This window comes from Durio zibethinus, chromosome 18 (assembly GCF_047325235.1).
Source record: "Durio zibethinus cultivar Kanyao isolate XHJ-2024 chromosome 18, ASM4732523v1, whole genome shotgun sequence".
Lineage (NCBI taxonomy): Eukaryota > Viridiplantae > Streptophyta > Magnoliopsida > Malvales > Malvaceae > Durio > Durio zibethinus.
The window spans coordinates 19,702,662-19,846,840 of NC_143179.1; the positions used below are offsets into that span (position 1 = coordinate 19,702,662).

A 144,179-nucleotide genomic window follows, 5' to 3' on the forward strand; every position below is an offset into this window, starting at 1 on the left:
TAAATGTTAAAATTTTAAATTTAAAATTGATCAAATGTCATTTGAAATTAACTTACTTTTACTATAAAACAAATTACAAAAATTTCACGTTGATTTTTTAAAAGGGTTGGGCATAAGAAAGATGAAAAAAATAATTCAAACTAAAATAATGGATATTTTATTTTAGTAATTATTGACTTGCCATTACTAAGATTAACGCCATTGGGGCATAATGTAAGTTTCCTAAATTAGAGTCTTTGTGTCGGCTAGGATTAAATTTTATAGACTTTGGTGTAGTTTACTCTTTATTTTATCACCTTTTTTTTTTTATCCATTTTATGTTTTTATCAAAGGTACAATATTAGGAACAAGATTTTTAACCTAATTTTCATTGCCTTAAAGGAAAAAAAAAACTGTATAATTAGTTTTGATAAATTTAATATCCATGTCATGTATATTTTATATAAAAATGTATAAATTAAAAAAATTATCATATTAAATTTGCATCGACACATCAAAAATAAAATATATTTATAATATTACTAAATTCATATATAATTTTTATTAAATTTTAAATAGTATTAGTTTTATTTTTTTATTATTTTCATATAAAATCACCATAATATGTTTAAAAGTACTAAATCTACTGCTATTAGTCATAAATTACACTTTATATATATATATTCATAAACAAAATAGTCAAACACATTTAGCAAGTAATTTACTTATAATTAGTAACAAACGTAAGCTACGCATTGGATTACCATTCCTCTTTACGCTAAACCCTGATCCACTCAATCCCTCCTTTCACTCGTAAAATGACAAAATTTTTTTTCTTCCCATCAATGATTTATACTTCCCTTGGCATTTACAGAACCAAGTTTCTCAACTTTACCAATTAAACCCGCCCACTGCTCTTCGCTTCTCTATATTTCAGGGGGAGAAACAAATCAAAACAAAGCCAAGTGAAAAAAACAAAGCTGTCGACAAAAAGACTAGAACTATAAAGAAAAACAAGAGATAAATGGCTAGTGGAGGAGGGTATGGAGACCCAAGCCAGAAGATTGACTATGTATTCAAGGTAGTTTTGATCGGTGACTCTGCTGTGGGTAAGTCTCAGATTCTTGCCCGTTTTGCTAGAAACGAATTTAGTTTAGATTCCAAGGCCACCATCGGGGTTGAGTTTCAGACTAGAACTCTTGTTATCGAACACAAGAGTGTTAAGGCACAGATCTGGGACACTGCTGGTCAAGAACGGTACTTCCTTTTTACTTCTATTACTAGTACTATGCTTTTTAACTTTTCATGCAAAAAGATTTGTTTTTTCTTTTTTTTTTTCTTGGTGAAGGCTTTTTGAGTTTTTCATTTTATGTGCATGTACTTCTTTTCTTGTTCTTTTTTGGATCTGTAGTTTGAAGGCAGAATTATGAGCTTTCAAAATAACTGTTTAAAAATGAAACCCCAATATCAGAATTTGAAAATGGTCGTAGTAATATTTTGTTTGACAATATTTACTGTAGATCATGATTATTTTTAGATGTCTACATAGTTGGGTGGTGAAAGGTATTTCAATCAGGATTGGATTTTTGATGGATGAATTGTATAGTTACTGTTGATCTTATATATTGCTTTGAACTTAATGATGAGATTGATAAAAATTTACATGGTGCTTGATTACAATTTGAACCTCAGTTGAATCTTAATCCATTGTTGGTGTTATCTTTTCTGCATAGATGATATAGCTTGGTCCAAAACATTGTATTCTATGAGATGCTTGATCTCGTCACTTTGCATCAAATCTTGGCCTAGAAATTGAAATAATGTGCTTGTGGTAGCGTGTTCGTTTGCAAATGGTTCTGTATTAAGTAAGCATGCATGCTGGTAAGCTGGTCTCATCCATCGCACTTGTTATTAGGATATGAGAATTTGCTTGCCTTGTCTTATCCTGGTTTGATATCTGGCCATCTATGTTGACAAATAGACTATTTACTTATCTTAGTAACACTTAAAGTTCTGTTTTAGGAGCAGTTAGTGATCTTGCTTATTCTTGTATGCTGCATTGAACAGATACAGAGCTGTTACAAGTGCATACTACAGGGGTGCTGTTGGGGCAATGCTGGTTTACGATATAACGAAACGCCAGACCTTCGATCACATTCCACGTTGGCTGGAAGAGTTGCGTGGCCATGCTGACAAGAACATTGTTGTTATTCTGATTGGGAACAAAAGTGACCTTGAAAACCAGCGAGCGGTTCCAATGGAGGATGCCAAAGAATTTGCTCAAAAGGAAGGACTGTTTTTCTTGGAGACCTCAGCTCTTGAAGCTACTAATGTTGAGACTGCCTTCTTAACTGTTCTTACAGAGATTTTCAGCATTGTGAACAAGAAGAACCTAGTTGCTGGTGATAATCAAGGGAATGGCAACCCTGCATCATTAGCAGGGAAGAAGATCCTCGTTCCAGGTCCCGCTCAAGAAATTCCAGCAAAGAGCAACATGTGCTGTAGATCATGATTGAATTGGATTTGTCTCCTAGTGTCAGTTTACTTCTTTTACATTCTTAATAGCAAATTTTGGAGGTGTGGTATATCTGTTTGTATATTTACATTGCATTAGTTTAGTTTCCAAGGGTAGCTAATTAATTGCATGTTTTGAGATGGGAAATAGAAAACCAAAATTTGAAGCTGAGTTGCAGATTGCTTCAATGTTCTTCCTTAAAGTTATATGTTTTATCCATTTATCCTGGTTAAAGTTACTTTGTCCTTTTATCCTGTTGTTTCTTTTATAAATAATCGGATTTTGCAGCACCATGTATTTGTATGAATAATTGAAAGCCCAGGTCTGTGGAACTGCCAGGGCCAGAAGCAGGTCTGTGATTCGTGAACAAAGCTGAATTTTATCAGCATCCAATCTAACCTTGCCTCTCCTTTATAATAAATGGGAAAATGATTCTAGTCTGTAGTGCTTGATAATTGTCATGAAAAAGATGATCGCTTACACATCATTCCTCTTTTTCCAAAAATTTTGCAATGTTAACCTTTATTTGTTCATGTAACAACAGCAAGAATTAACTTCACTAACCAGCAATGTTGAATTAACATGGTAGATTTCGAACATTCGAAATGCCTTAACAAAATTGCGCTTGAGTATTCCATCAGTACAAACTGACAACGTTCATAAAATGAACCAGTTATTTTTGAAACTGTAATGTTCCATTATACCTATGGTGACAATAATTAGACCTTCAAACTGTTCAAAAACACATATGGGATCTCTAAACAGTCAACTTTTTAATGTTTAACCTAGCAGTCGGCACTTAAGACCTTCAAATTGCTTACTGTTTCATCTATCAATCGGCACTTCAATGTTTGGTTTCCTATTCAGTATGACTCCTTTCTGCCATTCCGTGGTTGCTGTCATGCAGGAAAAAGCGGGGTTTCAGCAGGTTTTACCTATTGGATTTGAACTAATAACTCCAGCCGTATGAAAACGAATATCCTGTATTTTCTCTGGCCTCAACATTGTGTTCCTACATTTAGGTTCCGTTTTCACCAATCATGTGCTGTTTTTCAATTAGCTCACCATGGTTTTTTCTTGTTCCAAAGTTCCTTTTTCAGTATCAATGCGTGCTGAAAGCCTTTCAAGCAGTTCCTGGCAGTCAATTGCTGTAACCATCACACTCAAACTTGCCCTACCCTTCCAGCAGCCAATGGCTATTGTTGATGTGTCTGCTTGGATATGATCTGATAAGGATTTGACACCTGCCAAAAATGGTTAGTAATGGAATCATGTACACCAATCATTCTGACAGGCATGGCAGATCAAAAGAAATTACTTACTGTCTCTCAAAACAATCACACAGCAGCCTAACATCAGGTTTGCTGCCTTCTGACCGAACTCAGCATAGACAAAGTCTGCAAATTTGATTGTTTTATATTGCAAAAGATGATTGAAATCTGCTGGGGAAGCATAAAGGATTTGCTTGGTAATAAATGGGAGAATCACTGGCAGCCCTTCTGATGATATCCTGAATAAACATTGTGCAGAGGAACCTTCTCTAGATGATTGTCGCTCCTATTTTTAGAACAGAATCAAATAAAATAAGAAAAGGAATCATAGTTGATTCAAAAGCAAAGCAGGCTACATAAATTCTGATTAAATGAAATTTTTGAATGACAAAATAAATTTATAATTTGTCTTATCCAAAAAAAAAAGGTTAGTAATTTGTCCTTTTCTTAGTCTTATATTCAATCTAGCACAAAGACATCAAAGGGCAAAAGGATAATCTAAGAGATGGAAGACAATATAACCTTGTTTCTAGAGGTAAAAAGCGCACAACAGGCTTTGATTATGAGAACATAAATATACTCACAAATATCTTCAGGCCAACGGAAGTTATCTTTAGTTGCTGTCCAACTTGAAAATTCAGTTCCAAAACATCCTTAACTGACTTTGAAACATAATAAAATCTCTTCACATGGTTAGCTTCGTTGTTTATTGTAACAAGGTGACCACTGAAAGGGAAGGATTCATCAATACCATAAAATGTCATAATGCTGTTTATTATAGCTTCATCTTTGAAGAAAAGAACTGGATCAACGCCTCTCCACTTGCCCTGAATCTGCAATTTTCTCTTCTCTCCAGCTTTTGCAGAATCAATTTTCTTACCAGTGGCTTGAGCTGCCTCAGAAGAATTTGTCTCCGAAGCAACTCCATCTGGTCCACCATCAACCAAATCAGCCTCGAAAGCCACTTCTGAGATCTTTTCGTCTGCCTCTGAAGCTACTTCCAAGATCTTTTCATCTGTCCCATCTGCAGAACTACCTTCTAATCCATTTCTTTCTTCAGTAGCTTGGTCTGACAATTTTCATACAGTTCATTTCTAGTTGACAAATTCCCTTGTGAACTAACAGACTTGTCCTGAATTGCTGCAGCAAATATTGGGAAAACAAGTTGTAAATGCCTGATGAGGTAAGGAACACGAAAGAGTAGGGACACGGAATAAAAATCAATAGTTTTCAAAATGGAATCAACAAATAGCATATCTGAATCCAGGAAGAGATGCAGCATCTTAGAAATAGCATATAAATTTTATGGCCCGTTGTAAACCATCCATAACCATGAAAAGAAGGGGATAATTTTGATTTACAACCATGAAAAGAAGGGTAATTTTGATTTACCTGGCAAATGAGAAACTTTGTAGAGGAAAGCAATGAAAAAGGCTCCTGTTTTCTGAATATGAGGCATTATCCTTATGCAGCATTCTAGTGGGAGATCAGAAACTTCTTCCTCCAAATTACCAGTAGAAGAACCAGGATCATCAGGCTGAGCTCCATCTTTAGAATTTACATTCTCACCATTCTCATTCTTTTGGCTATTATCAGTTAGATCCACATAACTTTTGCCAGAAGGGAACATGCTGGGAACAATCCCATTTCCGCAGAACTTGTGAGCATCCTTGTATGATGCTAACCAGACTCCCTTATCACGTACCTGAGTGACATAGTAAAAACTTGACATCACATGAAAAGAAAATGAAATGTTGAAAGGCAAGGTCTTTATGCAAGTATTATATATTGTTATTAGTTGGTAGTTACATTATATTGGTTTGATGTAGGTCGGGAGATCTATTTTGCAAGTCTATACAAGGTTGAGAGTACATATCAAACATAAACAACCTGATTCTGTATCAAATGAAACCAACAATCGCCATTGATTACCTAGGGAATACATATGATACATTTTGTTCAGACGTCAAGCACCATATATCAAGCTGGTTTGCATCCTAGATGCACAATGAAATGCATATGCGCACAGCAAAGCACAGAAAATTTTGCAAAATCAGAACTTCTACCTGTGTAAGAATAACATGACAAAATTTCAGTAGAATGGAATACCCAAGAATGGATTTGGTGAGCATGGTAACTAACCTTCCATTTTCTTAGACCTGGGCGGCGAATTAATTGAGGCAGCTCACCTGAGACATCAACCAGTTCAACAGACCCCCCGCAACTCCGTAAAATCTAAAGCAAATAGGTCATGAAGATCAAAAGGGGAAAAAGTGAAAATGTTCAAACAGGATTGCAAAACCCAGCCACATTAAAACAAGAGGAAAGGGTAAGATGAAGAAACTAAAGAACAAAATTTCATATATCTTAACAACAAAAAATAGCTGCAAAGTATAGGAGTAACTACTCAGACAAGGGTTGCAGTCAAAACTTCAAAACAAAATGAAACATACAATTAAAATTTAAAATTTCTCTACTAAAATATTTTAGTCTAAATACATAAACCATAAAACCAAATGTTCAGAATGGAACATCTTATCAGCTACCAGAACTGAACAACTAATTCATGCTCCATAGCACTAACCAGTTCATACATGTTAATCTTTTAGCGTAACTGGCACAACATTATTAATATAACTTCCCATCAAAGATTCACCTAGGAGGGTTGAATTATCTACGTTCATCAGCTTTCAAATTTATATGTGACAACTAGAAGCATCTTTCATATAATTGTCTGGCTCATAAATGGTTGGTTACCTTAAATAAAATTAGGATCCTTCTTGGGCCTTCAACTTTCATTTTGATGCAGCTCCAGTGCATTATATTTTAATGGGTGTTATTCTTTTCCTAAGAGGAGACGATATTCAATCTCTGATGCAATTAACATCACTATATACTAAATTATTGACTCAGAAAATAAAGAGATAAATGCACCTTTTTTTATATAGAACAAATGTACCAAGTTAAACAAAAAGGACAACTAGATATTCTGAAGGACACAGATGAGCCATAACCAGCAAAGATTAGCAATACAAAGTAAAAGGAACACTTAATAAGAGAGATTTTAGTTATTTTGATTTAGTACATTTCTCTCTCAGGTAGTACACATTAACTCAGCAACCACTGCTTCATTTTCAACTGGATTCATTGAGCAGGTTGAGTAAACCATTCTTCCACCAACTTTTAACAGAGATAGACCTGTCACAATGCAGCACTTTAGAGTCTGCAACATCCACTTAATTGGAAATCCAAGGTCTTCAATAATTGATACCTAGCATGGCAATGTGAATCTGTAGGCAATGAAGTCCATTGCCCATTCCTCCGTTCCTGTATAAATGCACATAAATCTGATCAAATGAAATGTGATATTAACAAGTGAAGGGAATGGGAAAGAAGGGAAGGTAAGAGCAAGAGAACACAAACCATCTACGCCAGATATCAGGAGCCTTGCGAAGAGTGCCATCGGCACTGCAGGGAACATCACATAATACCCGGTCAAAGAGAAGTTGAGTAATACCTTGCTCCAATTTAGTTGTTGTTTCTGAAGCATTTGAGATATTTTTGTGGGAACGGCAGCCAGGGAAGTGTTGACCTTCATGATTAGTGATTTTTAGGTTAGCAGTGCACATTCTTTTTGTTTGGTGGATGAGAAGGTTACATCTCTGTACATTGAGATCATTTGCTAGAACCTAAAGAAAAAGACAATGACAAATTAATTCTTCATATATAATAAATCTGTTAGAGTTATTATCAGAGCAGGCCAAAAAGCTACTCGAACAAATCAACAAGTATGTAAAAATCTAACAATTCATAAATTATAGATCATTGTAAAGTGAAGATGGACAAGACCAAGTAAAACCTAAAGTTAAGAGACAAAGAAATAATAGAAGCAAACAAACCATGCCATCAGCATCAGGTAGAGATCCTCCTTTGGCTGAATGGTGTATATTCTTAAGCAACTGAAAAGTTTTTGAACCAGGTGCTGCACACACTACATACGGGATTACATGGAAATAGTAACTGTATTTCCAATGTAGATCAGCTAATACTTCTTAGTTAAAATTAAAAGTGCAGTGAACAAGGTTGCAATCTTTGGAAAGAAGATAAACCACGAAAGCTATCTGAAGCATCATAAGTTGCTTACTATCAAGTATAAATTGATCTGGACGTACATCAAGGAAGAGAGGGGGCACCTGCAACACAAACGATTGCAAAATTTTTGGTTAAAAAGAAAACATTCCAAAACTTGCTAAACGCATAGCAGGAGCAGCAAATAGTGCATAAACAATAAGAACTAGTAAGTCGAGTCCACCTACCATGCTGACAGCCTCCTGTCTACTGATGTTTCCAATTTCAGTTTCAAGTTTCAAAAACTCATGAAACCTGAAAGTTATTTAGCCAAATCATGAAACGACTAATGACTATATGATAATAATAAAAAAAAAAATCAGTTGAGTATGGAAACCATTTGAAAGCATATTGGACAGCTTGCACATAATGCAAACATACTTGTTGGCTGCAAAGGATCAACATGACAAAACAAGCACTTGAATCACATCACATATATATTACACGTAAAATGTAGGAAATGTTGCAAATCTATCATTTCATTCTTCCTCTTTTCTTTTCCCCTTTTATTCTTCAAGTCAAGAACGGAATAGGCAGTTACCCCAAAAGTAGATCTTTCCCTTAGCATTTACCAATATAAGATAAGAATGTATTCATCTACAGAAATATAACAGATACAAACAGAAGAATATAAGCATTTAGTCTTTATAACATTTGAAGCAATTTAACTCACCAGAACTAGTAATTGGTACAATTAATATATAGATCTATGTAATAATCAAATGATTCTATAACAGCTGAACCAACTGTACAAAATTTATACGCCACAAAATTCAAGATCACACAAATACCCTGACCTTGACTAAGGCATTAGAGGAACACCTAGGTTTTTTAAATGGGATTGCCAAATACATGATCATGAAAAACATGACTTACCTCTCAAGAGTTTGGTTTTCCTTATCTGCATAGGAGAAAAATTTGATCGCCACGCAAGATTAGCAGGGTACCAAGGCAACGGTTTGATAGGCTCCAAATCACCCCCTTCCATTGCCTGCAAAAGAGCCAGTAACAGGCAAAAGACAGTTAAACACCATTAAATTAGGAAATCTTAAACATAAAGTAACAGTAAAACTACGCCACATTGCCACTTTCTTCAGCTTGAAGAGATTTCAGAAAGTCATTCTCCAACTGCGAACGAATATCCTCACAAAATTGGCTACAGCAAAAGATTAGTAAAGACTAAAGGTATTACTAAGCAAATAAAAGATTTTTACAAACAAAACTCAAAACCAAAATCTTCGAAAAGTAAAAAAGAAAAAGAAAAACCAACGTGGAATTAATTCTGAAAGCAGCAGGCAGTGGTTTTCTAAGCATTTCGATGAAAGCATCCCATTCATCGGGAGAAACAATCCCTTGTTCCTGCCAAACAAATTTACATAAAACATTTCAATTTTTCACATACAGATGAAATAAAAGCTTATAAAAAAACATATATTTTACTTTGTAATATTCTCCAAAGGAAGGGTTTTGGGTGGCAAAGGGCTGCCACCCTGGGTTATTAGCGTTGGGGTTATTGAGGTCAGACGAAGAATCATTTTCTGGTCGTTTCCAAACATTTTCTCTGCTTTGTTTAAAATGTTTTCTTTGAGTACGAGACCCTCTTCGACCTCCAATTGCTTCTGCTTCTTTTTTTGGTTGGTGGCCGCTTACGACGTTTTGAGAGGGGAGAGATGAGAGTGGAATCCGTTATTTTTATGTACTTATGTTATTTTGTCAGAAAGTATGGGCTTTCAACTTGGATATTATACAAACGTAGCCCATCTGGTATTTTTCAACTGCCAGAAAGACAGTTTCATAGGATTCAGAAATCCCGATGTGATCACGTCGTGTCCGAAATTGGTACATTGGTGGGTACTAGGTAGTTGATACCTTCATAGCTCGCCTAAGGTTCTGTGGCTAAGGTCCCGAAATAGATAGTTGGACTAAAGTCAAGAATTCCATGTTAAAAGCCTCGTATTAAAAAATTCTCTCCTAATTGAAAAGATCAACCAACTTGGGCTCTCTTTCCCTTCTAACACTAACCATAGTTTCAATTAAACGATACCAAGTCAATGAACTGCAGGCTGCAGCATTATGGAAGACTCAAAGAAAGGAGAAGAAAAAAAATCCACTGGCCGACCTCCTTTTAGGATTCTTCCAACTCTAGAGAAAGTTGATCATATTCTTATCCCATCTTTTGAAGTTATCTCAGTGACAAAGGAGTGATGATACAATTGGCTGAATAAATTAAAATGTGTAGTTAACATGTTTAGCCTGGTTAGCTGGGTTTCAATTTGCCCATACTTCGGTTCAAAATAAAATTTAACAATTGGTTTGATTCCCACCAATTCATCCTTTACTGTCATTCTTCCATTCCCCTTGATATTGAAAAATTGTTTGTTGGTTTGTAAAATTTTACATTAACTTTTCTATTAATGAAGTGAAATTCATCTCACCTTCGGATTACATGTTGCATCACCCTTTTACAGTTCTTCATTACAAGGAAAAGATAAGCATATCTGTGTTGAGGGGAAGGGATTATATTGTTGGATTATGCGTGTTTATTTGTAGATCTTACATGTTTAAATGATTCACTTACCAATCAGATTAGATTCAACCGCTGCTATCAAAATGAGTTGTCATGCAATCAATATAAAAAAATTATTTTCTCAAAATATGCATTATTTGATAAAATTTAAATTTGATAATTCGTGTATTTATTTTGTATAAATTATTAAGAATTTATGCATTTGTATTATGTTTTATATAAAAACTTTGTTAATAAAAAATGAAATATATTTTTTAACTTTTGTTAAATCTATATATCATATTTAAATTTTTTGAATCTAGAAAAAATTATATCTTAAAATAAACCTTTTAAGCTTAATTTGAATGTAATGCACCAATGATAAGATGCAATTGAATCTAAAAAATCAACAAAAAACTACTTTATGGTCGTTTGGATATCTATAGCGTAGGATGATTGCTTGATTTTTCTTCCGTTTCGTTGCTAATTTTTTTTGGTCCATTAGCTAAAACCCTATCCATTCCTTTTTTTTTTTCCTCTATTTTGCCTTCTAATTTATATTATAATGACAAATATATCCCTACTAGATACCTTTTTATTTTTCAAATTTTTCATTTTAAATTTTTATTTAAAAATTATAAAATAATTTTGTTAATTTAATATACTAAATAAATAGTTTTAATTATTTATTAATTTTATAAATGTTAAATAATTTATTTTTTTTAATAATAATTTTTTGTTTTTACTATAATCCATCCTTGTACTATCATTTCTTTCGCAAACAAATACATGTCTTACCATTATTTTTAATCTGATTTCTATAATAACCAATCTCACACCTACAATAATTAAACTTACGTCCAAAACTGTTTTTAATTTTATTAAAACTAATCTCAATCTATCCAAATGAACCTTAATGAGATCCATCAAACCAAAAAATCAAAGTTGGAAATTGCAAGTTAATTAAGAGTGAAATCCATGATTCATTTTTATCTTATCCATTCAACTCTAATCACACTAGCTATACCTAAAATCATAACACCTTAAATTTTCATAAAAAAGAGATGAAAACTAATCATTCTAGCCTAAAATATATATATATATATATATATTTTGGACAATTTCTAGCTTTTGATTAGATTAAAAGGTTCAATATTCTCATAAATTATTCACATCTCTTGACCATAGAGAGTTAAAAATTCTTCAAATAGGAGATCCGCCTTTCTTAAATAGAAATGACTGTTTTTATCTTTAATTAGTCCTTGATTAATGAGAATATTAGGAAAAGCTTTTCAAAGCTTCCAATTAAAGCAATCCTTTTCCTCGTCTCTAAACAATCAACATTAATCTTCTTGTAAAAAAAAAAAAAAAATAATAATAATACAATTGCTTCTTTTTGCAGGGATAACGTTCTATTGCAGCGAAAAGGTGACACATTGGATCAGCCAAGGCATCCAATTTTGATCCCACTACTGATTTCGATTGTGTAAAAAGTGTAACTTTTTTTTTTTTTTTTTTAACGTTGTTTATAGGATTAATTTGGTCACTATCACTATGTAGATATTCAAATGAGAGCACGTTTAGTGATTGAAACGTGTGTTTCCATTCATTAGCTTTTTCCGTCTTAAATTCAACTTCGAAGTGAAATTTATGTGGGTTTTGAGTCAACAACTTATTGTGACTAAAAGCACAGACAGCCATATCCTCCTTGAAATCAAGGATCTTGTTCTTTATCATTTCTATTCCAAAATCTTTGGTAGCTATTATATTGTGCCTTAGTATTAATTATAAGCAGTGAAATTAGATCTTATGTATTAAAATATAATTATATAATATGAAAATAATACAAAAAAAATATAAAAATGATACGAGTTAAAACTTTAATTAAAAATACATTGATTTAAAATATATATTTCATATTTTACACAAATTGTAACAGATTTTTCATATAAAACATTTTGCTATATTCCTTTTCTTTAGGATTTATCCTTAAACAATATACCAATTTAAGCTTATTTATTGAGTGTCATGATTTTTGGATTCTTGAAGAGAAGCATAAGCTGAACGTATGAAAACGAAATAAGAAATCTAATTGAAATTAAATTATTATTAGAAATATTTATTGCAACCATCTATTATCTAATTAATTAAAGAAAGTGAGCATTAATATTATCATTGAATAGTATAATCTTCATTCCGTCTCCACAATTTCATAATAATTAAGTGGTTGTTGACTTGCAGAAGAAACCATCCAATATGTACAAAGTTTGTTTCACAACAAACATAATGAATTTGAGAAATCCATCTCTTTTAAACTAGTTTAGTATTTTCATTATAAAGTTATAATACCAACAATCACATGTCAAAGTTAAATATGAAATTGAAGAGCGCATGCAGGGTACCTTCAACTTGTCTTCCTCAAACTTGACAGTGGACACTGAAGGAGAGGGATACGTACCATACAAATTGCATTATGGACAACCACTAATTCACTGAATTTATTATTATTATTATTTGAGATAGTTTTGTGCAGAGTTTTTAATCCTCGAATCCAAATCAACTACATCACTATAACATGTAGATCTGGCCTATCGATTCAATCAAAATATGCATGAAAATAAGCTCATTTCTCTTATTGATATATAGTGGATCGAACATCACAAATTTCACACAAGAAAGTTCACTGAAGTGTTTTTTTCCCTACTCAGGCTTAGTTCGTCTTTTCTCATCTCTCTTCTACGAGTCAAGTATTTGTTGGACTAAATGTCAGCCGATTATTATTTGTCTTTTCTTATATCTCTTCTATGAGTCAAGTATTCGTTGGACCACATGTCTGCCGATTATTACTTGTATTTTCTGATATCTCTTCTATAAGTCAAGTACTTGTTGGACCAGATGTCAGCTGCTTATTACTTGTGTTCAGGTTTCGCACTCTTTATAAATACTATATAAGAAGGCAGCAATGAAAAAAGAAACAATGAGCCAAAGTCATAAATCTCCAGGTCAATTACAAAATCAGGCATAAAAAAAATATATTCATATAAATATATCCAAAGAAATGATATGAAACCTTATAACTAGGCAAAAACATACATATTTTATACATAAACATAATAACTAAATAATATGCTGATTCCCATTTCCCACAAATTTTACATATAAATCTTAAAATTCAACAAACATTAATCGATTAATAATCAAAATAGTAAAAAAGAACAAGTAAGAGAATTATATATATTGGGAAAGTTAAAATATGAGTTCATTTATACAAAATAAAATAATAAAATAATAAAAATGAACAGCAAAAGTTTTAATAAATCAGCTAACAAAGAAACAATATTTAAGTATCCAAAAATTAAAAAAAAAACAACTCACAACTCCATTGGAAGTGTAAGTAGTGATAGTGAACTTGTGGTCGGCCTGGTAATCTAGACTTTTTGCCGATATCAGAGTAGAGACCATGACTTTTTCCCGTACTACTTTTTACCAAGAAAATGTAGAGGAAAACAGATTTAGTTACTGGCTTTTGATTGTTTACGAAAGGCAGGGAAGAAAAGGTATAAATTGACAATGAAAAAACCTTATTTAATAAATATTTGGTGATTATGGGCCGTTGATCTTGCATTGAGAAAAACATTCGTTACTATTGACTGTTGATATCAACAGTAGGGTTGTTACAGCCTCAAGAATCGAGATTGAGCATATTCGCCTAGTCACGTTTTCGATTCCAAAGCTCTGTTTTTAGTAATTTTATTTTATAATTAGTGTGCGATCCGTATGTTGCTGCAATCAATGATAATAGAAGATGATATAATTATTTCTAAGTTACTGAAGTCAAGAAGCAAATATATATAATTGAATACTAGGATTTTTATATTTTAATTTCCTTAAGATTAAAAGCAAATATTTATACAATTGTTGAGATGGTTGATAAAATTTGAGCAAATACTCGTCATTGATCAAAATTTTTAAATTAAATCAATTGAATATTAACGGGCTCGTTTGAGTACGTACCTACATTCTTTTTTAGTTCATAAGGTTTTTCATAAGCTTTCAAAATTCCAGGTTGAACCAATTAAACATTAAGTGATTTGCTCAAATATCTATTTGGATCATGCGTGCTTATTTGTGGGTCTTACATGTTTGAATGATTCACATATTCAATCACTGCCATCAAAATGAGTTGCCATGCAATCAATATAAAAATTTTATTTTCTCGAAATATGCATTATTTGGTAAAATTTAAATTTGATAATTTATATATTTATTTCGTATAAAATATTAAAAATTTATATATTTATGTTATGTTTTATATGAAATTATATCAATAAGAAATAAAACATATTTTTTAATTTTTGTTAAATCTACATATCATATTTTAAATTTTTAATCTAGAAAAATTTATATCTTAAAATAAGCCTTTTAAGCTTAATTTAGATGTAATCGCACCAACGATGAGATGCAATTGAATCTAAAAAATCAGCAAAAAACTACTTGATAGTCGTTTGGATTTCCATAGCACGGGATGATTGCTTGATTCTTCTTCCGTTTGGTCACTAACTATTTTTGGTCCGGTGGCATAAAACCCTACCCATCCCTTTTTTTTTTTTTTTTTTTTCTCTATTTTACCCTATAATGACAAATATATCCCTACTAGATATCTTTTTATTTTTCAATTTTTTCATTTTAAATTTTTATTTAAAAATTGTAAAATAATTTTATTAATTTAATATAATAAATAAATAATTTTAATTATTTATGAATTTTATAAATGCTAAATAATTTAAAATTTTATTACATATAATTTTTAATCTAATATCTTTAATAATAATTTTTTGTTCTTACTATAATCCATCCTTCCACTATTATTTCTTTTGCATACAAACATATATCTTACTATTACTTTTAATCTGATTTTCATAGTAACCAATATCATAATTACAATAATTAAAGTTATTTCTAACACTGTTTTTAATCTTATTGAAACTAAACTCAGTCTTTCCAAATGAACCTTAATGAGATCTATCAAGCCAAAAAATCAAATTTAGAAATTGCAAGTTAATTAAGGCTCAATTTGTTTCGTAACAAATGACTTCCAAAAATTGATTTTTGAAAAATATTTATATTTTCTGAATTGAAAGAGATTTTTTGTTGTTTGGATGAATTAATGAAAAATATTTTTCGTTATTTGGTTATTTTCTAGAAAATCTATTTTTTAAAAATAATATTAATATAACTATTAAAACATTAAAAATTATTTATTATTAAAATATATTGAAATTACTTATTATTAAAATTATTAATATTAAAAAATAATTATATTTTAATAATAATATTTAATATTAAAATATTATGTTAATTTAAAAAATACTTAAAATAAAATTATTTAATATTCTTTATATTATTTATTAATATATTATATTAATAGTATATTATTTATTAATATAATATTATTTATAAAAAAAAATTATCCTTAAAAGTATTAATAAATAGTTCTACTCATAGGCAGCTTTTTTTTGAAAAATATCTTCCATTTTTTTATATTTGTAAAACAATTTTCAAAAAAATAACCTTATTTTTCATTAACTAGGAAGTTATTTTTTGTTGATCAACCAGTTTTTTGTCAAACAAACACTTGAAAATGAGAAAACTATTTTTTGAAAATCATTTTTTGTAAAACAAATGGAACCTAATAGTGAAAATCCATGATTCATTTTTATTTTATTTGTTATAACGTATAGATTCGTAGACCTGTCGTTAGACATGAATTAGAGTAGTCATCACTAATCTTTTTTGTTAAGGTGTGATTGGCAACCTGATACATATTCTCATTCACGAAGCCAAATATTAAGTTCAGGAGTTGGTTACACATGGAGAAGGTTATAGTACCCTCACAATGCCCATTCAAAAGATAGTATTAATTTGATTTCAAATCATCCAAACCTTGATCATATTTGTAATTTACTAAATTAATTTAATATTAAAAATTAGTCTTAAAATTATCTCAATAATTTGATAGTAATTTAAGGTAATTTTCTCATCTCAATAGTACTCATAAAGACTAATGTCTCATTATGAAGATGTTCTATCGTCAGATTTATTAACATATTTTTATTTAAAAAAATTAGTAAAGTCTCTCAATAATTTGATATGACTTACTTTGAAAAATAACCTTCCAATAGTTTAAAGGATAAAAATTATTTTTTATTTTTTATTATTATATTTTTTGAAAACTGATTTATGAAATTTTTCAATAGTTTAGTAGATTCCATTTTAAAAATTAAACCCATGAAAATTCTCTAATAGTTTGGTGAAATTCATGAATTTATTTTGTAAGGATTTTTATTTGAAAATATTTTTTTTTATCTTCTTATTGAAAATATTTTTTTTGTTTTATTAAATATTTTCTTTTTTTTGAAAACTCGAAAGGATTTTTTTTTATCCAACCTCTTCTATTGTTCTAGAAAAAGAAGATTTTTTTATTTTCCTGAAGATATTAAATAAATGCAAAAATACAAAAATCTAGGAAAATTATGTGAAAAAATAAAATGGAAACTTAAAAATAAAAAGTAAAAAATAAATAAAATGAAATCAAAAAATAAACTGAAAAAAAGAAAAGAAAACCTTGCGATTCATGTCAAGTTGACATGGGTCGACATACGGATCCTAACTTGGGTTCATGTAGATCCTAAGTCACCTTAAAATGATGTCGTGTAAAGGTAATATATAAGTTAATTTCAACGTTTTGCTTTAGAAATCCTAGAGCCTCTCTCTCTGTAGCAAAAAAAAGTCTTGTGCCTTCTTTCTAAAACCCCAAGAATGGTATCGAAAAGTTCAACATGAAATTGAAAAGTCTATCAATTTCTGAGAAACTCATCGAAAAGTTCAACCAAAAATTGGAAATATTATCGTTTTCTGGAAAGTCATCAGAATTCCACTGAAAATTCAACTCTCGTAAAAAAATATCACCAAAAAATTCAAATGTTCTTCCAAAACTCAAAAAACCTAGAAAAACCCAAAAAAATATAGAAAAATCTGAAAAATCTTCAAATCTTCATAAAGTTCGAAATCTCTCCCAAAACTTTCTGAAACCTTAAATCTAACTTCAGAAACCCTAATTTGAGCCAGAAACTTCAAATTGAAACCCCAAATCTCAATACCAAAATTTCAAAAATTTTTACTACCAAAATTTTTTAGACCTTTTTTCTCTAAAAATCTTTCTATGTTTGTCCTCTATAAAGCTAGTTCAATTTCTAGGTAACTCTAGAACCAATTTTAAAAAACACATAAAATCAATCCCAGGCTTGAATCTTGATATTAAGTTCTGTCCAACGTGATTTTGAGTCCAAAATTTTAGCAATTATATTAATACGATATGCATTAAAAACTTTGACCATGTGAGATTCTGATTCTGATTCCATCTTTCTTTTTCATGTGCGGATTGGAGCCAAAAAGAAAGAAAAAAACAAAAGGAAAGAAAATAATAATAATAATAATAATAATAATAATAGTATACCATAATATTATGTTATAATATATACTATAATAATAACAAAAATCCTAATAATAAAAGAAATCAATCTAGTTGAACTTGGACACAAATGGATGTTTATATTATCCTTTGAACTCTAATCACACAACTATACCTAAAATCATGACACCTTAGTTTTTCTTGAAAAAGAGATGAAAACTAATCATTCTAGCCTAAAAGATCTTTTTCTTTTTTTGGATAATTTCTAGCTTTTGATTAGATTAAAAGGTTCAATATTCTCATAAAATTATTCACACCTCTTGACCATATATAGTTACAAATTCTTCAAATAGGAGAATCGCCTTTCTTAAATATAAATGACTGTTTTTTTATCTTTAATTAGTCCTTCTTGACTAATGAGAATTTTAGGAAAAGCTTTTCAAAGCTTCGAATTAAAGCAATCCTTTTTCTCGTCTCCAATCAATCAACATTAATCTTCTTGTAAAAAATGAAAATAATAATAAAATTGATTCTTTTAGCATGGATAACGTTTTACTGAAAGGTGACAGATTGGATTAGCGAAGTCATCCAATTTTGATCCCACTACTGATTTTGATTGCGTAAGAAGTTTGCTTTTCTATTTTATACTGTTATAGGATTAATTTGGTCACTATCACTACATAGATATTCAAATAAGAGCATGTATAGTGATTGAAACGTGTGTTTCCTTTCATTAGCTTCTTCCGTCTTAAATTCAACTTGTAAGTGAAATTTATGTGGGTTTTGAGTCAATAACTTATTGTGACTAAAGGCACAGACAGCCATATCCTCCTTGAAATCAAGGATCTTGTTCTTTATCATTTCTATTCAAAAATCTTTGGTAGCTTTTATATTGCGCCTTAGTATTAATTATAAGCATTGAAATTAAATCTTACATATTAAAATATAATTATACAATACGAAAATAATATAAAAGAATAAATAAAATTGATACGAGTTAAAATTTTAATAAAAATTACATTGATTAAAAATATATATTTTCACATTTTACACAAATTGTGACATATTTTTAATATAAAACATTTTGCTATGCTATTTTCCTTTTTAGGGTTTATCCCTTAAAAAATACCAATTTAAGCTTATTTAGTGTGAGCATCATGATTTTTGAATTTCTCAAAAAAGGCACAAATTGCACGAATGAAAACTGACACGTTTTGAATATAAATACACCAATTATAAAATTTAATTGAAACGAAGTTATTATTAAAAATATTTATTGTAACCATCTATTACCTAAATAATTAAAGAAAGTGAGCGTTAAAAATATCATTGAATAAAAAAAATTTTCATTCCATCTCCATAATTTCATAATAATCAAGTAGTCGTTTACTTGTAAAAGAAACCATCCAATACGTACAAAGTTTGTTTCACGACAAGCATAATAAATTTGAGAAATCCAATATCTTTTAAACTAGTTTATTATTTTCATTATAAAGTTATAATGCCAACAATCACATGTCAAAGTTAGATCCGAAATTGAATAGCGCGTGTAGGGGACCTTCAACTTGTCTCCCTTAAACTTGACAGTGGACACTGAAGAGGAGGGACACGTACCATACAAATTGCATGATGGACAACCACTAATTCACTAAATGTTATTATTATTATTATTATTATTAGAAATAAATTTGTGCAGAGTTTTTAATCTTTGAACACAAATCAACTACATCACTATAACATGTAGATCTGGCCTATCGATTCAATCAAAATATGCGTGAAAATAAGCTCATTTTTCTTATTTATATATAGTGGATCAAACAGCACAAATTTCACACGAGAAAGTTCATCAAAGTCTTATTGTTTTCCTACTCTCACCAAATCCTTAATTAGGCTTAATTCATCTTTTCTCATATCTCTTCCACGAGTCAAGTACTTGTTAGACCAAATGTTAGGTGATTATTACTTGTCTTTCTCATCTCTCTTGTAAGAGTCAAGTACTTGTTGGACCAAATGTCAGCTGCTTATTACTTGTGTTCAGGTTTCGCACTCTTTATAAATACTAGATAAGAAGGCAGCAATGAAAAATGAAACAATGAGCCAAAGCCCTAAGTTTTAGGTCAATTACAAAATCAGGAATAAAAAAAAAATTCACACAAACATATCCAACAAAGATATATCCAAAGATATCATATGAAACTTTATCACCAGGCAAAAACATAAAAATTTTATACATAAACATATTAAGTAAATAACTACTGATTCCAATTTCCCACACAAATTTTACATAAAAATCTTAAAATTAAACAAATATTAATTGATTAATAATCAAAATAACAAATAAAGAAGAAATAAAAGAATTATATATATTGAAAATTTTAAAATATGAGCTTATTTATACAAAATAAAATAATAAAAAATGAATAGCAAAAGTTTCAATAAATCAGCTAAAAAAAAAAACAATGTTTAAATATCCAATACTTAAAAAGAAAAACTCACGGCTTCATTGGAAGTTTAAGTAGTGACAATGAACTTGTGGTCGGCCTGGTAATCTAGCCTTTTTGCTGATATCAGAGTAAAGACCAGTACCTTTTCCCATGCTTTTTTCCTCGAGAAATTGAGAGAAAAATAATTTGAGTTACTGACTTTTGGCTAGATGAGGATATTCGGTGATTATGTGTTGTTAATCTTGCCCTGAGAAGAATATTTGCTGTTATTGACTATTGATATCAATAAAGGGTTACGGCCTCAAAAATCGAGATTGTACATATTCGCCTAGTCATGTTTTTGGTTTTGAAGCTTCGTTTTTAGTAATTTTATTTTATAACTAATGTGAGACCGGTACATTGCTGCAGTCAATGATATTGTAAAATAATATAATTGTTTCTAAGTTACTGAAATCAAGAAGCAAATATATATAATTGAATACTGCAGATTTTATACTTTAATTTCCTTAAAATTAGCAGCAAATATTTGTACATTTGTTTTGATGATTGATAAAATTTGAACAAATACTCGTCATTAATCAAAATTTTTTATATTGAATAAATTGAACATTACCAGGCTCGTTTGAGTATGTACCTATATCATTTTTTAGTTCATAAGTTTTAAAAATTTCAGGTTGAATTAATTAAATATTAAAAGGATATTTAGTTTACAGAATCTTATATTCTGAAAGAAAATGTAATTTCTTAAAAAATACGATACCCGAGGTTTTCTTCTATTTTAAGAGCATTTCGTATTCAAATTTACTCATTTTGTTGAAAGAATCGATGTATATTAATTTCTAAATAATTATCATAATCTCTTTGACATATATGATAGTAACTTTTTATTAGTTTTTATTAATAATAAATACCCAAATGACAAATGATGCCTTTAGCGATAATATTTTTTAAAAAAAAATTATTTAAAATATTTTTTATTTAAAATACTTTAAATAATTCTCTTTAAAATGTATCAGAAGATTATTTAAGGCTTTTTTATCCAAAAATACCCTAAATAATGCTCTTTAAAAAAATATGAGGATTATTTATGATATTTTAACACCTCAAATAATCCCTTCAAAATATATCAAGAGATTATTTAAGGCATGTTTTGTCCAAAAATATCTTATATAATCCTTTAAAAAATTTTGAAGGGTACTGAATTGCATATTTATTAATTCAAAATTTAATTTAATGATGCATTAATTAATGCATCATTGAATTAAATTAATAAATATTCAAATAGATAGAATTTGATTATCGAGCAGATAGCGGGAATTGAACCCGCATTGTTAGCTTGGAAGGCTAGAGGTTATAGTCAATGTTGATTCATTATTTTTAACGTCTCTAATTCAAAGCTGAAAATGAAATTTTAGTTTCATTCGGCTCCTTTATAGAAGATGGATAAAAAAAAAGAAATAAATAGAAAAAAATATAAATAAGGCGGGAATGAACTTTAATTTTTTGGACCATATTATTTAAAGAGTTTTTTTTTTTACTAAAAATGCCTTAAATAATTCTTTTCATTACTTATAAAATTTATGAGATAAAATATAAAAAAAATTGGAGTAATTTAGTCGATTAAAGTATATAGTTATTAATATAAGGTTGTAAGTTCAACTTTTCCTTTTAGCGCTTTAAGGCATTTTTTACTAAAAACGTTTTAAATAATCAATTTCATTACTTATAAAATTTAAGAGATAAAATATAAAAAATAGAATAGTTTAATTGGTTAAAGCATATGGTTATTAATAACAAAGTATATGTTTGATCTTTCTTTTTAGCGTTTATTTTTTGGATTATATATTTTTTGAAATTATTTAAGTTGTTTTTGGCTAAAAAATGCTTTAAATCGCCTTAAATAATCTTTAAAAAAATTAAATAGAATTATTTAATATATTTCTTATGCCCAACGCCATTAATTGCAATATAAAAAAAAATTTAGTAGTAAAAATCTACAACTAATTTGCAATCACTTGTAGACATATTTTTAAAAATAGTAACAGCTATTTCATAATTTTTTATTCAGGTCAAATTTTTAAAATAATATAATTTTCTCTCACGGAATCCTAAAATACCATAAGAAGATATGAATTTTTAATGCCGAGACTTTGGGTACTGTTGAAAATCTATCATTTTTTCTCAAAATCATATTATCTTTATAGACACCCAATTTGTCCGGGGTTTACTTTTTGATTAATTAAAAAAATAATAAAAATGAAAAAACAAAAAAAATGGTGGTTGAATTGGTGTAAAACTTGGCTAAGGAGTTTGAGGCGGATTGGAAAAGGTTGAATAGGACTAAAGTCCAGAGGAAATTAGGATTTCTATTTAGCTTTGGAGTCTGTGATTTTAAAGCCCTATAAATGACCCACAGATCAAGTTAGAAGACATACGAAATATAGAAACTAGAAGCCAAAAAAGGGGTTTTAGAGAGTAGAAATAATTTTAGATTTTTAAAGGAATTTTTTGGTAATTATTTTTTTGAGAATTTTTTGAAAAAATCTAGATTCCAGCAAACTTTCCTGCCAAGCTTTAATTTTTCAACGTATTTTTTTAGTTTTCAGTAGGTTTTTCTAGATTCCGATAAAACATTCAACCGAATTCTGAAATTTTATAGAGAGAAGGGAAAGGAAAAATGGAAAGAGAGAGAGAAAGAAGGGAGGCGTTTGAAGAAAAACGAAAGCTTTTGCCTTTTATGTCGTTGTAAAATGACGTTTTGACTTTACTAATCCTACAAGATCCATGCGTTTTGCCATCGGACCAACCCGACCGGATCACGACTTACGTCTGACCCGCATGCCAACCAATCCTTGGAGCAGAGTTGAGCCAAGCCGCGCACCCCCTGAGCCGTGTTTTTAAGCCGTTTTTTCTGCCTTAAGCCGAGCTGATTCAAGCCGCAAGCCGAGCTATTCTTTGTATTTGTTTAATTTTATTTATTTATTTTATGTGTTTATTTATTTTTTATTATTTTTACATGATTTAATTTAATAAAAACTAAAATTTGATAATAAATATTAATTATCCAATGATGGAATTTATAGAAATTTCAAATGACAAATTTTTATAAAATTCTTAGATGAGAAATTTTGTCTAAATTTATCTCAAATGGTGAAATAATTTAGATAAAATTTTAATAATAATAATTAATATTTATTTTCAAACAAAAAAATTAAAAAATATATATATAAAAATTTTTGAAATCAAATACAAATTACCCAATGATGAGATTCTTAAAAATTTCAAATGGTAAATTTTTTAAAAAATATCTATATGAGAAATTTCCTTTAAATTTAGCCTAAATGGTGGAATAATTTAGATGAAATTTTAATACAAGTAATTGTATTCTTTTCCAGATAGAATTTTGGTTGAAAATATTTGATAATTATCCAAGGATGAGATTATTAGAAATTTTAAATAGTAAATTCATAAAAAATCTCTAGGTGAGAAATTTTCTCTAAATTTGACCCAAATGGTGGAATAATTTAGATGAAATTTTAATAAAAATAATTGTAATATTATTTTCTTTCTAAGAAAAAAAAGAATTTTTAAATAGGTCCAAATGGTGAAAAATTTTAAAATTAAAAAAATATATTTTTAATTTAGCTCAAATAGTGAAATAGTTAGATATATTTTTGACAAAAAAGAATAATAAATAAACCCTTTTTTGAATGACGGAGCCTCTTCAATGAAACAAATGGGATTCTTGAATACTCTTGAGGTGAGAAAGTATTTTTTAAGAGTTCTATCAGATTAATGAAAAATCTTAAAAATTATTTTCAATATTTAACATAAAATTTGAAACCATTAATCTCAAGACCTTAGGATAAATTTGAAATAATATGGTACCATCATTCAGATGGGCACGTGAAGGTGCTATAACCTTCCCCACATGTAACCGAACTCTCGAGCCCTATTCTTGTTAATAAAATCAAACTTATTCTTTTAGGGACCCTTAGTCAAGCTTAGGAGCTCCTTAAGAAAATAGATTCTTTAGGTGACCAATCACACATAGTAAAAAGATTGGTGATGACTCCATTTATTCAATCTAGCTATAGATTTATGGATCTATATGTTATGATAGTTTGGTGACTCCATTAAGGATAGCCATAGAGAGTAAAGCCATAATTTTTGAATTTATCTTATCCTTTAGTCTAATGGTTTTAATGATTTGTGTTATCTGTTTACTAACAATTTTTTTGTTTTGTCTTGTCTTTTATTTTTGGGGCAAGAAACCTATATGTTCCTTCACACACACTATCGCATGCATTTATATTCCATGAGCTCTATACCCGAGCTTCATCCTTTTTAAGAGGGAGTAAAGTACCTATGCTCTTATGAGATTATAATCTCCGTAATGGCTAGCGAAATACTCTCACTCAAATTGAATCCTTTTCATTGGTAGCCTATGATGGGTAAGGATTGGACCGCTTTACTAGTTTATGATGGACGATGATGTAAGGAACAATTTGAGAGTCTTTTAGTGGTCAAAATCTCCTAACGCTGCATATAGTTCACCATTAAGAAGCCCACCTAAGATAGAGCCCTTCATACCCATCAATAGATATAACCCAAAATTAGGATACAAGAAGGAACAACTTGTATATTACTTGTCTAACGATTTTATTTGTTTGATTTTGTGCATCACAACATTCTCATATCATTTTATGCATCATATTCATGTTCATGTTTTAACATTATCATATCATATCATTTCATTTTATGCATCATTTTCATGATCATGTTTAACACTATCATTTGCATCATTCTCATATAGAAAATATTTGCCACATGTAAGTTATTGATGTAGACACCCAATTTGGTCCAGGCCCGGATCAATTGGGTCTAGTCCAAATGGGTAGGCCCATTTTGTTTTGTATTTTATATTTTATTATTTTTATTTTTATTTTGTATCTTATGTATTTATTATTTATTTATTTATTATTACTATTTATTAATATATATTTATTATTATTTTATCTGTTAATATTTGTATTTATTATTATTTATCTAATTATATATTATAATTTTTCTATTATTATTTTTATTTATCTATTAATATTTTGATTTATCTGATTATTTTCTTTTAATTATCTATTAATATTTTTTATTTGATTTTTATTTGATTTTTCTTTTTCGATTGATATTGGATTGATTTAGGGAATCCCACCGTGAATTGGGATTCAATCAGAGTCCATATTGGATTCAATGATTGAATCAAAGTCCAAGAAAGAGTTGAAATTGATCAAAAACTCTTCTGATCAATCCCTATAAATAGATCCACGGATTAAAGGATTGGAACGGAGAAAAAAGGTGGACATTGGCTAAAAGAGAGTACACAGAGAAGAAACAGAAGCTAAAAAAGATTTTGGTGCGTTAGAACAGCTCTAGGAATCAATGAGAATTTTTTGAAGAATTTTTTAATGAATTTTTCTAGAAATTTTTGGAAAATTTCCAGATTTCGATTGAATTTTTCGACGAAGTTTGAATTTTTCGGTAACTTTTCAGGCCACGTTTGAATTTTTCGACCAACTTTCTAGTTTTCGATGACTATTCCAAAAATCGATCAATTTTTCGATGAACTTCCAACGAAAAACTCAAATTTCAAAGAAAATTTTCAGAATTCGACAAGAATTCAACCGGAGTTCTTCATGGTTTAGAGAGAAGACAGAGGAAGAAAAGGAAAGAGAGAGAGAAGGAAGGCTCGGTCTGCTGAAAAACAGTGGGATTAGCCTTTTATACCCAGTGAAAACGACGTCATTTTGGCGTTACTATTCTCAAAGGATCCGCGCGTTTTGACAATATTCGACCCAACCCGAGCACCAACCCACGTGCGACCTGCGTCTTCAAGCCGTTTCTCGAGTTGAGCCGACGTCTCGAGCCTCGTCTCTGAGCCGTTTTTCTTCCTCAAGTCGAGTCCAGCAGAGCCGTTCTCAGGTTTTTTTTTCATTTATTATTATTTATTTATTTATTATTATTATTATTATTGTTTAATATTTTTTATTTTTATTTTATTTTATTTTTATTTTATTTTATTTTATTTTCTTTAAATAAAATTCAAAAAAATATTTTTGGAAAAAAGTTGAAAGTATCAATTTTTCTTAAAAATAAGTTTTCAAAAATAGATTTTTGAGGAAAAGTTGAAAGTATCAATTTTTTCTGCATAAAAGTAATCATTTTTTTAAATTTTTTTAAATTTTTTTTAATGTTAAATAATTTGACGATTGAGCTTCTGCAAGTAAAACAGTAGTTTTCTTTCATACTCTTGAGGTGAGAGAATTTTTTTAATTTTTTACTAAAAATATTAGAGTCAATTGAGAATAATTTCTAATAATTAATTACTTGATAAATTTTTAAGGCTTATTGAATAACACAAAATTAAGCTGATATCATCTTTCGATGGGCGTTGTAAGGGTGCTATAACCTTCCTCACACATAATCGAACTCCCGAACTCTATTCTGGTTAGTAGACCTGAACCTATTCTTTTAGGAACCCTTAAACTTAGGTGTTCCGTGAAAGGATAGATTCTTTAGGTGGCCAATCACACCTAGATAAAAAAGATTGATGGCGACTCCTTAAAGTCAATGTCTAGCGATAGATCCCTGGATCTAGACGTTATGACAACTTGGTGACTCCACTGGGGACACTTGAGAGTCAAGCCAGCAAATAAATTTGTGTTATCCAAAAGCTTAATAAAATTGAACCTTTTTGTATATATTTTATTTATTCATTCATGTTTATTTACTTTATTAATTATGTCATTCATATGCATATGCATAACATGAGCTTTATACCCGAGCTCCGTCCCTCTAAGAGGGAGTAAAGTACCTATTGCTTTTGTGATGTCTAATGCCTTCGCAGTGGATAATGAAATACTCTCACTCAAATTGAACATTTTCCGCTTGTAGCCCATAATAGGTAAGGATTAAAGTGCCTTACTAGTTTGTGATGGACAATGATGTAAGGAGCAATTTGAGAACCTTTAGACTTTAACCTCAAATCACATATAGTGAACCTTAAGAATGCCTAACCTATAGATAGAGCCATCACTTTTCCCTTTTAGAATTGACCAAAAGCATAGGATTCATTCCTCATATTCTGTGTGATGTTTTAATTTACTTATTTATTTATTTCTTTTTTCTAGGCATACTAACTTTTTCTCTCATTCTTTTACATTGGTTTATTGCTCATATCATAAAGTTGCATAAAAAACATTTGCTTGAAAGACGGTTTTCAACAAAATTTTTCATGGACTTCACTGAACGACTAGTTTGTTCTTCATCCGTATTAGCACCTTGTAAGATACCCGACGAAGTAAGAATCCAATCAAAAAAAATTTAACTGAAGATAGGAGATTGTTTATCAATCGGATATGATTCTACTTTATCTCAAGAAACATCTATCCTCTTCAAACAAAATAACCTAGAAGATTTGGTTGACATATAGAAGAAGATGAATCCGTCAAGACTAGAGTAGTTTTGCCAAATACATGGGCATATAACACACCTTCTTGCAGTAGTTATCGACGATTAACTAATCAGGGCTGCAATCCAATTCTGGGATCCTGCATACAAGTTTTTCTTCTTTAATGAAGTTGATATGACTCCAACAATCGAAGAATATTCAATTTTATTAGGTTTGCACCTCAAGGCTTCTGATAAGGTATATGTCAAAAAACACAAGTCAAGATTTCGTAAGAGTTCGGCTCAACTCATGGGGATAGACAAAGAAGTTATGGATTCTCATACAAAGAAAAAACAAGAACAAGTTTGCTTACTTTGGAAGTTCTTTCATGAGTTTCTAGTGCAACATGCCAACGAAGAATAAGGGTTAGATATATTACCTTAGCCATATACGAAATGGTGATCTTTCCAAAAGTTTTGGGTTATATTGAGATAACGGTGGTTGACTTTTTCGAGAGTGTGATCAATGGTTGTAACCCTTCAACGGTAATATTAGCAGAGACTATCAGATCTTTAAGTTATTATCGTCAGAATGGAGGGCGCTTTATAGGTTATATGTAGTTATTATACTTATGGATGAAAAGCTATTTTGAATAGGGAAATGGTGCTTTCTCGAAGCTTTATATCTGTAATCGAGCTTCGATCAAGGAATTTTATGAAAGTGGGTGGTTAAAATGAAAGTCTAAAAAGAAATAGATAACTTTTCTACAAAAATTGACCAGTGTCGATGTAAGATGGTTGGCCCCATAGATGAATCGTGAACTTATGTTGTACCAATGTGAGGATAATATAGTGGTCCTATTTTTAAGTTTATGAGGAGTGACAAATTATGCACCACTCCTAGTGAGAAGGCAGTTTGGGGTAGAACAGTTCATTCCTATGACTTATGGGCTTCATCAGTTAGATTTCTCTTACAGTGAGCCAAAAACATATCAGAGGATGAATGAGAGGATTAAAGCATGGAAAAATCTTCGAAGAACGAGTCCTGGACCATTTACTAATAAAATCACTCTAAGGTATTTGGTTTAGAGATAAAATAAAGACAAGAAATGGTATTCACTTATGAAAGCTTTCAATCGCCAATAGAAGAAAAACTTGAAAAGACACCATCAGAATTAGAGCTTGCAACAAAAGAATTTGAGTCTGAAAAGGGTAAGTTAAAGTAAAAAATTTAAAACTTCGAGAAGAAAAAGATCAGTGGAAAGATAAAGCTAAAAGTCATGAAGCCAAAGTTTACAAGATTGTTAGAGAACGTGATATAGTTATTGAAGACTTGGCAGAGCTACACCAAAAACATAAAAGATTATGTGTGAGAGAAAGGGCCAAAGAGATAACCATTGTTGAGCTGACTGAAGAGAATGCAAGATTGAAGCAAGAGTACATTGAATTGGAAGAAGAAAGTATCCAAGTATAGACAAAAAATAACATGCTGAATAGCTATCTGAGCAGGCTAAGACAAAAGTTGAATGAACAAGAAGGCCATATTACTGTATTGGTTAGAGAGCATAGAGAATTATCATACCAAGTCTGGTATGGTAAAAGAGAGAACTTAAGAAGACATAAATACATTGAGTACCTAACAACCAAATTTATAAAAGGTATACAAGGTAAAAGAGATAGTGGAAGAGGCAGAGGTATTGAAACAAGTGGTGACCCTAGTAGGAGAACATGGACAACGTTTGTTGAACTTCATCGAAGAAGCCAAGGCCTAATATGAACATATAAAATAATTTATGATTATAATTCTAGGAGGATAAACTCAATGTAAAAAAAAGTTTTTTAGAATAAATGAAATCTTTTAGTTGAATACCGTCTTTAAGGTAAATATTCTTTGCATACATGTATTTTTCATTCATTGCATTCTCATTCATTACATTTAACAAAGTAACCATATGATAGTCATGCAAATTTACTAATTCTAAGATATAGTACTCAAGGTTCAAAGATAGCTCCATCTAGCAAGAACCATGTCCATCGATACAACATAAGATCCAGAGCCAGACAAATGGAGCAAAAAAATTCTCACTGATTTGAAAAGCTAAAAAAGCACAAGAAAAGATTAAAAATGAGTTGAGCAAGATTTTAGATGCTCTTAATAAGCTGAATAAGGGAAAAAGAGTTAAAAAAAAATACAAGCCAACAAGTTCCCTCATTACAAGAAGTGGCTGACCTTTTGTACCCTTCAAATTTTGGTCCACCTCAAGCCTAGTCTGCACAAGAGGTTCTACCGTAACACTTCGCATATCCTACATATCCTGGAATGCCATCATTCTCCAACCCAGGGCATTATCATAGCTATGTCAATCTTGTCTTTACTGAAAAGACAGTATAATCGATTCTTGATCTAGATTATTTGAAAGAGAAGGAGAAAGAAAAAACAAAAGTGAAGTTTCAAGGAGATCTAAAGATTAGTATGCTTGAACAAAGGTTACGAGCAGTAAAAGGGATTGGATTTTATGGCTTTGTTGATGCTGCTGGACTGTGCTTAGTCTCAGATGTAATCATTTCGCCAAAGTTTAAAGTATCAAAATTTTAAAAATATGATGGTACGAAGTGCCTCAAAACTCCTATCACCGTGTATTATTAGAAGATGCAGCCCATGCTCATAATGAAAAACTCTTTATGCATGTTTTTCAAGATAACCTTACAGGCTCTGCTGCCAGGTGGTATATTCAGTTGGACATAACCTGCATTCGCTCTTGGAGCGATATGACTCATGACTTCATCAGTCAATATCGATATATTATTGATTTGGTTCTTGATCGTTTATCTTTATAGAACCTAGAGAAAAAGGCAAACGAGTCTTTTAAAGAATACATCCAGAGATAGAGAGATGTAACTTCTCAGGTATAACCTCTTTTGATTAAGAAAAAAACTACAGTGCTGTTTGTTAACACTTTGAAACCTCCTTATTATGAAAAAATGATAGAAAATGTAACCAAAAATTTTACTGATATGGTAATTTCGAGAGAAATTATCAAGAGTGTCATCAAGAATGGCAAGTTGAAAGGAGGTGAAGCATCCAACAAAAGAGTCTCGAAGAAAAAAAAGACTGAAGCTCAGGTTGTGAGCTTTGATAGATAGTAATTGAGGGTTATCAACCCTACTCACCACAAGGATACCTTTCATATTACCCTACTGTAAATAACACTTTCCCTTACCTATACCAACCATTTGTATAGTCACCTTATCCCCAAACATATTAACTCCCTCTTAGGCCTTAAAATACCACATATAGTCCTAACACTCAGCCTACCCCAAGACCCCAAACTCGTTTAACTAACTCAATGGGTGGTTCACGAGAGCAACAAACTACTCGTGAAAAACTTATATTTAACCCAATTGTAGTGACTTATACAGAATTATATCAGAAGTTTTACAACAATCATCTGATTGCTCTTAATAAGCTACCCTAAATGGTATGATCCGACAGCCCATTGTAACTATCACTATGGGATTATCGGTCACTCCATCAAAAATTACACTGCCCTGAAACATAAAGTACAATGATTAATCAATGATAGAATGATTAACTTTGATACAGGAGAGGTGACTGCACCAAATGTTAGTAGCAATCCCTTGCCTAATCATAATGTGAATGCTCTAAGTGAAGACCAGGAGCGTCATTTGAAGAAAGAAGTGGCAGAGATTAAGATGCTTTTTAGTCAGCTGTTTGATATCTTGTGAAAAGCTAACATGATACAACTAGTGAGTCCACACAGTTATCATGGAGTATATATAGCTGACACTAGTTGTAAATATCATAGTGGAGCAATGGGTCACTCTATTGAAACTTGTGAGCAGTTTCACCAAGAGGTGCAAAAACTCTTGGATTCATACCAAATGAAAATCTATGAAAGAGAAAAAAACTTAGAAAGTATTAAGGTGTCTATGATCGATAAACCTACAAAGCTGTTTCCAAAGTCATTGATAATTCATTATGGGAACAAGCTAAAGTCAATCATAGACAAACTCATTCTTAGTTCGATAACTTTTAAAGTTTCGACTCCCTTCCTATACAAAGATGATAAAGCTGTATCCTAGAGATATGACTATGATATGATAGTTCAGGGGTAAAAAGGAGACGTCTTTAAAGTTGACGCTTTCAATATAACCGATGTAGGAGGCATTACCCGAAGTGAAAAATGCTACACTCTAAAAATGTTAGAGAAGGCTCGAAGAGAAAAGGCCAAGAAATAAGAATGATGAAATAATCTTGAAGTAGAACCTGAAGAAGATCGCTCAAAATTGATGTCAAAAAAATAGGTTTGTGAATTCTTAAAACTAGTAAAATATAGTGAGTATTCAGTTGTTGAACAGTTGAATAAAATGCTAGCTCGAATCTCATTACTATCATTGCTGTTAAACTCAGAGCCATATCGAAATGTCTTGTTAAAAGTATTGAACCAGGTATATATGGTACATAATGTATCTGTTGAATATGTAAACCACTTGGCTGAAAATCTAGTCATGCCGAATCATATTTCATTAAGCGATGATGAGATTCCCTTGAAAAAAAAGAAAATGCCAAAGCTTTGCATATCACGATCAAGTGCAAGAGCCATATCATAGCCAAAGTCCTTATTGATAATAGCTCTACTACCAATGGCATGCCTATGTCAACTTTGGTGAGGTTACCCATTGATTACTCTCATATGAAAGACAGTCAGATGATCGTGAGAGCTTTTGATGGGATCAGAAGAGAAGTCTTAGGGGATATCGAGATGTCCTTGCAAATTGGGCCATACACTTTTAATATGAAGTTTCAAGTAATAGATATCTTTCTATTCTACAGCTGTCTATTGGGAAGGTCATGGATTCACATGGCAGGAGTTGTGCCTTCTACCTTGCACCAAAAGATCAAGTTTAATGTAAAAGGTCAATTAGTAGGGGTAGTTGGGGAAGAAAACATGCTAGTGACCCAACCGTTGAATACTTCATATGTAGAGGCTACCAAAAAAATGTTAGAATGCTCCTATCGATCTTTTAAGTTAGTTAATTATGTAGGTGAATGACTTAAAAATTAATAATTTTCAAGGATAGTGATGAGCCAAGTCATCAATAAGGGTTGATATCCAGGACTAGGGCTGGACAAGAACTTGCAGGGAATAAAAGAACTCCTAACAGTGATAGACAATAGTGAAAGGTTAGGTCTGGGTTATGAGGTAGCAGAATGAGAGATCAAGAGAAGGCTAGCAGGAAAAATAGTAAGACTAATGGTTATCCCACACCTGTATAAGATTTTCAGACCTGGAGGATTCATGTACCCAAATATAGAAAAAAATGTGAAAAAGACTTTTGCCCAGTTAACCATTGATGCTATTGAAGATGAAGGGGAAATTAATCAAGAGGGGTGGGTCCACCTTTGTCCGTCAGATTATAAACTGAGCAATTGGAGTGCCATTGAAGTGACTGTGACTTTTAAAACTAATACAATGTAACTGTAACATCCCAATAGCTATTGCCTAATGCATTGGGGTGATCTTTCTTGTTGAAGCCATTTATCTTTTATTATTTTTAATAAAAATTAGGAATGATGCATTTTCATTAATTTTTTCTTGTGTCTTCATTATTTCTATCTTTCCAAACACATCTTGCTAACATATCCCATTTCATTCAATTTCAGATCCTTAAATGAACATGAAGATAATTATGATAACAATCAAGAGATTAGTTTTGAGAATTCAATTAACACTGATGAACTTGACAATGAAGAAAATTTTGAGGAATATGTTATGCCTCCAGAACTAATGAGATTGATTGAATAAGAAAATAAGCCAATTGAGCCTCATCAGGAGATAGTTGACTTAATGAATTTAAGAGATGAAGAGAATAAAAAAGATGTTAGAATTGGCACTTCACTTTCATCAAGAGATAGACAACGTTTGACAGACTTACTTTAAAAATTTATAGATGTGTTCGCTTAGTCTTACCAAGATATGTCAGGACTGAGCACGGAGATAATAGAGCATAGATTACCCCTAAAGCCAGAATGTAAGTCGATTCAATAGAAATTAAGATGAATGAAACCTAAAATGCTACTAAAGATTAAAGAAGAGGTGAAAAAATAGTTTGATACAGGTTTTTTACAAGTGGCCAAGTATCTAAGTGGGTAGCCAATATAGTACCCATTCTTAAGAAAGATGGAAAGGTACATATGTGTGTAGACTATTGTGATTTGAATAAGGCTAGTCTAAAGGATAACTTTTTTTTGCCTTATATTGACACTAGTAGATAACACGGCTAGGCATTCAATTTTCTCTTTTATGAATGGTTTCTTATGGTATAATCAGATAAAAATAACTACAAATGATATGAAAAAGACCACTTTCGTGACTATGTGAGGAACCTTTTGTTACAAGGTCATACTTTTTGGGCTAAAGAATATTAAAGCAATATATCAAAGGACCATGATAACACTCTTCCATGATATGATACACAAAAAGATTGAGGTGTATATAGACGATATGATTGCAAAATCTTGTGAGGATGAAGATCATGTCACCAGCCTCAAAAAGTTATTTGAGAGGTTGAAAAGATTTCAGCTCAAGTTAAACCCAGTCAAGTGTACCTTTGAGGTAAAGTTAAGAAAGTTACTAGGCTTTGTGGTCAGTGAAAAAAGATTTGAAGTTGATCTAGACAAGATACGGGCCATTCAAAATTTGTTACCTTCGAGTACATCGAAAGAAGTTTGAAGTTTTCTGAGAAGATTGAATTATATTTCTCGATTTATCTCTCAGGTTACCTATAAATGTGATCCCATATTTAAGCTTCTCTGTAAGAATAATCCTGAAAAATAGAATAAAGAATGTCAAGTGGCTTTTGATAAAGTTAAGCAATACTTGTCAAACCCTTAAATGTTGGTGCCACCTGATCCAGGGAAACCTTTAATTATATACTTAACAGTATGTGAAAATTCAATGAGATGTGTGCTGGGGCAGTAAGACGAGTCTAACCGAAAGGAAAGAGCTATTTATTATCTAAGTAAAAAGTTCATAGAGTACGAATTCAAGTATTCTTCATTGGAGAAAATGTGTTGTGCATTAGCGTGAACTGCCAAAAGACTTAGATAGTATATGCTTTATCATACCACATGGCTCATAGTAAAATTAGATCCAATTAAATATATCTTCGAGAAGCCATCTTTGTCTAAAAGAATTGCTAGATGACAAGTAATGCTCTCGGAGTATGATATTATATATGTGATCCAAAAGGTAATAAAAAGAGACGCTATAGTAGAGTTTCTTGCAAATCGTGCTACTAAAAAATATGAACCAATGAGGTTGAAATTCTCTGATGAAGATCTAATGACTATTTTCCAACTGGAGAAAGGAGAGCATGGAAAAAAATGTTGAAGAATGTATTTTGATAGAGCTGCGAATGCCTTGAGACATAGAATTGGGGTAATTTTGATCTCTCTAGAAGGAAAATACTACCCTGTAACAGCAAGATTAAATTTTAATTACACAAATAACACCGCTAAATATGAGGCATGTGTCATGGGCCTACAAGCTACTATAAATAGAAAAGTGAAAGCATTAAAAGTGTTTGAGAACTCAGCTCTAGTTATATATCAGTTGAAAAGAGAATGAGAGACGAGTGATTCAAAACTTGTTTCATATCATAAGTATATTATAAAGTTGATAAAATAATTTGAAGATATCCAGTTTGACCATTTACTTTAAGAAAAAAATCCGATTGCTGATGCATTCGCTATTCTGACTACAAGGATTTGAATTGATGATAATACTGACATTTAGCCTATCAGGCTAGATGTTAAAGATATGCCAACTCATTACTCTAATGTAAAAGAGGAAGAAAATGGAAAGCCCGGATATTTGATATCCTATAGTATATTAAGGATCAGTAATATCCAGTTCAAGTAACAAAAAATGATAAAAGGGTCATCCGAAGATTGGCTATAAGCTTTTTCCTGGATGAGGATGTTTTGTATAAAAGAAGCAAAGATCAAGTATTACTAATGTGCGTAAGGATGAAGCAAAAAAAATCATTGAAGAGGTACATGATGAAATTTATGGGGCACATATTAGTGGAAATATGATGGTGAAATAGATCATGAGAACAGGGTATTATTGGTTGACAATGAAGAGTGGTTATATTGATTATGCCCGTAAGTGCCATAAATGCTAGATATATACCGATAAGATCCATGCTCCGTCATTTGCTTTACATGTTATGGCACCACCTTGGCCATTCTCAATGTAGGGCATGGATGTCATTAGTCCTATCACCCCAAAGACCTCTAATGGGCACAGATTTATTTTTGTGATGATAAATTACTTTACAAAGTGGGTAGAGGCAGCATCATATACAAGTGTAACACGATCTGTGATTTGTAAGTTCATAAAGAGAGAGATCATTTGTAGATATGAACTTTCAGAGAGAATTATTTCAGATAATGCCAAAAATCTAAATAGTAAGATGATGCAAGAAATATATGCTCAATACAAGATCAAACATCATAACTTGATACCATACCCTCTGAAAATAAATGAGGCAGTTGAGGCAGCTAACAAGAACATAAAAAGAATTCTTGAAAAGATGACTGAGAATTATAAAGATTGGTATGAGAAGCTGCCATTTACACTGCATGCATATCGAACATCAGTGTGTACCTCTACTGGGCTAACCTCATTTTCTTTGGTTTATGAGATGAAAGTTGTATTACCAGTGGAAGTGAAGATCTCATCCTTGAAGGTTCTAAAAGAAGTTGAGTTGAAAGAAGCTGAATGGATGTGAGAACGCTATAAACAATTAAATTTCATAGAAGAAAAGAGATTGACTGCACTGTGCCATGATCAGCTATATCAAAGAAGAATGATAAGAGCTCATGATAAAAACATTCGACCCCGTTACTTTCGAGAAGAAGAGTTAGTCTTGAAGAGAATCCTCTCAATCCAGTACGATAGTAGAGAAAAATAGACTTTAAATTGGGAAGGGTCGTATGTGGTGAAACGGGCTTTCTCAGGTGGAACGCTAATACTGACTGAGATGGATGGAAATAATTTATCCCATCCTATAAATTTTGATGCTGTGAAGAAATACTATGCTTGAAATAAAAAAAAAAGAAAAAAAATGAATGAAAAAGAAAGACTCAAGGCGAAAATCTTAAAAGGGCAGTTTGAGTCATAAGGGGTTTGTCTAAGTTAAAAATCAGAAAAGATAGCTTAGATAAAGAGAATATAGCATCAAATTTAAAAATTCGTTGGCATGGAGACTAGTAAATTTGGAGGAGCTCTAAGTTGTTAAAATACATCAGATGGTTGGGTTTTCAGAAAAAACCTTGAGATGTGTTATCATGATTGTCCGATTGTTCATTTTTGGGTTTTGTCTCCCATACTTATCCTTGTAATTCTTTCTTGGCCAAAGTTTGCCAATATTTTGCTAATAAAAGACATTTTATTTCACTCTTTGTGTCCCTCTTCTGATGACTATTTCTCAACCATTCTTATTTTTTTCTTTTTAATACTCTACAATGGAAGAAATGTGCAAATGCATTCTTGCTTTTTGAGTTTGAAATAATGATTGATGAATGAATAATGGCATGAAAGATTTTTACATTACATTGAATAGGTCAAGAATGATAAAGGCAGAATCGAGATGTTCAGTTCCTGATAAGGACATTGAATTTGGAAAGAGATTTTTTACAGAAAAATGTGAGTGAAAGAGATGATTGGAAGCTACACTGGCTCGATTTTAGAAGAACAGCGTAATTGGGTCTTTGAAGAATCAAGGGTTCGGGGCCCAAGAAAAGAGCTTAAGAAATTTGAGTACCACAATTGAATAGGAATCAAGTAACCAACATTCGCATAACATGCATTGAATTTCACATGCATTGCATAGCATATACTACATTTAAGAAAATATAGTGCATAAATTCAAGAAGCAAGGGTATTCCAAAATCCCATATAGAGAAGACAGATGTGAAAACATTTTCAAATTTGAGAAAAAGCTTGTTAGGTAAGTTTTTAATCCTTGAAATAGGATGTCTCTCGGTATCAAGGTTGATTTATAAGACCTTTGGGCATAATCTCCTAAAATTTCTTCAAACATGATTTTCAACTCCTTTGGACATGATTGTCAAGGAGCAATTTACTTTTCAAAGTTGTGATGCCTCTGTTTAGAGGAGCAATTTATTTTTCAAAGTTATTGCCATTTATTTTTCAAAGTTGTTGAGCCTATGATTAGAGAAGCCAGAGGAGCCATTTATTTTTCAAAGTTGTTGAGACTCTGATTAGAGGAGTCATTTATTTTTCAAAGTCATTGAGCCTCTGATTAGAGAAGCTTTATTTATTTTTCAAAGTCGTTGAGCCTCTGATTGGAGGAACCATTTATTTTCCAAAGTCATTGAACCTCTGTTTAAAGGAGCTTTATTCATTTTCAAAGTCGTTGAGCCTCTGATTACAGGAGCCGTTTATTTTTCAAAGTCATTGAGCCTCTGTTTAGAGGAGCTTTATTCATTTTCAAAGTCGTTGAGCCTCTGAATAGAGAAGCTTTATTCATTTTCAAAGAGGAGCTTTATTCATTTTCAAAGTCGTTTGAGCCTCTGATTAGAGGAGCTTTATTCATTTTCAAAGTCGTTGAGCCTCTGATTATAGGAGCATTGTTTATGTTTTTCAAAGTTGTTAAGCCTCTGCTTAGAGGAGTTTTGATCAAATCTTAAACACAAAAAATGAAAAAAAAAAACGTCGAGTTGAGTCTTGAATTGGTGTCTACGTTTTTACGTAATTTTTGTTTCATAAAAAATGTGCAAAGAGGGGTAACTGTAGATACATAATTTGGTTCAGGCCCGGATCAATTGGGCCTGGTACAAATGGGTATGCCCATTTTGTTTTGTATTTTATATTTTATTATTATTATTTTATATTTTATATTTTTATTTTATTTTGTATCTTTATGTATTTATTATTTATTTATTTATTTATTATTACTATTTATTAATATATATTTATTATTTTTTTAATCTGTTAATATTTGTATTTATTATTTATCTATTTATATATTATAATTTATCTATTATTATTTTTATTTATTTGTTAATATTTTGATTTATCTGATTATTTTTTTAATTATCTTTTAATATTTTTTATTTGATTTTTTTTTTTTTTTGCTGAGATTGGATTGATTTGGAGAATCCCACCGTGAATTGGGATTCAATCAGAGTCCATATTGGATTCAATGATTGAATCCCAGTTCAAGAAGGAGTTATGATTGATCAAAAACTTTTATGATCAATCCTTATAAATAGATCCATGGATCAAAGGATTGGAACGGAGAAAAAAGGCAGACATTGGCTGAGAAAGAGTACACAGAGAAGAAACAGAAGCTAAAAAAAAGTTGTGATGCGTTAGAACAGCTCTAGGAATCAGTGAGAATTTTTTGAAAAATTTTTTTTATGAATTTTTTTGGAAATGTTTGGAAAATTTTTAGATTTCGGTTGAATTTTTTGACGAAGTTTAAATTTTTCGGTGACTTTTTCGATCACGTTTGAATTTTTTTACCAACTTTCTAGTTTCTGACGATTATTCCAGAAATCAATCAGTTTTTCGATGAACTTCCGACAAAAAACCCAGATTTCGATAAAAATTTTCATAATCCAACGAGAATTCAATCGGAGTTCTTCGTGGTTTAGAGTGAAAGCAGAGAAAAAAAAGGAAAGAGAGAGAAAGAAAAGGCTCGATCTACTGAAAAACAGAGGGATTAGCCTTTTATACCCAGTGAAAACAACGTCGTTTTGACGTTACTATTTCCAAAAGATCCACGCGTTTTGCCAAGATTCGACCCGATCCGAGCATCAACCCGCTTTCGACCCACATCTCTGAGTCGTTTCCCTAGTCGAGTCGAGCCGATGCCTCGAACCGCGTCTCCGAGCCATTTTTCTTCCTCAAGTCAAGCGAGTCGCTAAGCCGAGCCATTCCCAAGTTTTTTTTTTTATTATTATTTATTTATTTATTTATTATTATTAGATTAGAATTGTTTAATATTTTTTTTCTTTATTTTTATTTTATTTCATTATTTTATTTTCTTTAAATAAAATTCAAAAAAATATTTTTGAAGAAAAGTTGAAAGTATCAATTTTCCTTGAAAATAAGCTTTCTAAAAATTATTTTTGAGAAAAAATTGAAAATATCAATTTTCCTTGAAAATAAACTTTCTAAAAAATATTTTTGAGAAAAAGTTGAAAGTATCAATTTTCTTTGAAAATAAGCTTTTTAAAAAAATATATTTTTGGAAAAAAGTTGAAAGTATCAATTTTCCTTAAAAATAAGTGTTCAAAAATGAATTTTTGAAGAAAAGTTGAAAGTATCAATTTTTCTCGAAATGAAAAATTAAAAAATATATATTTTTAGAAAAAAATTGAAAGTATCAATTTTTTCTGCACAAAAGTAATCATTTTTTCTTGAATTTTCTTTAATGTTAAATAATTCGACGATAGAGCCTCTGCAAATGAAACATTAGTTTTCTTGCATACTCTTGAGGTGAGGAAATTTTCTCAATTTTTTGCTAAAAGTATTAGAGTCAATTGAGAATAATTTTCAATAATTAATTACTTGATAAAATTTTAAGGCTTATTGGATAACACAAAATTAAGCTGATACCATCTTTTGATGGGCGTTGTGAGGGTGCTATAACCTTTTTCACACGTAACCAAACTCTCGAACTCTGTTCTGGTTAGTAGACCTAAACCTATTCTTTTAGGGACCCCTAAACTTAGGTGTTCCCTGAAAGGATAGATTCTTTAGGTGGCCAATCGCACCTAGATAAAAAAGATTGATGGTAACTCCTTTAAGTCAATGTCTAGCGATAAATCTTCGGATCTAGACGTTATGATAATTGATAAATCAAATCTCCCACTTGCATCTATGAAAAGTCAAATACAACCAAAGTCTACATCAGTCCATTATGAGTTTGCTCATCAATTAAAAATCAAGTTAGAGGAAGGTCAAAAAAAATAAGAAGATTGCTTGCCTAAGGATTTTATCTCATCATTGCCCAAGAGATTCATCTCGAACTACAGCAAAATAATCTAGTTGACTTAAACAATGTCTGGGAATGCATGAGTAGAACAAGGCAAAAGGCATTTGAGAACAGATATGAAGACATAGCATTACTACTTTAAGTAGATGTGGACAATACTTTGATTAAGGCCATCATCTAATTTTGAGATCCTTTTTATGGGTGTTTCATATTCAATGAAACAGACATGGTGCCTATAATTGAAAAGTATATGGTCTTACTTTGCTTCGATTTGCCAAACCCAAACAAGATTTACTAGTCCAATAAGGTGGGCTATCATAAAAAGTTAGTGCAAATGCTTGGACTTAGCTTGCCTCAAGTTAATGCATGTGTTAAGATAAAAGGTGAAAGTAAGGCTATCCCATGAAATTTTTTGTGAGATTTCATCCAGAGGCATATGGATGATGATCAAGGGTTAGTAGCTATGGCTATAGCTTTATATGGACTGGTGATCTTCCCAAAAGTCATCGGGTATGTTGATGTCTCAGTGATAGACTTTGTTGATTAGTTAGCATACCAAGTCAATACAACACTAACCATTTTGGCAGAAACCATTCATTCTTTGAATTTTTATCGTAAAAATGGTAAAGATCGATTCAATGGATGCCTACAGCTACTTTATGTACAGATGGAGAGTTACATTGAATACAAAGAAAGTTAGTTCTACAAACCATACCTTCGTTCTAGTATCTCTATTAAAGAGTTTTGTTGCACCATATACCTTAGATGTGTCAAGACATAACATTATACAGTTGTAGAGATCAGCTGTAAGTGTTTCTATTAGGCCTATTGGGTACTGTTAGTTATGCCCTAACTTTAGTGAGAAGACAATTAGGATATGAGTAATTCAGTCCAAAAACCTATGGACTTAACTAGTGAGAATTTTTTTTCACTGATAAAAAGGCATATGGAATGGTCGAAAGGATCAAAAAGACATGAAAGCAAACCACCAAGGTTAACCAAAGAAGGTTTACTTAAGATGTCACCTCAGAATATAGTGTGTGGCATGCAAAGAGGGGAAGGGACATTATGTTTCCTAATGAACAATTAGGGCATTCCCCAAAACCCATTCTTTAATATCCTTTGTTTAAAATGAAAACAGCTAAAAAAAACTCCAAACCGAGAAAGATGAGTTAAAACAAGAAAATAAACGGTTAAAGTTAGAAATGAAAGAAAGTTCAAGGCTTTAAGAACTGAAAATCTAGAGCTTCGTGGAACGAAAAGATCAATGGAAAGCTTTATTCAATGATCTAGACATGACACATTCATCAGTCACACCCAAGCTTGCACGATTTTTAAAAGAAAATGAATTGTTAAAAGCAAGGGTGAAGAAGAATAAAAGGCCACTGCTAAGGCACACAGACATAGCTAGATGCTATAAAAGATAGTGGATCAACGCACAGCACCAGTAGAAGCCTTGTCTGATGAATGTAAAAGATAAGCTAAACAAAGTGAGCTATGAAAAGACATGTGCACAGACAAACAAAGGCATCTAAGGCATTTGTTCGATCAGCTATGCATTACTGTGGATAAAACATTAGAAATGAAAGAAAAAGTAAAAGATTTGAAAGCTATGGCGCAACTAGTGGGAGCTCATGGGTGATAACTGCTTAATTTTTTAGACAACGCACAAAATCATTACCAGTAAGCTAGGAAATTTATAGCAAGGTATTAGAAACAAATGATGATATTTAGGACTTTAAAATATTACTTTGACTTTATTATGATGTAATATTGAAATTTTAAAGTTTCAAATTCTTTTATCAATAATGATGATGTGGCAAATATTAGTATATTTCATGCATCATTTGAATATCATACATAGAACACATAATTTCTAATAATCATATAATTGTGATACTTAAGATTCAAGGATAGATCCATCCAGCAAAAACCCTACTTATTGATACAACACAAGAGCTAGAACTAGACAAATGGAGCAAAAAAACTCCCATTGACTTGAAAAGATAGAAAAGACACAGGAAAAGCTTGAAATATGAGTTAAGTAAGATTTTGGATGCTCTCAACAAATTAAATAAGGAAAAAGAGATATAAAAGAACACAAGCCAATAGGGCCCTCCATCACAAGAAGTGGTAACCCTTTATATCCACTTAGTTTTGGTTCACCTCAAGCCAGTCTACACAAGAGGTTTCATCACAATAATTCATATATCCTACATATCTTGAAATGCCATCAGCCTCTAATTCGGGGTATTACCATAACTATGTGAATCCTGTCTGTACTGAAAAGGTAGTATAATAGATTCAAGTTCCTGATTTGGATGAATTGAAAGAAAAAGAGAAAAAAAAAGACAAAAGTGGTTGAATCTCAAGAAAACTCAAAGATTAGTGTGCTAGAACAAAGGTTACAGGCTATGAAAGGAATTAGTTTTTATGGTTTTATCGATACTACTAGACTTTGCTTAGCCCTGGATGTGATTATTCTTCCAAAATTCAAAGTACTAGAATTTGAAAAATATGATGGTATGAAATGCCCAAATACTCATATTACCATGTACTGTAGGAATATGGCAACCCATGCTCACAATGAAAAGCTACTAATGCATGTTTTTTAAGATGGCCTTACAGGCTCTATCATTAGGTGGTACGTCCAACTGGACAGAACTCGCATCCATTCCTAGAGCAATATGGCCCAAGATTTTATCAGTTAATATTAACATATCATGGATTTGGCTCCTGATCATTTTTCCTTGCAAAACATGAAGAAAAAAATAAATGAATCTTTTAAAAAATACGTCCAGCGATGGAGAAATGTAGCCTCTCAAGTGCAACCTCTTTTAACTGAAAAAAAACTACAGTATTATTTATCAGCACTCTGAAATCTCTCTATTATAAAAAAAATGATAGGGAATGCAATAAAAAATTTTGTTGACATGGTGATTTTTGTCGAAATCATTGAGAGTGCCATCAAGAATGGTAAGTTAGAAGGAAGGAAGACATCCACTAAAAAAGTCTCAAAGAAGAAAAGACTGAAGGTCAAGCTGTGAGCTTTGATAGACAACAATTCATGGGTCATCGGTACTATACACCATAGGGTTACTCTCTAAATTATTCCACTGTGAATAACGTTTCTCCGTACCTATACCATCCAAATCCACATCCATTATACCCTCAGACTTATCAATCGTCTTTCAGGCTTCTGGCTGCCACATACAATTCTAATGTTCAACCTCCTTCAAGATCTTAAACTTATCTTGCTAGCCTAATAGGTGGTTCATGAAAGTAATGAACTACTCATGAAAAATTTTTATTTGATCCAATCCTCATGACTTATACAGAGTTATACCAAGAGCTCTACAGTAATCATTTGATTGCTCCTAGTTGGGTGAAACCACTCAAGCCACCCTACCCTAAGTGATATGATCCTACAGCTCATTGTGATTATCATTATGGGATTGCTGACCATTCCATCATGAATTGTATTGTCCTAAAGCATAAAATGCAATAATTAATCAAGGATAAAATGATCAATTTTGATACCGAAGAGGTAACTGCACCAAACATTAATGGTAATCTTTTACCAAATCACAATGTGAATGCTCTAAGTGAGAAGTGAGATCAACTAAAAAATAAAGTGAAAGAAATCAAGACTCCTCTCGATCAACTATTTAATATTTTATGAAAAGTTGATATGATACAGCTAATGAGTCCATATACTTATCATAGGGCATATGTAGTAGAAAAAATCTGTAAGTATCACAGCAAGGTTTCTTGTCACTCTATTGAAGCCTATAAGCAATTTTATCAAGAGGTAGAAAAACTCATGGATTCATATCAGATTGTATTCTATAAAGAAAGGGAAGGCTCAAAAAATGTTGAAATGTCTATGACTGACTAATCATTGAAATTATTTTCAAGGCCATTAACAATTTATTGTAGAGATAAGCCAAGGCCAACCATAGACAAGTTCACTCCCATGCTAGTAACCTTTAAAGTCTCTGCTCCATTCCCTTACAAGAGCAATAGGACTGTGCCATGAAAATATGGTTGTGACATAATAGTCCAAGGGCAAAAAGAGAATGACTCTAAGTCTAATATCGTTAATATAACTGGTGTAAGGGGTATCACCCGAAGCGAAAAATGCTACGCTTTAAAAATGCTGAAAAGGGCTAAAAAAAAAAAGTCAAGGAAGGTGAAGAAAGAAATAACCCATAAGTGGTACCTGAAAAAGATTGTCCAAAATTGATGTAAAAAAAAAAGGCTTGTGAATTCTTAAAGTTGATAAAACATAATGAATACTCATTGGTGAAATAGTTAAATAAGATACCGATATAAATCTCTTTGTTATCACTATTATTGAATTCATAACCACATCAGAATGCCTTACTGAAAATATTAAACTAGGCATATATGGCATACAATGTGTCTGTTGATTATGTGAACCACTTAGCTAGAAACTTGGTCATGCCAAACTACATTTTATTTAGTGATGATGAGATTTCTCTAAAAGGAAAGGAAAGCACCAAGGCTCTGCATATCACTATCAAGTGCAAGAGCCATATTATAACCAAGGTCTTCATCGATAACGGTTCCACTATTAACGTCATACCATGTCAACTTTAACAAGTTTACCTATTGATTACTCATATATGAAGGATAGTTAAATGGTTGTCCGAGCATTTGATGAAACCAAGCGAAAAGTTTTTGAAGACATAGAGATGCCCTTACAAATTAGGCCATGCACTTTCAATGTAAGATTTCAAGTAATGGATATCTTCTCATTTTATAGTTATTTGCTATGAAGGCCATGGATTCACATGACAAGGGCTGTTCTTTTTACCCTACACCAAAAGATAAAGTTTAATGTGAAGGATCAGTTTGTGGTATTGTTTAGAGAAGAATACATGCTAGTAACTCAATCGTTGAATGCTTCATATATGAAAGTTGTTGAAGAAACAATGAAATATTCTTTTCGATCTTTTGAGTTAGTCAACTTTATGGGTGAAAGACCCAAAAGCCAACAATGTTCAAAGATAGTAATGTGTTAAGTCATCAATAAATGTTGGTATCTTATATTAAGATTAGGCAAAAACTTATAAAGAATAAGAGAGCCTCCGACAATGATGGATAATAGGGAAAGACTGGGTCTTAGTTATGAAACTGAAGACTAGAAAATTAAGGGAAGATAAGTTAATAAGACAACAATGATCATCCCACACTTATATGAGACTTCAGGCCTGAAGGATTCATGTACTCAGATGCAGAAGAAGATTCTGAACTAAGCATGGAAAAGATATTTGCTGAGTTGTCCATCTATGGATCGAAAATGAAAGTGGGTATGAGAAGAAAACATGGGTTCATCCTTGTCCACCTAATTACGAACTGAACAATTGGAGCATTATCAAAATGCTTGCTATCTTTGATACAGATTCAATGTAATTAAACATCCCAATAGCTTATTCCCAAGTTCTTTGGGTGGTCTTTCTTATTTGAGCCATTTATCTATTATTATTTTAATAAAAATTAAGAATAATACATTTTCATTCATTTTTTCTAGTATCTTTATTTTTTTTTTCATTTTTTCCATACATTTCACCAACATATCCCATTTCATTCAATTTTTAGATCCTTAAATGAACAAAAAAATAATCATGATAATGATCTAGGGGTTAATTTTGAAAAATTAATTAACACCGATGCACTTGATAATGAAGATGATTCTAAAGAATATGTTATTCCTCCGGACCTAATAAGATTGATTGAGCAAGAAAGTAAATCAATTGAGCCTCATCATGATATAATTGAATTGGTGAATTTAGGAGATGAAAAGAATAAGAAAGAGATTAAAATTCATACATCACTTTCGTCAATAAACAGGCAATGATTAGAAAGTCTACTTTAAAAATTCGTAGATATATTTACTTAGTCTTATTAGAATATGCCTGGGCTTAGTACAGAAATAGTAGAGCATAGATTACCTTTAAAGTCAAACCGTAAACCAATCCAACAGAAATTGAAGAGAATGAAACCTAAAATGTTACTAAAGATAAAAAAAAAAATGAAAAAGTAATTTGATGTAGGTTTCTTATAAGTGGCCACGTATCCAGAATGGGTAGCCAATATTGTGCCAGTTTCTAAGAAGGATGAAAAAGTGTGAATATGTGTAGACTATCATGATTTGAATAGGGCTAGCCCAAATGATAACTTTTTTTTACCTCATATTGACACATTAGTGGATAACACGGCTAAGCATTCAATGTTTTCCTTTATGGATGGGTTCTCAAGGTATAACCAAATAAAGATGGTCAAAAATGACATGAAAAAAACCATTTTCATGATCATGTAGGGAACTTTTTGCTATAAGGTCATGCCTTTTGGGTTAAAGAATGCTAGGATAACATACCAAAGAGCCATGATAATGCTCTTCCATGACTTGATGCATAAAGAGATTAAAGTGTATGTGGATGATATGATTGCAAAATCTCATGAAAATGAAGATCATGTCACCAACTTTAAAAAGTTATTTGAAAGGTTAAAAAAATTTTAACTCAAGTTAAATCCAGCCAAGTGCCCCTTCGAGATAAAGTCAGGGAAGTTGCTAGGCTTTATGGTTAGTGAAAGAGGGATTAAAGTCGATCTATATAAAATATAGGCCATTCAAAATTTGTCACCTCTTAGTACACTAAAAGAAGTTCAAGATTTTTTAGGTAGATTGAACTATATTTCTCAATTCATCTCTTAGCTTACCTACAAGAGTGATTTCATATTTAAACTTTTTTATAAAAATAACCCTGAAGAATGAAATGAGGAATGTCAAGTAGCTTTTGATAAAATTAAGCAATACTTGTCCAATTCTCTATTGTTAGTACCACATGTTTCAAGAAGACCCTTAATTTTATACCTGATGGTGTGCAAGAATTCAATGGAATGTATGTTGAGACAGCAAGATAAGTCTAGCTGAAAGGAAAGAGTTATTTAAAATATGAGTAAAAAATTCACAAAATACGAGTCTAAGTATTCCTCTTTGGAAAAAATATGTTATGCATTAGCTTGGACCGCCAAAAGACTTAAACAATATATGCCCTATCATACCACATGGCTCATAGCAAAACTGGATCCAATTAAATACATCTTTGAAAAGCCTTCTTTGTCTAAAAGAATTGCTAGATGGCAAGTAATGCTTTCAAAGTATGACATCATATATGTAAGCTAGACAGTAATGAAAAAAAATGTCATAGCTAAGTTTCTCGTAGATCATGCTATTAAAGATTATGAGCCAATGAGATTAAAATTTTTTTATGAAGATTTGATGACTGTTTTCTAGCTAGAAAAGGAAAGGCATGAAGATAACCATTGAAAAATGTATTTTGATGGAGCTACCAATGCCTTAAGACATTGGATTAGGGCAATCTTAATTTTTTTAAAAAAATAATACTATCATATAATAGCGAGGTTAAATTTTAATTACACAAATAATATCACTGAGTATAGGGCATGTGTCATGGGTTTGCAAGTTGCTATAGACAGAAAAGTTAGAGCATTAAAAGTGTTTAGAGAGTCAGCTCTAATTATATATAAGTTGAAAAAAGAATAGGAGACGAAAGATTCAAAACTCATTTTATACCGTAAGTATATCCTAGAGTTGATCAAACAGTTTAAAGATATTCAATTTAATCATTTACCTCGAGAGAAAAATTTGATTGTTGATGCCTCGGTTACTTTAGCAACAATGGTTTGAATTAATGATAGCACTGACATTCAGCCCATCATGTTAGATGTCAAGAATATGTCAACTCACTGCTCTAATATAGAAGAGAAAGAAGATGGGAGACCCTGATATTATAATATTTTACAGTACATTAAAAACTAGCAATACTTAATCTAGGTAACTGAGAATGATAAAAGGGTCATTCGAAGACTAGCTAGAGATGTTGTCTACAAAAGAAGCCATGACCAAGTATTGTTGAGGTGCGTAAATAAGGTTGAGGCTAAAAAAATTATTAAGGAGGTGCATGATGGAATATGCAGGGCACATGCCAATGGACATATGATGGCCAGATAGATCATAAGAGTATGATACTATCGATTGAAAATGAAAAGTGATTACATTGACTATGCTTAAAAATATCACAAGTGCAAGATCTATGCTAACAAGATCCATGCTCTGCCATCTACTTTACATGTTTTGACACCACCCTGCCTATGCTCTATATGGGACATGGATATCATTGGTCCTAATACCCCAAAAGCTTCTAATGGGCATAAGTTTATATTCGTGATAATAGATTACTTCACAAAATAGGTGGAAGCAGCATCATTTAGAAGTGTGACATGATCTATAGTCTACAAGTTTATAAAAAAAAATTATTTACAGATATAGACTTATAGAGAGAATCATTTTAAACAATGTCAAGAACTTGAATAGCAAGATGATACAAGAAGTATGTGCCCAATATAAGATCAAGCATCATAATTTGGTGTCATACCGTCCGAAAATGAATGGGGCAGTTAAGGCAACTAATAAGAATATAAAAAAAATTCTTAAGAAAATGATTGAAACTTATAAAGACTGACATGAGAAGTTATCATTTGCATTACATGTTTATCGAATGTTAGTGTGCACCTCTACTGAGGTAACCTATTTTCTTTGATTTATTGGATGAAAGCTGTATTGCCAGTAGAAGTAAAGATCCCATCTTTGAAGGTTCTAAAAGAAATTAAACTGGAAAAGACTGAATGGATTCGAGAGCACTATGAATAGTTAAATCTCATCGAAAAAAAGAGATTGACAGTATTGTGCTATGGTTAGTTATATCAAAGAAGAATGATAAGGGCTCATGATAAAAAGTATGACCTCGTTGTTTTCGAAAATAAAAGTTGGTCTTAAAAAGAATTCTTTCAAGCTAGCACGATAATAGAGAAAAATGAACTTCAAATTAAAAATGACCATATGTCATGAAATGAGCTTTCTCAAGTGAAGCATTAATATTAGTTGAGATAGATGGAGATTATTTACCTCATCATATAAATTTTGATGCTGTAAAGAAGTATTATGCTTTAAAAAAAATAAAAAAATAAAAGAAAAAAAAAAGAAAGACTCAAGACGAAAATTTTAAAAGGACAGTTTGAGCCAAAAAGGGGTTTATCTAAGTTAAAAACTTAAAAAGTAGCTTAGATAAGGAGAATACAGCATCGAATATGAAAGTTCATTAGCAAAAAAGCTAGAATGTTTTGAGGAGCTCTAAGTTGTTAAGTGTATTAGGTGGTTGAATTTTTTGAAAAAGACTTCAAGATATATTATCATGATTGTCGGATTATTTATTTTTAGGCTTTGACCCCATACCCATTTTTGTAATTCTTTCTTTTTCAACTGGCTAAAGTTTGCTATCATTCTTGCTAATAAAAGACATTCAATTTCATTCTTTGTATGTCTTTTTTGTTGATTATTTCCTAGCCATTCTTACTCTTTTCTTTTCAATACCTTACAATGAAAGAAATGTGTGAATGCATTCTTACTTTTTGAGATTGAAATAATGATTGATAAATGAATAATAGCGTGAAAGATTTTTACATTAGATTAGAAAGGTTGAGAGTGATAAAAGCAAATTTAAAATATTTAATTCTTGATAAGGACATTGAATTTGAAAAGAGATTTCTTGAAAAGGAGAAAATGAGAATTAAATGAGAGAAATGATTGAGAGTTACATTGATTTGGCCCTAGTATTTAAAGATGGAGGGGTTTGGGGCCTAAAAAAAAAGCTTGAAAAACTTAAGTACCATAATTAAATGGGAATTAATTAATCAGCATTTGCATAACATGCATTGCATTTTTAAATGTCTAGTGCACAGCATACATTGCATTTGAAAAGGTCTAGCATAGGGATGTTCTAAGATCCCACGTGAAGAAGATATATGTGAAAATTTTTTGATGAAAAAGTTTTAAATTCTCATTTGAGAATAAGTGTGTGAGGTAAGATTTTAACCCTTGAAAGAGGATATTTCTTAATATGAGAATGATTTGCAAGATTCAGGCATAATCTCCTAAAATTCCTTCAAACACGAACTATAACTCCTTTGGACATGATTGTCAAGGAGCATTTTATTTTCAAAAGTTATGGTTATCTCTGTTTAGAGGAGCAATTTATTTTTCAAAGTTACGGTACCTCTATTTAGAGGAGCAATTTATTTTTTCAAAGTTATGGTTGCTTCTGTTTAGAAGAGCAATTTTATTTTTCAATGTTGTGATACCTCTATTTAAAGGAGTAATTTATTTTTTCAAAGTTGTGGTACCTCTGTTTAGAGGAGCAATTTACTTTTCCAAAGTTATGGTGCCTCTGTTTAAATGAGCAATTTATTTTTCAAAAGTGGTGGTGCTTCTGTTTAAAGGAGCAATTTACTTTTTCAAAGTTATGGTGACTATGTTTAGATGAGCAATTTATTTTTCAAAAGTGGTGGTGCCTCTGTTTAGAGAAGTATTTTATTTTTTCAAAGTCGTTAGCCTCTATTTAGAGGAGTTTTGTTTACTTTTTTTTAAAAAAAAGTGTGTTGAGTTGATTAAGTTGTTTATATCTTTGCACAATTCTTGTTTCACAAAAAATGCACAAAGAGGGTCAACTATAGACACCCAATTTGTTTGGAGTCTATTTTTTTATTAATTAAAAAAATAATAAAAATAAAAAAACAAACAATAGGTGGTTAAATTGGTGTAAAACTGGGCTAAGGAGTTTGAGGCAGATTGGAAGAGGATGAATAGGACAAAGTCCAGAGGAAATTGGGATTTTTATTCAGTTTTAGAGTCTGTGGTTTTAAAGCCTTATAAAGAGACCCATAGATCAAGTTAGAAGACACATGAAATACAAAAAACAAAAGCCAAAAAAGGGTTTTGGAGAGTAAAAACAATTTTAGATTTTTTTAAATTTTTTGGCAATTATTTTTTTTTGGAATTTTTTGAGAAAACCCATATTCCAGCAAACTATCCAGCCAAACTTGAATTTTTCGACGTATTTTTTCAGTTTCTAGTAGGTTTTTCTAGATTTCGGTAGAACATTCAACTGGATTTTGAGATTTTATAGAGAAAAGGGAGAGGAAAGAGGGGAAGAGGGAGAGAAAGAAGAGAGGCATCTAAAGAAAAACAAAAGCTTTTGCCTTTTATATCGTTGTAAAATGATGTCGTTTTGGCTTTACTAATCCCACAGGATCCGCATGTTTTGCCATCAGACCAACCCAACCCAATCGCGACCTGTGTCTGACCCGTGTGCTAGTCGATCCTTGAAGCAGAGCTGAGCCGAGCCACACACCCCCCGAGCTATTTTTTGAGTCGTTTTCAAGCTGCAAGCTGAGCTGTTCTTTGGTTTTTTTTAATTTTATTTATTTATTTTGTGTTTATTTATTTTTTATTATTTTTGCATGATTTAAATTTAATAAAAAATAAATTTTTGGAATAAATATTAATTATCTAATGAGGGAATTTATAAAAATTTCAAATGGTAAATTTTTATGAAATTCCTAGGTGAGAAATTTTGTCTAAATTTATCCCAAATGGTAAAATAATTTAGATAAAGTTTGAATAATAATAATTAATATTCATTTTTAAACCAAAAAAAATTGAAAAAGAAAAATAAATAAATATAAAAATTTTTAGAATTATATACAAATTACCTAAGGATGAGATTCTTAGAAATTTCAAATAGTAAATTTTTTAAGAAATCTCTAAATGAGAAATTTTCTCTAAATTTAGCCCAAACAGTGAAATAATTTAGATAAAATTTTAATACAAGTAATTGTATTATTTTTCAAATAAATTTTTGGTTGAAAATATTTGATAATTATCCAAGGATGAGATTCTTAGAAATTTCAAATAGTAAATTTTTAAGAAATCTTTACGTGAGAAATTTCTTCTAAATTTGGCCTAAATAGTAGAATAATTTAGATGAAATTTCAATAAAAATAATTATCATATTATTTTCTTTCCAAAAAAAAAAAAGAGAATTTCTAAATAGGTCCCAAATGATGAAAATTTTAAAAATTCAAAAAAAAATATTTCTAATTTGACCCAAATAGTAGAATAATTAGGTATATTTTCAACAAAAAAGAATAATAAATAAATATTTTTCTGACGATGGAGTCTCTTCAAGGAAACAAATGAGATTCTTGAATACTCTTGAGGTGAATAAGTATTTTTTAAGAGTTCTATTAGATTGATGGAGAATCTTAAAAATTATTTCTAATATTTAACATAAAATTTAAAACCATTAGACTCAAGACCTTAGGATAAATTTGAAATAATATGATACCATCCTTCAGATGGGCATGTAGGGGTGCTATAACCTTTCACACATATAACCAAACTCTCAAACCCTATTCTGATTAATAAACCCAAACTTATTCTTTTAAAAACCCTTAGTCAAGCTTATGAGCTCCTTAAGATAATAGATTTCTTAGGTGGCCAATCACATCTAGTAAAAATATTGGTGACGACTCTATTTATTCAATCTAGCTATAGATTTACGGATCTATATATTATGACAATCTTAAACCAAACATTGAAATCAAATATCCAACAATAAAATTCTGGATGAAAATGCATGAATTCTCCCGAACCAAATGCTCTATAAGTGATTTGTTCAAATACCTATTTTTTAATGGAATAGTCTCTCATATGTCTAACTTTGATTATATCTTTGTTGCTAAGGATGGGGAGAAATATAAGATTTCTAAAATGCAAATTTAGTCTTTTATTGTAATGAATAGTTAAATTTGGGAAAAATTGCGCTTAAAATTCATGATCACTCACATGTATACAACTTGATATTCATTCTAATAAAGATAAAAATGGTTGACAATCTTATCCAAGAGCAGATCTTCATCGATAGTTAATACGAAATTTCTGTAAAAAAATAACCTCCAAAATATATATAGGCTGAATGCAAGCACATTTTAGAGAGATTAATTGCATAGAAATTTTAGAAGGCAATAAACATAAAGGATAAAGTAGGTATAAGTTTTGTATTTTCATAATTTATCTTAGGTGTTGAATGTATACATTTTTTTGTCTGCAAAATTTTCTCTATTATTTAGCTAAACTTTTTTCCTAAGGGTAACAGATCTAACAACTCTTATTACATCTACAAATGGACAAACAAAATTTTAAATTATGACTAAACAGAATCTCATAATCATTAGCGCCAATCAAAGCAAAGGTAATAGCCTAATTCCATGGGAAACCAATTATTTGCAAATAGATGTTAATGGAAAATAATCTAAAAATTAATAAAAGAAAATAACAAACCAATAAACAACAAAAGCTCAAATAACAACTTTGATAATGAAAACAAATAAAAATGAAGAATGCTAAGTTGAATTTTCAAAAATCTATTTGAATACTATGTTTTTAGTTTCATTTGTTTGTTCTTCCTTCTTCATTCAAAATCAAAATCGTCAGGTCATTCTTGATGTTAAAAACTTGACAGCATAAGGAGAAAAAAAACATATAAAAACTTAACACTTAAAAAACTAAACATTCATTAAATAGGTTTTTCAAACATTTGGTGAATAGAATATAAAGCAACAATAAGCTAAGTAGTTCTTAAAATTTTGATTCTTTTAGGTGATCTAAGAAATTATCAAACAAATGAATAAAATTAAGGCTGAAATAAAAACAAATTTGAGTACCTAAAAAACAAAAGTAATTCATAGAATTAATCAAAAAGGAATCGATTGTCAAAAACAAAATTCAAAATAGAACAACGTACCTAAAAGAAACCACCTATAAAAAAGAAAAAAAAAAACGAAAGAGGAACAAAGGAATCGACTTTTCAGTAAACTTTTTCCACTACTACTTTTGAATCTGATATATAGCAACTTTGATTGCATAATAGAGTGTTTCAGTTTTTATGAAGTAAGATAGGTGTTTGTAAACAAAAACATTTTTCATGGAGCCATTTAGAAAAAATGAACCAATTCTAGTCAATAAGAAGAAAGCTTTAAAACATGTAAGAAATCTTCTAGAATAGAAAAGCTAGTGGAAAGTGCACCTTTCACCTAAAAAACCAAAAACTTACATAAACTTTTATATTTGGGAACAACCCAACCAAACATTTTTTTAAACAATCATCTTTACAAACTTGAGTTCTAGCCATACAATAACAACACACAAACACAATTAAAATCTCAATATGTCTCAGCCCACTACATGCTACAACTAAAACTAATCTTCAATTACAAAACACAAAATGACAAACACTTGGAATATAATAGAAAGAGTTACTTTTATCTATTGTTATGATATATAAAAAAGTACATAACTTCCTCGGTCCCTTTTACCATTTTTTTTTAATCGATTTCAGAAGAAGCGAACTGAAAAAAAAAAAAAGAAAGAAAAAGAGTAAAATAGGTGCCACGTGGAGACTTTTATTGATCTCTATTTTTTTCCAAAAGATATTGTATGGATTAAAAGATTATAATTGTTAAAAACTTATTACCGCATATTTTAAATTCCAATAATATGTACTTTTAGACAGTCTAATTGGACAAAATATTTTTAAATAACCACTTAAAACCGGAATTACTTATAAAAAATACGTTTTGCGAAACAAAGGAAAAAAATAAACAAAAGAAACGTAATCAAAAGGAAAGATATAGATCAGATAATACTTGTTAGATAAAATTAAAAGTGCAGAGAACAAGGTTGTAATTTTTGGAAAGAAGATAAACAACGAAAGCTATCTGAAGCATCATGAGTTGCTTACTATTAAGTATAAATTGATCCAGTCGTACATCAAGGAATAGAGGGGGCACCTGCAACACAAAACAACTGAAAATTTTTTGGTTAAAAAGAAAACCTTCCAAAACTTGACAAACAGATAGCAGAAAATTATTGCATAAACAGTAAGAACTAGTAAGTCGAGTCCACCTACCATGATGACAGCCTCATCTCTACTGATGTTTCCAATTTTAGCTTCAAGTTTCAAAAACTCATGAAACCTAAAAATAATTTAGCGAAATCTTGAATCAACTAATGACAATATGATAATAATAATAAAAAAAAAATCAGTTGAGTATACAAACCATTTGAAAGCATATTGGGCAGCTTGCACATAATGCAAACATACGTGTTGGTTGCAAGAGATCAACATGACAAAACAAGCACTTTTAAATCACATCACATATATATTACAAGTAAAATGTAGGAAATGTTGAAATGTTGCTAATCTATGATTTCATTCTTCCTCTTTTCTTTTCTTTTCTTTTTCCCTTTTTCCTTTTCAAGTCGAGAATGTGATGGGCAGTTACCCCAACAGTAGATCTTTCCCTTAGCATTTACCCATATAGGATACGAATGTATTCAAATACAGAAATATAACAGATACAAACAAAAGAATAATATAAGCATTTAGTATTTATAACATTTGAAGCACTTTAACTTACCAGAACTAATTATTTCTACAATTAGTATGTAGATTTATGCAATAATCAAATGATTCTATAGCAGCTGAACCAACTGTACAAAATGTATACGCCACAAAATTCAAGATCACATAAATACCCTGACCTTAACTAAGGCATTAGAGGACTACCTTGGTTTTTTAAATGGGATTGCCAAATGCATGATCACGAAAAACATGACTTACCTCTCAAGAGTTTGGTTTTTCCTTATCTGCATACATGAAAATTTTGATTGCCACGTAAGATTATCAGGGTACCAAGGCAACGGTTTGATAAGCTCCAAATCACCCCCTTCAATTGCCTGCAAAAGAGTGAGTAACAGGCAAAAGACAACTAAACACCATTAAAATTAGAAAATTTTAAACATAAAGTAAGAGTAAGAGTAAGAGCAAGACTATGCCAAATTGCCACTTACTTCAGCTTGAAGAGATTTCATAAAGTCATTCTCCAGCTGTGAATGAATATCCTCACAAAATTGGCTACTTGAAAAGATCGGTCAAGACTAAAGGTATTACTAAGCAAATAAATGATTTTTGCAAAAAAAAAACTCAAAACCAAAACCTTCAAAAAGTAAAAAGGAAAAACAAAAACCAACGCGGAATTAATTCTGAAAGCAGCAGTCAATGGTTTTCTAAGCATTTCGATGAAAGCATCCCATTCTTCAGGAGAAACAATCCCTTGTTCCTACCAAAAAAAATTACATAAAACATTTCCATTTTTCACATATAGATGAAATAAAAGCTTATAAAAAAACATATATTTTACTTTGTAATATTCATCAGAGGAAGGGTTTTGGGTGGCGAAGGGCTGCTACATTGGGTTATTAGCTTTGGGGTTATTAAGGTCAGATGAACAATCCGTTTCTGGTCGTTTCCAAACATTTTCTTTGCTTTGTTTAAAATGTTTTCTTTGAGTATGAGACCTCTTCGACCTCCCATTGCTTCTGCCTCATCTTCTTTTTCTTTTGAATGGTGGCCTCCTCCGAGGTTTTAAGTGGGGAGAGATGACAGTGAAATCAGTTATTTTTGTGTACTTTGTTTTATTTTTTTAGAAATAATGGGCTTTCAACTTGGATATCACACAAACGTAGCCCATTTGGTATTTTTAAATTGCCAGAAAGAAAATTTCATAGGACTAAGAAATCCATATTTGATCCTGTCATGTCTGAAATTAGTAAATTGTGGGATACTAGGTTGTTGATACCTTTATAGCTCGCCTAAGGTTCAGTGGCTAAGGCCTAGAAATAGATACTTGGGCTAGAGTCAAGAATTCCTCGTATTAAAAAATTCTCTCCAAATCAAAATGATTATCCAACTTGGGCTCTATTTCACATCTAACACTAAGCATAATTTCAACTAAACAATGCCGAATCAATGAACTGCAGCCTGCAACATTATGGAAGACTCACTTAAAGAAAAAAAAATCCACTAGCCGACCTCCTTTTATGATTCTTTCAACCATGTAGAAAGTTGATCATATTCTTATCCCATCTTCGATTGAAGTTATCTCACTAACAAAGGAGTGATGACACAATTGGTTGAGTAAATTAAATGTGTAGTTAACATGTTTAGCCTACTAGTTGGCGGGGTTGCAGTTTGTCCTGGTTTGGAATAAATGATAACAATTGGTTTGATTCCCACCAATTCATCTATTATATTCTTCCATTCACCTAGATATTAAAAAAAAAAAATTTGTTGGTTTGTAAAATTTTACATTAATTTTTCTATTAATGAAGTGAAGTTCATACATGTGGCATCACCCTTTTACGGTTCTTCATTACAACGAAAAGATGAGCATATCTGTGTTGAGTGGAAGGGATTTTATGTTTGGACCATGCGTGTTTATTTGTGGTTCTTATATGTTTGAATGATTCACGTGCCAATCATATTAAATTCAACCACTGCGATTATAATGAGTTGTCATGCAATTAAAATAAAATTTTTATTTTCTTAAAATATGTATTATTTGATAAATTTTAAATTCGATAATTTATTTATTTATATCATATAAAATATTAATAATTTGTATATTCATATTATATTTTACATAAAAATTATATCATAATTTATATCAACAAAAAAATATAAAATATTTTTTTTTGTTTTTATTAATTTCATATTTAATTTTTGTTAAAATTGTTAACTAATATCATCGTCATGTTTTTTTTTTTATAATGTATAGTTGTATCATATTTTAAAATTTCAAATTTTATAAAAATTATATTTTGAGATAAACCTTCTAGGCTAGTTTGGATGTAATTGCACCCGCGATTACATCTCAAAAATCAATGAAAAGCTACTGTGTAGTCATTTGGATCGCAAAATGTGGTACAATTGCTTGATCTTTCTTTCGTTTGGCTACCGACCATTTTTTTACTACAACACCCCTCCCCATCCTTTTTTCTTCTCTATTTTATCTTTTAATTATATAAAGATAAATATATCCCTATCACACAGCTCTTTATTTTTCATTTTAAATTTTTATTTAAAAACGGTAAAATAACTTATTAATTTAATATAATAAATAAATAAATTTAATTATTAATTAATTAATTTTATAAAATATTAAATAATTTAAAATTTTTTATCATATATAATTTTTAATTTAATATATTTAATAATCATTTTCTCTTCTCATTACAATTTATCTCACATCTATTTTTGTTTTTATATTAAATATATATTTCACTATTGATTTTAATTTTATCATCATAATAATCAATCTCACCGTTATAATAACTAATATCATCTTTATTATTATTTTCAATATTATTAAAATCAATCTTATCATTCATCCAAATGAACCCTTAATGGGATCTACCAAATCAAAAATGCAAATCAAATCCGAAAAATTGCAAATTAATTAAGAGTGAAAATCCATGATTCCATTCTTATTTTATTCATTCAACTTTAATCACACTAGCTATATCTAAAATCATGACACCTTAAAATTTCTTGAAAAAGAGAGGAAAATTAGTCATTTTAGCTTAAAAGTTTTTTTTTTTTTACAATTTCTAGCTTTTAATTAAATTTTAAGGTTCAAAATTCTCATTAATTATTCACATATCTTGACCATATATAGTTAAAAATTCTTCAAATAGGAGATCCACTAATGGCTTTTCTTAAATCTAAATGACTATTTTTATCCTTGATTAATAAGAATCTTAGACAAACTTTTCAAAAGATTTAGCTTTTTAAAAGTTTGTTTTTAAAAACAATTTTTTTTTACATATTGGATGGCACCATAGGGGCTTGCTTCGAATTCAAGCAACCCCTTTTCTTATCTTCAAATAATTATCGTTAATCTTATTATAAAAACAAATAATAATAATAATAAAAAAATTACGTAAAACTTGAAAAAAATTCACGTAAATGATTATAAATTATATTTAATAATTTTAAATAAGTGTGAACTGCATGATTTTTGTCAAATTTAACACTAAATTTTCAGTTCTAAAATGATATTTGATGGGATGTCAATAAAAGTCTTAGGCGTGCTTTTTCTTGACGAGGAATGAGTCAATTCTTGAAGCAAGGTGGCGTGGCAATTGGGCTTGCACTAACTAGGTGCCTGACCATGTTGATCAACAGAATAGGCATAGATGTTTATAATTTATTCTAAAAATAAAAATTAATTAAGAAAATAAAATTATTTGGACATATGTAAATCATACATTTGTTTGAAAGTTCATATGTCAATTTGTATGAAAATAGTAAACATCTTCATTATTTTTTAATGATAGATACGATAATTTTCATAAAATAAATATAATTTTTATATTTTTTTATATTGCATTGAAATGTTGCACTTATACTTGATAAAGTACAAAGATCGCCTAACTTTGAAATAATTTATCTCCCCAAGCAACACTATAAACAGAAAAACGTGAAGTAAAAATAGTCTATGAAAGTCTAATCCACATATCATTTCCAAGCTTTCTCCATCAATTTCGGCCAAAAAGTTTATATGATTCATTGGCCACATTATCATCAATAATGGTAGGCAAATTTTGTTTCATATTGCGATTAAAAGGAAACTTACTTTTGCAATCAAATTCATTTTATTATTAGCAATTATTATCATAAAATTTTATCTTATTTAATATTCCTTTGAAATTAATACATACGTACACACATATATATGGACTTCCCCCACAACCACAACAATCTATGGACTGTTTCAGTTAACTATCCCTCTCACACACTCTTAGCCAATAGGCTTGGCTTGCCTCCTTTTGCCTTATAATTTTTGGCACCCATGCAATCAAAAGAATCTCCTCTTTTTCTATAACTCACCCAAAAATCAACCAAGATTTAGGTTCTCTTTCTTGGCAAGTCAAATGGAATTCTACTAGGTGGGATATAAGAAAATTTACAGAAATTCTACCCTTGTTAAAGTTGTTGAATTGAATTACTTTTTATTTCTTACATATACAAAAATTCTTTGGACTTCAATCTAAACTTTACACATATAAACAGATGCTATGGGTTCCATAAACTCTATTGATTTCTTTTCCATTTGTACTTTTAAATTTCAAACGAAGGTTCTTTACCTACACAAAAAAAAAAAAAAGACAATAATAGTATCAAATAAATAGAATTAGAAGTTCTACTTTTTAGTATTTGTCAATTATCTATAGGTACATAATTGTTTTGTAGCGTGAAATTTATGAATATGATTGAGAAATAACGTATGATGATATTAAAAGTTTCGTAATAAGTGTTATATTTTATGATTTTTAGTATTGTCTCTGCTAAATTATTTTGCGGACTGAAATTTTGGAACAATTTAAAAATTAATGTCGTAGGCCAACCAGTCACGCTATCATATCCATCCATGACCCATATTTTCCAAGAATACGTCCAACAAGTTTAAAAACCCACTCAGAAAAGCCTAAATTGGCTATTTTCACATTCTCTATCCAACATTTTCCCCAAGAGTAATGTCTCTCCTTCCTTCACTCTTTCTCCTACTAGTGACAATGGCCGTTGCAGACCCTCTCCGGCCAGGTTTTTACTCTGAAACATGTCCAGCAGCGGAATTCATAGTCAGAAATGTGATGAGGAAGGCCATGATTAGGGAACCAAGAAGTGTTGCCTCAGTCATGCGCTTTCAATTTCATGATTGCTTAGTTAATGTAAAAATTTTTACAAAGCAGAAACCTCGTATACTTTCCATGCCTACCTGTTCTTGTTACTTTGTACATGATTATGTTTACCACTTTTACAGGGCTGTGATGCTTCTTTGCTGCTAGATGATACACCAAACATGCTTGGGGAAAAACTAGCTCTTTCCAATATAAATTCGCTAAGATCTTTCGAAGTTATCGATGAGGTTAAGAAAGCCTTGGAGAAGGCCTGTCCAGGAATAGTTTCTTGTGCAGATATCATAATCATGGCTGCCAGAGATGCTGTTGCTCTGGTAACTATTATTAGTTTTCTCCTGTTAGCTTAAAAAACAAGCTATATTCACATTTTGCTATATGGTAGCAACGTAGCAAAATTGAGATACTTGGTTGCTGAGTTGTTTTTTTGCCAGAAATTCAGCACGATGGACGCCTTTTGTCCAAACTTTGTCAACTAGGGCCCTTTATAACAGAATTTTTGTCTAAATTATTTTATTCTTTATTCCATCCAAGCTTCTAAAAAGAACATTTCTCCCCGTAATAACGTTCAAAAAGTGCACAGATTACTGATCCTATAAAATGAAAATATTATAGTAATGAAGTAATTAATATTGCAGCTGTTTAGTACAATTTTTTTTTTTAGGTTGTAGCCTAAGGATCAACAGATGTCATTTTTAAAGATGATTGCATGAACCATTGTGTTCTTATAAGTCCATATTTTGTTTACCATTGTGTTTTCTCTTTTTAATCCTTTGTTTTTTTTTTTTTCTTTTGTTATCAAGTAATTAATTCTAGTTCTAGGCAGAGTAAAACCGTCGAGGTTTTGGGCAGCAGATATTATTAATTGTTTTGTTTTAGCTAACTTTGTTTAAAAAGAAATTGAGGATTTGCTTTACAATGGAGTTTGCGTTTTTGTGTAATTTACCAAAAAGTGATGTTGATTCTTATAATGTTTTAATCCAGACAGGAGGACCCGATTGGGCAGTGAGGCTAGGAAGAAAAGATAGCTTAACAGCCAGTCAAGAAGACTCGAACAATATAATGCCAAGCCCAAGAGCAAATGCAAGTTTTCTCATTAATCTCTTCAGCCGATTCAATCTATCTGTCAAGGATCTTGTAGCCCTTTCTGGGTCGCACTCGATTGGGAAAGCAAGGTGCTTCTCAATCATGTTCAGGCTATACAACCAGTCTGGCTCAGGCAAGCCTGACCCTGCCATTGAACCAAGGTTCAGAGAAAAGCTAGACAAGCTTTGTCCACGTGGTGGAGATGAAAATGTAACCGGAAATCTTGATGCAACACCTAGATTGTTTGATAACCAATATTTCAAGGATTTGGTTGGAGGGAGAGGATTTTTGAATTCGGATCAAACCCTTTTCACTTTCCCTCGGACTAGAAAATATGTAAAGCTTTTTAGCAATGACCAAAACGAATTTTTCAATGCCTTCGTTGAGGGAATGTTGAAGATGGGTGACTTGCAGTCCGGGCAGCCTGGTGAAGTAAGAACCAACTGCAGGATGGTCAATAGCCGTAAGAACCAACTGCAGGGTGGTCAATACCCGTAAGAACCAACTGCAGAGCGGTCAATAGCCGGCCTGTGGATGTATTACTGGAATCTTGAAGGAAGAAATTTTATTGTATTTAAGGCTATTAATAGAATAGAAAAAGTTATGAGAATTAAGAATAAGGCTAAGAAATCATATACTCAATTTTATCATAACAAAGATGCCTCTGAATGGAATCTGACACAAGCAAAGAGAATGAATTAGTGAAATATGCAGTTAGTGAAATATGCAGTTATCAAAGACCTTTTTCTTCGGACTTCTTTTTTTTTTGGCAGGGGCGCTATAAAGGCCAATTTTTCTGCCATGACTGCCAAAACTGAAGTCAAGAATTTTCCATTTTCCGAATAGCGACATAGAAGCGTGAGAACAAAATTGTAAACGGACTAAAACAATATGCGCAAGGTGCCAATTCGATTCATCTCTTTGTTATTTCCCGTTGAGACGTGCATTCAAAAAGATTTCATCTGTCAAACGGTAAATAAAAAGAGACCATTGGAACTTGGAAGCTCCATGAAAATTTCATAATGTCGTGCAAACCCACATAATGTCACAAAAATTTAAAGCATACTGTTCATGTGATACTCCAAAAAACATTGTTGACTTCTGAAAATTGAATAATCAAAATTACCCCAACCAATAATAAAATTTGAGAATCAGCAATGCACAACTGACCAAAAGTACAAAGCCTTGTGGCACAATTAAGCTGCAATGGATGGCTTCGCGGCAGCAGAGAGCCTGGATCTCTTCTTTGCCAAGCTCTCGCTCCTGCGCTCACGCTGCTCCTTCAATCTCTGGGCAAGGAGCTTCTGGTACTCAGCAGCATCAGCCTTGGCCTTTGCGACTCTCTTCTTCTTCTCTGCAATTCTGGCGCGCTTCCTCTGCAAGGTCAAAGGAGTCACCAGCCTCTGAATTTTGGGAGCCTTGCTGACTTTCTTACCTGCATTCCAAGATCATGATTTTGATTTTCAAATCGGGGGCAGCTGCTGTCATTATATAATAGGAGCATATTTTTTTTCAGAACTAAAATCACAGATAAAAAAACTCCTTCCCCGACAACTTAATAAAGCAAAAATAATTATTTCATACTCACCAGATTTGGTAGTAAAGGTTCGGCGATAAGTATTAACATACTTCCGAACATCATCCTCCTTAGAGAGGTTGAACAACTTCCGGATTTTTGATGCTCTCTTAGGACCCCTCATTCTTGGCTTCTCAGTGTCAGTCAATCCAGGAAGATCATTTTCACCCTTCTTCACAATAACCAAGTTCAGAACTGAAAGATCTTGACTAACTATGCATCCACGAACTGACTTCCTCCTACGCTCTCCATTTCTCCTACCATACCCACGGAAGCAGGGAGTACCTGTTCAAAGGAAAACAGTCATTCATTGATTTAAAAATGCATACAAGAAAAACATTTCCAAGCAATAAAACAAAAGGAAGAAATTTGCAGAATCCACAGACCTCTGTGAAGCAAAAGACGAACACGCCCAGGAGTGAGAACTCCTTGCTTCATTGGAAAACCTTGCTTGTCACAACCTCCCATGATCTTGAATACATAGCCCTTAAACTCCTGTTAAATGATAATAAGGGAAGAGCAAATTGCACTTAAGAAGGCCAGATGCACCATTGAAATTAATTTGAGACAAATACAGAAGCTAGAAGAAGCTGGGAAACATACCTCACCCAGGGCATCACCACTAACTTCTTGTGAGATCCTCTTGTCAAAAAAGGCTCGGCTGCAATTTAAAAGTTCAATGCAAGAAATTTTTCTTCTTAAGAAACAACTACAACTTGCATTGCAAAAAGGGAATAAATAAATGCTTGTGAATACAATCACAGCCACACCAAGATGTTAACATGTATAAGCGCATTGTGCACAAGAAGTAACTATGATAAAAAGATACTGTACATTTTAATTTCCTTAATCTTTGCATTAGGTAAGAAAAGAAGGAATTTTGTGAAGAAAACATCATTACACGCATAACAACTAGAGCCAAAAGAAACTCCTATTTAACAAAATAATCAGCATAAAGTTTAACAGATGTGCAATCATCCTTTCTTTAACTTGCTTGTCAATGTTCTTTCAATAACAACTACTACAACCAGTAGGCTAATCCACCATTATATTCTAAGTCCTAACTTCATCATATAAATGGAGAAGAAAAGATTTAAGAATCAAATCCATTAGCTCACGTTTGTTTTTGCTAGATTTAGGAAAAATAAAAAACAATTCCATTTCGCATACCAAAGACAAAACTATCAATGAAGTTTCAACAATATAAGAGACAGGCAACATTCATCACAATTGTTCTAATCTTTAGCAAAGTCTAAATCTGCTACTCAAAACCAAACCTTCGGATAAAAGGATAAACCATAAAGAATTGATTTTTTTTTTGCCAATGCTGCATAAAGTCTATGCCTCATATCCCATTCATCCAAATTTCATTAGCAGATATTATACATTTTAATTTGGTTCCGTCTTTTTTTTTTGTTACACATTCTCTAAGTAGTCTAAAAAATTCAATCTCACCCAATATGATAAACCTGAACAAATAATTTCCCGAATATAGATAGACAAAATAACAACAAAGAAGTCAAATTTTCATATCGGTATTTTCATTGGTTATAATAAGAAGCAGTCAGGCATTGGCTTTAACACTAATATTGAAATTGAAAGCAATAGAATAAACTCAAACCCGGTTATTGAAAACAAATAAAAAAAGAAAAGAGAAAGGAAAGTACAGTTTCTGGTCATCGTCAATTTCCAGCTTCTTCTGGCAACCAGTGGTTGGATTTGCAATATTGAACTGAAACAAAAAAAAAAAATCAATCAAGAGAATAAACAAAACCCAAAAAGAATTGAAATATCTCTTATCTTATAAAAGGAGAAAAAACCTTCATTTTTCTCTGATCGGTCTTTCCGCTACGGCCCTGGGGGAGAAATGCCGCCGCTGCTGCTGCTGCTGCTCTCTTGCAGGCTGAAGGTTCCCTCGCTAAGGACGGTTAGGGTTTTTGTAGGGGTTTATATATAAGAGGGGAATAATTAGCTGTTTTTAAAGAAGACTATAACGCTGTCTGAGTCAAAATGTATTCATACACGTGGATTTTTGTGATGTCTAGTTTTTGTAGTTTGGGCTTTCGGTTAATCTATCAAATGGGCTTGTTTGGACCAAACGCACACACCCTCATGGGTCTTAATTTATTAGCTACATAACGATTCACTACCATGTTGTAAGATCAACTTTTTTTTTTTTTACTGAAATAGTATTCAATAAAAATTTTTTGTTAAAAGTACTCCAAATTTTTATTTTTATTTTTAAAAATCACAGATAAAAAAATTTATAAGGACTAAGATTTGAATTTTGATATATTAAATATTACTTACTAAAAATATTTATATAAATCAACTTAGCTCACAATTCATTCAAATTCTTTATTGAGAAATGACCAAAATGGCAATAAAATTTTTTATAATTATCTAAATGTTTAGGACACGTACAAGTAGAGAGAATATTAGGGTTGGTTGAGTTTTAAACTATGTTAAGATGACGCTAATATTATTACTTTCTTTTTGTGGTAATTTTCAACATTGATTTACTTGATTTTCAACGTATAATTTTTCCCTTACGAAGCTAAAACTTTTTTTTTTTGTCATCCTTTCTCTTTTGTTTTATAAGTGTCACTGTCATACATGTTATTTTTCCTTTGATACCGTTGACGTGAAAATTATCATACCTACTAATCATCAACGTCCACGAAACAACATTCCTACGCGGTATCTCATCAAACAAAGCTCTCGCCTTCTCAACTCCCCTATCTTCATAAGCCCATGCAATCATCGCCGTATAAGATATCACATCATTTCTGGCCATTTCTTCGAAAAGCCAACCTCGTTTACCCTCTCCCATCTCACAAGCCCAGATATCGTCGCATTGTACGACGTTGTATTTTTCTCAGGCATTGCTTGAAAATACTCCAGAGCTTCATCCACGCAGCCATTTTCGACACAAAACGGCGATCATGGAGTTCCAGGACTAGGAGACTATATTTCTTTTCAGGAATTAAATCACAAAGTCAGTTGGGTTATTGGATACACCCATTTTCCAGTAGCCGGTAATGATAGAGTTCAACGAGACGACATCGTTGTGTGGCATATTAACGAACAGTTGGCGGGCAGCTTTAATGTTATAGGCCCGTGACGGTTCCCGGTTCGTGACGTTGTATTTATGGACATCTTGAGTAGAGAAGAGCTGCTCAGCTGGAATTAAAAGGAAAAGGCGGGTGAAACTGAAATGACGGTTGAAAGGGAAAGGAAATTGAAATATGGGTAAAGGAAGGTAGAGTTGATGGGGTCGGTAGACCAATCGGAGGGAAAAGCGAAGAAAAAGCATGAGAGAAAACAAAAAAGACGACAAATTGGAATCATTGTTGGTTAAGTAGGGTTTGGCGTGAGGCTTTTTTCTTTTTTTTTTGGTCTTTTCAGTTTGTGCAAGAAAGTGGGGACACTGGTCTGGGATTGTCTGTTTCCTTGTTTTGTCCTAACTCTTGTAAGGATAAAAGTCTAAAGCAATCTACCATGTCAGCCGTTTCTTCGCATTCACAATCTCCATTCAACGTACGCTCAGAATGCAGTTTTCTTTTCCCTTTATAAAATCTTTTTGCCTTTTCTCCATGTTTTTTGTCGAATTAAAAAATCGTCATTATCATCACGATGCAATGCATTTTTTTTTCCTTTATTATAGTTTTTCCTCGAATCATCTATCATATAATAGATCGGTTTTTTCTTTATGCTACTAAACGACTGCATATTTTTTAGTGGTATAACAGCAGCAACAAAGTTAACTAATATGAAAATTCCATCATACAATAATTAGTAAAAATAACTCTTCAATTGAGCTATATATTATAAGGTCATATATATGATACATATAATAATATATAAAATAATATAATAATTATTTTATATTATATTTAATTTATATCTAATTCAAAATAACAAAGTTTAAAAAAAAATTATTGTCTCTTAATATAAATTGATTCAAAAAATTATTCTTAATCTATAAAAATAAATTTATATATTTTATTATATCTTCAAAAATTATATTAATAATTTAAATTATATAAAATTTTTAAAAAATAATTTTAATCAATAAATAAATTATATTATTTAATAAAAATATTAAATAATATGATATTATTTAATTTAATTTAATTTATAATATCACCTTATATTCTAAAGGATAAAAACACCGCCGATTTAGTTTGCACCATTTTCCTCCAAAAGGGATCAAGAAATAGATCTAAAAACTACCGGGCACCTTTTTAAACAGTAGGGAACAATCAATTAATCTAAGAAATAATAAACATGTCCTGAATTCTCCTGGGCATGAAGTTCTGTGACAGGGAACATTCATAGTTCATACAATTTTTCGACATGACAGGTTCTTAGTTCATACGAGTGTCCACCCATCATCCATGTGCACACATTTGTGCTGATCGTAGACTAGCCTTCGGTCAAAAACTCATGGCCGTCTCCCACTTCTCAAGGGAATTCAAGAGTGATCCCGCAGAAATAAAATCCGAATAGTTTTTGGGACACTTGACCACCTAATTCCTATCAATTTTCAAACGTCCATATATACACGTACATATTCAAAAGCAGATCCACAGGGTAGCAATCTACCAAAAATTAGATATAAAAGAACCAAATTAGCATTCGTCACCAGAAGAAAACCGCTTACAACAATCCATAGTGAAGCCTTTATTATCGTTTTCGTTCATCCACCATCCATAAAACAACCAATTTAAGAACAAATATAACTAAACCAGATTAGGTTGACAAATTACAGATTGATGTTCGAAGCCACTACAGTAGGTGGCAGAGCATAACACAAACATTTAAATAGAATATACCCAGACTAGAGAAGTTATCCATTAACTATCAGACACTACCACAACCATAACCCCCCTAATTCATCGTTAAATCACATTAATCCTACCACTATCATCAACCTATCCTTTTATCTACCTAACAAAAAAAAAGAAAAAGAAAAAACACAACATTCCCTAAAAACCAACAAGAATTTCTTCATTATAAGTGAGATCTTCACACTTGACACTTAAGCACGCTCACCCCTGATCCTACGAGCCAGCTGGATGTCCTTGGGCATGATTGTTACACGCTTGGCGTGGATGGCACACAAATTGGTGTCTTCGAAAAGACCAACAAGGTATGCCTCTGCAGCTTCCTGGAGAGCCAAAACTGCATGGCTCTGGAAACGCAAATCAGTCTGCAAACAAATCCCCAGAAAACACAGGCAATCAACCATCAAGCAAATAAATATCAATTGTCAAACGAGACAATAAAAAATAAACCCTTTCTGAACCTTGAAGTCCTGGGCAATTTCACGGACAAGCCTCTGGAAGGGCAATTTCCTGATAAGAAGCTCAGTACTCTTCTGGTACTTACGAATTTCACTGCACAAATAAAAAATATAAAGTCAATAACCCATAATGAAACAACTAACAATACAACACGGATTTATTAGAATGTAAATTGACTAACCGAAGGGCAACAGTTCCAGGACGGTAACGGTGGGGCTTCTTCACGCCACCGGTGGTCGGGGCAGACTTACGGGCAGCCTGATAGGCAACAGAGACAGATCAGAAGCTAATAACGACACAAGAACCCTAGAAATGGAGTAAAATCATTATGCTTAAAAAGGAACAAATAAAGTAACCTTGGTAGCGAGTTGCTTCCTAGGAGCCTTTCCTCCAGTTGACTTACGAGCAGTTTGCTTGGTACGGGCCATCTCTGTAAAGAAATGAAATAAATTCAAACGATTGAATGATTTTTCTATCTACATTTTCTGATCAACCAATCACAAAGGAGAATAGCCAGATCTCGACTAATTATTCGAGCCAATTACCAAATAAACCTTCATTTTCCAAGAAACAAGTTCAAAACGCTAAAGTCATCAAAATCAAAATTAAGACAGCGAAGAATCGAATTCAAAACCCAAAAAGTCGTAACAATTCAACAATCCCCAAAAAACCCCAATTTCAAATTCAAACAAATTCTAATCGAACCCTAAATCACCTTCCCTATATCCTCAATCAACTAACATTAAATCAAAAGCATGAAGCAAACAGAAAAATTTTAACCAAATTCATGAAACCCCTAAATCAAAAAAATAAAAAAATCAGGGAAGGTAACGAACCTTAAATTTGTTGAAGATGCCTTTCTCTGTTTACCGCTTGAACTCGTCAAAGGATACAAAATTAAAAGTTTAAATAGAACCGCGGTTAAGAGGTATTTATAGAAGGTGCGGATTGGCTAAGTAAACTGGATTGGACGGATACGATTTACTATCGGCGTGTTTCTTCCGTACGAAATCTGACGGTGAAAACTGTTACAAGTTGTGTTTTCTCGGCCAAAATGGACGGTTTCGATTAGCTTATAGGGTGAAGACGCGGATCGTCATGCTTGAATGGCCTGTTCTTATTGGTTGACACGAAACGCATTTTTCGCTCTAATGTTGGGGTTTGGAATGTCAACCCGGCATTAATTGGCCAGATCTTTCGTTTCGGGTCATTTTTGCTATTTATTTTTATATTTAAAAAATAAAAATTAAAAATTAACTTTTTTAAAATAAATATTACAAAAAATAGACTTACTGTAATAAAAGTTACTATCAATTTTTAAGTAGATTTAATATTGTTTAGGTTAATTCATTTATTAAAAAAATATTTACACATACTATTGCATCCATTTGAGTCTTTTAAATTATTATTCACACCGATTAAACTTTTATTTAAATAAAAAATTAAAATAATTAAATTTTTTGTTAACTTGGACAAAAATTCATGTGATATTGACAGTGTGAATTTAACTTTACCATGAGGAATTATCATATATATTTAAGTTTAATCATGTATATCTTTGATTAAAAATTAAATTTGAATTTTATATTCACTAAATATACAAAAAAAAAAAAAAAAAACTCAAACTTTTCTACTTTTTTTTTTCTTTTGTGATATGTGATTTATTATTCACTTATCAAAACTATAGTGGGAGTGCGCTGAAAATGTGTAGAAAGTAATTGATGATTTTATCCATTATATTTTATTTGATTGTTTAGCATTTTATTGTTTTTTATCTATATTTTGTCTCATCAAATTACCAATAATAAAATATTAAAAAACATATGAACTATTTCACTTTTTTAAAAATAATTTCTTATATTTTTACCATATTCAAATAATTTTTTTTTATTTGTATTCTTATTTTAAACAAAATTAATTTATGTTAAATGTTTATTTAAATATAAATTAAAAGTTAAAATTTTATTTAAATATAATTTAAATTTTAAAATTTTCTTGGAATTCAAAATAAATATTAAAATTTTATTTAAATACAATAAAAATAAAAAACTTAATTTAAATAAAGTAACAAAATTCAAAATTTTATTTTGTTATTCTAGCCGAGTATCAATAACTTATGCGTTATGGTTATATGTCCCACAAAAGAATAAGGATGGTCTCACTGAAACAGATCATGACATTATTTAGATTTGATTTGATTGATTGTGAAGACAATGGTAAGTCCAACTGCATAAAAAAAAAAAGCATTATAATAATTACATGTATTTAAAGGATTCCTCAATTACCTATATTCAATTTACATGCTAACTCTTCATGAACTTTTTTTTTTTTAAGAATATATGTAAATCAAGCTGATCAAAGGGGGAAGAAAAAAATGAATCCCACCAGCCTACCTCATTTTTCATTTACAAAGTTACCCATAAAAAAAGAAAAGAAAACTAATCAGAATCTGACATGCATGACAGCGATAACCTTTACATCAATGGGCTCCGAAAGACTCTACCCTGCTATGTTCACACACCTTGCAAGTTATCAAGCACCCATCTTCAGAGTAGCAAACCGCCATAAAGTTTGACACAGTTCTATATAAGAAGCTGAAGCAAGCATGCTCGATCAAATACCCTCGACAATGCTGGCTTGAGCCCCGCACAGCAATCATATACCTTTCGAGTGCCCAGAAAAGCCAACTGGTGGTGACATTCCAGGAGCTACTGTAACATTAAATCTATATTGAATGAAACTTCATACCGGAAAGCCATAATTTTATATTACAGACTTGATTGACTATGGTCCTATTTTTGTGTTTTCAAAGTGAAAGCAGTCGGCAACTTTCAGGTGATCTGCAAGCTGGCTGACAGAAGACTGCACAACATCAGACTTTGGAGAGAGAGAATTAGGGAGTTGTGGTAGGCATAGAGGAAGACATTGATCACTCCCTTCTGGAGGGCAGAAGGCAGAGAGCACAGCTCGACAGAATACGAATCTGGATAAAAGTTACAAGATATAGTCATTCCATTTGTTCAACTAAGCAACCAAGTCGGACAAGACAAGAAGATGATGGCACACCAATTTATTCAAAAAGGCACCTATCCCTAGCAGCATCTCCCCACCACCTCCACTCAACAGTAATGATTAAAAACAACCCAAACAAGGGTCAACAAGTGTAATGCGGTGTTATAAGAGAAAGGGACAATGATACAAATGCTTACTTAATTACAGTAAAATATTTAATGTGGTACCTAATGTAATACCTTAAATATAAATCTATTAACTAATTTGGTACTTAGAGGGAGATTTGTCCACCAAGTGTCATCACTTGAGCTATCCACATTAGCTTGAGTAACATATTAGTTAACAAATTCATAGTTCAAGTAAAATATCATAGATTTGTAAAGTTCAAGTACCATATTAAATATTTCACTATAGTTCAAAGACCATTCATGACATTAACCCTAAGAGAAAAAGCAAAACTATTTCATTCAGTCATACGATATGATTTGTCCCAGCATGCTTCCATTAAACCATATGAAACAAAATTGATTTAATTATATTTGTGCACACAAAAGCTACTGAGATAAAGATGAAAGGAAGATAAAATACCTAACAATAAGCCGCCTTAAAAAAGGATCAGATAAAACTTGTGCCCAAACCAGATCTAGGCCAGGTGATTTGCAGAGAATTACTTCCCACTTGGAGAAAGCAGTGGAAAGTACGTTTTCAGCACTATTTAGAACTTCCTAAAAATAAAAGAGTAGAAGCAAGTGAAAGTAATAAGACCAACTGGCACAGAAAGTATGCACTATAAAAAAAAAAAAAAAAAAAACCCTCAAAAATATTTTGAAATCAACTTACCATATCACTATCAGACAGGGAGAAGCCAACCATTTGGCAGAATGCTTGTAGAGGAGCAGTCAAGAAAAAGGTAAATTGACTTCCATTCTGAGTAATATCAGCACTAGATGGGTCCTTGAACATTGGTCTCACTGGTGAAAGCAGTAAGGCAGCTTTCTCTCCCCTCTCTGCACCATGCAAGACCTGAAATTCACAGTAATTTATAGTGTAAGCAACTACATTGATAAATAAGAATTCAGATGAAAGCATGATGAGATACTGCAAAGTCTCCCATCACAAATAGTACAAACACACAGTTAACTGCAAGTTTAATGAAGCTATTTGCATCTTAGAAGACCCCACACCTCTTCCGAAAACAGTAAAAGAACCTAACACCCAGCACTAAACAAACATGTTACCAGTGGTTTAATTCTCAGAGGAGGCTGTCATAAATTTTAATTAATTTAATTTTTATTTTTTTGCATCTCAGTTTGATTATTGAAAGAGTATTTTAGATGTAAGTTCACCTCTTACTCCGGAAAGATACATGAAAACTTGGAACCAAGTAGCAGAATTAAATGAAGCCTATCCATTGACATTTCATACAAAGGGTAAAATTCATCTCTTCTGTTTAGTTACCAACTTACTATCCATCTTTTTCATCTCCGGAAGGCAGTGCAACATAAAGGACATTATTTGCAGTTTGCAGCAAGAACAATCTACCTCGTGATCACAGACCAGTCTAGAGGTTTTAAATATCCTCTCAAACCTTCAAATTGTTTTTTCCCTCTTTTTAATCACTCAGCATAAAATCCATTCCTTCTGTTAAGTTGACTATCCATCATTTTCATCCCCAAAAAGCATTTCAATTATTTAACTTCATTTGCAAGTTGTAGTAGAGCAATCTACTTCATAATTATCACTTGTCAATCTGGAGATTTTATATATCCTCTCAAAATCTTCACATTGTTTTTTCATCTTTTTAATTCAACTCCATATCACGAATGCCATAGGTAATCATAGCAGATATAGGAAACAGAAGAGGAAAATAAGTGACATGAAGTTGTAAACTTTCTAAAGTTAAAGAATATGAACAAAATTCTTCCAAATACCCCACCAAAGAATACTATAACATGTCACCTTTTGCATATGGCAGCAAAATCTAGCCCAAACTGCATTTATATAGAGTAAATATACATATTCTGACAAGGCATACACAAGTTATGACAAACCTGCCTTGAATGCATGGCTGTTATCACTATCGATGATCAAGAAAATAGGTCGTCGGGTGAAAGGAATTATATCACCAGGATAGAGGTTACTTGAACCTGCAAATCCCAGAGAATCATACTTAAGAATAACTGGAACACACTAATAAAACTAATATTACTCATAAATTCAAGAGTTTCGGTTCACAAAACCCTCAGAATAAAAGTTAAAGATAGCATATGGTATTAAATATGGCTATAGCTACCTACCACCATTCAATTTAGGACCTAACCACAGATAATCATCATAGTAGTCATTAGACCCTTTCTTGCCATTAACGTGGGATTCGGGTGCAGAGCTATTATGTTCTATAGAATTGTGAGAAGCAAGCTTGTTTTTTGTTGTTCGCCTAGATCCTACTGAAGTTTCTAACTGAGAGGCATTAATATGACCAGGCTTCCCTGCATGTTCAACACAGTGTCAACAACTTAGGAAGAAAAAACACATTCAAATTATTTGGAAAAAAATCTTTCTTCTCAGATGGTAATTACATGGAAGCAAAATTACCTGAGGCTGATAGATAGACTAGCATAACGCTCTCAGGAGGGAGCTCCTCAATAATTGTTGCCATAACCTGCCCAAACATCATTTGTTAAACATCAGCTGTGATGATTATATCCATACAAAAGATTATGTAAAAATACATATAAAGCACAAAAGAGAAGATATACAATTTTAGAAAGCTAGCAACCAATTGTTAATGACCAGATCCATATAACTTGGATAAAGTTAATTGAATTACAGATTATTAATTATTGGTTTACGTAGATATTATGCGTACCCTACAATCTAACAGTATCAATGTCCAACATAATAATATATTAAATAAAGCTGGCTTACACAGACAACAAATTAAAATAAAATAACATATGCCATGACAACTGAGGCGCATACTATTAAATTAACATTAGGCGTCAAATTCCTAAGGAACATGCATACTATTTTTCTTTTCTTTTTGTTTTGTTTCTGTTTGAAAACAAATATGATAGCCATAAGAAGATTATGTCGTTGATAGCCTAAAAATGCAAATAGGTAAGCCACCTAAAATAATCTAAAAAAAGCAGTACTAGCATAATTGCCTCCTAATAACAGAAAAATTTTACAGTAGCAAGTTCAATAAACAGGGCTTTATTAACTCACTGCTATCAAATGTGTTACAGACGGTCGATAGAGGATAGCTTTCCTAGGATTTGGAGGTAAAGTTGGATCTGTCATGTCTGCAGCCAAATTCATATCTATTACTCCAGAAGCTCCAGAATAATCAACTGCAACACCATTCTCCTTAGGTTCAGCTGGATGGTTTTGGTAAAATGATCCACTAGGCTCCCATTCCAAACATTGCAGCATTCTGTATGCATCCAAAGTAAGTTCTGCAAATTTTACCTGTAATTGGAAACAGAATAACAGATTACAAAAACCTCACTTTGCAGGTCACAGTTAACCTTGAACGATCACAAAATCAATGATCAGACCAATAAAAATAGCTTTCACCTCATTCCGATGATAACTCATCAGGATTGCATCTCGAAACTTTAGAACCTTCTTTGCATGGAATCGAGCCATATAGGCAACAGAATTTGGATGACAGTCAAGCATAGCACAGTACCGAAATGGCCTAGCACTTGTAATTGTAAAAGTTGTATCAACATTCATAAAGCGGACAATTTCTTGCACTATTAGCTTCCATTCTTTAAAGTTTGTTTCCTGAAAAACAAAAAATCATATGCCTCCATCAGTAGCTGCTAACATTTTGTATAAGGGTAATAAGCCCACAAGAGTAAATATATGTCCATCTAAAATCTAAACTGTCACTGTAAAATACTTCATCCTCCTCTAATGCACAGCATAGTACTCAACAACAATGGAAAGGAAGGTAATAATACATTTACATTCATCAATTTAAACAAATATATTCTGAAAATTTTTCACTTCAAATACTTGATTACCTATTCTATAAGGCTTTGCTTGGCAGAGAGGATGGAATGGGGTAAGGATGGAAAATTTGTTAATCTAATGGTGAAGCTACAAAATAGGAAGGTGGTTATGAATTTTAACCATTGGATTAAGAAGTTTCCCATCCTTACCACTTTCCATCCTTCCTACCAAGCAAAGAATAAGTTATTTTTCTTCCAATGGCAAAAGTGCATAAGAAAAATCTAACTCAGCCTAAGAAATGCAAAATCTTTCAATTCTTATACGAAAATGAAAAAATAAGGGTTCACTTACTCAAAATTTAGACTTTTTATGAAAATTTAAGGTATATTTCTTCAGTAAAGCTACCTAAATTCTATTTTTGCATATATTTGGAATAAAAAAAGATTGAGTTCTATTATTTGAAAATATTTATTGGCATAAACAATAATCCTTCCCAGGTTCCTCAATCCTCATACTGTCATAAGCCATTGATAAAAAAAATTAACAATTTTTTTTAAATTCCCCTTAGCAGCCAAAGAAAGCATATCAAAACTGAAAAGGCACCATATCCAACAATAGTAAAAACAAACAAATAAAAATAAATAAAAATTCAGCTTGAATTGCACAATAAAATAAACTTGGAACCTAAGAAGGCTTAGAAAGACATGTAAGGTGAGAGTTCCATTCTACCATCCCCAATTCCCATCCAGTGGAAAAAAAATGTAAATTTTATTTTTACCTGGAAATTAGCTTTGCAATCGTCAACAAGAGCTCTAAGCTTTTCAAGGACAATTTTCACCATCTGGGTCCGGCTCAAAATCAACGAAACCAATAAAAACCGGGCGTAAAATCTCAACTCCTTAAACCGGACGCCAAGATCCTTCACTTTACACCCTTCAAAATACCTCCTCTTCAAAATTGCTTCATAGAAAACGTACGCTTCGACCAGAAACCTAGCCTCGCTGGTCCTCATGTACTGGCCGAAATACAGCTGGCCGATCCGACTGGCGATCTCGCCTATCTCCCACCGGTTCAGACCGGATTTGACAAGCTCAGTTCGGTGCTCTTGCTGGTGCTTCCACAACCGCATGTACGCTTTGAACACTTTCTGGAAATAGTGTTGGCCTTGTGCTCGTCCATATGACGGGAAGTCCCGGACTCGTGCGAATTTATGGTCGGCGCTCTCGACAAGAGCTCGGAAGGTCTTGAAAACGGCGTTGTTCTCCTCCGCCATTTACGGTACAGAAAACAATGGTAATTTATAAAAAAAAAAAAAAAAGAAAGGGAAAAAACCCAGAGTTCACAGACCTAACGGCGTGTTAGGGGGATTTGGCGACGGTTACGGTGGACATCGGAAAATGTTTTAGAGAAGTTTAGAGAGAGAGAGTGGACTTTTTTGCGCTGAGCTATGGTTGCTTTATGGTGTCAGAGTAATATTCTTTTTTTTTTTTTGGGTTTTTGAGATTTTATAAATTCAGTTATATATTACAGTTGCGGCGTTGGGTTTGATTGATTCACTTATTTGGCGGGCGTGTCAATTCTTTCTGTGGCGACGATGAAGGAAACCGAAATATTTTTTTAGATTGCCGCTTGTAATTTATCATTTCCACGCTTTGTAAATTTTTTTTTCGTTTATAATATTATGATTTATTTTCGTTATTAAAAGAGTAATTGCATTAAAAATCAAGTAAATTTTAATAAAATTATAAAATTATTCTTATTCTTATTTTTTAATGCTGTTATTTTTTTTAACAATGAAAATGAATCATAAAATTATAAATGAAAAAATTATTTGCAAGAAATATAAGTGAAAAGAATCTTAAAATATAAGAAGTGTACGTAAGATTTATTCTAATTTTTTATACAAAAAGAAGAAAGAGGGATTAGAGTTTAATTGAACGCAATTGATTTATATATTTATTTTTAAAATATAATATGCTGTTTAAATTTCAAATCCTATAGTATTTTTTAATATCTTAAGATCTATTTAATAATAACAATCACTAAAGAGTTGACGCGTGAAAAAAATGTAATTCTTATATTTAATTTTTTAAGATTGAATCTTTTCATTAATAAATTATATAATTATTGGTAATAGTCGTAATTATTATTTGGGTAAAAATTATATATTTTTGTTTTGCAAAATGTAATAGGTTAATAAATATATAAGTCCAACTCTTTAGTATTATGTCAACAACTTTAATACGTGAGCACAATGTCTTTCCCCTATGGGTTTCTTCAATTTCATAAATTTATCCCTTTTTGACATTCAAACCTAATTTTAAGTAATTTTAAGTAAGAAAATTATAATTTTATTTATCTATATATCTATATAAAAATGAATTAGTTTATTTTAATGTGTTGATTATACAAAATTATTATGTTTAATTATCTAATAAGCAAGATTAATTTTCATATTCATCAAATTAACACATTCTTAACTCTTACGTCATTTGTCCTAGAATGATCGACATCTAAACTCTTCATTTTTGAAAATTACTTGACTATTTAGGTTTTTTTATTTACAAAAATAACTCGTCAAATTATATTCACTAATATCTTATTAACATATGATCTTACAGTAATTTAATTTATCTAAAATTATTAAATATTATTTATTTTCAACCAACATAAATCTTTGTTAAACTCTACATAAATTTTTCATTAACTATCATTTATTTACTTCTTGTTGCAATCCTACGTCTCATGTGTAAGATAAAAAAAAATTAAAATATATTATTTTGGACCTTTTCTCTTTAGCTGCCTCTATTATTCTGTGCAACTTTTTTTTTCTATAACTCTAATCTTTTATATTTTATTAATTTAAGCGTTGAAGCGCGTTGCGCTCCAAATATCAAACCCTAGCGTTATCTAACCATACTTTCCTTACTGTAGATCCAATTATTTTTCAGCTCATTCCCCAGCTTATCGCCCTCAACAAAGATAAAAAGTCATAAACTGAATAACAAAAAAATAATTTCAAAGTTCGGTCTCATTTGACGACGATTTCACATGAATTTAAATTTCATAAACAGTGAATAGAAGAATTATTAAAATTATACTAAATATTTTTCAAAATTGGGATTGCATTGAAATTCGATTTTTTGCAAATCCTTCGGCAATTGTGCAGTGTCTCGATTCCATTATCAAACATCTAATAATTAAAATTTAGTCATGTACGATTACACCGTCTCACTTAAAGAGTGCCACGATGCGCTCTCATTTTTCCATTTTTATTTTTTTTAGATTTTTTAAATATTTAATAAAATTTTAAAAAATTTTAAAATGAGATCCACTTTACACCAAAATTTTTTTATCATTTTTATTTTTTTATATTCAAATTAATTTTTTGTGTGAAACTCACTTGATATTGAAGCTACATCATGTATTTAGTTTTTTTATTATTACCTTTATATATATTTAATAAATATTTTTTAAAATTTTAAATTTTTTTTTCTAACTCATTTAACGTTGAAGATATATAGTATGTTAAGTCATTTACTTCATTTTTTTTTATTAATATTTTTTAAAGATTTTAATTTTTTTGGTAGAATCCATTTACATCAAGGGTTAGTTACGTGTTTGCTTTATTTTTTAAATTATTGTTTTATATATTTAATAAATATTTTTAAGATTTTAAATTTTTAATGACTTGATGCCAAGGGTATACCGCATTTCAAGTTTTTTGTTTTCTTTTTTTTCAAATTTTCCTATTTCTTTTTCTTTATAAACATTTAATAATTTTTTTATACTTTTTTTTAATGTGAGCCCAATTTGATATTGTTGATTATTTTTTTCTAATTTGATAATTTAAAAAATATATTACGAATATATTAACATCACATCTAAATTTGATACTTATTTCCTTTTTTGTCATTTAATTTTTTTTCTTTTTTACTTTTTTTAAATTCAAGGTTAAACTTTGCAAAAAAACTAAACCATTGAAATATATATTATATTAATAAAATTATTATTAAATATTTTAATTTAATAAATCAACATTTTATTCTCATTTGCCTTCATTTTCTTTTTTTTTTTTTTGTCGTTTGTTATATTTTTTTAAAAGGATAAATTTTATTAGAATACAGTTAATAAATGTAAAAATGATAAAATAACTTATATCCCGTAAGTTTTTATTTGCCCTGGTCCAATTTGTACGAATTTTAAAAATTTGGAAAGTTTTTATTTTTTAAAAGTTTGGATTTTATGGAATGTGAGTTTAAAGTTTTTTATCTTATCTTAAGTGTATATATATATATATATAATTATTCTTAAATTATTTATTTCATTTTTATTTTTTTATATGTATTATATTAATTAAATTATTATTTAATATATTAATTTAATAAAAAGATTATATTTATAAATAATTAAGATTTAATCTATCAATCTATTATATAAATTTCACACATTTTAATTTTTGTTTCATCATTACTTAAGGTGTTAACGTAACACTTTATGTTTCTTTCTTTTTTTTCTTTTTTCTAACTATTTTTTAAGAAATTCATGTCAATAAAGGTACCCATGTAACACCTTAAATTGTTTATTTCTTTCATGTTTTTTAAAAATTTTAGTTTTTATAATTATATCAATTTTATAATAAAGTAAGTTAATTGATAAGGATGGTAAATCAAGCAAAATCCAATATATTTCTATTCATCTCAATTGAATATGAGTAATTCTGTAAAAGATTGATATAAAGTTAATTCAAGTGGATTTTTTTATAGAAATCAATGACGAATTAAAAATAGATTTATGATACTTTATTTTAAGTCACCCTACAGTATATATGAATATATATGTTTTATTATCTATTTAATTATATATATATATGTATTCAATAAAATTTTTTTGTTGCAAAAGTGGGATTAGGTGGGTCTCACACAAAAATATTTTTTAATTTTTTATAAAATATATTTTGTGAGTATAAGAGACCGATTATATATGCACGTGTCATTTCCATTTAAGGTTTTTTTATACGTTTTGCCTTTTCCACTTTTTTAAATTAAGTAAATTAAAAAAATATGGTGAACAGGAATGCAAAACAAAATAATTTTTACCTATGGTACGTGTGGACACCCACCTAGTAAACATTTAAAATTAGCCAAAAATATTATTAACCATTGTCTTTTTGTTTAAATTTTATTATTTTTTGAGATGTTTCTTTTTTAATAATTAATTTTGTACTTTTTTATAAATTTTTTGTAGTTTTTGACATTAAAAATCATGGTACATTAATCTTACAAATTAAAATTTTAAATTTAAATGTAAAACATAAAAATAATTTATATAAAATCTATGTAAACAATAAATATGGGGCGGAGGTAATATCAAAATTTTATAGTACTAATAATTTAATTTAAGTGAAGGTGGTTCCTTGAATTCTTAGTGAGTGTTTCAATTATACTACAAGTAGGACTAAATTATTTAAATAATATATATTTTTTTATTTTATCACTCTATTTATATAAATTTCTATGCTTTTATTACGCTTAAATAAGTTATTTACCTTTAATTTACATTTAAATAAGCTTTTGGTTTTTAATATGTATCTAAATAAGTTTTTAATATTTAATTTGTGCCTAAATAAAATTTTAACATAAATAAATCTTTTATTTAAAATAAAAATTTATTTGGATACAAATTAAAAAATAAGGATATTTGGATACAATAAAAATATAAAGGTTATTTTAAAAGGTTGAAATAATTTAGGAATTTTTTAGTATTTTAACCTACTAAATTACTTTCTTTTTTTTTTGGTTCAATTATGCTTAATGGGAATTGTCTTTGGTTAGTTTCCATTTCCAATGGCAATTGGAGGGTAACTCCAAATTAAACAATAAGGACAGAATATTTTGGCAAATTCACTTGGATTTTAATCCAATGGGAAATTGTTGTTGAAGCTTTAAGCCTTTTTTTACATATGATGCTATCATAGCTTATTAAATTTTAAGCAAAAAATAACCTTCTTATGTTGTGTGTCATGATTTTCATATCAAAATTTAAATTCAAACAGCTTCAAATTATCATATTAAATTCTAAACAAATCTTATTAGGAATTCTAAAAAATAAGTAATTTTGTATTCACTAGATTAAGAAAATATTATCTAAAAGTATACTATTTATATATAGAGTATTCTCATTAATTAATTAAATAGAAAATCACATACGATATTGTATCATAATTTTTATATATTATTCTAATTATGATATCATAATCTTTAATTTTATGTTTGATTATATAATAAAAAATATTATAAAATATTACATGAACAATAAATATGTAGGAGGAATTAATTTTTGTAAAATTGTTAGCTTTTTATGAATAAGGTATATATAATTCGGTAAAATTGGTCAATTTAGGGCGGTCTATAAAAATCAACCCTTTTGGTTTTAATGGGTGGTGACTAACAGCCAACCATAGAGAATTTAATTATTATTTTTTTAATTTTTCACAACAAACCCCCCCCCCCAAAAAAAAAGACAATTTATCTTATTATGCTCCTTAAATATATCCATTTTAACATATATAATTCTCAATTTTGTGTAGCTTATCGTAGGGAATAGAGACTAATAATTTATTTGGATGAACGATAAGATTAATTTCAATAAAATTGAAAATAATAATAATTATTATTATAATTGTAATTAAAAAATTTTAATAAAAAATTTATACTGATGGATCTCATTGAAATTAATATTTAAATTTAATTAAAAGTAATTAAAACTTAATTACACCTTATTGAAAGTGCAATTGCATCCAAACGCCCACCAAAACATGTCATTTTCCAAATTCTACTTATTCACTTCATAAACAAAGAAAAAAACACAAAACAAAACATACACCTTAAAAAAAACCCTTTGTAATAGAGGATTATACTTGTGGCTATGCATTTTTATTTTTATTTTTATAGAACTAAAAGGAATGTTTTCACTAAGGACAAATTTTGCATTTTTGTTTGAAATTCATACTGTCAAAAAATGCATCGCAATCATGGATTCATCATTCATGATCTTGAACGATTCGAGTCCCCCACCTTTCCCAACTGCCAAATGCAAGATATATATATATATATTTCTAAAATTTATAGCTTTTTTCTTCAAACAGAAATTTATAGTTTTTGTATTAAGTTCTTTGCATCATTTGCTTAATCATGTGAATAATTAATTAATATTACCATTTTATTGACTTAATAATTTTATTATCTATTCGGCAGATTCCATTTAAAAATGCACTGCTTAAAGAAAATTAATCATTGTTTTTATTTATAAACTTTTATTTAATAGCCTACAATCATAATCCGTTAATAAAATGTTAAGTTTTTAATTTCAATGAGTAAAATTCAACTCTAATAATCTTAAATATTAAAAAAAAAAGTTATTTAGTAATGCAACTAAGTTGTTCCTGTTGGCTGTTTCTTAAAATTTATTCCTGGTTTGTAATGATTTAAGTTTTGGCAATTTTTGGTTTTTTTTTTTTTTTGGGGGGGGGGTTAATTTTTAGGTTGTGGGGGCCAAAGGGAGCAATGATTTCAAAATCAGGTACATTTGGTTGATTTTTTTTTTTTTTATGTTGTGGGGAGAGTAATATTAAAATTGCAACACCCAATTGTTGCAAATTATAATAAAATCATGTGAAAAACAACTTTGCTAACTCACATAATCTTGTTGCACTGGATCCCAAAATTGTAGCAAACTTTTAGGTAAAAGTTAGATGAACAAGAGACCCATTTTTCTAATCATGAAAGTAAGAGCTTGGAAAATTAATTTTAAGTGAATCCAATGTGAAAGAAAGTCTTTTCCAAACATGCTAACCACTCTTTTATTATTTGATGCCTTCAAAACGTACTTGTTTTCCGAGGGTTGACCTTGATAAAAAGGCAAAAAGAGGCTGAAATGTTAGAAGATGACAGCTTGATAATCTGATATGTCCCTCATGCTAAATCCAAAACATCCACGATGCTTTCAAACTCTCGCAAAGTTTGTCTTACTTTTTCTTTTTTCTATCACCATCGATGGGAAACCTTTCACAAATTTGCAGATGATTTTGAACATTGAAAGACTGAAATTTCTTCCAATTTTGGAAACTATTGAGCCTAAAGATATTTACAACAAATTTGTTGGAAATATATATTTTTATGGGTTTTTTATGAGACATGATGCCTTTATTATTATTGAATGAATTGAAATGGTTTGGAAAGTGAAAATTTTAGATAAAGATTTAAAACTGGAATGAGTTGTGGCTTAATATTTCAATTTTCTTCCATTATTATTACTACTATGTAGAAGGGAGATCTCGTTGAGAATATTTTATGGGAGTAGAAGTATTCATTTATTTAGATTAATTTCGAATCAAATTATTTAAAATTAAATTAAATTAAATTATTTTTGTTTATCAAATCGAATTTATTAACTTTAAGAATTTAACCAACCTAATTTAATTAAGTTAATTTTTGAATTAATCAAAAAATAAAATACATTTAAGTTAAATTATATATTAATATATTAATTTTTAATATTTGAAACAAATTAAATAAAATTATTCAACAAAATATTCAAATATCAAAATATTAAGTTAAAAATTCTAACAACTTATAAAATAAAATAACACATTTTATATATTTTTAGTTTTATATTTAGGTTTTATTATATTTTGATTAAAATTTTAATTAATTCGATTGTTGAATTGAATTAATTAAAAATCAAATTTTTTAAAATCAATCAAAATTAATTTCATAATTAAGTACTTAATTAAATTAAATTCATTCAATCAATTAATATAATTAAAACCAAAATTTGAATACCTTGTGTGAAAATAGTTGGAAGCCTTAATTGGGTTTTCTTGCATTGCAATAAAACTTATGAAATAAACAAAACTACATCACATGCACGAACGAAAAAGTTGCTCAATCTTTTATTGCAAGTCTCTTGCATGGCTTTATTATTTACTCAGGCAATCTCCAATGGAAGTCATTTTCGTTTGCTTTATTAGGTAGAAGTCTTCCTTACTTCACCGATTTTATGTCGCTTTTCTTGGAAACCTTTAGAAATGCAAAAAGCTTCGTTTGTTTGAGATATAAATGAATGAAACAATAGTCTATTAAATACTAAGGCTGTACTTGGTAATAAGAATAGAAAGGGTAATAATGAAAATTTTACAGGTTAATATTACGAATAACTCTTAAATTTTAATGAAATGTTCGAATTAATATTTCAACTTTAAAAATTTTTAATATAATATCTGAACTATGAATTTGTTAATTAATATAGTATTTATCTCTAATGTTACTAGTTTCTAATGATGATACATGACAGATAAACAATCCTCTAAATATTATATTAATTAACAAATTCATAATTCAAATATCACATTAAAAATTTTTAAAGTTTATGTATCACATTAAATATTTTACTATAATTTATGAGTTATTCATAACATTAATCCAAATTTATTAACCTCATGATTAAACTACAAAGTATGAAACTTGTTATAAATTTTAACCATTAAATTAATAAAATTTTCATTCTCATCATTTTTTATCATTCCTACAAAGTAAAGCCTAAAAAAGTTAGCGGATCAAATACACATTTTGCTCTTACTTTTACACTCCAGCTATCCCACAATTATAAAATTTTAGAATAGATCATAATTGATTATACAAAAATATGAAAAATTTCTTAGACTTCCATTTAAATATGATAAAGGCGATATAAGTTCACAATAATTGTTGGTAAAATGTTAAGTTTTTAATTTTAGTTATCAAAATTTAAAATTTGACAACTTTAAGTAAAGAAAAAACATGATTCTTTTGTGTAGATTAAGATGATTATTGGACAAAGACATATTATTACATTCAAAGTACATCGAAAAGTAGTCATGACTCAAGAAACACTAATTTTTTTTTGTTTTTTTGAAAAGAACAATCAAAATAAATAAAAAATAATATAAATTTTAATTTAATTAATTTATACAAATACTTTAAAATGATGATATCTAGTAAGTTTGAAGTTTGAATTTCAATACCTATAACTCCTTTTTTTATTCTCATATTGCTACCTTTTATGTAAAAAAAAAAAAAAAACCCAATAAATAATAAGTATTAAGTAATAAATTTTTCCACATTCATGCCTAAATAATAAAAACCACTAATGGAATCCTAGGTTCAGATTTCACTAAGTATTAAGTAATACGCTGAAGGTAGTTCAAATATGCCTATGTGATAATAGATGAAAAACTTTGACCAAATGGATGAAAAAGAATCATATAAGTGAAAAGGAAATGATAACATACTTGTGTAGCTTGGGCTTAAATAACTCTATTTTTTATGCATGATTTTTTTTTTTTATCTTGTTTTATTTATTGGTTCTATTGGCTAGAACAATTTTGATGCAACAGTTCTTATTTACTTTGGATAAATCCAAAAAATATTTATCCAAAAAAAAGATAAATTCTTTATTGACTTTGTGTTTTGGAGAAAATTTTGTTCAACAAAGTTCTAGGTTAAGTTTATATATGGGATTATTAGGGATTGAATTATTGTCATTGGAACTAAGGCTTTAGCATTTCACTAAAACACTATATTATTTTTGGCAAGTTTTAGGTTAATTAATTTCTAATAATATATCCAAATAAGAAAAAAAAGTTAATATTTCTATCAAAAACAATATTTTTTGTTTTTATTTTTAAAACATTTTTGAACATTTTAATTTTGCTATAATAGAGAAATAAAAAGTAAAAGTGATCATGTTTGATATTGGTTTTTTTATTATAAATTGTTTGCTATTGATATCAAATGCAAAACTCTTATTTCTACTTATAGAAAACAAATTCTTTTTCCCTTCAAATGCAAATTATAATATATATATATATATATATATTTATATAGAAGATTCTAAATACTAGTAATTTTTAATTTCTAGGATAAGTAATAGTGAAAGTAATTAACTTACGATTATATTTTTTATTTGAAAAAGAGATTCAAACTTTGTTATTTGAATAAAAAATACATGCATTTATCAAAAGTTAAGTGTTCCAAGTGTTAGCTTAAGTGTAACAAAGCGATTTTATATGGAATAGATTTTGTTTTAGGTTAAAATATTAAAAAAAAATTTAAACTATTTCAATTTATTTACATAAGTTTTATATTTTTATTGTATTCAAACAAATTTTTATATTTTAATTTATATTTAACAACGTGTTTATTTAAATAAATTAATTTATATTAAGAGTTTATTTAAATATAAATTAAAGATTAAAGATTAATTTAAATAAAATAATAAATTTCAAAAGTATTTTTTTTATTGTTTTAACATTTGTTTTAATTCGATTTTTACGGGCAAGCAATTTGAAGCAATGTAGGTGAAGAAAGAAATGCTTTACAAAGACGTGTTATAGACAAAAATAAATCATCAAATCAATCGTTTAAGAATGACATTTCATGGGAAATTAACGAAATGGAAACTTCTATCAATCATGCATGGATGGTAGAAAAATTATGATTTGTGAAAGTCCATAATCTAATTATTTTGCACAAATTCTTAATTCCCAATGATGCTATACTACTTGATTAAGTTAGAAAATAATTCCAACAAAAAGAGGTAGGTGCAAACCAATTATAATTTGGGTTTAATTTTTAAATAGTTAATACCATAAATGATCTTTAAATTATAATCAAATATTTAATATGATACTTAAATTTTAAAAAATTTATATTGTGATACTTTAATTATGAGTTTTTTAGTTAATATGATACTCACTTTTAATATAATTAGTTTCAAATAATGACATACGACATATAAATATTTTTCAAATATTAGATTAATTAATAAAATTATAATTCAAATAGTATATTAAAAAATTTTAAAATTCAAATATCATAATTGTAGACACCCAATTGGGTCCAGGCCCAGACCAATTGGGCCTGGCCCAAATGGGGTAAGCCCGATGTAATTTTTTCTTGTATTATTATTTTTTTCTTTTCTTCTTTTGTGTTTTATTTATTTTATTATTATCATTATTATGTACTAACATATGTATATATTGATTTATTTAGTTATTTATTTATTTTTGTTAATATTTATATGTAATTTATTTATATAGTTATATATGTATTATTATTATATTATTATTATTATTATTTTTTATAATATATTTTTAGGTTTATCTTATTTTATTTTTTAAATTATCTGTTAATTTTATCTGATCCTTTTTGATTATCTGATTTTTTTCCTATCTTTTCTAATTATCTATCTTTTTATTTTATTTGATTTTGGAAGGCTGGGATTGAAAGTTGAAGAATCCCACTGAGAGTGGGAATTCAATCAGAAGAATCCAGACTGGATTCAAAGATTGAATTCTCGTCCAAAGGGGAATTGGGATTGATCAGAAACTCCTGATCAATCCCTATATAAAGCACGTCCTGGAACAGAATGAAAACAGAGAAAACAGTAAGCAAAGCTACTGATTTGAGAGAAAAAGAGGCGTATAGGAAGCTAGGAAAAGTTTAGGAGTGTTCTGGGAGTGAGAAAAAATTTTCAGAAATTTTTGGCGAAAAATTTTTCTGGAAATTTTTGGGAAATTTCCAGATTCCGATGAAAATTTCGGTGAAATTTGAATTTTTCGGCAACAATTCCTGCGAACCTTGAAGTTTTCGACGAAAATCCCAGAAATCGGTGATCTTCCAGCCCACTTCCGGTGAACTTCCGGGGAAAATTCCAGATCTCGGTGACATTTTTTAGAATCCGACACCGGTGTTCTTCAGCCTTTAGAGAGAAGGCAGAGAAAAGGGAAGGAAGAGAGAGAGAGGGGAGGAGCGTTCTGCCGAAAAACAGAAGAGAGTGCCTTTTATACCCTCCCAAAATGACGTCGTTTTGGCCTTAAGTAACCAGAGGATCCGCGCGTTTTACCGTGACCCGACCCGAGCGTCGACCCGCTTCTTGACCCGCGCGTGCTACCCCTCTCCGAGCCGAGCCGAGTCGAGCCAAGCTGCCAAGCCGCTCCCCCGAGCCGTTTCCCTGCCTTGAGCCGAGCCGAACCGATAGCCGAGCCGGTCTAGGTTTTTTTTATTATTTGTTTTATTTTATTTATTTATTTATTAGATTAGGTTTATTTAATATTCTTTTTATCTTTATTTTATTTTTATTTTGTTTTTTTATTTTTATTTATTTTCACTTTCATTTTTTTCATTTTATTATTCTATTTTCTTTAAATAAAAATCAAAATTTTCAAAAAAAAATATTTTTAGGGAAAAGTTGAAAGTATCAATTTTCCTTGAAAATCAAAATTTTCAAAAAAAATATTTTTGAGGAAAAGTTGAAAGTATCAATTTTCCTTAAGAAAAAATTTCCAAAAAATATTTTTAGGAAAAAGTTGAAAGTATCAATTTTTCTTAAAATAATTTTCCAAAAAAAAAATATTTTTGGGGAAAAGTTGAAAGTATCAATTTTCCCTAAAAATAAATTTCAAAAAATAATTTTTGAGAAAAAGTTGAAAGTATCAATTTTTCCTACACAAGAACAATCATTCTTTCCTTCCTTCCTATTTTGATTTTGACTTTGATTTTTCTTTAACTAATCCGACGACGGAGCCTCTGCAAGTGAAACAGTAGTTTTTCTTGCATACTCTTGAGGTGAGAGAATTTTCTCAATTTTTTGCTAAAAGTATTAGAGTCAATTGAGAATAATTTCCAATAATTAATTACTTGATAAAATTTTAAGGCTTTTGGATAATACCAATTTAAGCTGGTACCATCTTTTGATGGGCGTTGTGAGGGTGCTATAACCTTCCTCACATGTAACCGAATTCCCGAACTCTGTTCTGGTTAGCAGACCTGAACCTATTCTTTTAGGGACCCTTAAGCTTAGGTGTTCCCTGAAAGGACAGATTCTTTAGGTGGCCAATCGCACCTAGATAAAAAAGATTGGTGGCGACTCCCTTAAGTCAATGTCTAGCGATAGATCCCCGGATCTAGACGTTATGACAGCTTGGCGACTCCGCTGGGGACTTTAAGAGTCAGGCCAGCAAATAATTTGTGTTATCCAAAAGCCTAATAAAATTGAACCTTTTTGTATATATGTGTTATTGTTCATTCATGTTTATTCACTTTGTTGATTATGTCATTCATATGCATGTGCATAACATGAGCTCTACACCCGAGCTCCGTCCCTCTAGGAGGGAGTAAAGTACCTATTGCTTTCGTGAGGTCTAACGCCTCTGCAGTGGCTAGCGAAATACTCCCACTCAAATTGAACCTTTTTCGCTTGTAGCCTGTAATGGGTGAGGATTATGGTGCCTTACTAGTCTGTGATGGATAAGGATGTAAGAAACAATTTGAGGACCTTTAGACTTTGACCCTAAAACCACATATAGTGAACCTTAAGAATGCCTAACCTATAGATAGAGCCATCACTCTTCCCTTTTAGAATTGACCAAAAGCATAGGGTTCATCCCTTTTACTTTGTGTGATGTGTGATGTGTGATGTGTAAAATTACTTAGTTATTTATTCTTTTTCTGGGTATACTAACCTTTTTCTTGTTTCTTTTGCATTGGTTCATACGCATATCATAAGGTTGCATAAAAGAACATTTGCTTGAAAAACGGTCTTCAACAAATTTTTTTCATGGACATCAATGAACGCCTAGTTTGCTCTTCATCAGTATTAGCACCCTGTGGGACACTTAATGAAGTAAGGGCCCTATCAGAAAAGACTCAACTGAAAATGAGAGATTGCTTGCCAATTGGGTATGAGTCTACTCTGTCTCAAGAAACATCCATCCTCCTCAAACAGAATAATTAAGAAGATTTAGTGGATATCTAGAAGAAGATGAGTCCGTCAAGACAAGAGCAGTTTTGCCAGAAACATGGGCATATAGCACACCTTCTAGCAGTGGCTGTTGATGATCAACTAATTAGAGCTGCAACACAATTCTGGGATCCTGCATACAGGTGTTTCATCTTTAACGAAGCTGATATGACTCTCACCATAGAAGAATATTCGATCTTATTGGGTTTACATCTAAAGACTCCTGACAAGATATATGTCAAAAAACATAAGTCAGGATTTCGTAAAAGTCTGGCTCAACTCATGGGGATAGACAAGAAAGTTATGGATTCTCATACAAAGAAGAAACAAGAACAGGTTTGCCTACCTTGGAAGTTCTTTCATGAGTTTCTGATGCAACACGTCAATGAAGAACGAGGGTTAGACATATTTGCCTTGGCTATATACGGACTGGTAATCTTTCCAAAAGTTTTGGGACATATTGAGATAGCAGTGGTTGATTTCTTTGAGAGTGTGATCAATGGCTGTAATCCTTCAACGGTAATATTAGCAGAGACTATCAGATCTTTGAGTTATTGTCGTCGAAATGGAGGGCGCTTCATAGGATGCATACAACTATTGTATATGTGGATGAAAAGCCATTTTGAACAAGGAAATGGTGCTTTCTCGAAGATTTATATCCGTAATCGCTTTTCGATCAAAGAGTTCTGTGAAAGTGGGTGGTCAAAGCAGAAGTCTAAACAAGAATGGATAACTTTCTTGCAAAAGTTGGAAGGTGCCAGGGTGAGATGGTTAGCCCCATGGATGAATCGAGAGCCTATGTTATACCAATGTGGAGATAGTACAGTGGTTCCACTTCTGGGTTTATGGGGAGTGACAAATTATGCACCACTCTTAGTGAGGAGACAATTGGGGGGAGAACAATTTATTCCTATGACTTATGGGCTTCATCAGTTAGATTTCTCTTACAGTGAGCCTAAAATATTTCAGAGGATGAATGGGATGATCAAGGTATGGAAAAATCCCCAAAGAGTGAGTCCTGGACCATTCACTGAAAAAGTCACTCCAGGTTACTTGGTTTGGAGAACAAAGAGAAGACAAGAAATGGTATTCACTTATGAAGTCTCTGAACCACCGACAGAAGAAAAGCTTGAAGAGATACCATCAGAGTTAGAACTGGCAACAAAAGAATTTAAATTTGAAAAGATTAAGTTAAAGAAAGAGATTCAAGAACTTCAAGAAGAAAAAGCCCAGTGGAAAGGTAGAGCTGAAAATTATGAAGTTAAAGTTCATAAAATTGCTAGAGAACGAGATACAGCTACTGAAGATCTAGCAAGGTTACACCAGGAGCATAAGAGGCTATGTGTGAGAGAAAGGGCCAAAGAGATAACCATTGTCGAGCTGACTGAGGAAAACACAAGACTGAAGTAAGAGTATGCCGAATTAGAAGAAGAAAGTACTGAAGCACAGGCAGAAATTAACATGCTAAACAGTTATTTGAGCGGGTTAAGTCAAAGGTTGGATGAACAAGAAGACCACATTGCTGCATTGATTAGAGAACATAGAGAATTATCATACCAAGTCTGGTGTGGTAAAAGAGAGAACCTAGGGAGGCAGAAATACATTGAGCACTTAACAACCTAAATTCATAAAGGGGTACGTAAGACAAGAGAGATGGTGGAAGAGGCAGAGGCATTAAGACAAGTGGTGGCCCCAGTAGGAGAACATGGACAGCGTCTCTTGAACTTCATAGAAGAAGCCAAGGCCCAGTATTAACAGATCAAACAATTTTATGGCTATAATGCTAGGATGATAAACTCAATATAGACCAAAGTTTTTTGGAATAAATGAAATTTTTTAGTTGAATACCGTTTTGAGGCAAATGTTCTTTGCATACATGCATTTCTCATTCATTACATTCTCATTCATTGCATTCTCATTCATTACACTTACAAAATAACCATGTGATGATCATGCCAATTTACTGATTCTAAGATTTGGTACTCAAGGTTCCAGGATAGCTCGATCTAGAGAAAACCCTGCCCATCGATTCAACACAAGATTCAGAGTAAGGCAAATGGAGCAGGAAAATTTCCAAAGATTTGAAAAGATAGAGAAAGCCCAGGAGAAGATTGAGGGTGAGCTAAGCAAGATTCTGGAGGCTCTTAATAACATGAATAAAGGAAAAGGAGTTGAAGGAAGTACAAGCCAGCAAATTCCCCCATTACAAAAAATAGCTGACCTCTTGTACCCTCCAGGTTTTGGCCCACCTCAAGCTCAGTCTGCTCAAGAGGTCCCACCACAAGACTTCGGATATCCAACATATCCTGGAATGCCATCGACTTTCAACCCCGGGCAGTATAACAGCTATATAAATCCTGTCTTCACTGAAAAGGCAGTAGAACCAATTCTTGATCTAGATGATTTAAAAGAAAAGGAAAAGGAAAAGATAAGGGTGGAAGCTGAGGAAAGTTTCAAGATTAGCATGCTAGAGCAAATGCTAAGGGCTGCGGAATGATTTAGCTTCTATGGGCCAGTTGATGCTACGGGACTCTGCCTAGTTCCTGATGTGGTTATCTCCTATAAGTTCAAAGTACCAAAATTTGAAAAATATGATGGTACAAATTGCCCCAAAACCCACATCACCATGTATTGCAGGAAGATGACAGCTCATGCACAGGATGAGAAACTTTTGATGCATGTTTTCCAAGACAGTCTTACTGACTCTGCGGCCAGATGGTATGTTTAGCTGGACAGGACTCACATTCGCTCTTGGAGCGATATGGCGCATGACTTTATCAGTCAATACTGACATATCATCAATTTGGCCCCAGATCGTTTATCTTTGCAGAATCTGGAGAAAAAGGCAAACGAATCTTTTAAAGAATATGCCCAGAGGTGGAGAGATATTGCTTTTCAGGTACAGCCTCCTCTGACCGAGAAAGAAACTACAGTGTTATTTGTTAGCACTTTAAAACCTCTCTATTATGAAAAGATGATAGGGAATGCAACAAAGAATTTTGTCGATATGGTAATTTCGGGAGAAATCATTGAGAGCGCCATCAAGAATAGCAAGCTAGAAGGGAATGAAGCATCTAGCAAAAGAATCCCAAAGAAAAAAAAACTGAAGCTCAGGCTGTGAGCTTTGATAGACAGCAACTTAGGGGTTATTCGCCCTACCCCCACCAGAATATCTGCCCTATCACCCCACTGTAAATAACACTTCTTTTCACCCATACCAACCACCATACCCCCAAACCTATCAAACCTCTCATAGACCCCAAAACACCATGTACAGTTCTAACATTCAACCTACCCCAAGGCCATAAATTCGCCCAACTAACCCTGCTGGTGGCTCGCGGGAGCAACGAACCACTCGTGAAAGACCTGTTTTTGACCCTATTCCCATGACCTATACAGAATTATACAATGAGCTCTACAATAATCATTTGATTGCTCCAAGTAAATTGGAACCCCTCAAGCCACCTTACCCCAAGTGGTATGATCCCACCGCCCACTGTGACTACCATTATGGGATTGCTGGTCACTCCACCGAAAATTGCACTACCCTGAAATACAAAGTGCAACGGTTGATCAAGGATGGGATGATCTGCTTTGACACTGGAGGGATGACTGCACCAAATGTTAGTGGCAATCCTTTGCCAAATCATAATGTGAATGCTATAGGTGAAGAGCATGAGCGCCATGTGAAGAAAAAAATGGTAGATATTAAGACACTTCTCGATCAATTGTTTGATGTCTTACAAAAAGTAGACATGATATAACTGGTAAGTCCACATAGCTATCATGGAGTATATATAGCTGGTACTAGTTGTAAGTATCATAGTGGGGCAAGAGGCCACTCCATTGAGACCTGTGAACAGTTTCACCGAGAGGTGTAAAAACTCTTGAATTCACATCAGATGGAGGTCTACGAAGAAAAAGAAAGCTTGAAGAATGCTGAGGTGTGCATGACTGATAGGCCTGAAAAGCTGTTTCCTAAACCAGTGACAATTCGGTATGGAAACAAATCGAAATCAGTCATAGACAAGCTCCTCCCTAGGTCGGTAACTTTTAAAGTCCCGACCCTTTTCCATACAAAGATGATAAAGCTGTGCCCTGGAGATATAGATGTGACACTGTAGTGCAGGGGCAAAAAGAAGAGGTTTCCCAAGCCGATGCTTCTAATATTTCTGGTGTAGGAGGCATTACTTGAAGTGAGAGATGTTACACCCCAGAAATGCTAGAGAAGGCTAGAAGGAAGAAGGTTAAAGAAGGAGAAAGATGAAATAATCCAGAGATAGAGCCTGAAGAAGATCAGCCAAAGCCAGTATCAGAAAATGGGTTTGTGAATTCCTGAAGCTGGTAAAACATAACGAATATTCAGTTGTGGAACAGTTGAATAATTGCCAGCTCGAATCTCATTGTTATCACTGTTGCTGAATTCAGAGCCACATCGAAATGCCTTGCTGAAAGTGTTGAATCAGGCATACGTGGCACATAACGTGTCTGTCGAATATGTGAATCACCTGGATGGAAACTTAGTCATGCCAAATCATATTTCATTCAGTGATGATGAGATTTTTTTGGAGGAAAAGAGAAATGCTAAGGCTCTGCATATCACAGTCAAGTGCAAGAGCCATATCATAGCTAAAGTCCTTATCGATAATGGTTCTGCCATCAATGTCATACCTATGTCAACTTTGGCAAGGCTACCCATTGATTATTCTCATATGCGGGATAGTCAAATGATTGTGAGAGCCTTTGACGAGACCAGAAAAGAAGTCCTGGGAGATATTGAGATGCCCTTACAAATTGGGCCATGCACCTTCAATGTAAAATTTCAAGTGATGGACATCTCTCCGTCCTACAGCTGTTTATTAGGAAGACCATGGATTCACATGGCAGGAGCTGTACCCTCTACTTTACATCAAAAGATCAAGTTCAATGTAGAAGGTCAATTGGTAGTAGTAGTTGGGGAGGAAGACATGCCGGTGACTCAACCATTGAACACCCCATATGTAGAGGTTGCCGAAGAAGCATTGGAATGCTCCTATCGATCTTTTGAATTGATCAATACTGTAGTTGAAAGATTTCAAAGTCAACCTTTTTCAAATATAGTGGTGAGCCAAGTCATCAATAAAGGCTGGTGTCCAGGACTAGGGCTAGGCAAAAATTTACAGGGGATTAAAGAACCTCCAACAATAGCAGATAATAGCGATAGGGCAGGCTTAGGCTATGAGACGGTAGAATGGGAAGTCAAAAGAAGGCCATCAAGAAAGACACAAAGACTGATGTTTATCCCATATTTATATGAAACCTTCAGACCTAGAGGATTCATGAACCCAGATGCAAAAAAAAGTATGGAAGATGATTTTGCCCAGTTAGCCATTAATGCTGTTGAAGATGAAGTGAGGGTTAATCAAGAGGAGTGGGTTCGTCTTTGTCCACCAGATTATGAGCTGAACAATTGGAGTGCCATCAAAATGCCTTTGACTTTTGGTTTTGATACAATGTAATTGTAACATCTCAATAGCTTTTGCCCAAGGCTATGGGGTGATCTTTTTTTGTTTGGGCCATTCATCATTTTTTATTTTTAATAAAAATAGAAATGATGCATTTTCATTCATTTCTTCTTATACCTTCATTATTTCCATCTTTCCAAGCACATCTTGCCAACATATCCCATTTCATTCAATTTCAGGTCTTTAAATGAATATGGAGATAATCATGATAACAATCAAGAGGTTAGCTTTGAGAATTCGATTAATACTGATGAACTTGACAATGAAGAGAATTTTGAAGAATATGTTATGCCTCCGAACCTAATGAGGATGATTGAGCAAGAAAATAAGCCAATTGAGCCTCATCAAGAGGTGATGGACTTAGTGAATCTGGGAGACGAAGAAAATAAGAAAGAGGTCAGAATAGGTACTTCACTTTCGTCGGGAGATAGACGACGATTGGCAGACCTACTTCGAGAATTTGTAGATATATTCGCTTGGTCTTACCAGGATATACCAGGGTTGAGCACAGAGATAGTGGAGCACAGATTGCCCTTAAAGCCAGAATGTAAGCCAGTTCAGCAGAAACTAAGACGGATGAAGCCCGAAATGCTACTAAAGATTAAAGAGGAGGTGAAGAAACAATTTGATGCAGATTTTCTACAAGTGGCTAAGTACCCAGAATGGGTAGCCAATATAGTCCCAGTTCCTAAAAAAGATAGAAAAGTACGAATGTGTGTGGACTATCGGGACTTGAATAAGGCTAGCCCAAAGGATAACTTTTCTTTACCTCATATTGACACACTAGTAGATAACACGGCTAAGCATTCGATTTTCTCCTTTATGGATGGTTTCTCGGGGTATAATCAGATAAAGATGGCTGCAGATGATATGGAGAAAACTACTTTCGTGACCATATGGGGAACTTTCTGCTACAAAGTCATGCCTTTTGGGTTAAAAAATGCTGGGCAACATATCAAAGGGCCATGGTAACACTCTTCCATGACATGATGCACAAAGAGATCGAAGTGTATGTAGATGATATGATTACAAAGTCTTGTGGGGATGAAGATCATGTCACCAGTCTTAGAAAATTATTTGAAAGGTTGAGAAAATTTCAGCTAAAATTAAACCCAGCCAAGTGCACCTTTGGGGTAAAGTCAGGGAAGTTGCTAGGCTTCATTGTCAGTGAAAGAAGAATTGAAGTCGATCTCGATAAGATACGGGCCATCCAGAATTTATCACCTCCCAGCACACCAAAAGAAGTTTGAGGTTTTCTGGGGAGATTGAACTACATTTCTCGGTTCATCTCTCAGCTTACTTACAAATGTGATCCCATCTTTAAGCTTCTCCGTAAAGATAACCCTGGAAAATGGAATGAAGAATGTCAAGAGGTGTTTGATAAAATTAAGCAATATTTATCAAACCCTCCAGTATTGGTGCCACCTGTTTCAGGGAAACCTTTAATCTTATACTTAACTGTATGTGAAAATTCGATGGGATGTGTGCTGGGGCAGCAAGACGAGGCTAGTCGAAAGGAGAGAGTTATTTACTATCTGAGTAAAAAGTTCATGGAGTATGAATCCAAGTATTCTTCATTGGAGAAAATGTGTTGTGCATTAGCGTGGACTGCCAAAAGACTCAGACAATTCATGCTCTACCATACTACGTGGCTCATAGCAAAATTTGATCCCATTAAGTATATCTTCGAGAAGCCTTCTTTGTCTGAAAGAATTGCTAGATGGCAAGTAATGCTCTCGAAATATGATATTGTATACGTGAGCCAAAAAGTAATAAAAGGGGACGCTATAGCAGAATTTCTTACAGATCGTGCTGTTGAAGAGTATGAGCCGATGAAGCTAGAATTTCCTGATGAAGACTTGATGATTATTTCCCAACTGGAAGAAAGGGAGCATGGAGAAAAATGTTGGAGAATGTATTTTGATGGAGCTGCCAATGCCTTGGGGCATGGAATTGGGGTAATTTTGATTTCTCCAGAAGAACAGTACTACCCTGTAACAGCGAGGTTAAATTTTAATTACACAAATAACATCGCTGAGTATGAGGCATGTGTCATGGGCCTGCAAGCTGTTATAGATAGAAGAGTGAAAGTATTAAAAGTGTTTGGAGACTCAGCTCTAGTCATATATCAGTTGAAAGGAGAATGGGAGACGAGAGACTCAAAACTCGTTCCATATCATAAGTATATTCTAGAGTTGACGAAACAATTTGAAAATGTCCAGTTCGATCACTTACCTCGAGAAAAAAATGTGATTGCTGATGCATTGGCTACTCTGGCTGCAATGATTCGAATTAATGATGACACCGACATTCAGCCCATCAAGTTAGATGTTAAGGATATACCAGCGTATTGTTCTAATGTAGAGGGGGAAGAGGATGGAAAACCCTGGTATTATGACATCTTACAGTATGTCAAAGATTAGTAGTATCCAGTTCATGCAACAAAAAATGATAAAAGGGTCATCCGAAGATTGGCTATGAGCTTTTTCCTGGATAGGGATATCCTTTACAAAAGAAGCAAGGATCAAGTACTATTGAGGTGTGTAAATGAGACTGAAGCGAAAAAAATCATTGAAGAGGTGCATGATGGAATGTGTGAGGCACATACTAGTGGACATATGATGGTAAGACAGATTATGAGAGCGAGATATTACTGGTTGACGATGGAGAATAATTGCATTGACTATGCTCGTAAATGCCATAAATACCAGATATATGCTGATAAGATTCATGCTCCGCCGTCTGCTTTACATATTATGGCACCACCATGGCCATTTTCAATGTGGGGCATGGATGTCATTGGTCTAATCACCCCAAAGGCTTCTAACAGGCACAGATTCATTTTTGTGATAATAGATTACTTCACAAAATGGGTAGAAGCAGCTTCATATGCAAATGTGACACACTCTGTGGTTTGTGAATTCATAAAAAAAGAGATCATCTGTAGATATGGACTTCCAGAGAAAATCATTTCAGATAATGCCAAGAATCTAAATAGCAAGATGATGCAAGAAATATGTGCTCAATATAAGATCAAGCATCATAACTCGGCACCATACCTTCTAAAAATGAATGGGGCAGTTGAGGCAGCCAATAAGAACATAAAGAGGATTTTAGAAAAAATGATCGAGACTTACAAAGATTGGCATGAGAAGTTACCATTCGCATTGCATGCATATCGAACGTCAGTTCGTACCTCTACTGGGGTAACCCCGTTTTCTTTGGTTTATGGGATGGAAGCTGTACTACCAATGGAAGTAGAGATCCCCTCTTTGAGAGTTTTAAAAGAAGTTGAGTTAGAAGAAGCTAAATGGATTCGTGAACGTTATGAGCAGTTAAATTTCATAGAAGAAAAGAGATTGACTGCACTGTGCCATGGTCAGCTATACCAAAGAAGAATGATGAGGGCTCATGATAAGAAGACTCGGCCTCGTTGCTTTTGAGAAGGAGAGTTGGTTTTGAAAAGAATTCTTCCAATTCAGTACGATAGTAGAAGAAAATAGACTCCGAATTGGGAAGGGCCGTATGTGGTGAAACGGGCCTTTTCGAGTGGAGCGTTGATACTGACTGAGATGAATGGAAATGATTTACCCCATCCTGTAAATTCTGATGCTGTGAAGAAATACTATGCTTGAAAAAAAATGAAAAAATGGAAAAATGAAAAAATGAAAAAATGAAAAAAATGAAAATGATGAAAAAAAGTGAACAAGGAGGACTCAAGGCGAAAACCCCAAAAGGGCGGTTTGAGTAATAGGGGGTTTGTCTAAGTTGAAAACCTGAAAAGGTGGCTTAGATAAGGAGAATACAGCATCGAATCTGAAAGTCTGCTGATATGAAGGTTAGCAAATTCAGAAGAGTTCCAAGTTGTTAAATACATCAGAGGGTTGAGTTTTCAGAAAAAACTTTGAGATGTGTTATCATGATTATCTTATTGTTCATTTTGGGCTTTGTCCTCATACCTATCATTGTAATTCTTTCTTGGCCAAAGTTTACCGACATTTGCTAATAAAGAAACATTTTATTTCATTCTTTGCTCTTTTTTTTTATGACTGTTTCCCTACCATTCATATCCCTTTCTTCTTAATACCCCATCATGGAAGGAATGTGCAAATGCATTCTCCCTTTTTGAGTTGGAAATAATGATTGATGAATGAATAACAACATAAAAAGATTTTTACATTACATTGAATAAATCAAGAGTGATAAAGGCAGAATCGAGATGTTCAGCTCCTGATTAGGACATTGAATTTGGGAAGAGATTTTTGTTACAGGAAGAATATGAATGGAAGAAATAATTAAGAGTCACACTGGTTCGATCTTAGAAGAACAGTGCCATTGGATCTTTGAGGAATCAAAGGGTTTGATGCCCAAGAAAAGAGCTTGAGAAACTTGAGTACCATACATTGAACAGGAATTAATTGGCCAACATTTGCATAGCATGCATTGAAATTCATATGCATTTGCATAGCATACACTACTTTCAGGAAAGTATAGTGTACAAATTCAAGAAGCAGGGGTGTTCCAACATCCCACATGGAAAAGACAGATATGAAAAGACTTTGCAAGTTTGAGAAGAAACTTGTCAGGTAAGTTTCTAATCCTTGAAATAGGACGTCTCTTGGTATCAGGGTTGATTTATAAGACCTTTGGGCATAATCTCCTGAAATCCCTTCAAACACAACTTTTAACTCCTTTGGACATGATTTTCAATGTGCAATTTACTTTCCAAAGTCGTGGTGCCTCTGTTTAGAGGAGCAATTTACTTTCCAAAATCGTGGTGCCTCTGTTTAGAGGAGCAATTTACTTTTCAAGTTCGTTGCCTCTATTTAGAGGAGCAATTTACTTTTCCAAAGTCGTGGTACCTCTGTTTAGAGGAGCAATTTACTTTTAAAGTTCGTTGCCTCTGTTTAGAGGAGCAATTTAGCAATTTACTTTTCCAAAGTCGTGATACCTCTGTTTAGAGGAGCAATTTACTTTTCAAGTTCGTTGCCTCTGTTTAGAGGAGCAATTTACTTTTCAAAGTTCGTTGCCTCTGTTTAGAGGAGCAATTTACTTTTCAAGTTCGTTGCCTCTGTTTAGAGGAGCAATTTAGCAATTTACTTTTCCAAAGTCGTGATACCTCTGTTTAGAGGAGCAATTTACTTTTCAAGTTCGTTGCCTCTGTTTAGAGGAGCAATTTACTTTTCAAAGTTCGTTGCCTCTGTTTAGAGGAGCAATTTACTTTTCCAAAGTCGTGGTACCTCTGTTTAGAGGAGCAATTTACTTTTCAAAGTTCGTTGCCTCTGTTTAGAGGAGCAATTTAGTTCCAAAGTCATGGTGCCTCTAGCTTTGGTTAAAAAACAAAATAAAAAAATAAAAACAAAAAAACAACAAAAAACAACAAAAAAATACAAAAAATAAAAAATGACAATGTTGAGTCGGGTCTTGATTGGGTGTCTACGTCTTTGCGCAATTTCTGTTTCACAGAAAATGTGCAAAGAGGGGCAGCTGTAGACACCCAATTGGGTCCAGGCCCAGACCAATTGGGCCGGCCCAAATGGGATAAGCCCGATGCAATTTTTTCTTGTATTATTATTATTTTCTTTTTTCTTTTTCTTTTCTTCTTTTGTGTTTTATTTATTTTATTATTATTATTATTATGTACTAACATATGTATATATTGATTTATTTAGTTATTTATTTATTTTTGTTAATATTTATATGTAATTTATTTATATAGTTATATATGTATTATTATTATATTATTATTATTATTTTTTTATAATATATTTTTAGGTTTATCTTATTTTATTTTTTAAATTATCTGTTAATTTTATCTGATCCTTTTTGATTATCTAATTTTTTTTCCTATCTTTTCTAATTATCTATCTTTTTATTTTATTTGATTTTGGAGGGCTGGGATTGAAAGTTGAAGAATCCCACTGAGAGTGGGAATTCAATCAGAAGAATCCAGACTGGATTCAAAGATTGAATTCCTGTCCAAAGGGGAATTGGGATTGATCAGAAACTCCTGATCAATCCCTATATAAAGCACCTCCTGGAACAGAATGAAAGACAGAGAAAACAGTAAGCAAAGCTACTGATTTGAGAGAAAAGGAGGCGTATAGGAAGCTAGGAAAAGTTTAGGAGTGTTCTGGGAGTGAGAAAAAATTTTCAGAAATTTTTGGCGAAAAATTTTTCTGGAAATTTTTGGGAAATTTCCAGATTCCGACGAAAATTCGGTGAAATTTGAATTTTTCGGCAACAATTCCGACGAACCTTGAAGTTTCCGACGAAAATCCCAGAAACCGGTGATCTTCCAGCCCACTTCCGGGGAAAATTCCAGATCTCGGTGACATTTTTCAGAATCCGACACCGGTGTTCTTCAGCCTTTAGAGAGAAGGCAGAGAAAAGGGAAGGAAGAGAGAGAGATGGGAGGAGCGTTCTGCCGAAAAACAGAAGAGAGTGCCTTTTATACCCTCCCAAAACGACGTCGTTTTGGCCTTAAGTAACCAGAAGATCCGCGCGTTTTACCGTGACCCGACCCGACCCGAGCGTCGACCCGTTTCTTGACCCGCGCGTGCTACCCCTCTCCGAGCCGAGTCGAGCCAAGCTGCCAAGCCGCTCCCCCGAGCCGTTTCTCTGCCTTGAGCCGAGCCGAACCGATAGCCGAGCCGGTCCAGGTTTTTTTTATTATTTGTTTTATTTTATTTATTTATTTATTAGATTAGGTTTATTTAATATTCTTTTTATCTTTATTTTATTTTTATTTTGTTTTTTTATTTTTATTTATTTTCACTTTCATTTTTTTCATTTTATTATTCTATTTTCTTTAAATAAAAATCAAAATTTTCAAAAAAAATATTTTTGAGAAAAAGTTGAAAGTATCAATTTTCCTTAAGAATAAATTTTCAAAAAATATTTTTAGGGAAAAGTTGAAAGTATCAATTTTCCTTAAAATAATTTTTCAAAAAAAAAATATTTTTGGGGAAAAGTTGAAAGTATCAATTTTCCCTAAAAATAAATTTCAAAAAATAATTTTTAGGAAAAAGTTGAAAGTATCAATTTTTTCTACACAAGAACAATCATTCTTTCCTTCCTTCTTATTTTGATTTTGACTTTGATTTTTCTTTAACTAATCCGACGACGGAGCCTTTGCAAGTGAAATAGTAGTTTTTCTTGCATACTCTTGAGGTGAGGGAATTTTCTCAATTTTCTGCTAAAAGTATTAGAGTCAATTGAGAATAATTTCCAATAATTAATTACTTGGTAAAATTTTAAGGCTTTTGGATAATACAAATTTAAGCTGGTACCATCTTTTGATAGGCGTTGTGAGGGTGCTATAACCTTCCTCACACGTAACCGAACTCCCGAACTCCGTTCTGGTTAGCAGACCTGAACCTATTCTTTTAGGGACCCTTAAGTTTAGGTGTTCCCTGAAATGACAGATTCCTTAGGTGGCCAATCGCACCTAAATAAAAAAGATTGGTGACGACTCCCTTAAGTTAATGTCTAGCGATAGATCTCCGGATCTAGACGTTATGATAATAATCAATATTTTATTATATTTAAAGACTATTGATGACATTAACTTATTCTAATTAAAGTAAAGCCGCGTCTTGTGTGAATTTGTCATCACTATAATTGGATATGGGTTTGAGAAAAAAAAAAGGCTAAAGCTGAAACTCGAATAGGGCAAAGGCCGAATGGGGCCATGCCACGTTTAAACAAGCAAAAAGAGAAGAAAAATGAAAACCAATTACTGTCAAAGGAAGTGTAAAGGTTTTGAGAATCTTACAATAGAGAGCAGGGGAGTGGGATCCAAATGAAGCTATTGTCAAAAGGAAGAGAGGCTAAAGATGAAGAGAGAGGGGGTGGGGTGGGGGCTGAGCTTCAATGTTTGACAGTTTGTGTGGGAGATGTTGTGCTTTTGAAGCTTCAGTTGGGGGGTGGGGGCGGGGGAGGGGGGATTTTTTCATTTTTGGATGAACTTTTTTTGTGGCATGAATCCGCGTGTTGCAGATGGGATCTCAAATATGGAACACTGACATTGATTTCAGGATGTTGGGAACTATCTCAGCTTTCATTTCTGTCTGGATATCAGTATACTGCTGCAATATGCATAAGCAAGAAACGGCCAAATGTATGCAGTTTTTTGCCTTTTCCCCATCTAAAACATAGTTCTATGTATATGAATTATAAAGGGCTTATTTTACAAATAAATAATATACTTTTTTCTTACATCTATATTTGCTTTTATAAGATTTCTTTTACTCAACATAAGGTGAGGGAGTCCATTAACTTTATTTTACTAACAAACAGTACAGAGTTTAAATGCTATAATTTCTGGATTATTTCAATTGATTTATCAGTTTTGGACATCTTTTATCATTTCACCAGAAGAGAAGAACTCCTTAGAATAATTGGTGTTGTTGATTTTATATCTTTAAAATTTCAATATTCAAACAAGTCAATCAAGAAAAAAGTTCTATTTCAGACAAACAAGATCCATAAAATGAGTTTCAACATGCTGTTTACACCGTGCCTTTAACTTGCGATTCTATCATGTATCTCTGCTTTTCTCCTTTTCTTTATCCACAATGTCTTTTGTAAAATTAATCCTGGAAGATTCTCCTTGTGGTCCATCTCTTTGGTTTAAATTTTTAATCTCAGGTCCACCCAAGTGCCAGGGATTTCATGTGGTAAACAAATAAATCTCAGGGCTATATTAGTAAAAAAAAAATTATTGGCTACATTAAGTAGGATTAATTAGACATAAAATCAAAGCAACCCATATCTACAAGAGACCTGTGGCGAAAACAACTTGCTTCAGCCCCAAGGCTGGAGATGGTTTCCGAAAGTTTTTCAGTCACAGCCTTCATATTCTTACATGTAATGGGATTTGTTAGGTTCCTTTGATTTCGGTGTTATGCAATTGCAACCTTCGAGCTGTGTCTCCATCTTCTCAATAACCTGAACGGTTTTGCATCGTTCTTCCTTCAGGGTGGAATGAGACGTGGTTTGTTGCATTGTCTGGCTAAGCTCTTCTAGTCTCTTATGGAGCCTGTCAACTTCCAATATAACTGATTCAATATCACGAATGTCTGTAAGCATGGAATTGATGGAAAGAAATAAGAGCATCAGATTAGTTATTGGCATATCATTGAAATTGATATTTAGAAGTTACAAGTTTAAAAAAATTTACCTAAGTAACGTACTATTTCCCTAAATAAATATAAAAATAAGAGAATTCAATGGTAAATTAGAAATTAAAAAAAAAAAAACCATCTATCTTTCAAATATACGTGGCAAACATATAAAAACACATGGGAATACTTTCATTTGATACTGTGGGAATCCTTGCCGAATGAACCCTTTAATCAACAAATCAACTTAAGGTTATTAAAGGAAAATTAATATTTTAATATTCTTGTTTAAAATGTTGAAATTTCCTTTTCTCCGAATTTAAAAAGTTCTTATCTTTTATTTATTTATTTTTTTGGATCGTCTACTTGATGACATTAATTGTGAAGTTATAATGGCCATGAAAAAAATCTAATTAGACAACCATATATACACACTTTTATAAAAGGAATAGATGGCAATGGATTTGATTGATAAAGCAACACTTTTAATGTGCATTAGAGTTTGATGGATTGTCTTAAAATGTTTTAAAACCTAGGGGCTTGCAATGTAAAATACTTAGTATTTTCTATTTTCAATTTTATCATGTAGATTGAAATGATCCATCTACATTTTGTGCAAATCAAACAACTTTAGAAAATTTGTGAGTTTGAGGAGATTTATGAAATTATAAGTACAAAAAAATTATAATTATAATTAAATATTATATTTATATTAAAAAATTATTGAATAATCAAATTAATTAATCAATCAATATAAAATTGAACCACATTTATATATTATAAAACTTAAACCTAAGATTTTAGAATTCTTGAATCTTCTCTTTGCAACTAAATTAAGACATCATTCCCAATTTGAGAAAATTTAGACATGCAATATTTTTTAAAGTGAATTAAATAAATAACAATTAAGGATAAAAGATAAATTAAAAAATAAAAAAAACTATAATAAAATTTAATAAGGGCATATCATTGCTTAAATTAAAAATTAAAAAAAAACTATAGTAGAACTTAATAAGGGCATATCATTACTTATCCATTTTTACCCTTCTCTTCTCCTCTTAACATTCAAGATAATTATTAAACTAATTAAATTAATATATGTCATTTCTCCATTTCCCAATATCCTATCCCACTCTTATGACTCGAGTATAATTCAAGCGATAATAATATAAACTTTTTTTTCATAAGTAAAATTTAAAAAATATTATATCTGAACATTTAGTTTAATAATAAATATTTATATATTTAGGCTATGTTTGGTAACCGACAATCAAATTTCAAAAAATAAAAATTTTTTTTTTGAAAATGTTTTTTGAAAAAAAAATAATTTTCAGGTGTTTGAATCACTTAGAGTTACAAAAAAAATGTTTTCGCTGCTTATTTCAACTGAAAATACAAATATTTTCTTCACTATTCATGTTCTCTTTCCTTTGATCCTTTCTTCTATACTTTTCTTTTAACTTAAAACACACTTATTTTAAATTTATAAAAAATATTCTTAAATCTTTGATTTAGAGGTTAAAAATATTTGAATAAATATCAAAAGTTTAATTTCGAATCAGATTTCTCTTATTTTTTTTTTGTACTAAGATTTTACTCTTTTAATATAATAAAAAAATATAAAAAAAATTAAATAAAATAAGCACAAAAAAATATTTTAGAATAAGAGGGATTTTTTTGGGTTCTAACCTAGATTAGCTTGAGATTAAAGCTTCACGAGGGAGATCAAGGAAGAGTTGTTGGCTGCAAATATGCAATTGAAGTTTTAAAAGCAGAGCATACTAGGTGGGTATATTATATTCGAAGGAAATGAAAAACAAATAAAAAGTTAGAAAGAGAGACTTGGATTTAGAGGACAACAAAATTAAGAAGGGTCGGCGGTTATTTGGTGGTTGCTGACCTTGGTCACCGAAGTTTTAGTTTGTTAGATTTGTGAAGGTTGTTGGTTGTGTCGTTAGTAATAGTAATAGGAGTGTAAATGATATATTAATATTTGTAAGTTATTTAAGTTTAATTTAAATAAAATTTAAATTTTATTTAATTATTATTAAATTTAATTTGAGTTCGAATAATTTGATTTATTGATTGAATCAAATTTAAATATTTTTATATCTGATTTAAATAATTTATGAGTTTAATTAAATTTTTATATTTAAATATATTTTATTATTTTAATTAATAAAATATATTAATTTCGAGTTTAAATTTAAGTATAAATAATCAAATTTTTATTAAATATAAAAATTAAATTTATTTTTATATATTGATAGAACACAATAAAATAAATCTGAATAATTTAATTTTTATAATAAAATAAATTCAAATTAAAAAAATAAAATTTAATTGAATTCAAATTAAATTTTAAATCAAGTTTGATCTTAATTTTATATCAATTTTAACTTAATCATTTATAGTCTTAATTGTAGGAGATGAGCTGGTGAGACCGTGAGACAGAAAGAGAAGAGTTGCTCAGGAAATTACCTTTCGGACTCAAGAAGCAAAGGACAAATTCCATCAATTGAGTATTATTATGCTTTGATCAGAAAATTATTTTTTGTTGACTTTATGTTTTTGAATTTGTCATATATTGGAAAACGTAAAAAATAATTTTCAGAAATAATTTTACATTGAAACGAAAGGACGCTTAACTCATCTATCTTCTTTTAATTATAAAAATAAAAAATTCAGAAAATTATTAAAGATCGATTTTTTTATATTAAAAAATGGAAATTCGAATCTCGCATTTCCGCTGAGCCCAATAGTCGATTCCATGATCAATTTCTCTTTTTAATATTTTTGGGTATTGATTATTCAAGCGTTAATACATGACGACATTGAATTAACAGTTTCCAACACATGAATCATCTTTGCTTCTTTTACCCTTTCCGGTGATTTTACCCTCACTTTGGGTCTTTTCTCGAATTTCACTGGATACAAGGCCAAACGCAAACGTCCCACTGTCATCATTTCTCCAACCGCGAAATCAGTCAAACCAAAAGGTTAAGGGTCCAAAACTAAACCAACGCTCACCCGCGACAACCCCACCGTGAACGTACCCCGCACGACGCCTCGCGCGCAATACAAACCACCACCGTGACCCAAATCGGCAAAATTTTGCATTAGACAAACAAAACCGGAGAAACATATTTTTGAAGAGAAAAGGCAAAGAGAGATGTGGGTATTTTACCTGATCTCGTTGCCTTTAACCCTAGGCATGGTTATTTTCACCTTGAGGTACTTCGCTGGTCCCGATGTCCCTCGTTACGTCCTCTTCACCGTCGGATACGCTTGGTTCTGTTCTCTCTCCATCATCATCCTCGTCCCTGCCGATATCTGGACGGTAATGTTCTTTTTTTTTTTTTACAAATTCCATTTTAAATTTTGTTTTATTTAATTGATTCGTCTTTTTTTTTTTTTTTTTTGTAAATTAGGGCTAACCGAATTGGAAAATTTTATGTTAAATTCTGTGCAGACGATATCGAAGCCGGAAAATGCTAATGAAAATAGAGGAATTTCGTTCTTTTGGAGCTGGTCTTATTGGGGTACCTTTCTCCTTACCTGGTTCGTTTCTTTCTTTATTGAATCTTGCACCGGTTTATTTACAGTTCGTTAGATGGGTTTGCCACTTTCTCTTATTGGTGGATGTCTATTTGTGGAACTAAAATTCATTGGGATATTCCAATTTACAGTATTCTATAATAATTTTTTTTACTGCTACATTTGATTCAATTTTCTATAAATTGAAAATTTCCTTTTTTTGGGATGGATATATGTTGTTAAAATTTAAGATTTGCCTCTTGTTCTCCCCCTGAATGTTTAAAAGCGAAGGTTGAAAAGTGGCACATTGTATTCATATTTTAGTTATTTTTCTACAATTTTGTCGTGTGGGCGTGAAATGACACTGGTTTATGTTTGTACTTACTCTTTTGTTGTATTTTTTTGTGTGTTACATTTGTGGAGATGATTTTCTTGCCAGTGCAGATGATTCTTCTAGATGGTTTTGCCGATTGTAATGCATTTCCTCATATAGTTAAATTATGTTATTTCTAAGCAGGGCTGTGGTGCCCCTTATTCAGGGTTTTGAAGACGCTGGAGACTTCTCTGTGACTGAAAGATTGAAGACTAGCGTGCACGTCAACATAGTCTTCTATTCAATCGTGGGTTCTATTGGCCTTGGGGGACTTATTCTCCTCATCACAATGAACAAGAACTGGTTCACTTTTCTTTCTTTATACACTGTTGATTTTCTTTGGTTTTATTATAGTCTTTCTGATATGATATTGGTTGTCATATAAAAAGGTTAGGATTGTATTGGAAGTTGTTTCAAGTTATTGTATTGTCTCTTAATACTCTGGCAGTCTGGCATCTGTTGCGTCACTGTTCATATCCTATGTGCTCAATTTGCTTTTTTGGACCAGATATGTTACATGCAAATGTTTTCCAATTGATAGATTCTAAAATCTATATAAAAATGGACATGGAAGACTTTTCCCTCGTCAGTTGAAAATTTTTTCTTATTTCTTGGTACTTGGTAACTTTTTGTTGACAGGAGTGATGGCATCCTTGGTTTAGCTATGGCTTTGTCGAATACGTTTGGGCTTGTTACTGGTGCATTTCTTCTTGGCTTCGGCTTGAGTGAAATTCCAAAGAGCCTTTGGAAAAATGCAGATTGGACCATCCGCCAAAAAGTTCTCTCTCATAAAATTGCCAAAATGGCTGTGAAGCTTGATGAAGCTCATAAGGAACTTTCTAATGCTATTGTGGTATTTGCTATCCCCATTCTAGTTTTAAAATTGTTTTTCCCTTCTGTCCACCCTCCTCCACCAAAATAGTTGTATGTGTATATATAAATGTGCATCTTAGTACAATAATGTATGGTTTTAATAGATGTGCATATGCATGTCATTATCTCTTTGTCATTCACTCACACATGCATGCAGCCACGCACACTCACACATGCATGCAGCCGCGTGCACTCACACATTTGCTTACATTTTTGCATTTTTGGAAGTAAAATATTCTGAAGTTTCCATGTGCTATTAGCAATCAGTTTATCAGCAATTTACCAGTTTCTCTCTTTTTACCCTCTGAGGCTAAACATTCTTTGATAATTGTTATGTTAAACATTGTGGTTTGTTTTGTCTAATGGATCATTTGCTTCATCAGATTGCCCAAGCAACATCCAATCAGATGTCTAAGCGGGATCCTTTGAGACCATACATGGATGTTATTGATAATATGTTAGCTCAAATGGTATTTTCTTTGTGTTTATTTGAAAACTTTTCTATGAATGAGGTTCACTTTTTTTTTTTTGTTTGGAATATTGCATGTGACTTCCATGCTTCATTTATTCTCCAGTTTAGGGAAGACCCATCCTTTAAGCCACAAGGTGGTAGGTTGGGAGAAAATGATATGGACTACGATTCAGATGAGAAATCTATGGCAACACTCAGGCGCCATCTTCGGCTAGCTCGAGAGGAATATTATCGGTATAAAAGGTATACTAGATGTTGATTTTACACTTTCAGTTTGTATTAACCCAGAACGTTTAATAAAATCCAGGTTGTACACCATCTTCAAGCTGTTTAAAATGTGCTTGAAAAATGATTATTATAATCCTTTATTTTTAATTTATTTGATGTCTTTTGGGAGTAGCTTATGTTCTTCATTCCTAGATTTTATAGGGTGCATAGAAACTTTCAATCTAACAGTGTGTTTGGAATATTAGCATTTTTGCATCTGACTCATGGTTGTTTCACAGTGAGTACATGACCTATGTCTCAGAGGCCCTTCATCTTGAAGACACAATAAAAAATTATGAGCGTCGCAGTTCAACTGGATGGTTTTCTTCTAACCTTATTTTCTCTGGCCTATTATATTTTTATGAACGTTCTAGTTGTTTTTCCTCGACCTTAAATGTTCATTTATCATGATATTTCAGGAAATATATTTCAAGTTTTAGACCTAGTCGCTCTGGGAAAACAGGAACACTCTTAGATACAATGGGTAACTTGATCTCTATTGGATTTGTGTTGTAGAAGCAGTATTTTGCCTTGTTTCATGATGCTTTGCTTATGTTTAGTTCCAGGAAGACCCAAAAACTATTATTCTTTTTCTTTTTCCCAATTTCTCTAAAAAGGATTTATTGATGTCATCATTTGAAATCAATACACTAAATTCCCCTCGGCTTTTTTTTTTTTTTTTTTTTTCTGGTTTCTTAGGAAGGATGTGTCATGCTCAGCTTCTAAATAGTGATATATAACAGTGTTTTGAAAGAAAGCATTGTTTGATGGTTCTTGAATGTATCAATTACTTCTCTAGTGAATATACCCCAATCAACAAAACCAAAAAGCATTTTAGGCTGTTTTAACTCGTTGGTTGCCTTTTCTGCAAGTAAATTCCCAACAAAAAAAGAGAGCTGAGTATCATACTACATTAATTTAAAAAGCAGTCCCTAGAATCCTGTTGTGTCCATCACTTAAGGGCCATGATGGATTAGAAACCTGCTTGGCAAAACAAGCTTAATGAGAGTGATCTGCATAATATTTATAGAGCGGCCAGGTTTTGTCAAAGCTGAAACTAGTATGAAGTACTGAAATGACTACCTTTGAATTTAAACTACAGAGTGCTACACAATTTTTCGGAAAAGTGCAGATGCTTTTAAAATGTGAAGTTCCCTCGAGTCTTAGACTAGCAAAGAGTACTTGAAACTATTATTATCTTGCCACTGTTGGGTACAAACCCCCCCCCCCCCCCCCCCCAAATTTTTTTTTGAAAGGCTTCTTCATTGCTATTGCTCAGAGGCGAGGGCTTTCTTTATCAAATTTTCTTTTTTCTTTCATTTACATCTAAGTTTTTGGAGTGCTTTTTTTTATTATTCTATTGTTTCCATGAAAAAAATTTTGTTTTCTAATATGTTCTAAACTGCTATGCTTGAACTAAAATGGTGGTTCTTTTGCAGAATTTATTTGGCACTGCATCCTAAAGAAACAATTAAAAAAGATCCTGGCTATCATACTTGGTATCATGTCTGCAGCGATTCTTTTAGCTGAGGCTACTCTTTTACCTAGAGGAGTTGACCTGTCTCTTTTCTCTATCCTTATCAATTCAGTAAAGGAGGAGGAGGTGCTTGTGCAGGTAAAAATTTTGTATTTTTCTCCTGCAAAGAGATTCAAATCTTGTAATTTCATATAAATATTTTAATCTTGGTCTTATTTTAAGGAAAAGGTGCTTGTGCATGTCCTGTAAAGATATTTCATAAAGATTCAAGCTAGAAACAGGTCTTGTAAATTGCCAATTTGGCAATCTGTAGTTCTTCTTTCTTGCCTTGTGCATGTTTCCACTTCAGAATTGCTTCCCCGTTGCATGCAGTTGGTCACTGCTGCTTTTGATATCATATTTTTTGTTTGATATATCCTCATATAACTTGATTCTTTTCTGCACCATCCTATTCTTGCCCTACTTTTCTGCTGATTAGTTTTTCTTCCAGATCTTTGCTTTTGTACCTTTGATGTATATGTGCATCTGCACATATTATTCCTTGTTCAAGGTTGGAATGTTAATGTTTTACTCATTAACACCACGGCAGACTAGTTCAGTTAGCTTGCTCATGATATGCTCGTAAGTTTTTCCTCAGAGCTCCATTTTTATGTATGTTGGCTTTTTTCCTTTTGGAATTCAATTTACTCATTAACGTCTCTGCTAGGATGGTTGCTCGGTATGCTCCTCCAATTTCATACAACTTTCTCAATCTCATTAGTCTTGGCGGTAGGAAAACCATATTTGAAAAGGTAATTCTCCTATAGCATTCATTGGCTGTTGAACATTTACGTCTGCTGACTCCAGTGCTAGCAGAAACTTGAAAACAAAGATAAGAAAACTGATGTGTAATAGACTAAGTAATTGGAGTGAGGCAGCAATTAAAGCATCTTTTTAATTTGTTTCAAAATGTTAAACCTTTTTGGTTTATAGGGGAAAAGAGAAGTGTTATTGTGTCTAGTTTGATTTACTGGTTTGGTGTCTGTCACTATTAGCCATGCAACAGAAAAATGAAACTTATTTGGCTTCCAGTCACAGAACTTCGTGAGTGGACATTGATTTGGTAATCTTTGGAACTTCTATAAGGAAATCAGAATACTTGCAGCTAACATCCATGTCATTTTAGGAAAGCAGCATTTGATTCCCAGTGTTATTTTTTTCATTGGTTGCAAGTCATTTGTTTTTATGATTGTTATATCATCTAAAACTTGTCTTAACCTCCAGTTCCAAAATTTTGCTATCACAATTTATTGTACTATGTCATATTTGCGCCAATCTTTTATGTTATTTTTTATATTCACTGTGCTCAATTACCAAAGATAATCCTAGGTGCTTTATTATCAAAGTAGGCATGTGTTCTGATTTTCTTTCTTTCCTTTCTTAGTATTTGATAGTTTTGTTTTCAACTTCTCATCGCAGCGAATGGGGAACATTGATGATGCTGTCCCATTCTTTGGAGAAGGGTTCAACAATATTTATCCACTTATCATGGTTGTATACGCCTTGTTAGTTGCTAGCGATTTCTTTGATCGTGTAGTTGGTTTCTTTGGGAACTGGAAGAGACTTAGGTTTCAAACTGAGGCAGATGATGTGGATGGATTTGATCCCTCAGGATTAATTATCCTACAAAAGGGTAGGGATGCGAATACTTCAGTCTTTTCTATTGTATATGCTATCTGTTTGGTAATATCTTCTCACTATATAATAGTATTCATAGTTGAAAATGAACAGTTTAAGAAGCGTATTTGACGTAATCATGATATGACTTTTATTTCTGGATGGCAATTGTGCTTTTTCTGTTTATGCGACACTTTATGATAGAGTCAAGGTTACAATAGGAAAATCAATAATTAATGCTTGTCTAGATCTAGTAATGACAGAATGGAGTATTATTACGAGACAAAGGAGTAGAGCATTGATTTGTGAATTCTGCAAATATCTGCTCTTTATCTAGGTTTAAATATCTGGCTAAGAATTATTTAGACATATGATGAGGATTTAATAAGTTCTCTTTACAGAACGATCTTGGCTCGAACAAGGGTGCAAGGTTGGCGAACGAGTTATCCCATTGGCGAGGAATTTCAATGGTTCTGATGTTGAGTCTGGCAACAATATTGCAGTATGTAACCAATCTGAAAAGCTAGAAGTGGTCTTTTTACATTTTAATGGTGCAACTAATAAAAGTTCCTATGAATTATAGATTCACTACTAGTAGTCTGCATTTTTTTTAATCTAAAACCTAGAGTTATGTTCAGTTTCTGACTTGATGCAAACTGCTTAGGACCGAACTGTTGTTGAAATGAAGGCAACAACCACTTCAGTCGTTGATGGTGTCAAGGGATCTCCATCAAGACCTTTGAAAGAAGAGAACCATAAATATGGCACAAGCAGAGAAGCCATCAGCAACAAGTATGCTGCCATGAGAGAACAGAGCCGGCAAGTTTCGAATCCAAAACGGGTGGAGAATAACATAACCTCTGCTAAGGTCTCATTGCTTGAAGCTGGCAACGCTCATTCTAGTAACCAGAAGGGAGGGCCATCCTCTGGATTGGCCTCAAAATGGCGATCAATGAAATCTGGTTTTCAAAATTTTAAAGCAAATATTGAGGCCAAAACGTTTCTTCCCCTACGCCAGAATCAGGAAACCAAACTTGTCTCCCATGTCAATTCATCTGATTCTGAGTCCCTGGATGAGATATTCCAGAGATTGAAACGGCCGTCCATACACCATAGCGATGAGGATGAAAATGAGAACTAGAAGGAAATCAAAATCACGGGTTCTACGAGATAATATTAAATTCATTTGGAGAAATATTCTTGTTGCCGTTATAGAAACTGTGATACGAAATGTACAGATCACATGGCTCATTGAATTCTTGCGGTCCCGCACGCCAGTTAGGAGGCCAGGGAGGATGATTTGCTGCATTGGGACTTCATACTTATGTCAGTAGGAAATTTCGGACAAATATGCAAGAGGGGAAGATAATAATTCCCCATTATTTCAAGAAAAGTGGTTCAGTGTAAGCGAATCTTGTAATTTGAATTGAACGTGTAGGCAGTCAGTCAGCTTATTACAAATGATATTTGTATATCCTGATAGAATATAAAAGCATATCTATTTTGAAGACAATTCTGGCGTCTAAAAGATTCAAGTTTTTGCATGCGTGTGATGATAGACTCTTAAGTTTTTCTTCTTTCAACCAACTTTTTCAAAGTATCATTAGCATATCGGACGTGTGTAGCCCATCTGATAAAAGGCCCGATGTGACAGAAGTGTAGACGAAAGGGTTAGATTTGTTAATTTAAAATACAATGCATTAAAAAAACATAAAAATAATATAATTTAAATTTTAAATGATATATCATTTTAATATAAAATATAATTCTAATACATGCATCATAAATGTTTTGTAAGAGGTGTATACCAATTTGTCAACCCTACAAAAGATATACAACCCGCTTTTAAATTTTTAGATTGTTTCGAACTTTTCGGCGAAATTGTCTGAGAACATGGTGGAAATTTTGAACCCAATGTTAGAATAAAACAATTTTGTCACTTGGTGAACCGACGGCATAAAAATCATGTTCGTATGATAATTCACGGCTCTTTCTAGTCATATCATCTAACTTACAGTTATAATTCTACGAAGATGGTGACGTAAATGACCCAAAATCAACGTTCATGATATGCATGAAAAATGGGAAGACATCAGCTTAGGCAAAGATTCAAAGACCTAAACCTAATTGTGTTTCTTCAAGAAGATTAAAGAAGAAAGCATCAACAATCTTAAAACATCCTAATCAAAGGATTCAAACCTGTTAATTGAAACATTCATTCCAATCCCATAGTAGTAACAAAGAAAAAAAAAAGAAGGAAAAACTACGCACAATTTATTGAAATTGAACCCTACCAAACCAAATTCACTCTTTCAATCAATCTCATACTCGTTGAATGTGTAAGAACATCCTTGTTCTTCCCCTTGAAACGAAGCAACTTGGACCAAAACCCTTTTTTCTTCTTCCCATTCTTAACCTCTTCATCATCAAAGTCTCTTGGTACAAAAGCAATGGATCTACTCTTCTTCAAACCATCAGTACCAACCTTTACCATGAAAGATGAGGATCCCATGATTCCCATCACCCCGGAGCCGTTTCGCCTATGGAAATTATGATGTCGAGCAGGGGAGGCAGGGTTTGAAGACAAAGCCGAAGAGTAGTCAGCAGGAGAAAAAGATAGTGAAGGAGCAACTCTCGAATTAGCTTCTTTGTCTGAAGCGGAACAAAGGCGAGATAAACTTTCTCTTAGACAAGAGGGGCAAACCCCTTGCTTTTCCTGGTGATGTGGGTGATTCTTGCATCCATGGCCTGATTCAGACAACCCCATGTCACAATTTTCTTTTCTTTTTTGGTTAGTTTTCAATTGTTCATGTTTTTCGCTTGCTTGTGTGTGTGTATATATATAGACCACTTGGGAAAAACAAATTCCACTAGGTTCTCTGAAGGTTCTTCGTATGCACCAAGGGCCTTTGCGTTAATGTTGGTGTGATAGTGTAGATCAATGTCAAGTTCATCACCGTTGGATCATAGGAAAGATTATGTAAAGCCCACATGATGTAGATGTAAATGTTCAAAATAGGCCGTGACGTTTGCTTTCTTATCCTCACATTTGCAGTGGGGACAACAAGGGTTTTGAATATTTTCTCACTATTACGATCATAAACTTAATTATCCGTAACCAAACTGGAAAAGGAATAGAAGAAAAAAAACCATTAATACATAACAAAAATGTGTTTTTTGGCATTCACGTGGGACTTGTCTTTGAAATTGATGGGGTTTTTTTATTAAAAAAAATTTATTTTAAAATATTTGAATAGGGTTATTATGATTTTGGAAGGGCGTAACACGTGAAAAGAATAAAAGGATCTCGAGCCACGGTCGAGGGTGGAAAGTCGTTTTCAATTATTTAAGTATATGCTTTGAAATGGGAGTTAAGTGATTTTTATAATTAATTTTAAAATTATAAATTATAAATTTTAATTCCTATAATTTTTTATACCTCATACTGTATCCTAAATGCACTGAGAGAGAAGCTATGTTAAGTTTTTTTTTTTTTAGAGCCATCTAAGTGTCTAACCGAGTGTTTTTTAAGACACGCACACAATACCAGACGGAGTTAGATATAGATTTTGTAAAATCAAGAATCAACGTTAACGTGTCAAGTCAATTATGACACAAAAATAATTATTTTACTTGATTTAATCAGCCCAATTAGTATATGATCTATTTATATTTACACATTTAATTAATTATACTTAAAAATTTAATATTCCACATTACTCCATTGTCAGCATATCTAATTCATTTGAATTTATTTATTAATTATTAAAATTTAAAAATTGTAAAATATATAACTATTATATATGTTTAAACATATTAATTAATTTAAATTAATTAATATGTTTAAACATATATAATAGTTATATATTTTACAATTTTTTTGTATTTAAATTTGATCAATATGCTTGTCATCTGAATTAATATTTAATTAATTTATATCTAAATATGGTAGTAGTATTTAAACATTTAAATGTGTTAAGAATGTCATATAATATAGTAAATTAATGTGATAAATATCTTAAGTTGGTATTAAAATATTTTTTTTACTCTCACCTTTACTCTACGCCCCCTGATTACACGACTTGTTAATAGCACTTGCCAGCCACTAAATTGTTGCGGCTTAATAGAATCTTACGCACATGAGGTGTACCAACCCCGATGATTATCATCGTCTTCCGTATATGTGTCAAGTCTTTGCAGTTTGTACTAGAAAAAAGTTGGTACAGAGTTTTTGAGAGAAAGGAGATGAATCTATCAACTCTACTTTTGTCTTTGATTTCGGCTGGACAACTTGCGCGCATTCAATTTCTGATCACATTCATCGTTCAAATTAGGAACAAGAAAATTGAAAATATCCAATAAAATTAAATAAGTTGAAGGAGTGTTTTCCTTTGCCAAGTAATTGAAATCCACAGCACTCATTTATGATGGCTCGTAGCTCAATAATTCTTCGCAATGATCAGTGCAAACATGAGGCTTTCTTTTTGTCTTTGATCAATGTAGAAAGAGTAATAGAGGAATATTAGTTGTTATATTGTATAAATAATATTATAGATTTTGCATAGGAATGTGTTAAATGATCTAAGTAGACAAAGAGACATATCCATGTTCATGACCAAACTTCTAGCTCTTTTGAGCTTTTGCCACTGGCCGGGGGGGGTGTATGCTCCCTGGTTTTTTCCTAATCTTTCCTTTATTTCATTTCAACCGCCACACATTCACAATAAGGTTCAACGACAAATTGTTGGATGAATATGTTCAAAATTAGAAGTTAAATCCCAAACCTCAAGAAAACAATGTTCTTTCTGAATCAGCTTTTTCAAATTCGATAAAAACTTCTAGTCTTCCAGAACCGTGTTTCCTGGCTGTAATATGTTAATGGTACTAATTTATTAGGAATGGAGAGACAAAGGACTGTTGTATCAGCTTTTCTGTCTTCCCTTACTCTTACTCTTGGGCTTGGGTTCGGCCTTGTCTGGTTGGGCCAGATTTCATTTGCGAAGAAAGGATTTTGTCTGTTTATTCTTTTTCATGATGGCCAGAGCTGAATTTGCTTGTTATGTTTTGAAGAAAAGAAATTAGAGGTTGATAACTTTTGGTTTTATATTACCTCAGTAAATTTTGGCGGCTAACAGGATTACTGATTGCTAGAAAGGGGATTGATACTTTTTATTTTATGGGCTTTTCTGCAATTTAGCTCTAATAGGCCAGCCCTTGGTATTTGTCTTTTTTCCCGCTATTTAGTTAACGAAACCATTCAGCTTCACCATCGCTTTTTTTATATTTAACCACATAGCGTGGCTTAAATGTTTTTTTATACTTTTATTGGCACCATTTCCCCTAAAGTTCAGGACAGATCATGGAAATTATTCCATTATTGAATGATGACCCTTGACATTTTTGGATCACTATCCTTCACCGCTGCTCGAACGTACAATTTTCTGTAATTAAAGTAACTCGTAATTGATATATTAAAAAATTTAAACTTGATTTAAAATTTATTATTTGATATTTGATTTAAAGTCAATTGAGTTTTAATTTTTAAATTTTATTTGAAATAAAAATTAAATTATTTGAACTTATTCAATTAAATTTTTTAATCGAATAAAAAAAGTTTGATTTTCATTATTGATTTCAAACTTGATTATTTATATTTAAATTCGACTTTGAACTTGATTTATTATATATAAGGGTAAAATAATAATTTTTAATTAAAATAATTAAAATATAAAAATTTAATTAAATTCATGAACTACTTGAATCGAATATTAGGATATTCAAATTCGGTTCACTTGATAAGTTGAGTTGCTCCGTTAAACAATGATTGAGCCGAATTCAAATTTTATTCGAACAAAATTCGAATAACTTATAAATACTAATATATCATTTCTACCCATAGTTTCAATGCACGATTTTATTCATAGAACATGATAAATCCTTTTTTCTAAAATAAAAAAGTCTATGGTTCACGTCTATGAACTTTTTTTTTTTAACTACTATTTTCCAATGATTCATTGTTAATGTTATGCATCAATTGTTAACGGTCGCTATTTCATATTGTTAGATCATAAGTTTTATTTTGAATTTATGATCGAAAGCAAATCTTTATTGAATCTAGGAGTTAAGTCATTTAATTGATATAATCACAATTAAAAGATGTTATATAATAAATTTAAAATTTAAATTCAACACATTTTTTTTTTATTTTCAGCTACGACTTAGTGCATATCTCTATCCATAATACATTAAGCTTTGCTTAAAGTCAAACATCTCTTCATTTTATCATAAAAAGTCAAAATTAATTTTACAAACATGACAAAACTGTTGGACTAGCACGACTCTTAAGGTCTTGCATATTAATTACTCTCTCTTTCTTGTTCCCTCGATCGTTATGTCATAATATAGTTTATATTTGTAGTCTCTAATGGAACGATAGCGCCATTTTGTTTCTTTGATGAAGGTTGAGATTGTCTTGTTTCATTTAGAGTACATCTTAGCTGATTAATTGCTTACCCTTTGGCTTTGCAAAAAATATATTACATAAGTTTATTTTGACCTATAAAAGAGCAAGAAATTTTCACTATAAATAACAAAGTATCTTGCTCTAGTTCAAATTTATGTAAATGGCCACGAATTTTTTTACTGATTTTAGCATTATTTCTAATTCCACTTACTGAATTTCGTATCTAGCTAAAGCACACAAAAATGACTACTACATTCAAGTCTTTAACCTTTGTGCTTATGACAAGCTTTCATTTCAGGGTACTTTTGGAAAAACAAAAGAGAAAGATGATTAGAGGCAAAGGTAAAGAGAGTTCTCTATGTTTGTATTTCGATTCGCAAAGTAGAATAGATGAGGTCAGAATAAGAGTAGTAAAGAGACTGAGGAGTAGAATAAACTTATCTTAATCGTGTATGGACTTTCATATTTATAGATAAGCAATTGGGGATCATTATAGGATAATAAAGACAGTGTCGAGCCATTATGGCACTAAGTATGTTAGATTGACCTGACATGTCAAGTTGGCACAAATATCAAAATTATCCCTGGTTATTTACTGAAGGTTTCTAACATGAAAAAAATCACTACACCCTTTTGACCACTAAATGCTCCTAACATTCTGTCCCCTCATTAAGCAGTTTGAGTATTGACTACTGGGTATACGATTGATGCACCTTGTGTAAAGCAAATAAGTAAAATGAGATGACATGAAATTTGATTCTTTAAAGTCGTGTCTTAGTGGAGGTCGACATTGGGAAACAATTAGCTTTGAGTCATAGTCTGACCTTGTGGGAGTTTGATCTTGTGCGTATGTATTGGGTTGAGTGCATAGTTGGCTTAAAGGTTGTCAAGGTGTTAATTATTCGGGATGATCCAATATTAGTGTTGGAGTTTGTCTGGTTAACGTGAAACTTGTGTTTGTTTCAAGAGTTTGGATTCGAGTCTATACTTTGAACTCTGAGGATGAATTAAGCATCTGATCTATCGTAAGGAGTCATCTGATCTGATTGATCTAATTTGGGGTTCATTTTATTTGGCCAGTTCAACTTAGAGTCCATCAGGTTTGGCCGGTTTGATGGAATTAAATAAGGAGAGAGGTAGTTTGAGTTGAAAAATTTAAAGAAGGAAGATGAAAAAACATCTTTCCATCTTCGCTCTGACATGTGGTGTAGTTTATGTCGTTCATCTGATTTGTAATGCAACCATATAAAAGGCTATTGGGGCTTTTATTTTTTACTTTTTTACTTTTTTTGCTCTTAGTTTGATCTAAATTTTTTAATCTTTAAGCTTTTTGACCTTAAAGTTGTTCTTCTTATCGTTTATTTTTCTTTTTGTTTATGTACTTTTAAATGTCTTTTAGTTTAAGTTTTGGATAGGCTAAAAGTTTTAGGGTAAAACTTAAGGGAGCTCAACTTGGGTAGGATGACGATGACCTAATTTCACTAGTCATCGGAGGTCATGATTGTCAGAGAATGACCTTCTGGTTCAACCTAAAATCTAAAGAAAGACAATAATAAAATGAAGATAATTTTTAAGCAAGAGGAGAATAGGTTCTAAGCATAGAAGAATTGTGTACTCAAGTAGATTTTAACCTACAAAATTTACTTTTTTTTCTTATCTCGTAGGTCTTCTGGTAATGAAGATTCTAATGATAATGAGGGTTCCAAGAAGGAGCAAGGAGAAAAGAGCACCAAATCTAGAGAAAATGACAGTGAAAAAAAAGATCCTAGAGAGCAGGATAAATTGGCTAAGGTTTTTATATATATTCCTTGTGACCTTGGTATGATCTCCAAAGACGTAATAAGGGAACTAAAAGGTAAAACAAATTCTAAAGACTGTTCTAACATATGTTCATTTCATTACGTTCTTATTTTGGAGACGACTTTCCTTTTTCTCAGAGAGGGTTATAATATATTAATGTCGAACTTCTCAAATTAAGTCACTGATAGACTGTAGCCACATCAGTTGTATGTATAGTAGGATTCATTCGTGACTAATTTAAGGTTTTCATTTTATTTTTTATTTGTTTCAATTTTTAATTCTTACAATTTGACTATCACTTAGATCACTCATAATTTTATACAGTACATAGTAAATTTTATCATTCTTTCTCAACATCTGAACATTCTTCCCACTCTCTCTCTATTCAAAGAATTTTTTTCAATTAAAAAGCATTCTAGTGATAAAATGTGGTATTATGTAATAGCTTGACCCAATAAAAAATTGTTCATTGATTATCCGAGCTCAATAAAAAATTAGAAGCTGTTTTTTCTTTGCTTTCAAAAATAAAAAATAAATAAAGATAGTAAGATCGAGATCGAAGTCATTACCGAGGTTGAAGCATGTTAGATAATAAATGAGCCTGACATTTTTATGGATGCATTAGTAGCCCTCTTCATCTTGGATCTAACAGATCAAGATAAAATAATGAAGTACACCAGTAGAAGGAGTTTGTCATTGATGCCTACAGGCTGACTTCCCTTGAAATAGTAAATGAAATGAAATATAGAGGTAAAAGTGAAGTAACCTAGTAAGATTTTATTTTAACCTGATTTTTATCTAACTGTTAGTTCTATTTTATAGAGATGTCTATCAATGAAAGCTTTGACTTCTTCCTATACTAACACTTTTTTAGGCCTAAAAAAGCTTAAAAAAAGATTCAGCTTGGGGCCCTATCTCATGGTAGGGACAAGGTTATCAACCTCTCAACCTAGCATTGCCTAGCAATTCGAAAGACAAAGTTCTTAGCTTATTGGAAGTTCTTTACAGCACCTCTTACTAAAAATTAAGGGTTGGAGTCTCTTTTTCCACCTTGAAGAATCCTTAAGTAAGGGTGTTAAGGCTTAGCTCGGAAAAGATTTCTTCAAGGTTAGATTATACTCCTACTGATGACCTTATAGAAAACCTAGACATAGCGAACGTGTTTCGCAAGGTCGTGGTCCCTCAATTGGTAAGTACTATTTGACTTTAGCTTGACTATTTTATTATTTTTCATTTTACTTAAGTTTGAGTTCATTCCATGTAGTTTAATAGAAGCTCTCACCTCAGCCTCTGGATAATACCAGCTAGGCCATTCACCATGCTTACCTTGCTATGAGCCATCTGTTCAAAGTTAAAAAAGATGTGGTTGCCTTGACTAAGGAGTATAAAAAAAGCTTGAATGCTCTAGACAATGTTAGGTCTAGCCTCAGTGCATCATATAAGAAGAAGGTTGAGTAAAATAAAAAATATAACGAGCTAACAATGAAATTAGAGGTCGTCATAGTTGAAAAAACCTTCACTGATTCTATGAGAGAGCGGATCATGCTTAAGTTCAATGATGCTCAGACCGAAATAATGAGACTGAGGTCTGAGTTAGAGGCCAAGAAAAGAAAATATTTGAAAAAAAAAAGTGTTGAGGACTTCAAGGCTTATAGTGAATTCTTTCAGCTAAAAGTGAAGTTCTCTCGGGTCAACATGTTCAGTGCCTTTGATTTAACCAAGGATGAAGTGCAATTTAAATTTTTTGACCTCAACCTCAATCTCTATGATATTGATATTATTAATATCATATTGAGGCCTCCTTCAAGTCAGCCTAAGGAGGAAAAAGAAGAGGAAAAGGACAATGATAAGGCTATAGAAGTCAAACTTGAGACAGCTATGGGGTTTGAGTATAAAGTGGATGAGGCTAAAGAGGTCGAGGTCATTATTGTTGTTCATACTGATGAGGGTGCTACTATGCTACTACTGACATTACTGATGCATGATTTTTTTTAACTTTTTATGTATTTTTTGTTTTAGAATTGTTGATGTATGAGGTCAATTTTTATTGTGACCTCGAATAAGAATTTTTTGTTAACAACTTTTATATCGATCTATAAAAAAATCAAGTGTATATTTTGTTTAGTTCAGTTTCATAATTACCTTTTCTTATTCGTAAAAGTTTAAGCTCGATTAACATGATAATCATGATAATTCTTTAAGCTCAATTTAAGCTCAATGTTTGATTTGGCTGAGGTTAATTCGGTAAAGCATAGTTTAGTGGGTTGAAGGTTTACTTAGTCACTTGAATTAAATTAACTTGAGAATCCATCTAAATTTCAAGTCAAAATTTGTAAGATTGATTGGAGTATGAGCTCAGTGTGAGCATAATTTAATTTATATATTCAAGTATAAAGTACAAGTGTGAGCTGGATTTAGTCCAAGCTATTGATAATAAACTTTTAAGCTATTCACATTCTACCTCATTAGGATAATATTGCCATTCATATCCTGTAGTTTGTAAGTCACGTTATGGACAATCTCTTTAACTACATATGGTCATTCCTAGGTTGAGGTTAATTTGCCACCATGATTATCTACTCCTGAGGCTTCAACTCGATTATTTATATATACGTTGACCCTTTTGTTATAATAACTAAACATTTTTTGCTAATAAGTCTCTATCTGTGTTAGGGCTATGACTTTATGTTCTTTAATGATGTTTAAATCAACCTTAAGCATTTCTTATTTCCTTCTTTTGACCATAATTTGATCTTTAAACTCGAAAGGCCAATCTCGACAGGTTTCACGACCTCTGTTCTAAATGCCAAGTGAAACAAGGTTTCACTTGTTGGTATTTTAGTAGTCATCCTCAGGGGCCATAGTACCCTTAGTAATTCATCGACCAACTTCCCCTTCGTTATGTTCAGTCTCTTCTTTAAGACTTTTAATATTATCTCATTCATTATTTTGACCTACCCATTAGATTGAGGGCGGGCAACAGACGTAAATTTTAGGTCGATATGAAGGTTCCAACACTATTTTTTAAACCTTGAATTTTCAAATCATTTGGCATTATTTGTTATTATGGATTAAGGTAGGTCAAATCTGTAAATTATATTCTTCCACACAAATTTCTCTACTTGGGCTTTTGTTGTAGTGGCCAACACCTCAGCTTCGAGCCATTTTGTGAAATAGTCTACCGTTACTAAGATAAAATTTCTCTGACCTATGACTAGGGTGAATAGTCAGAGGACATCTATGCTCCACTGCATAAAGGGTCACAGAGTGATGATAAGAGTAAGCTCGATCGAGGAAAGATGATGCACATGAGTAAACCTCTGACACTTATCATATCACTTGACTAGTTTAGTCATATCTTTTTTTATGATGGGCCAATAATAGCTTTGCCTAAGCACTTTATAGGCTAAGACTAAGGTTCGAAGTGGTTTTGACATATTTGTTTTATGGGTTTCTTGTAGGACGTAGTTTGCTTCTTCTTCGTCAACACATTTTAGATAAGGTAGGCTCAAAGATCTTCTGTATAATTTTTTCATAATCATTATGTACTAAAAAGCCTTCTTCATCAATGTTTTAGCTCAGATCTTATCTTCAGGTAGCTTTCTTATGGTTAGATATATTTTGATCGATGTCATCCAAGTTTTTTTTTGTGATTTGTCCTATAAGGTTTTCCTCGGTGCTTTTGTATGCAAATTTTTCTACCAGGACTTGGTTCAAATTTTTTTTTGTTATTCCTAAAGTCAGCTTAGATAAGGAATCTGTCAATGAGTTTTTTTTATCTCTGTATTTTATTTACCTCAACCTGCTTGAAACTGGTCACTAGGGCCAACGCTTTGTCTAGATATTTTTGAATTTTTTCTTTTTGAGCTCTGAACTCTCTATTGATTTGACTGATCACTAATTGAGAGTCACTATAAATGGTTATATATTGAACATTCATCTTGATTGCTAATCTTAAAACAGCTTTCAATGCCTTATATCCCACCTTATTGTAGATGCCTTAAACCTAAATTTGAAGGCATATGGATACTACAATCTTTTTAGGTTGATTAGAATGAGGCTGGCTACTCCACAGTGGTTTGTAGTTGATCTATCAACAAAAAGCTTCCAATTTTACTTGTTTAAGGTTTCTCTATTTCATTGGGTTATCTTTCAATGTATATCGAGGTGAGCTCAACAACGAAGTTCGCTAGCACCTGAAATTTTAAGGTCCATCAGATTAGTATGTATAGGTCAAACTCATTAAGCTCTATTGCCTATTTGATTAACTTTCCTAATATTTTTAAATTCTGTAAGACTTGTTTCAATGATTGATTGGTTAATATGTGGATCACATGAACTAAAAAATATGGCCTAAGTTTTTTGATTGAAGTGATAATCTTATAAACTAATTTTTTTATACTGTTATAGTTAATTTCTAACATTGTCAATACTTTACTCACAAAATAGATCGATCTTTATTTATTTTTTCTTTTTGGACCAAAACCAAGCTGATGACTTGATTCGTGGTAGCTATGTATAAGTATAAGATTTCATCTGATCTTGATTTAAAAAGGATAGGTAAAGAAAATAAGAACTCTTTGATATTTTAAAAAACTTTTTCACATTAAGTGGTCCATTTGAAGTTAGAAATATTTTTAAAAGTTTTAAAAAATAGCAGACATCATTCTGTCGACCTGGACATGAATCAGGTCAGGATAGCTATTCTTCTAATTAACCTTTGTACTTATTTTACTGAGGTAGATGCCTTCATGTTTAGGATTGCTTGAACTTTTTTTGAATTTACCTCTATTTCTTTTTGTATTAATCATGTAACTGAGAAACTTACCTGATGTGATCTTGAAAGCACATTTGCATGGGTTAACCTTCATATTATACTTTTTCAAGGTATTAAAAGTCTCTTTGAGATCTTTTAAATGCTTGGTCAAGCTTTTACTTTTAACTATCATGTCATCTATATATACTTTCATGTTGTGGTCAATTTGGTTTTTAAACATCTTGTTTACAAACTTTTGGTAGGTCGCCCTTATGTTTTTCAATCCAAAAGGCATCACCTTGTAACAGTAAAGGCTTTTTTTAGTAATAAAAGTTATCTTTTCCTCATCTTTCTTTACCATTTTGATTTGGTTGTAACTAGAATATGCATCCATAAAGTTGAAGAAGCCATGCTCGACATTATTATCCATCAGCCAATCTATGCTAAGGAGAGGAAAGTTATCTTTTGGGTATGCCTTATTCAGGTCAGTAAATTCAATACACATACTTCATTTTTCATTTTGCTTTTTTACCATTACTACATTGGCTATCCATTTAGGGTAATAGACCTTCTTGATAAAGTTTGCTTGTAATCTATCAATCTCTTCATTGATAACTTTTTTATTTTTCTAGAGTAAAAGTTCTCTTCTTTTGTCAAATTGATTTTGCTTTAGGATTAATATGCAAATTATGAATCATAATTTCGATATCAATTTTGGACATATCGGATGATGTCCAGGTAAATAAATTGGTATTATCTTTCAGAAGTTGGATTAACTACCCTTATGTTAAAGTTTATTTTTTTATTTGTATATATGTTTCAAGTATGCTATCCTATAATGGTATTGCTACGAGATCCTTGATCGACTTAGGTCAATTTTCTTTTGAGTATGATTTTTGGTCAATTATCTCTTTTTATTTGGTTGGGTTGGGACCATTTTTTGTGAAAATAGATCCCAACGTGATGATTAATTTATTATTGATAACTTGCTGAATATGTATATAGTGAAATTGATATGTATTTTTCATTTCAAGCTATATTTTGGTCAGCGTATTAGCTTGGTCTAAATGACATCTAATTGTTCACGCTAGCTTAAGAGCTCAATCGTCTTTAGAGTTACTTCAAAAATTTTAAAAATAGAATAAAGATTTCTTTTCGTTCAAGCTTAAGAGCTTGGAGTGACTTAAGAGTGCGCTTCTATTAGATCAGTCTTATGTTGTATGTTTTTGCTCATGATTTTTTATTTTTTTCTATTTTTGAGGTTTGCCCTTCCTTAGTGCTTTCTATTTTGATAGAACTACCAATCTGTTTTTTAATCCTCCATTTCATTGTTGCGATATAATACTATTATGCCATAGACTGATCTTTTTTAACATCTCCGACCTTGTTGGATGTTAGAAATTTTACTTTCAGATAGGGAGCTTAGCCTATGAGTCATATAACAGATTGACTAAGTCAACCCAATATCATATTGTAAGCTAATGGGATGTCCACAATAATAAATTCTATGATCGAGGTGATAGTTATTAGTTCTATCCTTAGAAAGATCGATAATTTGATTGTTCTTTTCACTAGTACTTGTGCATTTCTAAATCTTACTAGTGTTGTGATGATTAGCTGTAATTGATTATCATCAATTTCTATTTTTTTCATGGTGCTGTAATACATGACATCGATCAAGCTCTTATTGTACGTAATTGTACACTACGATTGTGATCACTATAGTATCATTATGTGGGTGCTGGATTCCTTTCAAGTCTTCTAGACTGAATAAGATCAATTCATCTTTTCAATTTTTTTCTTTCTTCACCAAGGTATGCATCGACATGATCATGCATGGATTGAACTTTTTTTTTTGTCAAGGTTGAGCTACCTCTAGTGATCATATTAGTCACCCTAGTGATCGACTTGTTGTTGTCTATTCAAACTTCTTTTTATCTCAACTCATCTTCTTAGACTTTCTTTTTCCATTTTTTATCTTTTTTCTTCACCTTGAGTGGGCTCTTTTCGATTTTATCTATAGTCCATTCTAGGTTAGCCTTGTCTTCGTTATTCTACAAACTTCCTTAACTAACCTATCTTTATCAAAGTTTTGATTTCATTTTTTAGGTCGATGCAATTTTTGGTATTATGGCCTATGTCTTTATGAAAGGTGCATCTTTTGGTAAGATCCCTCATTGTGTTTTATCTTAGTGGTTTTGACCATCTGAGGTTAGGATTTCTTTTAATTTATATCAAATTTCTCTCTTAGGAGGTATTCAATGTAGTGTAGTTCTTTTTTCCACTAAAACTTTTAGCTCTATGTCGTCTCCCTCTTGGGGGAGGATCATAGAAATCTTTGTCTTTCTTACAATCGAAAATAGGAGATAGCCTCTCTTACCTCAGCCGTCGAGGAGGGGGGATGAGCCTCTCTCACCCCAGTTGTCTTTCATTGTAGCTTCAATATTTATATATTTTTCAGCTATTAGTAGGACATTGACTAGAGTTTAGGTGGTTCTAGCGATAAGGTTAACTTTAGGTGCTTATTTTTTATCATTTAGTCTACTTGTTAGAATGGCTACAATGGCCGTTTGCTTTAGGTCTTTAACCTGCAGAGCTTCTATGTTAAAGCGCATGACATAGCTATTCCAAAATTTATTGCGACCTTGGTAGATTAACATCAAACTCAGAGTTATCTTATTTGTTATTCGGCTACTTATAAATCGAGACAAAAAAGAATAGCTAAGCTCTTTGAACATTGGAATTGACCTTGGTTTCAAGCTGTACTAAGATTGAGCTGTAACTTTTAGAATGGTAGTAAGGCCTTTACATATCAAAGCTTCATTTGTACCTTGCATTATCATGTTAGTGCTATAAAGTTTTAAATGATTGAATAGGTCAGAAGTACCATCGTATATTTCTAAAGTCAGCATTTTGAACCCTTTGGAAGACATGGCTCTATCGATTTTTTTAATGAAAGGTGAGATCTCTAGAAACTTAATCTCATCCTTGAATGCCATTGTTTTTGTTTTTAGTTCTTTCTCCATGGCCTGCATTCGAGCTTACAAGTCCTTATTTGGTTGGGGCTCGAGGTTTGTCTATTTGAACTTTTGGGTTATGGCATGTGTTGAGTTATGGTTGGAGTAATGGTGAACTAGGGTGTTATGCTCATCTTCTTTAGAGGTTGAAAAGGCTTTCATCTCTTCATAGCTTGGCTATCTTATAGTGGCTCCTCAGCTAGAAGTAATTAAGTTAGGCACTTTTGAAGCTTGCAATGGGGTTATGGTCTGTAACATCTGTTTAAGGGTCTAAATCTACTCAGTCAAGGCCTAGAATTATTCTATGGTCGGACTCATCTATAGTGGGGTAGGTCATTCCGTTTGTTGGCTATTATGCGTTTTTGTTCTGATCGAGATGGGCATCTCTCGTTTCTCAAAGGTTCTCTTCCTTGATGGCATCGTTTTGTGCTCGTTAGTGAGTGGAAAAAGAGCCCATACTTGATGCTACAAATGTTTGTGTTGAGCTTTGATCTCAGGGTACTTGAAAAGAAAAATGAGAAAGACGGTTAAACGCAAAGGCAATGAGTGTTTCTTATATTTGCACTTCGACATACAAGTCAGAATAGGTAAGGTCAGAAAGAGAGTAACAAGGAGAATTAAGAGTAGAATGAACTTGCTTTAATAGTGCCTGGACCTTCATATTTATAGATAAGCGATAGAAAACCATTAGGTGATAATAAAGACAATGCCAAGTTAATGTGGTACTGAATATGTCAGATTGATTTGACATGTCAAGTTAGCACAGATATTGGAATTGCTCATGGTTGTCTGTTAAAGGCTTCTAACATGAGAAAAAGTCATTATGCCTTTTTGACTATTAAATGCATGCAACACTTTGCAATAAGCCAATTCTTTTTCCATAGTTCAACTTGAATTGTTCCCTTCCACAGTTAATATATTTGAAAGGCTATAAAATAATAGATAATCTCTAAATTTTATCACATTATTTAAATAAATTTTTATATTTTTATGACACCCAAATAAGCTCTTAATTTTTATTTTGTATCTAGATAGGCTTTTAAATTATAAATTATATTCAAATAAGTCATTATCTTTTAATTTGTACTTAAATAAATCTTTAGCATAAATCAATTTTTTGTTTGAAATAAGAATATACTTATATATAAATTAAAAAAATAAAAATTTATTTGAGTATAATAAAACTATAAAAAATTATCTAAAAAAATGTTCATGGACTCTTTTAAGTATTTTAGTCTATTTGAAATTAATACCAACAGATGGTTTGCCGAGTGATTAAAAAAAGTCGGCTTTTTTTTTTTTTTTTCTTTTTTGTAAGGTTTGAATCCATTAGAAATTATAAAAAGATAATTTTTAATAAATTATATAGGCTTCGATATAAATAAATTTTCTTGAATATGACCAAAAGAGAGATGTACCAAACAAAGTCTAAAAATTGACAGGTAACATTAAAATTCTTCAGCAATGGCCCATCCTGACAAAAGTCTAAGAAAATAGATGGAAAGCCATGGTCAAGCAAAGCCTGAAAGAAAAAAACAAAGCCCTTCGAAGAGGCTCTCTATGTATTGTCTCAGCCCGGTCATAAATGTGGTAGCTGATGAGTCCTATCAGCTAGGAAATCAAAACCAAGCTGTGGCTTTTGCTGCCACTGCAACCCCACGAGTAGCTGTATTTTTACGTTTAAGGCTTGGTCTACTAGATACCTGGTGAATAAGCGTTCACCTTTTAAGTTCCATTTCAGTGCAAATGCCACCTGTTACTGGGTTTCCTGTCTTAGTGACCTCAAGAAATGGACAACTCCGGTCCAAGTCTACCCCAAAATACCTCAAAAATTGATAGGCCAACCCAATAAAGCAATGACATTTCAAATAGCATATACATTCTAAATTGTGGGTAGTATTGTTTCTGAAGCCACCAAATTGCCCAGGAATCATTTCAAATCCTTGTTCTTTATAATTTTATTATATTACACTCTAAACATCGAACAGCCCCAAATAAAATATATACTTGTATACAATCTGGTCCATATCTGTTTCCTTTCTTTGAATTTCTACTTGTTTTTTCGATATTATACAAAAGTTTGTATACTAATTGATTTGCTTTTTCTTTATCTAGTGTCTTCTTTCGGGGACCATCAGATTCAACTCCTCTACAAAAAATTTTTTAAAAAAATTGTGGGCAAAATTTGGTCCTTTCTGCAAATCAAATCAGGTGGGTTTCAATTAATTTTCAGCAAGACTAAACTTGCAGTGTCAAATCGTGCTTTCGTAACAAACATTTGCCTTTCTGGTGGGACACTTTCAGACGTTCTTGCTGCCATTGCTTAATGATGCTACTGTTTAATAACACCTAGCCAAACCATTTTTTTTATCACGTTGAAATTTCTTTAAGAGATCATATAAATATATATATATATATATATTGTGCTAGGAAAAAAAAAACAATCTTGAAAAAGAAATCCAAAATTTGGCATCATGCTTGATTTCTGATATAATTCAACCACCAAAAATTCTCCATGTTTTTAGAAGAAAGAAACTGACTTGCTGGAATTTTTTTTTTTAAAAAGTGAGAATTAACATGTTTTTTTGGTGCATTTAATTAAAAAGCTTTGAATATTTTGAATGTTCTTAATTTGTTTCTTTATAGAATAGAAGATAAAATATATTTTAGAGTTAACTCAATTTTTGTATTTGAATTTTGAGAAAATGTATAATTTGATTTCTAAAGAAATAAAATATAAATTTGTACCATGAAAATTTAAATAATATATAATTTACATCATGAACTTTTTAAAAATATATCATATTAATTTAAATTTTAATTATGTTAACAAATATTAATTTATATATGTTGTATTTGATAAATATTATTAAATTATATATTTATTATATAAACTATCAGCATTTTTTTAATATAAATTAAAAAAATATATTTTTACTTGAATCATAAAAATTGTTTAGGATAAGCTAATCGTTTTTGTCCCGTAACACACACATGAAATGTTTTGATAAAATATTTAATACTTTTATTTAATAAATAAAAAATATATAAAAAAATTATATTAGTTAAAAATCATAAAAATAAGTTAAGTTAATAATATTAAATTTTAAATTAAATTAAAATATTAATTAAAAATTCAGAATATAAATTATTATATATTTTATTTTTATACTAATTTATATACTTTTTTAAAATTCAAATATAAAAAATATAACTAACTCAATATTTTATAACCCATAGTAACTTCGCACCATATGATTAATGAACAATTAATTCAATTGTATTGTAATTGATTCCAAATTTTCAAATTTCAAATTCAAATTCCAATCCTCATTTAAAAAAACTTTAATCTGTATAAAGTTTGCTTACACGTGTATTTTAATAAAATAAAATAAAATCAAATAACTTTCTTTGTAGACGGTATCAGTGGTAAGTATAAGAATAAAAAATTAATAAAAAAGAGTGCCATAAAGTCAAAGAAAATAAATAGAAAATATGATTGTGAAAGACACAAGTACCCCCGGAAAAAGGATTTCTTGCAAAGTGTAGAAAAATGAAGAAAATAAAATCGGGAAGAGAATAAAATAAGGGGTCGGCTGGCTGGCTTAGGGGTCGGCTAATGCCAAATAGGCCAGAGCCCAAGAAAGGAGGGCAGTGGGGTGGTAAATGGAAATAGAAAAGGTAAAGATGAAGTTGATTTGAACCCCAAAACCCAAACAATGGGCACAGAAATCAAAGGGAAAAAGCTCAGATGCTTCTAGGGATCTGTGCTTAGAAAATGATAGAAAACTGTGTGTGTTTTAGTGTACCTTAAAAGCTTCCCCATTGGCAGAGCCGGACCCAGAGAGTCAAAAATCGGTGACGACACAAAAGACGACAAAGTTCTAGGCCCTATCTGTCTAACAATAGAAAAAGACTATGAGGTATAGGCCTTCAAATTAATTTCGAAACCATTTTTTTAAAAATTTGAATCATTCATAAAAATTTTTTATATTTGAAGAGTGAAAACCATATGCTATAAGGAAGTTTGTTTGGATGGAGAGAAAACGAGTTTCCGAGTCCAGACGAGAGAGAAGAAGGGAAAGGGGTTTGGAGAAGAAGGGCAAAGGAGAACCATTGGACGGATCCAAAAGCCAAGTCTCTTGTTGTGCTCGTTTATTTATTATTTTATTTGTATTTAAGATTGCGATGTATTTTGCTTGATGTGACATTAGATGTCTGTTGGGGTCTACTTCCCACCAACCATGTGAGGGCTTATTTCCCACCTCTCTCACGCGCCTCACTTCAAACCTTACTTATCAATCAAGCATGTGGCTGATATGAACGTTGCCTTATTTAATTCAGAAAAATAAATGGATTTTCACTTTTATTTATAAAAATATTTCCCTCAAATTTTAAATTTTTTTTTGGATATTCTAAAATTATATGTTTTTAATACTTCAATTTATTATTTTTTCTATTTCAAATTTTATAATTTTACAATTTTGTCATTAAAAACAATATATCAAATTTATAAAAAAATAAAATTTTAATATTATATATTAAAATAAAAATTTTTAAAATTTCATGAAAATCAATAGAGACTAAGAAAATTGTTATAGGATTATATTTTTTTAGCATGAAATATGCATATTTTTCATATATAGAACCATTAAATAAAGTCATTAAAAATATATATGAATCTAATAGGTTACGAATAAGAATGGATTTATTTATTATATTATATTTTTAATCGAAGATTCATTTAAAATTCAAATACTTAAAGAAAGTATTTTTGAAATTTTTTGTCAATAATAATAATAATAATATCATAGCTATTTGGTAAGGTTGGGTAACAAGGTCAATGGTATTATCCCTGGCAATTCTTTTTAGCTTTGTAGAATTTCTAGCAATAAAAAATTGAAACTTTCCATTTTATTAAGGTTGGACTTCACGCGCAGCACCAAATGCGGTGGAGTTGCAATTCCCGAGGCCGGAGAGGGCCTGTCAGCTGTTGCAATCGCTGGGCCCATTTGTCCGGACTCCTGGGGATGAGGGCCCACAAAGAGTGTCACTTCTTCTGTAGGCCCCACCAAAAATACTCTTTCTGAATAACCTATATATTGTTCCTGTTAGCCATGGGCCTTGCCCAGCCCAGCCCGATACCATTGTAAATATTACTACGCCATTTACCGTTCGTTCTGTCTTCACTTTTCACTCTCTTTACTTTTAATAATTATTATTTCATCATTTTGAGTTCTTATTCAATTTTAAGTATACGTATTATTATTTTTATAACTCACAATTCAAAGATGTTTTGAAATTTTTATTATTCAATATTAATATTAACAAAAGTCTTGTTAACAATTTCCTTCGTATACACTTTTAGGTTAATTAAGATACTATTTATAATAGTATTCATATATTAAATGTAATAATTGATAACTAATGAGATGAATTATAATATATTAAGAAAAATTATCACTTAAAATAGTACTCTTAGTTTATGTTTGGTACACAAGATTATGATAAGATATGATAAAATTATAATATGAATAAAATTAGATTAAATAATATCATTTTATTTTATATTTAATGTGTATAAACATTAAGATAAAATAATTTATTTATTGATCAAAATTATTGTTTCTTAAGATTTATATAATTTATATTATTAATATAATTTTTAAGGATATAATAAAATATATAAGTTTAATCTCACAGATTAAAAATAATTCTATTCACTTTTGGATGATTGAATTATTCTATATCAACAGGATAATAATCCTCTTTATAATCTTATCCCTTTTTAATTAGATACAAATTAAATATAATATAAAATTATTATTATACTATCATATCAATTATTCTATACATCAGACATAACCTTAAAATATTCTTAAAACACTTATGAATAGAATCTTTCGATAAATTCACAAGTAATAATCATACAAAAATATTAGAATTATATTAGACTAAAACTATTTTAAATTAGGGATATTAACAATATAAGCAAAGCATAATTACTAGTATTTTTGTAATATTTCTTTCTCAATAAATAAGAATGATTATGTACATTATTTTCAACCAAGGTTGTCATCACTTAAATTAGTAATCCTCTCGACCCTTGATTTTCCTCTAAAAAGATTAATTTAAAAAAAAAAAACTACTTTTATGACCATGATTAGTTAATTATAGTACCTTTCTCTGTTTTCTTGATAAAATGATTATAGTACCTTTTAATTGGCTTAATCAAAAATCAAGTTTTTTAAACCCAACTTGGCAAAAATAAATATGGCTTTGATGTTTCTATAATTAATTATCATCATTAATGTACAAATGGAATCATCATTTTAGGATACCCAAAGGTGGAAAATTTATGTCACTATCTGATGACATTATCTTTCGTATTTCAACGATCTCATCCATTCCTATTATAAACTGAAATAATAGCCATTGCTGAACTTTTCAAGTATCTTTCCACACTAGTATGTATCTATATTACTTTCACATAGAACTTACTCACTTTGGATATATCACAAAACATCTGATAATGCAATAATTTTGAATGTACATGTACACACACATATATATATATATATATATATATAGATAGATAGATAAATTTTATCTAATAATTATTATTCGGTTATGTCTCCGAGTAAATGCAATATATAACTTGATTAATAAATCAAATGTCAAGAGAAATTAATTATTTTTTACTCTACTCTTTTAGCATTTTTCATAAAGTAATTAACAAAAGATATGAAAAGAAGGAAGACTTGAGAGATGAAATTAAAAATCTTTTAGTTTAAAATCCAATTATAGAATAGTGCATGAATAATGATGCACTAGGAAGACGAGGCAAATGTGAAAACCTAATTGTGGCAATGACATTAATAATTCCTTTTATAAAAAAATTTAAAGGCAAAGTTAAGGTGTTATTTTAATATTTTTTGTGATTTTAAATTTGGAGTTCACATGGTGCATGTGAAAGAAAATTCCAGGCAATAAGCAAGGATCAGCTACCTCGATGTATTTGTCCAAGAATATTTATTATTGAATTCATTATAAAATTATAAAATAGATAGAAGGGACCAAAAACATTAATCTTAAATATTTGATTTAATATCATGCTCAAGACAAAACATAAGATTTTGTGCTTCACAAAACGATTTCCTAAGCATTATACTAATACTAATATGTTAAATTGTATATCTCTTACAGACATAAAGTTCAATTCGTATAATCACATATTCCATACAAGTTCTTCCTGACTATCATGAATTAATTTATTTATACATTTTATTTTTAAATAAAATAAAATACATTTTATCATTAAGGAGTAGTATCTGGTAGATTTGAAATTTAAATCTTATCATTTGCATCTCTTTCTCTATTCCCAGATTGAGCCTCCCATGCAAAAAAAAAAAAAAAAGTTACATATAAGATTAAAAGCCATAAAGTTGGATCTTAAATTTGTTTTATTATTATTTTTTGTGCAAAAAATTATGAGTTTAGTGAAAATTATACTATAGTTACCACTAATTGAATGGGAATTTGAAATATCATTCAAGAATCAAGCAACCTAGCTATTGCTTGCGTTTCTGTAATGATTGTTGTACCATCCGATTCTTCTATCAATTCAAAAGCTTGATTAAAAAAAGTGACCAATGTGAAGATGAGTTTATCAACCGACATGCTAGAATTGGTTCACATGCTTGGTTTGGTGTATAGGCAGCACTAAGTTGGCATATAAAAAGATGTTTTCCGAAACAAGAAATAGTAACTTCATGAATCAATGAATTCTTATATATGATCTTTAAGAATTAATACTAGTCCAGCTGATCTTTTGTATGTTGGTAATGGCAAAATGTAACAACCGGCACAAGCCTATTCAAATCCAGTTGGAGCTTACTAAATTTATAGACATATATACAAAGAACTGTACTGTATATTTTGTTTGTAATACTCCTAGTTTGTTCCTAAGAACAAGACAAAAGCAAATTGAAAACTTTTGTGTGTTATTAATTTGATGATCGATGAGGAAGATATATATACAATTGTTTCGAATTCAGAACTTGATAAACTCCACCTAACCTAAACTTTCTTCGAAGGGGCTGTTAGTTTCAACTGTACAGTTTATTAAAGCAGAAAGTCCAAACTTAGAAACCATTTTTAATTTGGATTTCACCTAACTATATAAATATATATATATATATATCTATACAAACACACACATAAACCTAACACAAAACTTTTTTTTTTTGGGTATTTGAAATTATTAAATTTAAATTTTGATTAATAAAATTAAAAATTTAGTACTTTACCAATAATATTAGAGAGCAGATGAAATGGCACATGGCTCTAGACCACTGTTATTATTTCTTTTTTCATCATGGTCTCTTCTACCTAAGAAGATTAACAAGATTTAGCCCTAGCTAGCTTAGAATCTTGAAATTGCAAAACTAAAAGCAATTAAAAAATTTTCTACTACTATTTCTCCTACATTTAATATTTTGATTATAAAATTGAGCTTTTTTAAAGTTAAATTTCAGAGCAAACCTAGTATCAGGCAGATGTAATTGTCCCAGAACATGTACCCGTGTTTTAAGAAGTTATAAATAAGTAAAACAAAAGGGTGAACGACACTGTTCAAGAATTTTAAACATTATATTTACCGTGTTTGAGAATAAAATTTAATGGCACAAATTGGAATTATCATGTGAGGGCGTATCTATTTACGTACATAATTTCAAATGATCTTGTTATAAAAGCCATGTGTTTTTCTTTCTTATATCAACCTTCATTTGGTATATCATCCCTTATAGAAGTTAAGATTTAATTTCTAACATCTTGGTACAATTTTTCTACATACTGTTATTGACAATAAATTTTGTTGTGCCTAGTCATGAGTATTTGATTCAATGGTATAAATATATATATATATCGATTTAAATCCTTTTTCTTTTAAATTATACTCATTTGAAAAATAAATTAAAAAAATTATTTTATTAATTATCGGTAAAATTTTAAAAAATTCTACCTGCAAAATTGATATGGTAACACATATTAAAATATATTAGAAAATATTACAAAAATTAATATAACAAAAAAATTGTGTTAACTTTTTAATTTCGTTTATTAAAGTTTAAAAACTTTATCGACTGTGTATAAAAAAATGGATTCAAAGAAATAATATGATTAATGAGAGTTTTTGCTATGACATAATTAATTGAATGATTTGTAATGTATTAAATAAAAGTATTACTTAATAAAAGTATTCTCTTAATTAATAAATATTTTTAGGACACTCATTAGCAAATCTCTTAATTTATCCAAAATAATAAATGATATGCTTCTTTAACTAATAGTATATCAAGCTGATGAGCAGCTTAATTTAATCAAATTAATATTTTACCCTATTCTTTCAAAATTTCAAAGAAAAAAATGTCAAATTCTAGAAGCAATGTATAATATACTGCATAAACAAACTTATGGCGTTGTCAATTGCATCAGCATTCAGCTAATTCTTAATTCACAGGCAATTTAAAAAGATATAATGATGTCCACTGAAAAGTAAATAAATAATAGGAGCTATAAGGCTAAGCCGGGGTTGATTTAGAAAATGGCTAAGTTGGTGTATGACATCATACATGGATGGAGACCTTAGTGTTTCTTTATCTAATCTTTAAAAAAAATTCAAATTATGTAATACTTCTTGATTAATATAACATTAATTTGTATAACTTTTCAAAATCAGTCCCCACTTTGGATATAAGACACACACCAAACTGAGAAACTTTATAAAGTTTGATAGGCGTAGGCTTCCTTTTTTTCATACCTGTATTTTTATTTAGCAAAGAATTTTTTTATTTGAAATTATGGGAGATTGAATTTTGTTCGTGTTTAATATTTTACCAACAGGTTATGTAATTACTTTAAAAGATCTTGTTTTTTTAATAATGTAATACTAAACAAATCTTATTCCCTACCTTTCTTGGGAAGATCTTCAATAATAATTTTGTTGATATAATTTTGGGTTTGAAGAAAGCGAGACCCACTAGAAGCTAAACATATAAATTTATCAAATCTGTCAAGAGAAAATTCAAAAGAACTTCGGAGTTAAGATTCTGAGCATATTTTGACGCTCATATCAATAGAATGGTTAATAAAACATAGGAAAGCAAACATAGAGAAGAAGAATAGAACAAAGAAGTAGAGAGAGTGGAAAGAATGGTTGCATGTCTAGTTATATTCCCATTTTTTACCTTATTGATGGTGACATAACTTGCTGTACATGTGGCTGTTTGGGCGTGTGAGCCATGTGTGGGTGATGATGATGTAGCAGTGAAGATGATAATAACATGACAAGGTGTAAATCTCAAATGCTAAATTTAAGCATACTTAATTTGAGTCTAGACTGGCATTTGCTTGACGTTTAATTAACTCCTCCCAATTTCTTCGTTTAAGCTTTCTTATTTAAAGAAAAGAAAGGGTTTCCAACAATTACAAGCTAATGGTTTTTTTTTTTTTTTCAAGCTAATTTTGTGGCTTGACTTCATTAAACTTGTTCCTTTCCGGTACAATCGCACTATTATAAAAAAAGGAAAATAATTACTCTTCATGCAAATAGCAAAGACAAGACATATAATAGAATGTATGATGAAAAAGGGGTTAAATTTCTCCGAAGGGGAATTTGTAATTTCTGAAAAAAACTTTGGAATTTTTCTTCTTTGGATTACATGGTTATTGACGATGCAAACAAGAAAGAAAATGCATCCATGGAGTGTTAGCTCGGATTTTGGTGGTTTGAGCGCCATTTGGCCACGACATCCATAGTAGTGTGAAATTGCATCGAATTTAAGGTCAATTTGATAAATAATACTGAACCCAAATTGATGCATTTTGGAAACAAAAAGAAAAAATCTCCACCAATACTCAATTATCAGATAAATATAAGATAAATTGCATGGGCTAGTCAGAGGACTGCTACCTACAATTAATTTGATAATGATAGTGAAAAATAAGTAGAGATGAGGACATTTTGAGCAATATTCTAGTAACTGAGATACATCAAAATTATAATTAATTATATATAGTTTCAATTATTATTAAAATTATTTTTAATTAATTTGGAAAATTCTATATTTCATCCACCGATAATTAGCTACCACCTTTAATTTGAAAACCACAATAAAAAATTTGGGCATGAAGATTGGTTACCAGTAGGAGACTGCATTTTCTATGGTTCCAAGTTTAAGTGAATGCTTGTTCCGGTGCAGCCATGGTGGAGGTAGTATTAATAATCATTATCAAGGTCAATTGTTGAAAAATAGGGATGGACCACAATTAAAACAAACAATTTGTTAGATTTTTTTAATAATCATATTCGATAAAAAAATGCATTCAAAATTTGAGATGAAATAATCACTTTTTTAATTAGCAATTTAATTGAATATTTATATAGGAGTTTATGCATAGGCACTAATTTCTCTTTGAATTAATATTTGATATATTATTAATATAAATTTTTAATTTTACAACTGATATTAAAAAATTGACACATATCTTATTTTCATTTTTATTTAATATTTTTTTTATTTTTAATATATTTTAAGGATATATATCATTCTTTTTAACCTGACTTATAAAATTTAAAAACTCCAAAATCAATATATTTGATAATTTTTTTACCTAATGACGTTTAGATGTCAAAATATCTAGTGGCTAAGAACATAGCACCACATTCACAAACAGAGGCGGCAAATCATTCCTGAAACTACTAGGAAAGACCCCAATCAGGCAATCACTACATAAAAAAAAAAATGGAGATTTATATATTATTGATTTATTTGAGTATATGAGTTAAAAATATATAAATAAGATAACAGCAACATATAATTCAGACTTGTCTTAATTGTTATTATAACTTTTTGAAATTTTAAATTCAAATTTTATTGTATAAGAATTTAGTTGTTTAATTATATTTTAATTTATTAGTTGATTATTTATTGATTATGATATGTAAAAATTGATTATATAGATATAATATTTGATTAAAATTTTAATTTTAAAAAAAATTAAAAATGTTTGTTCATAGACACAAATTAGTCTACATATGCGACTTGCAAACTTGACCTTTGCCAACCATCATGGAAAATTAGTCTTTACGTTCTATGCTAGCTAGGTAAAGCGTAAGCTTTAACCAAACAATTGAGAATTCATGCACCAAGCCTTCAACCTAATTATATTTATATATAAAAATGGCTGGAAAGAAATTAATAAAGTTACAGCGTTCTAAAGTAGGAAAAGAAATTCTCCCCAAGTCGAAATTTGATTGAGTAGGTGGCTTGTTTTTTGATCGAAAATGACAATACTAATGGTGACATTTGAGGTCATTTGTTGTCGTTGAAATGAAATTTCGTGGTTCACAGTATAGCTACGTTTCTAGTAGAAATTTTTTTTTTTTAATCAGGAAAACCTTATGGTGAAAGAGTGAATTTTTTCCTCTAGAATATCATAAACATCCTTTTCTCATTATCGCTTAAGGGGCAAGTTATTTTCTAGGGGGGGTTCACTTTTGACTTTTATAGAACATTTTAACATCATGTTTGCATTCTAATATGCAATTAACTAAAAGTTATTTTGCGTTCTTTTTCTCTTAGATGTTGAATAAAATGGTCATAATTTATTTATAATAAAAGGTTTTTTATATCATCAACGTAAAAATGTAAATATTTAATTTTATCCAAAATTTAAACTTTCAAAATTATTTTTAAGGACGTTATGATTTTTAATATTATTTAGATCTAATTTGGGTCTAAGCTTAAGAACCCAATTTTCGTTTTATTATTTCAAGTTTTTTATTATTTATTTGCATTAGTTATTTTTATTTAGTGATTTATTTATTTATATATCTTTATTTATTTCTTAATTATCTTTAGTTTGTTTTATTTTTGTTTTTATTTTTTTTTAAACAAAAATTAAAAGGGTTGAAAAAAGATATGGGTGAGGTTGAATTCTTAGAGGATAAAAATTAATTCTTTCAATTTAAGGGTTTTATATCGAGATCAATTTTTTTTTGGTCAAATACATAATATGCTAATAAAACCTAAAAGTTTGATTTTGGAAAAAATGGGTGAGGATGTAAATGAAATTTTAAAATTATTTGAAAGATAATTTTTAGAATAATTTTTTATTTAGAGTCCTTATCAAACCAGGATTAAATTCCTATAAATACCCAGTAATTCATCACTTACCAACATAATAATCATAGAGAAAAATTTGAGAGTTGAAAAGTTTTAGGCAACTCAAATTTAAATTTTACTTTTTTTAGTTCTTAATAATTTTTCGGTGAGATTCTAAGGCTCTTAGAAGATTTTCAGATTACAAAGACATTTTCTAACGAGTGTTGAAGTTCTTGACGAGGATTCCAATTAAAGATGGTAGTACAATCCGTCCTTGACAAGTTTTGACCGACCCAACTCTATATGGTCAATTTTTTTTTTAAATCGAATTTCAATTCGGGTAATAGTGACAAAAAATTGGGTCGAGTTTTAGGTAAACCTATCCCCGACCTAACCTATAAGATATATAATTATTTTTTAAATTATTATTTAATTTTACGTATATATATAATTTATATATTTATTTAATTTTATATTTATATTAAAAAATAATATTTTATTAATTTTAACTTGGCTTGGCTTGAAAAATAACTTAAAAA

General features: G+C 31.2%; 7 protein-coding genes and 1 pseudogene across 12 annotated transcripts; 3 read left to right on the top strand and 5 right to left on the bottom strand.

The window, feature by feature from the left end:
* The first annotated feature begins 857 nt into the window (after window positions 1–857).
* On the top strand, window positions 858–2,732 carry LOC111299866 (ras-related protein Rab11A-like). Its single transcript, XM_022895364.2, has 2 exons — window positions 858–1,236; window positions 2,047–2,732. Exons 1-2 carry the CDS (start codon window positions 1,004–1,006, stop codon window positions 2,489–2,491), a joined length of 678 nt encoding a protein of 225 aa, XP_022751099.2. The 5' UTR covers window positions 858–1,003; the 3' UTR covers window positions 2,492–2,732.
* A 316-nt stretch (window positions 2,733–3,048) lies between these two features.
* On the bottom strand, window positions 3,049–57,212 carry LOC111301025 (uncharacterized; annotated as a pseudogene). Its single transcript, XR_016330145.1, has 22 exons — window positions 57,183–57,212; window positions 56,856–56,944; window positions 56,676–56,739; window positions 56,446–56,561; window positions 55,732–55,798; window positions 55,532–55,612; window positions 9,334–9,576; window positions 9,164–9,252; window positions 8,974–9,049; window positions 8,766–8,884; window positions 8,082–8,148; window positions 7,910–7,958; window positions 7,665–7,756; window positions 7,189–7,454; window positions 7,037–7,092; window positions 6,871–6,963; window positions 6,312–6,316; window positions 5,908–6,000; window positions 5,158–5,470; window positions 4,350–4,905; window positions 3,817–4,051; window positions 3,049–3,738 (listed from the first exon to the last, which is right to left on the bottom strand). The product of XR_016330145.1 is annotated as an uncharacterized LOC111301025 (transcript).
* Window positions 57,213–61,146: 3,934 nt separating this feature from the next.
* LOC111299869 (peroxidase 17-like) lies at window positions 61,147–63,188 on the top strand. The gene is made up of 3 exons (XM_089747824.1): window positions 61,147–61,397; window positions 61,490–61,681; window positions 62,349–63,188. The coding sequence occupies exons 1-3, from the start codon at window positions 61,203–61,205 to the stop codon at window positions 62,946–62,948; spliced, it is 987 nt and encodes a 328-aa protein (XP_089603950.1). The 5' UTR covers window positions 61,147–61,202; the 3' UTR covers window positions 62,949–63,188.
* Window positions 63,189–63,440: 252 nt separating this feature from the next.
* EMB3010 (Ribosomal protein S6e) lies at window positions 63,441–65,946 on the bottom strand. Its single transcript, XM_022895366.2, has 6 exons — window positions 65,847–65,946; window positions 65,694–65,758; window positions 64,630–64,687; window positions 64,413–64,521; window positions 64,039–64,311; window positions 63,441–63,885 (listed from the first exon to the last, which is right to left on the bottom strand). The coding sequence occupies exons 1-6, from the start codon at window positions 65,850–65,852 to the stop codon at window positions 63,647–63,649; spliced, it is 750 nt and encodes a 249-aa protein (XP_022751101.2). The 5' UTR covers window positions 65,853–65,946; the 3' UTR covers window positions 63,441–63,646.
* A 2,808-nt stretch (window positions 65,947–68,754) lies between these two features.
* On the bottom strand, window positions 68,755–70,242 carry LOC111299872 (histone H3.3). Its single transcript, XM_022895372.2, has 5 exons — window positions 70,172–70,242; window positions 69,692–69,765; window positions 69,517–69,593; window positions 69,338–69,428; window positions 68,755–69,241 (listed from the first exon to the last, which is right to left on the bottom strand). Exons 2-5 carry the CDS (start codon window positions 69,761–69,763, stop codon window positions 69,071–69,073), a joined length of 411 nt encoding a protein of 136 aa, XP_022751107.1. The 5' UTR covers window positions 69,764–69,765; window positions 70,172–70,242; the 3' UTR covers window positions 68,755–69,070.
* A 1,326-nt stretch (window positions 70,243–71,568) lies between these two features.
* Window positions 71,569–77,983, bottom strand: LOC111299871 (uncharacterized). 2 transcript variants are annotated; one of them, XM_022895367.2, is made up of 9 exons: window positions 77,089–77,983; window positions 75,927–76,139; window positions 75,576–75,818; window positions 74,943–75,009; window positions 74,645–74,836; window positions 74,403–74,494; window positions 73,188–73,370; window positions 72,936–73,072; window positions 71,569–72,318 (listed from the first exon to the last, which is right to left on the bottom strand). In XM_022895367.2, the coding sequence occupies exons 1-9, from the start codon at window positions 77,581–77,583 to the stop codon at window positions 72,120–72,122; spliced, it is 1,821 nt and encodes a 606-aa protein (XP_022751102.2). In that variant the 5' UTR covers window positions 77,584–77,983; the 3' UTR covers window positions 71,569–72,119. The 2 variants fall into 2 exon arrangements, with proteins under 2 accessions (XP_022751102.2, XP_022751105.2); XM_022895370.2 differs by lacking the exon at window positions 74,645–74,836 and having other exon boundaries at window positions 77,089–77,808.
* Window positions 77,984–108,219: 30,236 nt separating this feature from the next.
* On the top strand, window positions 108,220–115,948 carry LOC111299873 (uncharacterized). 4 transcript variants are annotated; one of them, XM_022895373.2, is made up of 14 exons: window positions 108,220–109,120; window positions 109,253–109,341; window positions 109,835–109,993; window positions 110,330–110,543; window positions 110,947–111,033; window positions 111,139–111,278; window positions 111,542–111,622; window positions 111,722–111,786; window positions 112,742–112,917; window positions 113,270–113,400; window positions 113,486–113,570; window positions 114,238–114,451; window positions 114,837–114,937; window positions 115,100–115,948. In XM_022895373.2, the coding sequence occupies exons 1-14, from the start codon at window positions 108,953–108,955 to the stop codon at window positions 115,574–115,576; spliced, it is 2,187 nt and encodes a 728-aa protein (XP_022751108.2). In that variant the 5' UTR covers window positions 108,220–108,952; the 3' UTR covers window positions 115,577–115,948. The 4 variants fall into 4 exon arrangements, with proteins under 4 accessions (XP_022751108.2, XP_022751111.2, XP_022751109.2 ...); XM_022895376.2 differs by having other exon boundaries at window positions 108,226–109,120; window positions 109,857–109,993; XM_022895374.2 differs by having other exon boundaries at window positions 108,478–109,120; window positions 109,253–109,322; window positions 109,857–109,993.
* A 651-nt stretch (window positions 115,949–116,599) lies between these two features.
* On the bottom strand, window positions 116,600–117,337 carry LOC111301026 (protein SALT UP-REGULATED GENE A-like). The gene has a single exon (XM_022896548.2). The coding sequence runs from the start codon at window positions 117,200–117,202 to the stop codon at window positions 116,726–116,728; it is 477 nt and encodes a 158-aa protein (XP_022752283.2). The 5' UTR covers window positions 117,203–117,337; the 3' UTR covers window positions 116,600–116,725.
* Between the last annotated feature and the right edge of the window lie 26,842 nt (window positions 117,338–144,179).

Bases quoted from the DNA above. Each gene is read 5' to 3' on its own strand.
- EMB3010 (XM_022895366.2), bottom strand. The intron at 64,522-64,629 runs GTATGTTTCCCA...ATCATTTAACAG, and splicing joins GTGGTGATGCCCTGGGTGAG to GAGTTTAAGGGCTATGTATT. The intron at 64,312-64,412 runs GTCTGTGGATTC...TCCTTTGAACAG, and splicing joins TCGTCTTTTGCTTCACAGAG to GTACTCCCTGCTTCCGTGGG.
- LOC111299872 (XM_022895372.2), bottom strand. From the start codon at position 69,763: ATGGCCCGTACCAAGCAAACTGCTCGTAAGTCAACTGGAGGAAAGGCT. The intron at 69,429-69,516 runs GTTAGTCAATTT...TTATTTGTGCAG, and splicing joins CCTGGAACTGTTGCCCTTCG to TGAAATTCGTAAGTACCAGA. The intron at 69,242-69,337 runs GTTCAGAAAGGG...ATTTGTTTGCAG, and splicing joins AAATTGCCCAGGACTTCAAG to ACTGATTTGCGTTTCCAGAG.
- LOC111299873 (XM_022895373.2), top strand. From the start codon at position 108,953: ATGTGGGTATTTTACCTGATCTCGTTGCCTTTAACCCTAGGCATGGTT. The intron at 110,544-110,946 runs GTATTTGCTATC...TTGCTTCATCAG, and splicing joins AACTTTCTAATGCTATTGTG to ATTGCCCAAGCAACATCCAA. The intron at 114,938-115,099 runs GTATGTAACCAA...CAAACTGCTTAG, and splicing joins AGTCTGGCAACAATATTGCA to GACCGAACTGTTGTTGAAAT.
- LOC111299869 (XM_089747824.1), top strand. From the start codon at position 61,203: ATGTCTCTCCTTCCTTCACTCTTTCTCCTACTAGTGACAATGGCCGTT. The intron at 61,398-61,489 runs GTAAAAATTTTT...CCACTTTTACAG, and splicing joins TTCATGATTGCTTAGTTAAT to GGCTGTGATGCTTCTTTGCT. The intron at 61,682-62,348 runs GTAACTATTATT...GTTTTAATCCAG, and splicing joins CCAGAGATGCTGTTGCTCTG to ACAGGAGGACCCGATTGGGC.
- LOC111299866 (XM_022895364.2), top strand. From the start codon at position 1,004: ATGGCTAGTGGAGGAGGGTATGGAGACCCAAGCCAGAAGATTGACTAT. The intron at 1,237-2,046 runs GTACTTCCTTTT...TGCATTGAACAG, and splicing joins GACACTGCTGGTCAAGAACG to ATACAGAGCTGTTACAAGTG.
- LOC111301026 (XM_022896548.2), bottom strand. From the start codon at position 117,202: ATGGGGTTGTCTGAATCAGGCCATGGATGCAAGAATCACCCACATCAC.
- LOC111299871 (XM_022895367.2), bottom strand. From the start codon at position 77,583: ATGGCGGAGGAGAACAACGCCGTTTTCAAGACCTTCCGAGCTCTTGTC. The intron at 75,819-75,926 runs GTGAAAGCTATT...TTCCAATTACAG, and splicing joins TGAGTTATCATCGGAATGAG to GTAAAATTTGCAGAACTTAC. The intron at 73,371-74,402 runs GCAGGTTTGTCA...TGTGAATTTCAG, and splicing joins ATAACAGCCATGCATTCAAG to GTCTTGCATGGTGCAGAGAG.